General features: G+C 46.1%; 1 protein-coding gene across 1 annotated transcript; it reads right to left on the bottom strand.

Annotated features, from left to right (window-relative positions):
• Window positions 1-41275: 41275 nt before the first annotated feature.
• Window positions 41276-139391, bottom strand: SCN10A (sodium voltage-gated channel alpha subunit 10). Its single transcript, XM_056804224.1, has 27 exons — window positions 139278-139391; window positions 139029-139193; window positions 137385-137503; window positions 136144-136224; window positions 120759-120887; window positions 118332-118423; window positions 115608-115826; window positions 113312-113375; window positions 109658-109799; window positions 106369-106566; window positions 105801-105956; window positions 89217-89343; window positions 83721-83959; window positions 81556-81729; window positions 76828-77178; window positions 75103-75567; window positions 71572-71706; window positions 69742-69865; window positions 64226-64380; window positions 61409-61582; window positions 59244-59366; window positions 54744-55025; window positions 49666-49723; window positions 47663-47800; window positions 46715-46815; window positions 45458-45728; window positions 41276-43453 (listed from the first exon to the last, which is right to left on the bottom strand). The coding sequence occupies exons 1-27, from the start codon at window positions 139389-139391 to the stop codon at window positions 42219-42221; spliced, it is 5631 nt and encodes a 1876-aa protein (XP_056660202.1). The 3' UTR covers window positions 41276-42218.
• Between the last annotated feature and the right edge of the window lie 3246 nt (window positions 139392-142637).

Raw genomic sequence — 142637 nt, 5'->3', positions numbered from 1 at the left:
CTTCTCTTCTCATCCCGATTCTCCCCACCATCGAGTCTTCTCCTTTTCTTATGTCAATCAATCCCTGAATCAATCAACATTATTAAGCACCTATGATGTGTCAGGCACTGTGCTAAACACACTATCTCCCCCAGAAGAGCTCTCTCTTCATGTCAGATATATGGAAAATAAAATGTAGGGAAAGAGGCCTGGAGTCAGAGGACCCAGGTTCAAATTCTGCCGCTCTTCCTTACTAGCTGTGTCCCCTTGGGGAAAGCTACCTGGGCCTCAGTTTCCTCATCTGTAAAATGAAGGGCCAGACTTAGGTCTCACTCTGCAATCTGGGAACACATGACATTCCTCTCCAGGCCTTTGCCATCTGTCCCCAGTTTCTGAAGCATCCGCCTCCTCCCCTCTCCTACCCCCCCCTTCATTTTCCTTCAAGGCCACCTTCCACAGGAGCCTTCCTTGCTGCTCAGCCCCCCTCCCCAACTCCCTGGTAACTGTTTTGTATACGTCCTCATTAGACTGTGAGCTCCTTGAGGGCAGGATTTTCTACTTCCCTTTTGGCTGCCAGGCACACTTGTAATAAGCACCTAAATGTCTTTAGATGAACTTCTGGCTAGCCAGCAGAATCAGAACTTCAGTGCTGAGAGATCTCTTCAAGGTTGGCCCCTCACTGCAGCTGAGCAAACAGGCACTATGTCATGACTCTGGGTGGCTCAGGGGATAGAGAGCCAGGCCTCGAGAGGGGAAGTCCTGAGTTCAAGTCTGGCCTCAGACACTTCCCAGCTAGGTGACCCTGGGTGAGTCACTTCACCCCCATTGCCTAGCCCTGACCACTCTTCTGCCTTGGAACCAATACACAGCCTTGATTCTAAGATGGAAGATAATATATATATATATATATATATATATATATATATATATATATATATTTCATGGCTCTGTGAATTTGTCCCTGTGAAATCCTGTCCTGTCTTGTTCCCTGATGCACATCATGACCATATTATGGCTTCTGTTTTGTGGTTAGACATTGAGGGTCTTGGGGGGCAACCAAGTGGAGTTCAAGTCTAGCCTCAGCCACTTACTATCTGGGTGACCCTGGGAAAGTCACCTAACCCTCTTAGCCTCAATTTCCTCATATGTGAGATGAGTTGGAGAAGGGAATGGCAAACCATTTCAGTACCTTTGCCATGAAAACCCAAATAGGGTCACAAAGAGTCAAGATACAACTTTAAATAACTGAACGACAATAGTAACATTGAGGGTCTCTGTGGTTACCGTACTGGTCATCACTCTGAAGTCAGCTTGGTGACAATCCTGTTTAAATGACTTGCCAAGATAAAAATAGCAGAACTGGGATTCAAATCTGGTTCTTTTGACTCCAAATTTGGCATTCTCTCTATCACATTGGGCCTTTGAGAGCCCCTTCTGGCTCCAAAATTATATGCCACTGATATCAAAGCAAATGTTGAGTTAACATATAGAAAGTGCTTTGCCCTAAAGCACTACAGGAATGCTAATAATAATCATCATAATATATAACAATGGTTACTACAATTGGCAGCATCACTTTAATTTTCTCCAGGACAGTTCTCTGACTCTTTTCTCATGACAGCTTCAGCCTCATGATAAACTGGATTTTCTACAATAGCCATTTCTTCTCCCTGGACCAATCCATCTAGCAAGCCAACACCTACAAGTCTTCTAGCATATTGCTTTCCCTAGTCCTGTCAATTTCACCGGCCATGTTGCTTTCCCTGGTCATGTCAATTTCCCTGGACAGTTGCTTTCCCTGGTCATGTCAATTTCCCTGGCCATGTTGCTTTCCCTGGTCATGTCAATTTCTCTGGCCTTGTGTAAGGATCAAATGAGATACCATATATAATTAGCAAACCTTAAAGTGTATGCAAATACTAGTATTATTATATTTGTAACTAACTCTTCCTTACCCAAGAGGCATCTCTGCCCTTCATTCCTGAGAGCAGAGCCCTGTTAGTATGGAAATTCCAATCTTTCAGCTCAGATAGGGCTGGGCAGAACATGGAGGATTCTGACCAGGGTTCAGGCTTGGTCACCCTGCAAAATAGCCAGATGTTTTGTCTCCTCTGACTCCAGCAGCCCCCTCCCCTTGTATAAGTTTCCCCTAGGAAGGGCCAGAGGGAGAGGGGAGAAGAGGAGGAAGGAGAGGCTCATACTAGCTAGAAGCCACAGCAGAGAATGCAGGGAATCCAGACAATTTAACAACTCTGACTCTGAAAAAACTTGGCTAACAAATACCTGACCCCTCATTTTATAAAGGAGGAAACTGAGGCTTGGTTAGGTCAGTCAGTCAACAAACATTACATACCATGGTCTATTTCCCCAGGTATCTGCCCAGTCACATCTTTGTAAACACTCTTGTGCTTTCCTTTAGCCTTGGCCAAGCTTTTCTGTTTCAGAAAACCCAGCTCAACCCCAGGCCTGAGCATACAAAGAAAGGACTTTCTAAGACCACCCTGGCAGTAAGCAGCAGAGGCAGAATTCAAACTCATTACCTCCTATTCCAAAGTCAAGACTTTTCACACCATGCCAAGCAATATCATCAACCCATGTCTGATTTATTTCATGAGTGTGTATCTAATCCCACATGTCTGTGACCTTCCCAGGGAAAAGAACTGGGCTTCCTCTTCTCTTTTCTCCTGGGGCTGTCTCCCTCCTGGAGCCCCCTTCCAGGGCTCTTCCACTTCCTGCTTCCCAGGAGATCCTGAACTGTTAAAGCTGGGAGGGCCCTTAGGGGTGATCTCTTCCAAGCTCTTCATTTTAAAAAATGAATGAAAAATGCCCAGATGCCTTCCTCCCTCCCTGCACCAGAGAAGGCATCATTTGACCATAAAAAAGTGGAGCTAACAGGGAGCCTCACTTGTTCCTCTTTCTCTGGAGGTGGCCACTCCCCAGTTGTTCCTCAAACACTGTTTCTGTTGCTCTCTTAGTTCTACTTGTTTGGTTTTTCGTCAGTTCCGGGAGGTCTTTCCATGTTTAAAATGATGCACCAGCCCACCCTGTCTTAGAGCAACCTCCTCATTTATAGTTGAGACAAGGAGCAGATGCAGGCTCCCCTGGGTCCATTTCCTGGCCCCTCCCCGGATTTTTTTCACCTAGGAAGTATTTCTCCCTTTTCCAAATAGATCCTCTTTTCAGAAACACCCAAAGCCCTGAGTTCTAGTCCTCCCGGTGACCTTGGCTGGCTCCTTTCTCTTCTCTGGGCAGGATTCCTCTTCTGTTCACATGGGGGGGGGGGGGGGGGGAGGCCAGGACAATCTCAAAGGTTAAAACCTGGGATTTGAAATGCTGAAGGGAGCCTTGGCCGCTTCTTCTCTGCATAATTCTCCCTATGCAAGAACAGAACGAGGAGTCCGCCTGGATCTGCCTTCCCCGCCCCCCCTCCCCCGGCAGCCACTCACTGGCTTCCTTCCTTCCTTCCCAAATGGATGTTTCTGCTAAAACGAGGCTCGGGACCTGGAAGGCCTGAGTTCAAGTCCCACTTAATTAAAAACGCTGCCAATGGGGCAATTCGCTTGGTTGGCCTTGGCTGGGGTGGGAGAGGAGGAGGCGTGTGCAGTGATGCTTGGGAAGGCTGGGCACGGATGCTCCGGGGACCACGAGCCAGAAGGCACAGGCTCCTGCGGGCGCCCGATCTCCCCGCGCCACACCAGCCCTCCCGCGCTGTGCCTCCAGACAAGAGCCGGGAGGAAGCCCACCATCCCCGGCAGGGACGCCGCTCCGCTCTAGCCCGCCCTTCCGCAGTAAGGCAGCAGGTGAAAGTCTAGGCAAGGTCTTCCGGGAGGTCCGGTTGCCCCCGAGGGCTGCAGAACGAAAACCAAACCGGGGAGGACGGGGAGCCCGTGGGGGAAGGGCAGAGGAGTGGCCTCCGGGGAAGAAGCAGCTGCCCCTCTCCAGGCAGAAACTTGCCCGCCACGAGGCTTCCTGGAGCAAAGTCCCATCTGCACAGCCCTAGTTGCGGCTCTTGCCCGCCTTCCCACACCCCGGTACACAGGAGGCGCTTAATAAGTGATGAGCTCTCCGCCAAAATCCACTTTGGGAGAAAGCATCCGAGGGGGTGAGCCCCCCCCCCCCCCCGGGCTGTCACCATCCGCGCCCCCCCTCCCCCCATGGGGAATTGTGGGTGGGCGGATTTCCCCGGTGGAAGCTGTGGCTCCCCTCCCCAGTTACGACGGAAAAGAAGCTGTTGCTCTCGGCAGGGTCCCGCGGCTCGTGCACCGCCCCCAGCCCTGCTTCCCCGAAGCTCCCCTTTCCTTCCACGGCTGGGGATGCCCTCATCTGCATTCTCTTTGCATCTGATTTACATAAACGCTCCGCTCGCTAGTCTTCCGAGGAGCCCCGCCCCCAAGGGGGGAGGGGAGGGGAGGGCGGGGCCTGGACTGAAGGGGTCCATCCCACCCCTTCCCCACCCTCCCAGTCTGAGGGGAAAACCCCAGCCCGAACCGGAGGCGGGCACCCCGGAGCGGAGGGAGGGGAGCCTCGAGGAGACCCCGGGAGGGAGAGGCCCGAGCCACGTGCTGTGGGGTGGGGGAGGGGCAGCGGGAAAGGGCCTCGGGAGGCCCTCCAAGAACCTCTGCGGTTCTCCCCCCGGGGCTGGGCCTCGAGGCCTCCCCTGGACCGGGCTTGTTTTCCGGGCCTTCGCATCCCTCAGGCTTCGCGGAGTGCCTGGCCAGTAGGAAATGCTCCTCGAGGATGGGAGCCGCCATTTCCGTCCTTCCCCTCCCCCTCCTGCATGCGCTTTGGGCAAGATGGAGCATTTCCTCAGGGGGGGGGCATAGGGGCAGGACCAGAACCCAGGACCACCCAGGCCCACCACACTCTGAGCCCGGCCTTGGAAAGAGGCCCTTCCCAGCGAGCCGGCCCAGTTCCACTACTCTGCTTAGGAAAAAATACAAGGATCCCTCTGGCCCCGGCCTTTGGGTGAAGAGGGGGGTGGGGCCAGGGGCCCTGAAGACTGGCTTTGCTCATGGCCGCCTGTACGGCCTCAGTTTCCCTCTATGTAAAATGAGGCCGGAGCTGATGCCCCTTTGGGCTCTATGTGGCTCCGTGTCCCAGGTCCCAGCTGCTCCAAACCCGATACAGAGCAGCAGAATCCGAAAACTCCCCTTGCCCTGCCTCACTCGCACTCAGAGCCTGGGCCTGGGGTGAGCCAGAGGAGTCTACTGCTGTCCCTCCTCCCCCTGTGGTCACTCGTGGGGGCGACGAAGTCCTTTTAAAAGTGCCTCGAACCTTCCCTGCTGGACCCCGTCACCACGTGGAAGCGAGAACTCAGTCTTCGAGGGACGAGCCCTGGATTCGACTCCTGCCTGGCCCTAACTGGCTGTGTGTTCTTGGAGGCCGATTTCCCTCTCTGGGGCTCAGGGTCTTCCTGGACTGTATGGCCACAGGGCCCTTCCTCACCATGGAGTTCCACGGCTTCCCGGGCTGCTCACCCCACTCACCCCGGGGTCCCTCACAGCTGGGGGGTGAAGAAAGGCCTCTTTTGGAGGCGACACCGAGGCTGGGTCTTGGAGGAAGTGAGGGAGGGATTCCGAGAGGCAAAGGCCAGGAGGCCGTTCCTGAAGGGGGCAGTGGCTGGCTGGCTGGGTCCCCCCTTCCAGGCCATCTTGGAGGATCCTCCGGAGCTCTTCCTAAATGGACAGGGTTCGAGGCTGTCCTCAGCCTGCCGGAAGCCCCAGGAAGCAGAGCCGGCGCTTCTCTAGTGCCTCCAGGGCAGCCCGTGTTGCTCCTTATGTGAATTAGAACCCAGAAGCAGCGTCTCAGTGGAGGAATCCCGCCTGGACGAGGCCCTTCCCTCTGGCCCCGGCAGGTGCTACAGTCTGCCCTGCAGAGATGGAAGAGTTGCCGCCTCGGGTGGACTCATCAGCCCTGGGAATGAGCCGTCACTGGAGTTGGAAGTCGCGAGTTCGAGGTCACGTCCTGGAGCTGGGTGAGGCGCTCAGGGCCCTGCAGCCCAGGCCACGTGCCCCCATCCCCAGGGATGACGCAGGGGGTTGCCCTATGGGGACGCTGAGCCGGCTCCCAGAGCCACTCGCTGGCAGCCACCTGGAAGACCCTGACCCACCCGCCGGGACCGTGGGAGCGGATCTACATGGCCGAGGGAACGAGGCTGGTGTTTACTCTGCGCAGCAGCCCAACTGGAGGCTTGGCAGCATCTCAGCTTCCCCAGATCGCCGAGCCCGGCTGGGGCGGGGGGTGGAGGCGCAGCTGCCTCCTCGGAGGCTGCCGGCCCCAGACAGCGTTTCCTAGAAGGGGTCCGAGCAGCCAGCCCTGCTCCGAAGGCCTCTTCTCTCCCGGCAGCCCTTCCAGTGCCTGATGGTCTTCCAGGACCCAATGGGTCTCGCCGGGACACGGGACGTGCCTGAGCATCGGCCCTGTCTGGCCTTCAGCCCACCGAGCTCTGCTTCCCCTGAGCCCAGGCTGAAGCCCCGGCATGGCGGCGAGCTCTGGTGAGTCCCTCTGCTGTGCTTGGTGTCCCAGGAAGGCCTTTCCAGACCTCCAGACTCCGTCGCCCCCTCCCTTTCCTGGGGAAGACATCGAGGCAGCCGCCGCCGGCTGTTTGCCCCTTCTCAGGGCTGGCAGCCTCTCAGGGAGACCCTTGTCCAGGGCTGAGGTCCAGGCAGGGGCCCCTGGCGGGGCAGCCTCTCTGGAGCCTCCCAGAGAGCAGAGAGACCCGCCCTCTGCAGGGACCCACCTTTGCACAGAGCTGCAGGAGATGCCACCAGGAGAAGAGCAGAACGTGATCGAGAGGCACAGCCCGAGCAGCAGCACCCAGTGCGTCTTCCCTGCCCGTCGGTGCAGAGGCTCCGAGAGCTTCCCGCCCCCTCCAAGAAGTCTCCCCGGACTGCTCCCACGCGCACAACTCTGCCTCCCTTCCTGCTTCTTTGGAGCCCTTCTGCGGGAGCTGGGACGGCTGGGGTCGGGGCGGAAGGCCCTGACGAGCCCGGGAGGAGTGAGCAGGCCCGACTTGTCCTCCTATGGGGGCTTGGCTGCCGGAGCCACAAAGGGGGTGCTCAGGAAGGCTCCCCAGAGTGCTCGTGGCCCCCTTCCCAGGGGCACCCCGCCTCGTGGCAGGAGCTCCTCGAGCCTCCCGGGACTCCCCTACGAAGGCCCCCCTCCAATTCCGGACTCCCAGCAAGCCATCAGCAATTGTGTCGGGAGCAGCTCGTCAGGGCCGGGAGGGCCCCAACCACTGGCAGACCACAGAACCGGGGCTCGGACGGGCCCTCGGGGCCATTTGGCCCAAACCTTCAAGCTACAGACGAGGCAGGAGGGTCCTCAGAGGCGGCTACTCCAACCGCCCCATTTTCCCCATAAGGAAACTGAGACCCAGGAAGGGTCTGCCTGAGACCCCACAGCGACTAGGTGGCGAGGCTGAGATTTGAACTCGGGACCTCTGACTCTAGAGAGGGCCAAAGCTTCTACAGGCCTCCTTGGGCAGCCCCCGCCCCGCCCCCCCCAGGGGCAGAAATAAGGTGCTAGAAGGAGGGAGGGGGAAGCAGTGGGCATGAGGGTTGGAGGGGCCCTGCGGGAATCCTGGGACAACGAAGAGATTTCCTGCTTCAGGACATTCACTGTGGGCACTGCCTGTGTGTCCTGGGACGAGTCATTTCCCTCCTGGAGGCCTCAGCTGGAAAATCTGGGTGGGAGCTCCCCAAGATCCCTTCGGGCTGGATTTCGGCTCCCACATCCCTCCTTTCCTCCTGGCTCTTCTCCGGCCTCGGGGCTGAGTTCTTGCCGTTCCCCCTGCCGGGTGGGTGCCCAGGGGCTGCCTCCAGAGGCTCTCCCACTCGGGGGCTCCCTCTGCCAGGCTTGGGTGCCCCCGCTCCGCCCTCCAGGCCGGGCCCGGGGTCCCTGGGCACCTATAAATAGGCCCCGACCATATTGATCATCGCAGAAGGGTACACGGTGTTCTGGGCCCACAGACAGGAGAATCTGAGTCTAAAAATACCCGCGCAGGGGAGACAGCGGGCAGACAGGCGTGAAGGAGCGAGTGGGGAGGGGGACATGCGGAGGTGGGGGGGAAGCCTTGCTGGGAGCAGGGGGGCCTCTGGGCCCAGGGACAGCCCCCTCCTTCCCGGCCCCGCGCTCAGCTCCCGGGACGCCAGGGAGGCTCCTCTCTGCTCCCTTTGCGCCCCTCCTCCCTGCAGCCCTGCGGCCCCCCCCGGCTCCCCCCCCAAGTCCAATACTGCTTCTACGCCCACAATGCTTCGCTGCTGGGTCCGAGCCTCCCAGGGACAGAGCAGAAAGGGGGCCGGACCCTGGACGGCTCTGCACCCCGCTCTGGCGGGCGGCCTCAGCTTCCGTCCTATCATCTGTGAAATGGGAACGCTGGCTGGCTGGCTGGTCCTTACAAAGGGCCCGTGACCGCCCCCAGCGGCCCAGAGGCTCCCCTGTCCTCGTTTTGTTTTCCCGGGGCCAGGAGCCAAGGTCAGAGAGCTTCCCTCCCAGCCTCCTCCCCTCCAGACAGAGGGTGTGCTGCCCCCTGGGCCCCCTCCCAGCCCCCACGGGCATCCCCCGCAGACTGTGGGCGCCCAGCAATGCCCAGCCCGAGGGGCTCTTCATCAGCCCTTTATGATCTGCCAAGCTCTGGTGCCATGCACCGGCCCCTCCTCCCTCCCCGGCTTCCAGGACCCCCAGCTCTTCCCGGGGCCCCTCCTTCTGCTGAGTCGCCCCCGTCCCACCGCTGGCTGTGGCTGTCCTCCACAGAGGTCCTGGGCCTCTTCTCTCTCCCACCCCCTCCCTCGTCTGCGCCCAGGCTCTGCTGCTCCTCTGGGTGCTGAAGACCCCCATCTCTTCCCACCTGCCTCCGGGTCGTGTCAGCCACCTGGTCAGAAGCACCCTCGCTGGCTTAGCCCCGAAGCTGCTCCTGCTTCTGCCCAGGCACCCCACGTCAGGTACCCTCCATCCTGAGGAACCAGTTGGGCGCTGGACCTTGTCTGGTCTTCCTGCCTTAATGAAGTCTCCCCCCAGCTAAGTCCATTCCTTAGCCTGCACCCCAGTGATATCGTGGCAGCAGAGATCTGAGCAGGTCACTCTTCTGCTCAAGAAACCACAGTGGCTCCCTATTATTCCTCTTTTCAGCTTTTTAACCTTTTGCAATCTGCATGTAATGACTTCCCTTTTAGACCGCTTTTCCTCTCCCCCATCTGTCTCTGCCTCTCTCTCTCTGTCTCGCTGTCTCTGCCTCTGTGTCTCTCTCTCAATGTCTCTGCCTCTCTCTCGCTGTCTCTGCCTCTCTCTCTCTGTCTCTGTGTCTCTCTCTCGCTGTCTCTGCCTCTGTGTCTCTCTGTCTCTGTCTCTGTCTCTCTCTCTGTCTCTGACCTCTCTCTCGCTGTCTCTGCCTCTCTCTGTCTCTGCCTCTCTCTGTCTCTGCCTCTCTCTCTGTCTCTGCCTCTGTGTCTCTCTCTCGCTGTCTCTGCCTCTGTCTCTCTCTCTGTCTCTCTGTCTCTGTCTTTCTCTGTCTCTCTCTCTGTCTCTGCCTCTCTCTCTCTGTCTCTGTGTCTCTCTCTCGCTGTCTCTGCCTCTGTGTCTCTCTGTCTCTGTCTCTGTCTCTCTCTCTGTCTCTGACCTCTCTCTCGCTGTCTCTGCCTCTGTCTCTGCCTCTCTCTGTCTCTGCCTCTCTCTGTCTCTGCCTCTCTCTCTGTCTCTGCCTCTGTGTCTCTCTCGCTGTCTCTGCCTCTGTCTCTCTGTCTCTGTCTTTCTCTGTCTCTCTCTCTGTCTCTGCCTCTCTCTCGCTGCCTCTATCTCTCTGTCTCTCAAACTCACACACACCAAGAGGACCCTACATCTCTCATCTCCATGCCTTTGCATTGGTTCTCCCCAGTGTCCTGCACTCATTCTTTCCCCATCTCACAGAGGCCTTTACTTTCTTTATGGGGCAACCAGAACCCCATCTTCTCCAGGAAGCTCCCCTCCAGCGGCTGGTGCCCCCCATCTAATCTCAGCTCTGGAAATTGTCCTCCCCCTCCCTCCCCTTCCCCAGCTTCTCTGGGCAGTGTCTACACGGGCATTTTCTGGACATAGCGCCCCTTCCCCCTGAAGACCTCTAGATGCCTCGGCTCTATCTCTTCTTGCCCAAAGACCTGACTTCTTCCAGGAATTTCCCACGTCTCCCCACTCTGCTCCAGCACAGATGGCTGGGATGCCCGAAGAGGCCCAACATCTCATCACCCACCCGTGTAGGGGCTGGAAGGGCCTTGGGGACCCCCCCCCCCAGCGAGCTCCAGCTCAGCCCACCCTGCCACGCTGTGGAGGGACAAGTACTTATTGATGAGAAAGCTCAAGGAAGATGCATGAGGACTGGCAAAGGCACGTACGTGGGTAGCACAAAACGACCAACAAAAGCATCTCCAGGGCGCCTGCCTCCAGGGCCCCTTATTGATATGATCTCACTGGATGTCCACAGCCCCCGGGGGAAGTAGGTGCTAACATTGTCTCTGATTTACAGTGGAGGAAACCAAGGCAGAGGTTAAGTGACTTGGCCAGGGTCACCCAGCTGGGAAGTGCCTGCAGCCACGTCGGAACATGGGACCTCTCCTCTCTTGGTTTGGCTCTGTCTCCTGAGCTGCCCAGCGGCCCCCTTGCCTATTCTTTTTTTAATTAGTTGATTAATTGAGGCAATTTCCCAGGGTTCCATGAGCCGAGCTCTTTCCCTCCTCTCCTCCCTCCCCCTCCCGTGGCCGCCGAGCAATCCCACTGGGTTCTGTGTGTCGTGGATGTAGACCTTTCCCCTCATGACCCTACTTCTGAAGAACTGCACTCACCACTGGGGTTACAGACTGAGGCGGAGGTCAGTCCCTGCCACGCCAAAGCCCGCATTGGCCGAAGCTCCCAGCAGTCATTGACACTTGAGTGTGAAAGAGGGAGGAGCTGCGGTTTTATTTCACCGATGCTAGCCCGGGTGCCAGCCCAGCACCCGAGCAGCATCCCAGGTGGCTCTTCTGAGGCCCCTTCCAGCTCCGTCTCCCCAGGCTCCTTCCTTTTTTGGGGGGGCTCAGGGGCAGATGGCACGTGGTCGGCTTGGCTGAGCTGCCCCCTTCCCTTTGGGCTCTGGCCGGGAGGAGGGAATCGGTGAGCCCAGAGAAATCAGGTAAGAAATAAAACCGAAGACGCACTCCGCTGGGCCACGATCGACGGGAAGCTAAGGGAACTGGGCAGAGGAAGAGTCCACGCCGGCCCCAGGGCCCAGCACAAAGCCCATGTGGCTCCCCGAGTGGGAAGGTGGGGGGCTGCCGGGGCAGAATGGGGGACTCGGCAGCCAAGGCTGCTCTTACTCGGCCGCTTTCTCTGAAGTCAGACTAAGCGAGGCGCTTGGACGGAGGCGTCCTTCGGAGGAAGCCTTTGGAAGGCCAGCCAGCCGGACCAAGAGGCAGCGACGGGAGCCTTTCCAGTGACAGAGGGCTCACTCCCTCTCTGGGCAGGCAGTCACAAGGCAGCCTGGCCGTTCCATGGCTGGACAGTTCTCAAAGTGTTAGAATGTTCCTGTAATGAATCACCCGGGAAGAATGTGGAGCCAACCTTCACAGCTGCCGCCCGGGTCCCTGTCCCTCCCCCCCCCCCCCCCTGGCCCCCCAGGCTCTCTGTCCCGGCCCCTGCCAGCTTCCAAAGGGAAGCTCCTTCCCCCAGCTCGGACAAGGGGCCGAACCATCACAAGCCGAACTCAGGAGACCTCCAGAAGAGCTCTACAGAAGGGCTTGGAGAGCCTCAGGAACCGTCCCCTCTGCTGCCTCGCTTCAGCCCTCTCTGGGTGGCTCTGGGGCTGGAAGGGCCATCTAGTCCAACCCCTTCATTTTGTAGATAGGGAAACTGAGTCAGAGAGGATTCCCAGGATCATAGCTCTAGGCCTGGAAGGGCCCCCAGAGACCACCTAGGTGGATCCTGATTTTACAGATGAGGAAACTGAGGCCTCAGCAGGTTAACTGAGGCATCCCATGTCACAAAGAGGGTGGATGGCAGAATCAGAATACAAAGTCGTGGCCTTTCCTCCACCCACAGCCCCTGGTTTTCTCTACTTTCCTGCCATTCCCTCCCCTTGAATCTTCCCGAGACCCTTCAGTAATACCAACATGGCAGGCCAGATGGAGGGTGCCTTCGCCTGTCCAGCAGAGGCGCCCTCTCCACCTAGGGGCTGTCGGGGTCCTTCCCTGCCTCCTTGGCTCCTGGTTCTGCTCCCTGCAGCCCTGCCCCGTGGATGTGCCCTAGGACGGAAGGCCCCGAGGGCAGGGATTGTTTGGGTTTGGTCTCTGGGTGCCCAGAGCCAGGCGCAGTGCGGGGCACCCAGGGGTGTCATCCACGCTTGCTGCTCGGGGGCCTCACAGCTATCTGGAGACTGTGACCTTGCCCAAAAGGCAGCGGCGTCCGGGAAGGAGCCCTGAGTGGGCAGCCGGCCACGCCGGCCTGAGGCCTGCCCGCCACCTGTCCCTCCGCACGAGTCATTCCCAGCGAGAGCAGCGCCCTCCCCCGTCTTCTCGTCTCCCAGGCGGCGCGTGCCCAGCTCGAGCTTCCAGATTGCACCAGCACTTTCTCACCCTGCTCTGACGACACTCCTTGGTCAATGACCCTCGAGGCACGCGGTGCCTGGAAGGGAGCACAGCCGTCATGTGACCAGGGCAGGGGGCGGGGCAGGCGCTAGCCCGTCCCCTGCCCATTCCGACACCTGCCTCCTGCCCTCCGAGGATGGCCCTGTTGGCCAACACTGTACCAAGTTTGTGGGCTCAGGAAAGCCCCGGGAAGCGCGCCAAGCCGGATTCCGCCCCTCACGGACTTCTGTTCTGACGGTCCCGATTAGACGGACCCACCCCGAAGCTCGGGGACCCTCCCAGAGTCTATCGTCCTTTCACATCAGCTTTCCCCCAATCAGCTCCTGCAGTCTGGACTTTCCACTGCCAGGCCCATCCGCCGCAGCTGCCAACACAATCCCCGGAAGCACAGGCAGCGGCGGCGGAGCAGGCGGAGCGCCGGCCACTGGCATCCCGACCCCTTGGCTGGTCACTCCGCCTCTGCCTCCGTTTCCCCAGCGAGCTTCCAGGGTTGTGGCAGGGTGTGAGTGAGTGAATGACTGTCAAAGGCTTTATTATCATTCATCTGAGTATTAGCCACCAGCAGAAGGTAACTTCTTTGAAGCCGTCATTTTCCATGTTGTTTTGATATCCGGGTATACAATAAATGGTTGTTGAACAGAGACGATTTTGGCAATCCAGCGCATTCACTATCCTCTCTGCTTTGGGTCCCTCCAAGCCTGAAATGGGCCTTTGTCCATGCAAATTCTTCTTTTAACCCTCATCTTCTGCCTTAGAATCACTATTCCAGGGGGCCATGGGGGTGAAGTGACTCGACCAGGGTCACCCAGCCAGGAAGTGTCTGAGGCCAAATTGGAACCCAGGACCTCCCATCTCTGGGCCTGACTCTCCATCGACTGAACCCCCCAGTGGCCCCCCAACCACACTAATTCTAAAAATGTTCCAGGTTCAGGTTTGAGGCCAAAAGCCCTGCCAGGCTGCCAGTGATCCAGCAATGGATAGTCTTTGGTTCCGAGTCACTTTCACGGACTTTAGACCTGGAGAGGACCTTCGAGACTGTCTAACCCAACGGGCGAATCTCTAGCCCAAACGGGAGGGGAGCCAGGATTTTGGACTCCACATCCAGGGTCCTTCCCAGTGCCTGATGGGCCACTTGGGACTCCCACCTGATTGCCTCTTTTGGCTCAAAAGGCTATAAAGAAATACTCGGCTAAAGAGAGTCACAGACTTGGAGTCAGAAAGACCCGAGTTCGAGCAGTTTTGTGTCCTTTCCAACTCCCAGTAATTTTCCTACAAAAGGGGAATAAGAATGTGGCTGGCATTTAATAAGTGCTTGCTGACTGATAAGGGCACCGACGTCAGAGGGCTGCGGAGGGGACGCCATAACCCAGCCTGTCTAACCCACTTTGCAAATCTTCAAGTGCTGTCTACACAGCAGATATTATTATTATCATCAAACCCACACATTGTGTCTATGGCAGCAGCCTCATAACCCCATCCAAGAGGAGGGTCAGGGGCAGCTGGGTCACAATGGAAAGAGCTCCAGGTCCGGCCCAGATTCAAATCTAGCCTCAGGCACAGGCTAGCTGGGTGACCCTGGGCCAGTCACTGCAGCTCGAGAGGGCTTTCCACAAAGATGGCCCGTTTTGCATGTAGGGGACCGGGGAGAGGTCCTCGTGATCACCGCCATAGCCTGCTAGAATTTGTGGTCGGTTCTCCAAGGGGAGGCCGCCATCTTTGAGACTTCGTGGCATTAGGAGATCGGGCTGGCCAATTTAGAAGCGATGGGAGGTGAAGAGAGGGACGGAGTGTTCCTGGCAGGGGCTGGGAGGGGGATGAGGGCTAGATAAAGCCACGTTCAAAGCCACGGTCTCAGGGCTGCCCTTCCCTCTCCTCTTGGCCTCACCCTAATCACACCCGTCCTCTCCTTTGTTTGCAACCCTTCCCTTCGGTCTCAATCAATACTGCTACAAAGGACTCCAAGGCGGAAGAGCAGTCAGGGTCAGGCTCTGGGGGTGAAGTGACTGGCCCAGGGTCACTGGGTGAGGAAGTGTCTGAGGCCAGATTGGAACCCAGCTCCTCCTGCTCCAGGCCTGGCTCTCTATTCTCTGAGGCACTCAGCTGCCTCTTACCGGTGCTTTAAAATCAAGATCACGTCCTGCCCCCCTTGCAGCCTTCCCCGGCCACTCACAGCCATCATTTTGGGGCTCCCGCTGTCCCCTGAGCACAAGCTGCCTTGCTCTGGCCCAGAAGTCATGGAGCCTTGGGATGGAGGTGGCCCTCCGTAGCCTCGGAGGCCGGCCCCTTTACCTTCTCGAGGCTCAGACAGGCCACGCCATCGGAGGCCACAAGGCGAGTCTTTTCCAGCCCCAGAAGCCAAACCTCCTACGGGCTCTGCTTTTGTTTCTTCCCTTTCCCTGGGTCTCTCTTTTGGCTAACTGAGGCCCGCCTCTGTGCCTTTGCCTTCTCTGGCCCCAAACACTTCTGCAGCACTCCCTCTGGTGCACAGGCCATCCTGTCCCCCATTCCATGCTCGTTTCCAGTTTCCACGCCTTTGCTCAGGCTGGTCCCCAAGCCTGCTGCCCATTCCTAAAGCCCCCTCCCCTTCCTGGGAAGTGGCCCAGCATGTGCAGGAAGCCTTTCCGGAGAGTCCCGGCTACCAGGCTGGCTCTTCTGCACCCACCGTAGCTTGGTGTGGACACAGAGGGGAAGCGCTTGGAGGCCAGAGACTATTGGGCAAAGGCAAAGAGCCCGCAGAACCCCAGAGCCTAGAAGCGGCCGGTGACAGGATGAAGCTTCTGAGGCCCCTAAAATTCCAGATCGCCCCATTTCTGAGTGGAGGGAGAAGGGGATCCGCCGAGAATCGGTCCTCAGCCTCCGGCCCCTGATGCTGAGCCTCTTGGGTGCCCGGGGCTCCCCCACTGGCCCTGGCTTCTGCCCTGGGGCCAGGAAGAGTCTGGAATACTCTGGGCAAGATCGACTTCATCCCACCCCAAGGAAATGCCTGTCTCCACTTGGCAATGCCAGCCTCCTGGTCCACAGAGCTGGCCCTGGGCAGAGTCTCTGCTCCCCACCGCAGCCCCAGATCTCGGTGCCTCTCCCTGGGGTCTCCCGCCCCCTCCCCCTCTCCAAGAGTCCTTGTTCCCAGCTCGCTTGGCTCTGTGCCTCAGTGCCCTAAGCTGCTCCACGGTGCCCTTCAAGTGCTGGCTCTTATTTACAATAAGAACAAGGAGAATTAGAGTTGAATGGAACCACCTTTCCTGAGCAGGAGCAATCTAGCTACCTAGAACCATCCTAGGCAAGCCCACCCATTTACTTGAACACTACCAATGACGCACAGCTCATTCCTTATCAGAGGGCCACATTCCCCTTTTGGGAGTTCTAATTCTCGGGAAGCTTTCCCTGCCTTTCCCCTTCTGCTCGGGGCTTCTCTGGGGTCACACAGAACAGGCTAGACACCCCCCCATGGCCAGCTTTTTGGAGGCCTTTTTGAACCCTCCCCCTCTCCAGGCTCTACAGCCCAAAGCCCCTCACCACTTCCTCGTACAGCACCCTGGTATTTCCAGCCCTCCAGCCCTGGGAGCTCTCCTCTAGGCCTGCTCTGGCTTGTCTGCGTCCCTCCTAGGACACTTCTGTCCAAGCTGGACGTGGCACTCGAGGCCTGCCGGTGCTCTTCTCCCCAGAGACCCCTCAGAGGCCCCTGCCGGCCCCCTGTTTCTCTCCCCTGGGAAGCGCCAGGATGGCGGGGGATCTCCCAGTGCCAAGAATTCTAAGCCACAAGAGGGGAAGAGGAGGAGGAGGAGGACACCGTAATGGAGACGAGAGACAAATGTGTCACCCCCTTCTGGGTGACAGGAAAGAGCGTTTCAATAGCTGCCTTCAGGAGATGAAGCCTTCAGGGGAGGAAGCGGGCTCAGCCGCAATCAGGGCTGGAATTCAGTTCTTGGAGACAGCCGGAGCCTGGCCTTGGCGAGGGCCACCCAAAGGGCCCTTCTTCAGCTAACAATACCGAGAAGAGCAGCAGCAGTAATAATAACAAGCTGCCAGACTGGCCGGCTGCCTTCAAAAGGACTCTGGAGCTTACTCAGTCTGTGCCTCTCAGTCTACAGGAGGGGACACTGAGGCACGGGGAGCTAGAGAACCAGAACCCATTTTTTCTAAGCTGCCTGCCTCTCCGTGGTTGCCCTTGGATCATTTTATCCTTAAATGTGGCCTGACATTGGCCAGAGGACTGGACTTTGCATCAGGAAGAACACAGTTCAAATCCTGCCCAACACAGCAGCAGTCACTTAATCTCCCTCAGCCTCAGTTTCCTCAACGGTAAAAGCACCCCATCAAAGGACTTTTGTGGGGATCAAATGAGAGGAGAACCCGCAGCATTTCCCGCCTGAAGCTGGCTGCAAGTCAAGGAGGGGTCGGAAGCTGGGCTGGTTCCAGAGCCGCAGGGAGGGGGGATGCTCCACGGAACTGCAGCTCAGCTCTGCTTCCACCTTTGCCATTCCGGCACTTGTGAAGTGTCCCGGAGCCGCGGTGCCCCTTTCCCAGGTCCCTTCCCTGTCCAGGGCCGCAAGGCCACGGTCTGGGGAGCAGCCGGGCTTCAAAGCCCTCCCCAGCCAGCTGGAAGGCGGGCCTGCGCTCCCTTCTTTACCTCCTGCCGGGGAAATCCCGAGGGCTGCCTGGCCGAGGAGGCTCCTGCCCGCCGCCCAGGGCCGGCTCCCGGGGAGCTGCCTCCGGCCGCAGCACAGCCAGGCGAGGCCGGCAGCTCTGGCAGCCTCCAAGTGGCCCGGCGGCAGGCAGCCAGCCGGGTTTCCGCGCTCCTGTTTCTCTCCGGCCTCCCGACCGTCCCCAGAGAGGTTTCTGCCCAAAGCCCCGGAGAGAAACACGTGGTGCTGCTGGGGGATGCCTTGGGACGCGGGAGGGAGCTGGGCCTGGGGAGCCGGGGCTGCGCGAGTCCTCCGGCCGGCCCGCTATCCCTGCCGCCCCGTCCCATTCCTCGGGTCCCGCAGGCCACCTTTCCCTGGTGACTCCCCCGCCCCAAGGGCGCAAAGGGTGGAGGCGGGGGGATGGGAGGGTCGGGGAGAAGGTGCCCCTCTCTGCCCCCGTCCCAAGCCAGCCCGGGACAGCACGGACCTCCGGAGACACGCAGACATCTCCGGAGCAGAGCTGTCCCTCCCCCCGCCCATGCCTCCATTAACAGAGAGAGAACACAGCCCGGAGCCATCTCTGGCCTCCCCCGCCCCCTCCCGCCTAGGTAACAGAGATCTCTGAGGCAGAGACATGGCAGCGGGCGTCCGAAGGGGTGGGCACACAGTAGGTGCACAGCGAAAGCCATTTATTAGAAAGGTGTCCACAGAAGGCGAGCTCTCTCTCTCCTCCCGAGATATTATCTGCCCCCCCTACACACACACTCACACACACACACACACACACACACACACACACACACACACACACACACACACCGCCCCCCCCCCCCCCTCCAAGAAAACAGCAAGAGGACAGAAATCGGGGAAGACGCCTGCCTCCGAGCAGGAGGGGACCGGGACCTCCCCCCCACCATCCCGAGCTCCTCCAGGCTCTCAACTAACGCCCTCCTTCCCCTCCTACCCAACCTGGGAGCCCCCTCCGTCTGACCTTGGGGGCTGCTCCGCCCCACAAACCTCGGGGTCCGAGTCCCCCTCGAACCCCAGGAGAAAAAGAAAGCCCACGATGGCGGCGGGGGGGCTCGAAAATTCCAAGCGGAGCTTCTGCCCCCCATTCTCCCGGTGGCCCCCAACATCGCCACAGCGACGGAAGGAAGCTTCCACCAGGGGACTGGGAGGGGGTGGGTGGGAGACCAGGACACCATCGCCTGGAGACGTCTCCTGAGCACCGGGAGGGGGGGCTGGGTGGGAGGGGGGAACCTCTTCGGGCTCTGGGCCAGCTGCGTCCCTGCCTTCCCGGGGGGGGGGGGGGGGGGGCTCGAAGTCCAGGCGAAGGGGCCCGGGAACGCAGAGGGGATTCTCTCAGGGAAACCTCCGGAGGGGGGCCTGGGGAGCCCCGAAGGGTGAGAGAGGAGGAGGAAGGGCCGGCGGCAGGGCACCGGGCTCCTTCTGTCCCAGCGGGGTCGCCCGCAGCCCAGTGGCGGAGGAAGAGGGGGCAGCATCGCCAGCCCCCAGGCAGAGGGCTAGCCGCCGCCGCCCGGCCGGGGCGGGGGGGAAGAAAGTTGGGAGCCCCCGGGCCCGAGCCGCCCGAGAGGGCTGCTGTTATAGCAACAGCCCCGAGCGCTCGCTCCTTACCTGCTCACTGGCTGCCGCCGGCGGCTCCGACTCGGGCTCCGAGACGCCGGCTCTGCGCTCCCTTGCTCCCTCTCTCGCTCGCTCCCTGGTTGCCCGCTGCTGCCGGGGCCGCTCCGGGAGGCGCGGGCTGGAGGGCTGGCAGCCGGGCTGCCTGCCTGCCTGCCTGCCTCCGGGGGCGGGGCGGGGCGGGGCGGGGCGGGGCAGGGTAGGGGCCGGCCTCACCCGGGCCCGGGTGCTCACACAGCACAGCGCTGCGCCGCGGCCGCCTCCGCTGCGCCGGGCTTCTCGCTGCCCTCTGCGCTGGGCTGCGCGCTGAGCGGGGCTGGGCTGCGCTGCGCTGCGCTGGGTTGGGCTGGGCTGGGCTGGGCTGCGCGGCGCTTCCCTTAGTTGCACTCTGCGCTGGGCTGCGCCGGGCTGGGCTGCGCTCTCCCCTGCTATGGCCCCCAGGTGCTTTCTGCCCTGGGCCCGGCGGGTCCGGGAAGGGCCGCCCCGCCCTGCTCCTGCTCCGGTCCGGCTGGGAACCTCCTCTCCCGGCTCGGGACAGGACGCGACGCTCCGAGGGCTCAGCCACGCGGCGGCCAGCGGGCTTGCCCTGTCCAGAGCTTTTGAACTCCACCAACACCAGCCCGTGCACACACGCCTGTTTTCACATGTACGGATGGGCCCGGCACGCACACATACATGGCATTCCCAGGGTGCGCGCTCATAAAGAGAACAAAGATCCGGCCTGCCTTGTGACCTTGGACACTTCTCCAGCCTCTCTGGGCCTCCTTTGCTTCTCCTCTAAAATGGGGGAGGGAAGGCCTAGCTCACGCCCCTCTGGCTGGGTGGCCCTGAGCAGGTGCCTTCACCTCCGGAGCCGACCCCTTCCCAGTTCCCTCCCAGCCCTCTCTGAGTCTGGGGCCTAAGGCATGGCGATGCCCCTAAGCCAGCAGATGTCCTCTAAGACCCCGTTGGCTCCCAATTGGCAATTCTGTGATCTAAACCACACACAACACACTCATACACTCACTCACACTCATACACTCACTCATACACACACACATACTCACACACACAGACACACTCTCTCTCTCTCTCTCTCTCTCTCACACACACACACACACACACACACACACACACACACACACACACACACACAGGGGGCTCTAAAGTTACCTGACTGCAGCTGTTAGAAAAACAGTCCAGAACTTAGTCTGGCTTCAAGCAATCTCTCCCCTCCCCCATTCTGGTCCCCTTGAAGGAGGCCATTCCAGCCGCCTCTGGATCTAGTTTTTGGAGAAGGCTGATAATAGGTTCATGAACCAAGAGCTGGAAGGGTCCCCTGAGGTCTTGGAGGCAGAACTTGACCCTAGAGAGTGTGACTGGCTCAGGGGCTCACAGGTAGCATTTGAACCTAGGGCTTCCTCCAGGGCCAACCCTCTGATGGCTTAACCACGCTCCCTCTCTTAGTCCAGGCCTTTGGAAAGTTGGGCAGTCAGTCTCTTCTCAATAGCTCTCTCAAAGCAGGGGTTTACATTGTAGAACAGTCCAGAGTCTTTGGTGACCAGCCTCGGTCCAAATCTGGTGAATGAGGGGCTGGTTGCAGTCCACGGGGTAGTGAGGCCCCCTTGCCCAAGTGCTTCTCGGTGAAGGGACCTGGGAATCAGCGGGTGTCTTCCAAGGGTAGCCCTGAAGGAGACGGACGCTCAGTGGGATAAACAGATTTCCATTCTGCCCAACTCATCATTGCTTCAACAGAACGAAGTACACAGTGATGCTGAGCTCTCAGCGCCTTCTTTTCTTAAGCATGGACTCCTCCCCCATACCCTGACTGTCCTTCATATCTCATGGACCCAGAATGGCTAGAGTGGCCAAAGAGCACCAGGATTCAACTCTCACCAAATGACCCTAGATCAATCACTTACTCTTTCGGCCTCAGTTTCTTCAGGTATAACACGAAGGCTTTAGACTGCTTGGTTGCTGAAGTCCCTTCCAGCTCTAAGTGCAGGAACCTATGACTGTCTCTACTTCCAAGGTTTCCATAATCATCTATTGGGATGACTCTCAGTTCTACACATTCATCCCCAAGCTCTGATCTAGAGCCAACTCTCCTCCACTAGCCATCCCTACTTGGATGGCTCACCAGCACTTCACATTTACTGTAGCCCAAGCGGAACTCATCTTCTTCCCTTTGACCTTTTCTCTTTTGGAGCTCCTTGTTCCTGTGGATGGCACAACCATTCTCCAGTCCCCTGGGCTTGAAACCTAGAGGTAAAACCTCGAGATGCCTCCCCTTCTTTTACTCTCCCTAAGCAAAAATAGCCAAGTCCTGTTTATTGTTTCCAAGGTGGCTCTCTCAGCTTTCTCCAGCTCTGCACTCAAATGACAACCATAATTCCTTGAATGGATCTTCCTTCCTCCCTATTCTTCCCTTCTACAATTTTCCTTCTCATAACTCTCAAAATAATAAAGGTTTCACAATGTCACTTTCTCCAAAAACATTCAGTGATGGATTCCCCAGGGCTAGGGAAGAAAATACTATATCCATATTTTGGCATTCAAGGCCCTCCATGACCTCACTCCAACCCTCTATGCTTCTATGTTTCTGCCTCCCTGCTCTCTTTCACATACTGGAACCACTACCTGTAGATACATATTCATACCCCAACATTTATTTTTTCAAGTCTTCTTGTTCACCCTCTTATTTTAAGGAGATGACTTGGCTCTTCCCTTTGTGCCCTTTAAGACAGTGACCCAGTAGAATCATTTTCCACGCTCCCCCCAGAATAAGCTGATACTGGGCAGATGTCTGTGGGTGAACAGGGCAGGGAGATCAAGGAAGGTGGGAAGGAGGAGGTGTTGGGCTGTAAAGGCACTGGGGCAGGAAAGGGCATGCTGTCTTTGAGGGAGTAGTCAAAGCTGACTCCAAGGTCATGAATGGGCATGGGAGTCAGGGGGAACAGCAGCACCATGGACAGAAATAGCAAAGGTGGAAGAACATGTTTATGGGCAAAGATAGCACTCATCTTCTGGACCTGTTGAGATATGTGGGGGGATATGAGGGGTAGATATTCTGAATGCAGTAGGACTTAGGGGTCTGGAGCTCCAAAGGGAGGTCACAGCTGATCACCCATCCACAGAAAAGCTGAGGGAGCTGGAGGAGGAAGCAAATTACCATTCCAAGGGAGAAGAGGACAGATCTTTGGGGAAATCCTATGTGGGGGACCAAAAAGAGGAACAGGAGTCACTAAAGGAGATGGAGATGTAGGAGGAGAGGCAGGAGTCTCTGAAGCCAAAGGAAGAGAGAGCGAAAGCATTAAAAAGTAGCCTACTTTTGTGGAAGCGACAGAGCCAGCGCAGTGGGGAGAAGAAGAGAATAGTCAAAAGACCACTGGATGTGGTGATGAGAACATCTCTGGCAACCTTGGAGGGAATAGTCTCCACTGAGTAATGGGATAGAAGCTGGATTGCAAGAATGAGGAGGTGGTGAAAATTTGGGGTATAGACAACTTTATTCACAAAGTGTAGCAATGACCAGAGGAATGTGAAGAGATTTGAACCAAAAAGTTGTGGGTTTGGATACTACCTTAGACTATAGGATTCTAGATCTATCATTGAGAGGGAACTCAAAGAACATCCCCTGGACACTCTTATTTTACTGATGTGGAAACTGAGGCCCAAGGGAGTGGCGTTCCCAAGGGAACTCAGGCAGTTAAGTGCTGGGAATGGAATTTGAACCTAGTTCTGACTTGAGACAGCACATTTACTAACTATGTGACTGAGGACCACTTACCCTCTCTCATCTTCAGTTTATTCATCTGTAAAATGAGGAAGATTGCATTGTTTGCCTTGAAGGATTATCATGAGGATCAAATGAGAAAATATATGAAAACTTCCGGGCACTACAATAATAGCTAATATTTACATAGTATGTACTATCTGTCACCGTCTGCCAAGAGGTGTATGGGGTGTTCTGCACTTCTGGGGTGAGGACTTGCTGAGCCCTTTTCAGGGCTGCTTTCTTCCTCTGGTGACCACCTGCCACCCAGCGCTCACCAGTGGTTCCAAGAAGCTGTAGCATATGCAGCAGCCACACCCCGGCAAATTATCTCTAGAGGGGGCTAAACTAGCTTGAGGGTAATCAACAGGCCTCAAACCCACAGGTTAGTGAAGGAGATGTCTAACCCAAGCATGTAAAGACGTCCTCCAGCAGAAGGGCAGGATAAGAACAATTTGTTCAATAGCCTTGAAAGTGGTGGAAGCAGGCACTGTGGAGCATTTAGAGCTTGGCCAGACCTGGAAGACGCCAACGCCATCCACTGCATCCTGGGTCATCACCGGTCATCTTGACTTTCATCTTGCCACTGGACTTTGATAATGCTGCAAGAGAGAATGAGACTGGTGACTCTGGGCGACTCTGCTTCACTGAAATCCATTTTTGGGGGTCAAAAGAGTCACCTTAGTGCTGTCATTTTGGTCCTCTGAGTGGGAAGGATAACAAACAGTAATGTTACAAGCATGGTGCTAAGGACTTCATAATTATCATCTCGTTTGGACTTCACAACAATCCTGGGAGGTAGGTGCTAATATTATTATCCTTATTTTTCAAATGAGGAAACTGAGGCAAACAATAGTTAAGTGATTGGCCCAGGGTCAAACAGCTTGTCTAAGATCTGATTTGAACTCAAGTCTTCTTGACTCCAGACCCAGCCTTCTGTCCATGGTGCCACCTGGCTGCCCCTCATTAATTATTACCATTAGCTAAATGATGTAGGTAGGCCAAAAGAAAGCCTTTAAAATGACTGGGAGACCTGTCTATATTTGTGAACAGACGGGAGGAAACCAAATAAGAAAGAAAGGAAAGAAAGAGGAGCGAGATGAGCAGCTCTGGTAAAAAGATTTGGGAAAGAGAAGGAAGGTTGGAGAACGAAGAAATAAAATATTCATTCAGGAAGTGGAGCCCCTGAAACCCATTAGTTCTTGCTTTGTTGGACTTCAAAGGCCAGAGACAGGGCTGTCAGCATCTTCCCTAAGCAAGGGTGAGTACCAGCCACACCTGGGGTGGGCAGGCGGGCAGGGGTGGGGTGGGGTGCAGGGCTTGAAAATAACTTGCTTCCTAGCCCCTTGGAAACAACTTTGGCTAAAATGATAAAAGTCAATGTGCTATTAGTGTCATTTCTCTAGGATTCCTGAGTCTCTGGATGAGAGGATTAGAGGTGGATGTGACCTTAGAGGCTATCTCTTCCAACCCCATCCTTTTACAGGTGGGGAAACAGAGTCCCAGAGAAGTGAGGTGATTGACCCAAGGTCATTCAGATAGTTGGAGGCTGAGCTAGGGCCTCTGATTCCACATTCAGCCCTCTTTCCACAGTCCCTCAGTCTTTCCCACTAGGCTGAGAGGAAGATTTGTTGTCTTGATTGTGGAGGGACTCCAAAGTGGCCAGGAGGAAGAGAGAAGACCCAGAGAGCTACTCACTGACAAATGGGGAATATTTCATGTCGAATCTTGTCTAAGCATTCAACTGCGAACTTTTTGCTGTAATTAATGTCCATTTAAAACTGTAAAACCGGGTCTATTACTGTAGCAAGCAGGGATTGCCAACAGGGTCTTCATGGAGGCCCCCATCTTCAGGTTTGCTGGGGAGCTTGGGACTGAGGTGCCGATCAGCTGGCTTCCTGTAGTGTGGGGCCAAGGCAGCTGCAGATCTGGAGTGAGGGGGCCCCACCCCATTTCTGCCCCCTCTCATGGGATGCTTGGGTGTGCCCACCCCTTCCAGACAGGACTTTGGGAAGCAGCGCCTGGGCTTCCTTCTGGACAGTGCCTGCCGCTGGCCCGGAGTTTAGCCAACAGCTCCCACTGCTGGCCTTTGAGGAGATGGCTGGGGATTCTTAGTCCTTCAGCTCATCCTGTAAGGGAGGCGAAAGATGAGTGCCTTGGGATGAACCCTAAATTCACGCTGTCTAGAACCCCAGAACGCTGGGAAATGAGGCAGGGAACGCAAAGGATTGCTCGCTCTTTCTCAGATCTACGTTCAGGAAACAGAAAACCAAAGAGGAAGGAATCGGGATGGCTTTGACAGGACATGCCTCCACACCAGTCCAGTCCTGTTCTAGGTACTGGGGTTCAAAGTTCTCTTAGGGAGCTTAGAACAGGGATCGTTTCATTCTTTATCTTGGCATTGCCAATATAGAGTGCCCAACACGTAGTAGGTGCTTGATAAATACTCTTTGAATGGTTAATTGCATGCCATGTCCCCCAACCCCAGTGGAGTTTTAGCCCCCTTGAATTGTGGCTGAGACATGACAGATGCTTATAAATGATTAATTGACTGAATCTACTTGGGGTAGACATTCTGGTGCTATTTTTAAGTCTGAAAAACCTTTCATACGCATTAGCTTATTTGAGTCTCACAATATCATTGAAGTAGGTACTTTAAGTATTATTATTCCCATTTTTACAGATGAGGAAACTGAGGTTCAGAGAGGTTAAATAAACTGTCTATGGTCACACAGCTGGTGAGGGGCAGTGGTGGGATCTGAAACCTGATCTTTTGGATTTACAGTCCAGGAATCGACCTGCCACTCACCATGTTTCCCAGATAAATTAATATTCAAAAAATTGAGGAGAGAGAAAGCATTCTCTATCTGGAGAGTGGAAGAAATGAAGATGAAAAAAATACTCTGAGCTGAGCTGTGAAGGTGGGTAGGGATTTGAAGAGACTATCTATAGGACCTTGGGCAAGTCACTTAACCCCTGTCTGCCTCAGTTTCCTTAACTGTAAAATGGGGATAACAATAGTATCTACCTCACAAGATAATAATAAAAAGATAGTTTTTATAAAGTACTTAATCTGACACTGGTTGATGAGTGCATATTCTACATTGGTCTCCCCTGTATTCCCTCAAGTCCCAAGGAGTTTCTTTTGAGGAGACTATTAGAAGCAATGAGCTTCCATAGAAAGGATCAGGATACATTGCTTGGCTTTGGAGAAGTCGCCTGACCTCAGTTCTTTCATCATAAAATAAGGCTTGGATACCTCCAGCCTTGTCACACTCTCTCTCAAGACACTTCAGTTACTCTCTAGTGCTTCAAGACTAAAGTCAAAATTCTTCTATTTGTTATTGAAAACCTATCAAAATCTGGTTCCTGCCCATCTCTCTTGGCCGATTTCCCCTTCATGTGTAATCTTAGCACACTACAGTCCAGCAGAACCCCTGCCACATCATTCTATGGCCGCCATGCCTTGCTACAGGCTGACATCCCCTCCTGGAATGCCCTCCCTGGTCACCTCCACCCCTTGGAACTTGGAGCTTCTTCCTCTCTTTTAAAATTAAAATTGGATTTTGAAAATGAAAAGAACATTCATGTGATGCTTTAAGGTTTGCAAAGAAGCTTGCCGGTTGTTCTGCTTGGTGGGATCTTTGCCTTCTGCCTATCATTCTCTCCCTTGACCTCTCCTCTGAGGATATAGTGGATAGAGGGATGGACTTGAATCTGGCCCTAAGCAATGTGTCCCAGTGGAGAGGTAGTGCTCGACTTGAAGTCAAGAAGACCTGAGTTCAAATCTGGCCTCTGACACTTATAAGCTGTGTGATCCAGGGTAAGTCACTTCACTTTGGTCAGCCTCAACTGCCTCATCTAAATGGGGATATTAAATCTATATCAGATCATTTGCTGTCTCAGGGAGGAGAGAGGGCAGACAGGGAAGGCAGGATGGAGGGTCAGAAGAAGGGAGAGAATTTGGAACTCGAAGCTTAAAAAAAGAATGTTAAAAATTGCTTTTATATGTATTTGGGGAAACCCTAAGCATTCTTTAAAAAATAAAAGGGGGGGTTAATAACAGCTGCCTCCAGGGTTCCTGTGAGGATGAAAATGAGACCGTATCGATAAAATGCTGCACCGACCTGAGAACGCTCTGTAAGCACTAGCGATGATGCCTGGGATGATGGCGACGAGTCTCTGGCAATAATTCAAGCCATGAGTTAGAGGAATGCCCTCCCGAGGAAGCCACAGGGCCTGGACACGGTGACTTCAGGCCCATGGCAGGGAGTGCTTCCCCCTGGGCTGCTCTCAGCAAAGGTGGGTTGAAGAAGTGCCCGATTCTGCCTTTCCTTGGCTTCCTTCAAGGCTTTGCCCAAAGGCAGCCTCTCCAGGAGCTCTTCCCCGCTCCCCCAGTGACTTATGTCTTCTCCTTGGGGGTTGTCTTCTGTCTGCTTTTGTACATGTTTTCTCTTTCATTAGACCGTGAGCTCCTCGAGGTCAGGACTGGGTTTTGTATCTCCAGAACTGAACACAGTGCCTGGAACATAGTAGGAGCTTAATAAATGTTCATTTGAACATTTAAAAACCCTTCATTTCTGTCTTAGAATCAATTCTATGTATTGGTTCCAAGGCAGAAGAGGGGTGAGGGTTAGGCCATGGGGGTCAAGTGACTTGCTCAGGATCGCACAGCTAGAAAGGGGCTGAGAACAGATTTGAACCCTGGACCTCCCATCTTTGAGGCTGCTTCTCTGCCATGGAGCCACTTAGCATCTCCCAAGAAGGACTGGTTGAATTCTAGAGTTGAAAGAGACCTCCATGTCCAGCTGGTCCCCCCAAAGAGCCCCCACAACAATATACGTGCTAAGTGGCCCTTCAGCTCCTTTGTTGAGAACCTCCTTCCTCCCAAGGGAGCCCCATCCCCCTTCTGGACAATCCACGCCATTCGGCTGTTTTTCCTGACATCACCTGTCACCCGCCTTCCTCCACTGGCACTCGTCCCTTCTGGGGGGGCCTTGAGGGCCGGGCAGAACAAGATGAACCCTTCTGCCTGGACCTGGGTGTGTTCAGGGTAGCCACTGCTCATCCCTCCCCCATTCCTCCCCCTTCAGTATCTCGGCCGCCCTCTGAGGACCAGAGACGAGCAGATCAGAGGAGAGCTAGAAGGCAGCTGGGCCATGGAGGCAGATCTCCTTTGACAAGGCTGAAGCTGAGACCGAGAGATTCCAGCCTTTGCCCCAAATCACACAGTTGCGTTTGGCCGGGGAGTCAAGCGCAATTCTTTTCCCTCTTCTCGTGGCTCCCAGAATGGGACCACGCCATTGAGGGGTGACCTGGGTGGAGGTGGCCCTCCCCCTGTAGCCTGTGGGCAGATGGGGGGCATTCGAGGGGCCCCTGGACTCATCTGAACATGGCAGGACATGCCGCCCCCCCATTTCCTCCCAGTGTTTAAAAGTGGCTGAGGTCCCCATCCCCATCCCCTCCACGTCCCTGTCCATGTCCCCTCCACGTCCACGTCCATGTCCCCACCCCCTCTGCTGGCTTCCACAGGAATAGCCTCAAGGCTGAGGCCAGGGGATGCTGACAACAACAGAAAGGGCAGAAACACGCTGTGCTTTGCTGCTGCTAATAGGCTGCCCTCCTTGTGCCCGAGCAGGCTCCATCTTTCCATTTTCCAGCGCTGACGTTTCCTTCTGTTGTTCAGCTGCCTCGCAGATGAAGCTCGCTAAGTGCTTCTCTCCAGGCCAAGCCTGTCTTTCTAGGACAACAAAGCAGAACCTGTCATGTCACCGGTGAGATTTGGGGAGGGAAAATGGGTCGGGAGCGTCTTGTTTCATCCTCCGCAAAAGGAGCGGCCGTTTGGAATCCAAACCGGGGCAGGAGTGCTCACTCTGCCCCTTCCTCCCTCCTGTGCCTCAGTTTCCCCATTTCTAGCAGGGAACTGGATCAGGTGTCCTGTAAGTGTCCCTTAGTGACCTCTTAGGCCCATTTGGCTTCCTGGTATTACCCAACTTCTGCCCAGGTCAGATGGCTGAGTAGCTCCCCAGGTGTGGGCTTCTCCCTGGGCTTCCCCTGTGATCTCATGAGGGCCTGCTAGTCTGTCTGTGGCCAGGGAGGGAAGCTGCTTATTGGTCATTGGGCAGGAGGGAAGGATGCTTCCTCCCACTGTTGGCCAGGCCTGGAGGGAGTGTAAGGCACGGTCCAGTCAGGCTCTCTGATCCCTTCTGTAGGTCACTCTGGGCCACACTGAGATAGGGGTCAGATTCCCTCTAGAGGCTCAGGAAGTTGGCACTCGATGGTGCATGCTATATCTTGCCCAGGCCAGGTCACCCCCCTCCCCCAGCAAAAGAGACTCCATGCCCAGCAGGGATTTAGGGAGCCCTTTCCAAGGGGGATACTCAACTACTGTGGCTTTCCAAGGGATCTCAGTCATACTAAGTACATGGCTTACAGCACACGTGGGAGGTCGAGGCCTGGGAAACAATGTCCTTTGACTTCTTCCAAGGGTCTTGGAGGGTGTGCGGGTTAGAGATGGGGGGTGGGGGGTGTCAGAGTCCTGGGTTGAGTCTCCCCACTTTGGCAGCCCCTTGGCTGATGTGTTCCCAGCCCCAGCTTCAGTCAGTCAGTCGAAAAGAATTTATTAAGCTTTGCTCTGGCTTCCCCTTTGCCTGGAAAGCCCTTCTTCTTTCTTTCTGGTGCTTAGAATTCCTCCCTTCTATCAAAACTCAGTTCATGAGCTCACTTACCCCAGTTGGCCTCAGTTTCCTCATCTGTTAAATGAGATGAAGAAAAAATAGCAAATCACTTCAGTATCTTTGCCAAGAAAACCCCAAATGGGGTCCCAAAGAGCCAGACTTGACTGAAATGACTGAAAACAACATGGGCTTCCTTCTCTAGGACACTTTTCTGCTTTCTCTTCCACACATTGCCAGGGCATCCCCTCACCAATTACTTTGGGTTTATTTTAGATATACTTGTAGGTGTACATATGCTCCCCATGGGTGCCAGGGACTGCTCCATTTTTTTCTCTTTGCATTCCCAGAATCCTGCGCTGGATGGATTGGATTTTGGTTGGCCAGCTTGAATCATGGCAAGGATGGTTGCTACCACTTGCCCAAATGCTAGATGCCAGACAGTTGGATATTTGCAATCTGGAGAGAGAACCAACATTACCTGCCCTGCCCTCAGCAGGCTCCTCTCTGGCTGGGGTAGAGCCTGGCCTTTAGCCCCTGGTAACCTTCAAGGCTTCCTTTGGAGCCCACAAGGAGATAATGGGGTTCTTTCAACATTCATGAAGAGGGAACTCAGAGATGGTGTTGCTTAGTGGGAATGTACTGGGCTGAGGGGCTGAGCTAATTAATGGGCTCACCTTTGGGAGGCCACTCGAAATGGCCTGGATGGAATGTGGAGGAAAGCATGGAAGAGGATGACTGCAATAGACATTCACTCCCAAAGGTCTACTGATGTCTTCCTGGAAGCATGAACTGAGTAGAAGTTTCTGTTGGGATTCTAGCTTAGAGCTGGAAGGTCTCTCAGAGGCTATTGACTCCAACCCTCTCATTTTACAAATGAGGAAACTGAGGCCCACAGAGCTGAACTCACTTGTGATACTCCCACAAGCAGCAGAGATAGGAGTATAGTTCCAGGAAGACTGATGGAGGGAGACCTCCCCTCTCCATATCACAGCATCTCAGAGCTGAAAAATCACAGCACCACAGATCCAGAGAGGAAGGAGACCACTGAGGCCCCTCATTTTATAGGCAAGGAAGCATGTCTCAGGGGCTGAGAAAAATGAAGAGACTTCTTTGCTTAGGTGGTGGACATGAACCCAGAACTTCTGACTCCTGATACCTCCTCCCCTTTGGAGGTGGAACTCAAGATGTGTCATCTAACATGCACCCAAACTAGATTCTCCTTTATGGCATTCCCACAGGTGGTATTCCAGCCTTGGCCTGAAGGCTGCCAAGTATGGGGAAGTCATTACCTCCCCAAATGATTGATCTTCTCTCATTATTGATAGCTCTCATCATTAGGAAGTTTCTTTTTCCAATAGACTCAGATCTGCCTGTCTTGGCTCCCTGCCCCTTCCTTGTTCCAAGCTCTGCCCTCTGGAGTCAAGTAGAACAAGCTGAATCCCTGTTCCAGGTATTTGGAAGTACTTCCAGTTACTTTCATAATACTTGGAGGCAGCACCCCCCCTCCCCTCCCACAAGTCTTCTTTTTAACAAGCCAAATAGTTGGAGTTTTTTCCACTGCTTTGCTGATGACCCAGTCTCCTGGTTCCCTTCCTGGTTGGTTGCCCTCTTCTGGACACCGTGTTTCTTCTCAAGGTGAAGGGATCAGAGAATACCCTTAAAGGGTTCTATCTGACCTTCAGGCTGGGTAGCTGGCCAGTGCTAAGTTCCCTGAAGCAGCCACACATGGAAGAAGGAAAGAAGGAAGAAAGGAAGGAAAGAAGGAAGGAAGGAAGGAAGGAAGGAAGGAAAGAAGAGAGGGAGGCAGGGAGAGAGGGAGGAAGGAAGGGAAGGAGGGAGGAACTATTTCAGCCATGTGGTCAGGACCAGAGGATAGTCTGGGACAGATGAAAGGTCTCCAATGGGGAGGCTAGAGTTTGACATCTCCCATGAGTCCAGCTGATTCTCCTTTGCTTGGGAGATCTACACCCTCCTCCCTCAAGGCCTCTTCTTGCTTCTTACACCTTCTGAGTGATGAAATTATCAGTAAAGCCAGTGAGGGCTGGGGATTGCTATCTGAGTCTGCTTTTAGCTGACGGGGTCTTTCAGCAGATGAATGAATGGCTTAAGTTCCATATCAGGACTGGGTATTGGACAGCACCTGCTACATCTGGGCTATTAGATCTGGAAGAAGATTGAGACCAAATACTTTGGGGAACATAAAGGGGGATCGGCAAAAGCCTGGGACAGCTCACTATCAGCTCACTCAGCATTAGGAGGGTGCTCTGGGGCCTAGTTAGGAAGAACTGAGTTCAAATTCTGCCTCAGATACTTAGCTGTGTGACCTTGGGCAAATAATTTAATTTCTGTCTGCCTCAGTAAAATGGGGAAAATAACAGATCCCACTTTGTAGGGTTGTTCAAGGATAAAATGAGATTATGTTTATAGAGCCCTTAGCACAGTGTCTAGCACATAGTAGGCACTCTATAAATACTCATTCCCATTCCCTTCTTTTAGGAGTTGGCACTCAAGTCCAGCTTTGCCTTTTGTCCTCTACCTTCACTCTGAATTCTGACTATTGTACTTTTCTGGTATCTATTTCCTGGATAGCCTGGAAGGGACTCCTTTGCTTCTGTCTTTGTATCCCCAGTTGCTAGCACAGTACTTGGCACAAGTTAAAAGGACTCTGTGTAGTTGGTACATATGCATCTGCCCAGAGAGTTGTCTATTTCCCCCCCATAGTTCCTCATTTCTCTGGTTTGGCTCCCATGATTTCTCCAGGCATATTTTCAGTTGTGTTGGTGGCTATTTGGGTTATATTGATAATAAGTATTTTGGCCAATCTCCTGCTGATATCTCTTTTCTGGAATGTTGGTCTTCTCTGCTTCTTGAGCTGCCTGACCAAACTTGGGATTGAACTTTGCAGAAACAACCTGTCCCTGCCCTTGTCCTTGCCTCTGCCCCTGCCCCTGCCCCTGCCCCTCTCCTACCCCTGCCCTTGCTCCTGCCCCTTTCCTGGTGCCAGTGCCCTCTGCCTCCCTGCCAAGCATCTCGTCAGTCCCTGCCAGCCAATCCCACCCAGTGGCCAACTCCCACACCAGTTCCTGACCTGGTCCAAATTTTCCTCTTGGCCAGTTCCTAGCTGGAGGCTGGAGGTGTTCTGTGAGTGGGAGGCAGGCCCCCGCCACGCCCTCTGTTCTCCTATCCTTGCTTTTGACAAAGCAAGCTCCCAGAGCCCAGCCCAGCCATTGGGAATTGCACACTCCCCAGCTGATTCTTGCTGGGGCTGATGTTCCCTTGGAGGGGAGGCAGTTCAGGCTCATTCATGCTGTTCCTGACCTTTTCAGCTCTTTGGCATCTAGTAAAAAGGTAATTCTCCTACACAGTCAGTGTGCCGCTGTGGAAAGTGCCCTGCATCTGGCATCCAAAGGGCTGGAGTCCAATCCCGCTCTAAACTTTTTCCCTCTGACCTGAGAGCAAGCCCCTTCGCCCTGGCCTCAGTCTCTACACCAGTGAAATCGGGGTGGGAGCAGTGGCCTTCAAAGGCATCGTGTTGTTCTAAATTGAAAAGTCTTCCCATTTCTCTCCTGTCACTTTGGTCTGAGCCCTCTGCCCTCACCAATGTTACCCAGGAGCTCTTTCTTAATTGCCAAATTGAATAACCTCTTCCTAGTCCTTAATGCCTGCAGCCTTGCACACTGCAGCTCACCCCCTCTTCCTGGGTGCCTTCTCCTGGCTGGGTTCTCACTCTCCAATTCTCCCCAGGTTCTCCTCCCACCTGTCCAAGTTGGGCTCCTTTGCTGGATTTGCCTTCTGGAAGCTCCACGCTCCACACTCCACACTGTGAGTGTCCCACAGGGCTCTCTCATTGGTGATACTATCTCATCAGCTCCCACAGGTTCAACCATCTTCTCTGTGAAAGTGATCCCAAACTCCCTCTCCAGCCCTGACGCCTTTCCTGAGCTGTAGTCGCTCTCCTCATCAACTGCCTCTTAAACACCTCAAATTGGATGTCCCATGAACATGTCACACTCCACAGATGTAAAATAGAATTCATCATTTCCCCCCAAACTCTTCCTTCTTTTGACATTCATTCAGCAGGGAAGTGGCAGTTCAAACCTGTCTTGGCGGGTGGGGAAGATGGGCCAGAGGAGAGAGCTGAGGCAGAAAAACCAAGTGAGAGCATGCTCAGCAGGCCAGAGGGGAGGTGATGAGGCCAGAGCTAACATGGTAGCCACGGGGGTGAAGGAAAGGGAGCAGATGAGGAGCGGGCGAAGGGATTGGGATGGTTGGCTTGGAAAAGAGAAGGCTTGGGAGGACATGGGAGCTGTTTTCAAGTTTTTGAAGGACATCATAGGGTAGAGAGATCAGATTTTCTCTGGTAAGAAGTCAATGGATGGAGGTTTCCAAGGATGTGACTTAGGGATGATGCTCTTTGACTACTGTAGCACATAAAAGTGAGATATCGAGGGGTGTAGTGACTTCCCCATCAGTCAGTCATTCAGTCAACATGCATTTATCAAGCACCTACTATGTGCCAGGCACATTCTTCGAGATATAAAGAAAAACAAAAGAGAGTCCCTTTCCTCAAGGAGCCCCCAGGCTAATGGGAGAGACAACAAGGAAATGATTTGCAAACGTGATATGTATGGAATAAATTGGAGACAATCAACAGAGGGAGGGCATCAGCAGGAAAGGCTTCTTGTAGGAGGTGAGATTCTAGCAACAACTTGAAGGAAGCTGGGGAAGCCAGGAGGCAGAGATGAGGAGAGGGAGAATATTCCAGGCATGGGGGACAGCCAGAGCAAATGTCCAGAGCTGGAAGATGGGGTATATTGTATGAGGAGCAGCCAGGAGGCCAGTGTTCCTGGCATGGGGCACAAATCACTCATTGACCACTGGCCAGGTGAGTGGGAAAAGAGTCTCTTGTTCACACATCGAGTAGATCGATGGTACCTCTCTTGGCACCAAAGCCCTCTCCCCTCTGAGCTCCAGGGAAGGAAGGACAAGCACAGATCTCTCCCATTTCAGGGAGAGATCTCTTGACCTAACATCTAACTCTCTGGTCTTGGTTTTTCTTGAAGCTCTAAAAGATTGCAGCCTTGCTCTGGGCCAGGCTTTGTTGCCAACAGACGCTTAGGTGAGTTGGGGGTGGGCAGACAGCCAAGTGCTCAGAACCTCCCTGAGGATTACTTGATGGGACACACTGACTTCAGGGAAATTAACTTTAATGGCATTTAAGAGAACGATGGGGCTGCCAGGTCCCTCCTGGAGAATGGCTGTGATCCCAGAACACAGGCCAGCTCGGAGGGGCAGAGACCTTGGCAGGCCAATCAGGTCATCTTGCCTTCTTGGAGAAAAGGCCTGCCCACCTGGAAGCAAGGAAGAAGCTGAAGGCACCTGTAGGCTGCGGTGACTCTTGGTCGCTAGATTCCTCAAATCCTTTCTTCACCTCCTGTGCCAGGGAAATAGCCTTGTTATGGCTTGTTAAATCATTAGCAGACTATGGACAACTTTGGGATTGCTGGACTGAACCTAGCTGGGGATGTAGGATAAGCCTTGTTCTACTGGGGAGTGGTGTTTTTGGGAGCCCTAAATGTTATCTGTCACGACTGCCCTGCTCCTGAATGGCAAGATTCAGCTCTAGTTTGGACCCTTCTTCTGGCTTCTCGCCCAACCTCACTTCACGGCTCTGAGTTTACTGTCAGCTAGGACCCTAGCAGATGCTGCCCAGACCTCTGCTCCAAGATGTGGCTGGTGTTCTTTCAGTTTACAATCTCTCTATAATAAGAACTAGAACTAGGGTGGGGTAACTAGTGCTTTGCCTCAGGGTACTGGATTTAGCGGGTGCAAATGGCACCCTTGTCCTACAGGAGTACAGAAACAAATTTGCTCAGCAGTGAGTTTTCAGTTTGTTTTTGAACTAGACTAGGATTTCATCTGAATTGGGAAATCTTGGTGAGGAATTTCTTTTCCTAAATGTAACTTACATCCCAGGGGTAAGGGAAACAACATCTACACGGAGACTGGGCCTATGATTTCATTGACAGAGGGAACTCTCAAGTGAGGAAACTCCCTTCAATAAATGCAGGTCAGCCCCTTCTCTACATCCTCTAGTCTTAGAGAGTTGCCTGAAGCTTTAGCAGGTTAAATGACTTCCCCAGGGTCACACAGCTAGGATACATCAGTTAGTCAGGCAGTAAACATTTATTAGGCTTCTACTATCAGTCAGGCACTGGGCTAATCTCTGAGGAACTCACATTTTAATAAAGGGGGGACAACCTGCAAACTGATACGTATAAAATAGCTACAGATAGGTTGAATGGGAGGCAATCAGCAGAGGCAAAGTACTGTAATTAAGGGAGGTTGGGAAAGGCTTCCAGGAGAAGGTGGAATCTTAGCTGAGATCTGAAGAAAGTCAGGGAAGCCAGGAGATGGTGATGAAGAGGGAGAGCGTTCTAGGCATGGGGAATAGCCAGAGAGAATGCCTCGAGGCAGGAGATGGAAAGGCTTATTTGAGGAACAGCCAGGAGGCCCCATCACTGGACTGCAGATTATGTGGTACAAGGTAGGGTATAAGGTGGAAGAAGAGTGAAAAGTAGTGAGGGAGCCAGGCTATAAAGGCTACAGAGGGCTTTGAATTCCTTTTTTTTAGACCCCTACCTTCTATCTATACTTGTATTGGTTCCAAGGCAGAAGAGTGGTAAAGGTTAGGCAATGGGGGTTAAGTGACTTGCTCAGGGTCACACAGCTGGGAAGTGTCTGAGGTCAGATTTGAACCAAGACCTCCTATCTCTAGGCCTGGCTCTCAATCCATTGAGCTACCCAGCTGCCCCCAGGGCTTTGAATTCTAAACATAGAATTTTATATGACAATAGGGAGCCACTGCAGTTTACTGAAGGGGAGTGGTGATGGTGATGGTGGTGATGCGGTCAATCTTGTGCTTGGAAAGATAACTTTGACAGTCAGCTTTGGAGGAGAGGTTGAAGGCAGACCAACCAGCATGCTCGTGAATAGTCTCAGTGGTGGAGTAAGAGGCTTTGGAATAACCCAGGGTGCTGGCAGTGTCAGAGGGAGAAGAGTGTGCATGCACATAAGAAATATTCTAAAGTAAAATCAATAGAAGTTGCCAACAGATTAGACACACAGGGTGGGAGAGAGTGAGGATTGGACACGAGCCCTCATGACTGGGAGGATGTAGGTGCCCTTGATAGTAAGAGGGAAGCTGGGAAATGGGAAGGATTTTGAGGAAGACATAATGAGTTCCGTTTAAAGTGTCAATTGGACATCCAGGTAGAGATGTCTAAGAAGCAGTAGTAGATGCAAGGTTGGAGGTTGGAAGAAAGGGGAGGGCTTGACAATAGCTTTGAGAATCATCAGCAATAGAGATGAGAGTTAACTTCCTGGGAGCTGATGAGATTACCAAGTGAAATAGTGGAGAGGGAGAAAAGAGGAGGGCTCAGGAGAGTCTGGTGGACACCCACGGCTGGAGGGCAGACAGCCCAGGTGAAGTCCATACCTTGGGAATTGCTTGATGGGACACCTTGACTTCTGAGATCAAACACAGATGACATTCAAGGGAACAAGTGGGCTGCCAGGACCTTCAGAGTCAGGAAGACCTTTGTTCAAATCTAACCTTAGACATTTAGTAGCTTAATCACTTAACTTCTATCTGCCTCAGTTTCCCTATCTATAAAGCAGATAACAGTAGCATCTGCCAATCTCCCCATCTCCCATGGCTGTTGTGAAGATAAAATAGGATATTATATGTCAGGTGCTTTGCAAACCTTTAAGCATCACCCAATACTATTGTTATTATTATTCATTCATTAGTAGAAATTATCCTTCATCTCTAGAGTGTTCTGCCCTCTCATCCTCATCATCCTCATCTTCAAGATGTCAGTAGCTCTGTCTTCGCTCTGGAATAAAATACAAACTCCCTTTCCTGTCCAGGCCTGACATCATCAATAAAATATTTAAAAGCTGATATGTAATAGGAGACCTCTGCTATATTATTTGGGTGCCCTTCCTTGTTTACAAATCATGCCTTCACAATGGCATGGGCAGGGGGTTGATCAGTATTGCACGACTTTGGCTGGGAAATTTTCCTCCCTACAAGATATTGGCTTAATAAACCAGAAGGGTTCTACTCTGACTAAAATCTCCCAGCTACACTTGATGGGGATTTGAGAGACCATCAGCTCCACTGCCTTCACTTTACAACTAAGGAAGATAAAGTCCAGAGAGGGGACGACAGTTGTCTAAAGTCACACAGCAAGTGAGTGGCAGAGATAAAGCTGGATCTCAGATCTCATGACTCCAAATTCATGCTGACTCTTGCTGGTGAAGGCATGACCCAAGCCTCATGTTTCACCTTTCTCAAGCATGGCTATGGACTGTGCAACAGAGGCTCAGGTCCTTACTAAGCTGCTCCCTTCACCCTCATCTTATAAAAAGGGTAGAGAAAAGCAAATGAACAGAAATCCAAAAGGACAGAGCATGGGATTCTTAGATGAAGAGCTAGAACAAGGCATTTGCGAGCCCTAAGTAGAGTCTGGAAATGACCATTTCTGGGTGTGACTATCCAAGGAGGGTTTCTAGCCCTCAAAGCAACAATAAAACCTGAAGTAAAAGATCTTAGCTATCCATAAGTCATGGAGAGTGGCTCTTAAAAAATGGACATTTATAAGTCATATTAAAAAAAGCAGTCTCCATTGCTCCAACCTGAATATTGTGCCCTAGGAGACTGACCCTATTTCCTACCCCTAGTCCTAGCCCTGCTTAGGCATTCTTCTTATTGAGGAAAGCTTAACTTATAAGGATGTTGAACAGTTTTTATGACTTACTCAATGGCCTGAGGTGTTATAGAAAGAGCATCATATTGGGAAATGAAAGATCTGGCTTCCATTTTGGCTCAGCCAGAATAGAACTTGCTAGCTAAGTGACCCTGGGAAGGTTGCTTCAGCTACTTAGAACAGGGATTCTTTTTTTAAAACCCTGACCTTCCATTTTAGAATCAATACTGTGTATTGGTTCCAAGGCAGAAGATTGGTAAGGGCTAGGCAATGAGGGTCAAGTGACTTGCCCAGGGTCACACAGCTAGGAAGTGTCTGAGGTCAAATTTGAACCCAAGATCTCTTGTCTCTAGGCCTGACTCTCAATGTATTGCACCACCCAGCTGCCCCCCAGAACAGGGATTCTTAATGTGAGCTAAGTGGACTTATTTAAAAAATATTTTGATAATTGTAGCTCAGTAATGGGGGTTTCCTATGCAATCATATGATGCAATTAGTGACTGAGAAGCTAAGCATAAGCTTCAGCACTGACGAAGGGTTCAAGACACACCAAGAAGGTTAGGAGCCCTCCTCTTAGACCCTCCACTTTCTCACTTGAAAGTCTGAGAGTACTGATAACATTTCGTACTTAATTTCCAGGACTGCCATCACGATTCTCAGGGATTGGGAATGCCTTTCAGAGGCAAAATGCCACTGCCTACCCCTGCTAGTCCCCCCCCCCCCCATTACTTAAAAAGCACCAAGACAGAGCCTTAATGCTGGTGGAGTCAGAGAAGGCTGGCTATAGCCCTGCTGAGGCTCTGTGGTCCTGGGCACTGTGGCAGTTGAGGGCGACTGAGAAGTCAAGCAGTGGAAAGCTCTTGGTGCTGAATCCAGATGAGCCAAGAAGAGCAATCTGAGTCTGGAGCATGAGAAAAGGTGCTTGTGGCTCATGTGACTGGGTGAAGCCTGGGTGGGGGAGTCTGAATTCTGTTTCCAGGCTTTCTTCATGCAGGGGCCCCTGGCCAGTGTTTAGATCTGCATTCTCAGAACTTAACTTAGTACCAGGCACCCAGCAAATGCCTTCCTTCCTTCCTTTTGATCTGAAGGGCAAACATGTGCCCTGGCCTGGGTCTTGGCTTGGAGGTTGAGGATGGGGGATGACTGCAGAGCTCCTGGGGAGTCAGCCCTGAAAGCATGTCTGGGAGTGTGTGAGAGGATTGGCGACAAGGACCATGGAGAGCGCCGCTCTTTGCTGAGTGCCATGCAAATCCGAGAGATCGTTTTTATCATGATTATCGGTATTTTAGGAACATGGTATGGCTCCTTCCTTCAAGGGGATTGTTACCTCCTGGGAGAAAACAACCTATAGACAGAGAAGGACAGGAGCTGACTCTGTGGCTTTAGGATTAAAGGGAGGAGGGAACTAGCTCCTCGCTTCTCAGGTCAGTGGTACCTTCTGTAATTTGCAGCCTTCCAGAGTTGCTTGAGGCACTGAGAGGTTTGAGGGGGCAAGTGACTTCTCCACTGTCACACAGCCAGAATGTGTCAGAGATGGGACTTGAACTGGCTTGTCTAAACCCAGAGGATGTATAAAACCTCAGAGCACCGGTCAATATTAATTATTATTGCTGTTCTCATTTTCTCTATGTTGCCATGCTATGTTTGTTTGTTATTACTATTAATCATTGATGAAAAGAGAATGGACTATACCAGTACTGGCTATGGCCCCTATTTCTGCTCCTTCCCTGGGGCTCTCACCTCTACAACTTGCTTTCTCCTTTCCCAGGAAAGGAAGGAGGGAGGAAGCTCATCATGGTAAGTGAGGCAAAGGGGAGGTGAAGGGTGTTAGGAGTTAGCTGGGTACATTAGGAATGTTGGACCCTGGATCTGGAAATGAGCTAAGGAACCCTGTGCCAGTCCAGCCCAGCCTATCAGAGTCTGTGAGGGTTCCTGGAATGGTCTCCTCTTGCTTACCACTACCTCAGCTCCTCACAATTGCCTTATGAGTGTCCAATTGGTGACTGGATGACTCCCCTTCCCTGCACCTTCCACCCTCTATGAGGCTGAGCGTTAGACTAACAGCCAAAGTCAGTCTCTAAGTCATTCCCATGATTCCCTGCTCATTGGCCATCAGAAGCCTTTCCCAAGACTCTGAGCCATTGTCCCTGGATCTGGGTCCCTGTGGTCTACACAGCTCAGGTTCAAGGAATAGCTAGGGGCTGGTATCCAATGAAAGGCACGTGTGGACTATAAACTCCTTGAAAGGAGACTCTGTTTTTTTTGTTATTTTTCATTTTCCTTTATATCTCTTTGGGACCTATGCAGAGCCATGCACATTTATTTTTTTTGAGGGGACCACTTGACCTCTGTTGGGAACTCCTTCCACTGATGGACATCAGTAACTCCTTCCTAACTTAGAATTTAGTGAATTATCCAGAGAACTGATGAGTAAAGGGACTTGCTTAGGGTCACATAATCAATAGATGTCAGAAGGCAGGTCCTCCTGACTCCAAGGCAGGAAGTCTACCTATTATGTCAAACGTTCATTCAGAGTAACCTTGCATATAGTCCTCTCCCACATATCCCCTCTTTGAGGGAAGGAAGTCACTCATCTTCATCTTTATATCTCTAGCACATAGCCTAGTACCCAGCAAAGAGTAGGTGCTTAAATGCTTGCTGAACTGAGAATGGTTTCCCACTTCCAAACTGAGAATTGGAATCATAGGACCATAAGTTGGGAGGGACCTCAGCAGCCATCTTGCCCAGTTCACATCCAAAGGTATCCTTGTTATACTTGGCAAATGGTTATCTGTGTGTGGGTCCAAGAGGTAAATTGTGATCATAGTTACAGTAAAAGCCTTAGAGAAGAGAAGACTAGAGAATGAATTTTGCCTTAGGCAGCTCCATGTACCTAAATGCTAGCTGTTAATTGTTATTGTTATTATTATCATCCAGCATCTATTTGGGGACCTCCAATGAGGGAGAACTCAGCCTGTGTTTGGATGGCTCTGATTGTGTTATTGATGACATACATTCTAAATATGCCTTTTGGCTGAAGAAGACTCACACGGCTCTCATTTTTCATGTGTGATTGAGGCCTGGGCAGATGGAGAGAAGGGCAAGGGGCAGGACTCTTGGGTGCTTCCTCCAGGTGTGATCTTGGGCAAATATCTTAATCTCCCTGGTCCTCAGTTTCCTCATATATAAATCAAGGGGCTGGGATTAGGGGATATCTAAGTTTTCTTCCAGCTCTAGCTACAGGAGCAAAGTTCAGCTTGATGTCAGAAGGGTCCAAAGAGAGCAACAGAACTCCCTTTGTTCTCATGATTCCTGACACCACCTACCTCAAGAGCAATTAGCAGTAATGAATGGAACTATTTTAGTTGTAAAATACCGCTGGCCCAAGGGAAGGGAGTGCTAATGACAAATGTCAGCATCATTTCATTAAAAAACACACACCCTATGCTGTAAGATAGGATGTTGGTCTTGACAATAAGCCTCCCTTTAAAAACAGCTTTAATAGCCTTCTCCAAGTTCTTTCACAGCATCTCCAGTGAGTGGTACATTGGGCCAGAAGCAGGGGACACTGGGTCTCCAGCATGCGTTCATGCAAAGTTCTAACTAAGGTCCCCAGTCTTCATAGGCAATGCTCACTGGTCCCCCTCTGCTCAAACACACTGTTATTGTTCCAATCCTGAGAGTTTCCCTCATGGAAGTTCCTGGCCATCTTGGCTCCCTATCAAGAAGGGACATAGGAGAGAGGAGGAAACCTCTGGTGGTCTCCGTGACAAGGCTGCAGAAGTAAAGCACCCAACCCTGCCCATGTGAGATACTGAGTCTTGGGGCAGGCAGGTCAAATGGAAAAATAATAGAGTTATAGGGCCAAACACGCTCTCTCTCTCTTCTCTAGGATTGTAAGAAATCCCATTTCAGTCACCAAAACAAAGAAAAAACAAAGAAAACAAGAATGTCCTTGTTTTCTTTTTAAACAAACATGGTTCTCCTGGCCCACTTTTGGTGGGACAGTTGTGTCTCCCACATTAGGGAGGGGTTGCCCTGAGAGATCCACATGCTCTTTCCCAGACCCCTCTAGAGGCCCTTGGCATGCATTTATGAGAGGGGGTCTGTCTGTGGTCAAGAAAAAAGCTAAGCCAGACTTTGTGTAAGTTTCTGCTAAGCAGATTTCAGCCCTGTCTAGAGTTCTACATTGATGATGCCTTGTCCAAATCCTGAGATAGCTGGTCATAGCTAGCATCTTCCTCCACGTGGCCAGTGTTGGATGTATCCAGCTGGCCTTCCTCACTGAGCCCTCTGGTGACACTGTCATAAGATGGAGGGAAGGACATGGTTGAAGCGGTTTCTGACTTGTCTGGAAGCTCCATGCTTTCATTCATCATGAATTCAGCCAAGCCTTCATCTTCAGTGGCCCTCTCACACCTGGGTTCACCAACATCATTTGCACCCGTAACAGTGACTTGTCGTAGGGAATGCTGCAAGAGATATTTTCTGTAGGCCCTTTGGATGATGGACGCAGACACATTTTCCTGTTTTGATCTCAGAGTAGTTGCTATTGGTTCATAGGAATCTTTAGAAGGATTGGCGGCCATGAACTTTTCCTCCATTTGGGCCTTCAGGGTGTCCATCTCCCCAGATTCTCCCAGGACTCTCTTGGTAAAGGCAAATAAAATATCCAGGCAGTGGATCTTGTCTCCTGTGACCAGAGGCAGGTCCATCTGGATGAGTTCATTCTGGTTAGGTTTTGGAATGCGCAGGGGTCCTGTCAGAGTATCTGCAAAGTCTGAAAGGGCTGAAAATGAAATGAACTGAGTGGCCTCCGGGTCGAACTTCTCCCAGGTCTCGTAGAACATGTCGAAGTCGTCCTCGCTCAGGGGCTCCGTGCTCTCCTCCGTGGCCACGTTGAAGTTCTCCAGGATGACGGCGATGTACATGTTGATCACGATGAGGAAGGAGATGATGATGTAACTGACAAAGAATGCGATTCCGATGGTGGGGTTTCCACAGTTTCCTCTGGGCTTACTGGAGTTTGTTGAATCTGGGTTACAGTATGGGTAGCCAGTGTTGAGGATGGGACTGAGGAGCCCATCCCAGCCAGCGGACGTGGTGATCTGGAAGAGGCAGAGCATGCTGTTGGGGAATGTCCGGAAGTTGAACATGTCATCGATCCCAGCCTCCTCCTTCACGTAGGCGAAGTTGGCCATGCCGAAGATGGAGTAGATGAACATGACCAGGAAGAGCAGCAGGCCGATGTTGAAGAGGGCAGGGAGGGACATCATGAGGGCAAAGAGCAGTGTGCGAATCCCCTTGGCTGCTCGGATCAGTCGGAGGATGCGGCCAATCCGAGCCAGGCGGATAACTCTGAAGAGCGTCGGGGAGAAATAATTTTCAAGTGACTTCATAATGCCAGAAAACACCAAGCCTTTAAAGGAAGGGAAATATATTTGTGAGTACTTTCTCTAAAGTTCCAGGATCCAAGTGAGAATAAAGAAACCATAAACTGTCATCTCTTGGTCATTTCCTTGACTGCTATACATATTTTCCTCCCCTCTTATTTTTCCTTCCTTCCTTCCTTCCTTCCTTCCTTCCTTCCTTCCTTCCTTCCTTCCTTCCTTCCTTCCTTCCTTCCTTCCTAAATGATTGTTAACTGAGTAGCTGACTAAATTCCACTAGATTTGTCTACAACTTAGAAAGGTTGACATTGACATCAATGCCAAGGGTGTCATAGTGAACTTGAATGTAAGTTCTTGGACAATTTGCTTAGTAACCATTGTCTGATGATCTATAAATTCTCCTTTCATTTTTGAAAGAAACTCAGGAAGAAATTGCATTTGGGGCTAATGGAAGCTCAGGAAGAATGGAGAAATGAACATTGGGAGAGAAGCCTGAAGTATTTCCAGGTGTTTTTCCTCTCCTCACTTTTCTCCCTACTCCCCTGTGCACCTAGATGAAATTTTGGAGAGGAAAACCAAGCAATTTTGACTCTTTTCTGTGCTCATGATTACACTCTGAATCTGGATTGGAGGAAACTTTTAAAGAACCCTTACCTTCTGTTTAAGAATCAATATTAAGTATTGATTCCAAGGTAGAAAGCAGTAGGGAAAGGCAATTGAATCACATAGCTAGGAAATGACTGAGACCAGATTTGAACCTAACACCTCCCATCTCTAGACCTGACTCTCTATCTACTGAGCCACCTAACTGCCCCAGGGAGATTAAAAATTTTTTTTAAACCCTTACCTTCCATCTTAGAATCAATGCTGTGTTTTGGTTCCAAGGAAGAAGAGTGTCAAGGGCTAGGCAATGGGGTTAAGTGACTTGCCCAGGGTCATACGGCTAGCAAGTGTCTGAGGCCAAATTTGAATCCAGCACCTCCTGTCTCTGGGTCTGACTCTCAATCCACTGAGCTATCTAGCTGCCTCTCAGGGAGATTTTTATATAACTGAACATCTGAACAAGTCTGATCCCAGTTTCCATTTCAATGGGAAAATACCACCAGAACAAAGGCAGTAATTATGGCAATAAAAATAGTTTTCTTGTCTGACTCTAGAGAGACTCTGAAACACAACCACTTGTTTCTTGGATTCCTCCTTGGTGGGGATAGCTGTGGACATAGTTAATGTCTACATAGGCATGGTTGCATCTACATTGTACTTTAGATGAAATGCAGTGAGTATGCCCATAGGAGTACATTTCCCATAATGCATGCTGTCAAGAGAGCATTACTCATTGGAAGAGATCCTCTGGTTTAGGTAGAATTGTTCTTTTTAATTTTTTTTTAGGAAGGACTAGACTTGTAGTTTCCTTAGTATATGGAATCCCCAGTGAGGAAGCTCCCCTCTATCACTGCAAATAGGTATCTATTGTAATGTGGGATTTCAGACTTGCCTAAGGTCACAATCTGATATGTGTCAGAGGTGAGACTTGAACCCAGGACTTCCTGATTCTAAGGCCAATTCTTTTTTTTTTAAAAAATAAAAACCCTTACCTTCTGCCTTGGAGTCTTGGAGTCAATACTGTGTATTGGCTCCAAGGCAGAAGAGTGGTAAGGGCTAGGCAATGGGATCAAGTGACTTGCCCAGGGTCACACAGCTGGGAAGTGTCTGAGGCCAGATTTGAACCCAGGACCTCCTGTCTCTAGACCTGGCTCTCAATCCACTGTGCTACCCAGCTGCCCCCTAAGGCCAATTCTTTAACCACTCTAATGCTACACAATTTGCTGTAACAAACTTACTTTACTCCATCCAAGATGGCCCTATACTAGCTATCTTACCAAGAAGACTATGATGGCAGGGACACATGTGAGGAGAGCTGTGTGGCTTCTTAGGTGAATGAGTGAAGTTTCAAGAAACATCCACTTGTGATTCTCTCCTCAGATTCTAAAGCCCCCTTGCAGCTACCACCATCCAGGGCCAAGACCACTTACTCACAATGGAGAGGATCACAACAATAAAATCAAAGATGTTCCACCCGTTGATGAAATAGTAATATCTCAGGGCAAACATCTTCAGGACACACTCTGCGGTGAAGACGGCCACGAAGAAATGGTTGATCCGGTTGAGGATTTTGGTCTTCACCTCACTCTGGCTGTCTGTCTCCACCATCATGGTGATCATGTTAAGGCAGATGAGCACCATGATGGCTATGTCGAAGGCTTGCTGGGTTACAATATCAAACACGAAGCCTTGGCATTTGTTCTGGGAAAAGCAGAAGTGACCGTCAAGTTGGCCGATTAATAAGCGTTATTAAGTACCTCATACATGCTAACAAGTTTTGTATATGCGAACCAGGGAGCACAGTAGGTCAGGAAGGAATGGGGACATCACTAGGAAGTGGGGCCGAGGACAAGCAGCAGCTCCAGATGCTTTCAGGGCAAGATATATATAGTGGTGTGTGTGTGTGTGTGTGTGTGTGTGTGTGTGTGTGTGTGTGTGTGTGTGTGAAGAGAATAAGAGGAGATTGGGAAGGGCATGAGAAGGAAACGAGCTTCCATTATTATTGATGGTCCAGATCTTTTTCTTTTTCTTTGACTAGTTCTTTCTTTTTTTTTTTTTAAACCCTTACCTTCTGTCTTGGAGTCAATACTGTGTATTGGCTCTAAGGCAGAAGAGTGGTAAGGGCTAGGCAATGGGGGTCAAGTGACTTGCCCAGGGTCACACAGCTGGGAAGTGTCTGAGGCCAGATTTGAACCTAGGACCTCCCGTCTCTAGGGCTAGCTCTCAATCCACTGAGCCACCCAGCTGCCCCCTGACTAGTTCTTTCTTAAACAACTCCCAGTACTCTAGAGTTCATGGAGGCTTGGGGATTTTATTGCTTATTTCCTTTGTTTATCTGGTTTCACCATTGTCAATGGCTTTCTGTTGAGTTGGCAGCTTTGGCCAGAGGACCTGGGATTGCCTCCATGAGGGGATGAAGAGAACTCCTAAGGTGAACAGCTTCTTCAGCAGAACAGACCAGGAATTGCTGTCACGTAGAGCCTTAGGGCATCCCCTGGGCTTCCTGAGAGGCTGTGCCTTGCTCAGTTCAGGGTCAAAAGCCAGTGGCTGTCGGAAGAGGGACTTGGATGCAGTCTTTCTGGCTCCAAGACCGATCGTGTGGCCACCCCACCACACTGTCTTCCTGCTGCTGTCTACTACATTTATCGGAACAAACAAATACGGCCATAAGAAAGCCTAGAACTTACCAGAGGTCTTGGGATTGGTTTCTGAGGCTTCTTAGAGCCCAGTTTTTTCATAGCATTATAATATTTCTTCTGTTCTTCAGTCATAAAAATGTCTTGACCACCTAAGTACAGGAGTTAATATTACCATTAGCAAAGGATGGCAAGGTTGACCAGAGGACACAGCTGGACAACTTCCTCACATTTTCCAGACTCACAGAATTTAGAACTGGAGAGGATTTAAGACAATCCCTAATCCAGGTTCTAGGCTCCCAGAGAAAGTCACTTTCCGGTTGTTCTCTTGCTCTCTGACTCCTCCTCAGCAGTTCATCTCTAGGACCACGCAGGCTCCATCCATTTGTGAATTCAAACTCTTTTCTCAAACACAGCCAGCCAGGGGCTAGAGACCTTGTTTGGTGCAGACGAGCATCAAACATTTGTTCCTTGTGGCCAGTTACAAAGAGGTAAGAACGCTCTCTAAGTAGCCTGGGGATCTGTAGCCATGCACAATAGCCACAGGCAGCTGCCCAGCCCATTTGCCTCTCAACCAGGCGGTCCCCAGGGTCACACGTCTTCATCCTGGATTCTAAGCTAAGTCTGGAGCCAGACTTTTCTCTCTCTCAGTATCTAGAGCACCCAGTAGACCCTAACTAAGTATTTTGGGGGTCAATGCCAGGGGAAAAGAGAACCAGGTCCCCAAAGGCCCATTCCTGCCCTCCTCCCACCGGGCCCCCACCACCTGCTCAGAGAGAGGGAATGCATTAGGATGTGAGCCCCTTGAGAGCAAAGACCATCTTTTGCCTTTCGTAGAATCTCCCAAAGTTAGCCCAGTGTCTGGCACTTAGTTTGCAATCTTTATTGACTTGGAAATGGGACTCGCACCCATCTGGGAGGGTTGGATCTGGGGACTCGGAAAGCCACATGCTGAGAGCAGAGAAGAGTTTCCCCAGATTATCAGCTTAAAAGAGACACTTATCTTTTTCTTTTGTTGATTGAAGTTGTCGATGATGACCCCGACAAAGAGATTCAGGGTGAAGAAGCCCCCAAAGATGATGAAGATGACAAAATACAGGTACATGTACAAGTTGGCCTCCCACTCGGGCTGCTCCTCTTGCTACAACCAAATGGAATGGAGGGAGCATCATGAGCTGGGGCTAAGGTTTGTGTGGGCGGAAACAAACTGGGCTGTCGTGGACCCAGGGGCACCCTCCAAGGGCTGACTGCCCAAGGCAAGGGGCAGGTATGCCCTAGCCCCAGTGACGGACCTGGGATTGGAGCTCATGGGAATAGATGAGTCAAGGGCATGAAAAGTTTGGGTTGAAGAGTAAAAAGCACAAATGAAAAGCTCTGATGACTGAGTGAGGAAGCCTCAGCAGACTCTTGACCAGTGGCCATTGATAGGATTCCTGGGAGACCCTGTGCCAGTGGAGGCATTAAGAAAGGGATCCCTTCCTCTTGGCTTCAGTCAACAAAGTTAAAAGACCTTTTCAGACATCACTGGTCAATGAGCCATACCCAGAAGGGGACGAAGTAAGGAATGTCAAGAAGACTTCTCACTCCAAACATCAGTCCCTACTCTCCTAATATTGTACCAGAAGTTATTCCTTTAAAACTTTATTCCTTGGCTTAAAGCATGAACTTATCAAGGTCTCTGGTTTAAAATGCAAGCTATTAGAGGAGCTAGATGGATAGAGAGCCAGACCTAGAGATGGGAAGTTTGGGGTTCAAATTTGATCTCAGACATGTCCCAGATGGGTGACCTTGGGTAAGTCACTTCACCCCCATTGCCTAGCCCTTACAGGTCTTCTGCCTTGGAGCCAATACTTGACATTGAGTCTAGGACAGAAGGGAAGGGTTTAAAAACAATGTACAAATTATCTTGGGGGTGAGAGAGAAACCTGGTCAGCTTTTAAGATCTTAGGGAGAATGGTTATGTTATATAGGTGTGGGTGAGGTGAAAGTTGGAAAATATCTTCACTCCTTCCTCCCTTCCCCCCATCCCTTGCACTCTAAGGCTACCTTCCACTGACTCTCTTGTATGTACTGCTTTAGCTGTGTTATTTCTCTCATTGGAATGTAAGCCCCTCGAGGGCAGGTAGTATTTTTGCTGCTTATTAATTTATTTTTATTTATAAATTTAATAAATAAAATTTGCAGATAAATAAATTGATAACTTATAAATAAATACATTTATTATTTATCCAGAGTTTAGCATAGTTCTTGGACCATCATAAGTAAGTACTTAACAAATGTTTGTCAGTCAGATTGGTGATTTGCCTGAAATGCCAACATTCATTTAATTAGATTACATGAAGAATTATCATCTCCTGCCTCCTCTTTTCCAGGTCCAAAACAGCCCTGGCAGGACCCCTCCCAGTCAGTCTCTACCTCCCCCCCCCTTACCAGATACCTTCCTCTTGTTTGAGAATGGGAAGGGGTGCCAAGAGGAGGTCAAAAGACCCAGGGAGCACTAGGGGTTGGGGGCCACCTTTTCTGATGCCCTCATTTGGCAAGGGGCTGGTGCTGGTGACAGGAGGCAGATAGTAAGGCTTTTTTGGAGGGGAGAGGGAGAGACTTCCAGTCACCTAAGCCTCACGGATGGGAGAGAAAGCTCCTTTTTGGAAATGAGTTCTAGTATGCAGTCATTGCTTTTGCCTTCAACTATGAAACAGAGGGCCTAGGACAGTGATGGCAAACCTTTTAGAGAGTGTCCAAACTGTACCCTCATGCCACATGTGAGCTGTCCCCTTACCCCAGACAAGGGAGGGAGAAAGTGCTCCCATTAGGCTGCTGGGCAGAGGGGTGGGTGATGAGAGAAATGTCCTCAAGTGCACGTGGAGAGGGGAAAGGGAGTGGCCTACTCCAGCATGTGTGCCATAGGTTTGCCAGGATGGGCCTAGGATGTTGCTACAGGCTGAAAAAAAAAAGGAGATGAAGACACGAGGGACCAAGGATTCTGCTCCAAGGTCCCTGACTCACCTTCCGAGAATCCACAGCAGCATACATGATGTCCATCCACCCTTTGAATGTTGCCTAGAGATAAAGGGCAGATGTTAGTTTCAGAAATGGGCAGGAGCATCTGCCTGAAATCCCATTTGATATCACTTATGACCCTCTGCCCTTGGCAGGTATCCTCATCTCATTGACTTTCATGAACCTACTTCATGTACTAAACATGGACTAAGTAACTGCAAGACCTTCCGAGGCTGTCTTTGGCTTCCATAAATGTGGTTGGGAACCAAAAGCCTGGGATGGAGCAAGGGAGAAGGTTCTTAGAGATGTGAATAATCTATTTACATCTGGACCTTTGGGTGGAACAGTGAATCCAGATTCTGTGGGTATGACCCAAAGTGCCCTTTGCATAAGTGTGCTTTAGTGAAAATCAGGCTGGATTTGAGATGTGGGAATCTGGGTTCAAATCCTGCCTTTGACAATACCTGTATGACTTTGGAGCTGACATTTAAAGTCTTGGGTCTCAATTTCCTCTCTTGTAAAGTAAGAGAATTAGACTAGATGAGCTTTGAGCTCCCATTCAACTCTGTGATTTAATTTCCAGATCTGTTATTTATCTCCTGTGTGACCTTAATGGTTCAATGGATGGAGTGATGTGTTTGGAATCAGGTAGACCTGAGTTAAAATCAAGCCTGAGACATTCACTAGTTGTGTGACACTGGGAAAGTCACTTATCTTCTGTTTGATTCAGGTTCTGTTAATCTGTTAAATGGGGATAAAAATGGCACCTATCTCTCAGGGTTTTTTAAAACCCTTCCCTTCCATCTTAGAATCAATATTTTGTATTGGTTCTAAGGCAGAAGAGCAGTAAGAGCTAGGCAATGTGACTTGCCCAGGGTCATGTAGCTAGTAAATGTCTCAGGCTTGATTTAAATCTAGGACTTCCCATCTCTAGGTCTAGCTCTCAAACCACTGGGCCACCTAGCTGCTCCTTCTCAAAATGAGATAACAATTACAAAGTGCTTAATGCAATGCCCATAAAATAATAGGCGCGATGTAATGTTAGCTATTATTGTTAACCTCAGTTTCCTCATCTGTAAAATGAGAGCGCAAGACTAGATGACCTCTAAGTTCCCTTTCCATTCCAACTCTGTGACTTAATGGTTCTGTTTGATACTTGGCACATGTCTGATGGGGAGGAGGAGTTAGTTTTTAAAATTCCTGATTCCTGCTTTATTAGCAAATACTGCAGTGACACTATCATGGAATCAAAGAATCCCAGCCTTGGCATGGCTCTCAGACATCATTTGTCTTGGCCGATAACTGGACACGAATCCCTCTCATATTATCCCTGACAAGAGCTGCTCCTGCCTCCCCTTGAAGACCATCAGCAATGCAGGGCGCATGGCATTCCACAAAGTGTTTTCCCCTTTGGAGACTTTCCTTAAAACTTCAATTTGTCAGCACAGATGGCCGAATTTCCATGACGATTCTGTAGGTACTTAAAGGCAGTCATCACATCCTTCTCGAGTCTTCTCTCCTCCAGCCTAAACGTCGTTGGCTTTTTAAACAGCTTGTCCTAAAACATGGCGCCCAACGAAGGACATGTCAGCTACAAAGCCTGACCAAGGAACCCGACAATGATGTCATTGCTTCTCTTGTCAAGGCTATATTGGTCCAAACACTGGAACAGGGGACTCCCATGAAGGACACTCCTTCTACCAATACTGAGCAGCACGTGCTCTGTGACTTATAGTCTTGTAGGGTTTCCAGGATCACCAAGACTTTAAAAAATCTGCCTAAGGTCAAACAGTCAATATGTGCCATTTTTGGTGAGATTTGAACTCCAGTCTTTCTGACTCCAAATCCATCTATTTTTTATTCTGGGCATCATGCCTTTCTCAGTGCAACCTCAGGTCAACTTGGTTCCTTTGGTTGCCATGTCATATGGTTGATTTGCATTCAGCTTCTAGGTCTAGCCATATGGCTGCCATCTTGGATTTGTATTGACGTGCCCTTTCTGCTTAGCTGTTACTTGACACTGGAAGAATGACAAACATTGTACACTCTCTGCAGTCACTGGGAAGTTTCTCTTGCAGAGGCAATGGGAGAGTTTCCTGTCCATCCATGCTTGCTGGAAGTGATAAGCCTGCATTCTTTGGCATTCTTAATGGCAGCTCTTGTCATACTGGTTTTTGGTCATGATGGTGGAGGGTGTCCTTGGTGAGGTTCTCCTTCCAGTGGGCTTCCCACCTTTTTGTTTGCTTTCTGTAGGTTTCTCCAGCTTTTCTCTCCAGGCTCCTCTTGCTTGCTTAGCTGCCTTCTAGCCCCAATTAGCAGAGGTCTGCCTCTAATGCTCTAATGCCCACAGCATCGGCTGCCAGAAATTGTCGGCCAGGAGCGAGCTCTTAAGTAGAAATCCAGCTACTGGCTCTTTTTCGGCTCCTTTTACCTCTTGCTTTGTCTCGGGCAGATAGACGGTCCACTTTAATCCCTTGGCCAGGGCCACACTGACCCTGGCATGTTACTTGGGCTTCTCAGAAAAGAGAGAACATTTGGCCAAGCCCTAGCCTATGTATGAAAGGAGAGCGTCTAAATGGAAGGCTGACCCAAGGCACAGCTTTGAGGTGTCAGCTACAATGGAAACAGTGCAGGAGGGAGAGCCTGTAGGCTGTTTTCCTGAAGGGTTGCTACCCCTCTGGCAGTCATGCCGGGGCATATATAACCGTCATGGCTTCCAAGGAATATTGAGGTGTTTGGATGGGCCTCAGAAGTCCCAGGGGATGTGCCCATGGAGCCCTTTGTGTAGGTACAGAAATCATAAGACCATCCATGCAGACTGGCACCCTATTGGAGATGGGGGCCACCATGTTTTGCAAATACCCACATATACCATCTTGAATAAGCCATATGCCTCACTGCTGAGTTCTCACACCATAACCCTAGCTTAATGGTCATGTTTTTCTCTTCTTAAAAAACCCCCAACCTTCCATCTTAGAATCAATATCATGCATTGGTTCCAAGGCAGAAGAGTGGTAAGGGCTAGGCAATGGGGAGTAAGTGACTTGCCCAGGGTCACGCAGCTGGGAAGTGGTCATGTTTCTCTTAATGTAGGGGGTGGGGTATTCTGGTGCAGAAAGGAAATAGTCCATCCAGCCCTATGGGGAGGGTACAGAGATATGTGTGCATCCTGAGTTTGCTGCTGGTAAATCAAGGCTATGTGACAGGGCTGGGGTGGAGGAGTTGGCTGGAATATGCCAGGATGGGTGGCTGATCATAGTGTTATAGAGAGGAAAGAACTCTGGACTCAGAGCCTGGAAAGTCCATGCTTATTGGCTGTGCAAGCATGCTAACCCCTCTGAGTACCTGTGCCCAGGCTTCCTTTTAAAATGAAGATAAAGACATTTGCCTTCTGTGCCTCATTGTAGGGAATGATCAATGCCAAAATGCCTGGGTTTGCTGGATTTGGAGTCAAGGATATGGCTTCAAACCCCGTTCTGACACTTATTACACAGGTGACCTTGGATAAGTCCCTTCTCTCTAGGCCTGTTTCTCCTCTGAAAAATAAGGGATAATCAGATGATTGTTCTAGAAGATACTTGATAGGCAAACATCTTCATTGTATGGATGAGGAAACTGAGGACTGGACAGGCTAATTTAATGAGTTGGACCAGATGCCTTGGCAGTCCCTTCTAGCCCCAGATCTATGATCCTATGATAGCCACCCCTTCTGCAGCTTTTTTTTTTGTCTTAGAATGATGCCCGGGTCATTGAGAAGCTGTGACTTGTTCAACGTCCTACAACTATGTCAGAGGTTTCTCTATAAACCTTAAAATGCTATAAGTATGTGAGTTATTGGCCCAATGCCACAATTCGTGGGATAAGGCATTGGCTTGATGACTATGGCATCGAGAAAAAGAGCATAGGAAAATTTCAAAGAACCATACTTTTAGAGCCATGTAGGATTTTAGAGGTGATCTAGACCAGACCTCTCACTTTAAAGAATTAACTGAGGTCACATAGAAGTGGGATTTGAAATCAGGTCCTCTGACTCCAAACCTGACACTCCTTCCCCTGTAATTCACCTGACCCAATGATTAAATTTAATTAATTTAATTTTCATTAATCCTTTGATGATTTCATTATAGCTGCTGACTTGGGATACTGATGCAGATCAAAGCCATCGATTCCTGGAGCAGCTGGAGCAGATTCCTGAGGATTCAGCATTCCCATGACAAGATGGGTGACACACGCTCTGGTAAACAAGATTTTTTGTGCTAACTCATCAGGCAAAAATTCTGAACTTTTCAGTCCCTACCTTACCAATCCCTACCTTACCATTGCCAATAAGGCAGCATGAGGAACAGAAGCAAGACTCAAACTGGAGAAGTCATTTCCTGTGGGAATCTGTGAGAGGGTCTCCCCTTCCTCACACAGGGGCAATGGGGTGAGGATTTTCATTCTCACCTTTTCCATTATGTTTAGATATTAAATGTCTTTTGCCTTAGACTAATAAAGCTCTGGTTGATTTAGTAAAACAACATTGGTGGGGGCTTTAACCACAAGCCAATTGACAACATTCCTTTAACCTAGAATAGCTTTCAGAAGGGCAAGAACTTTGCTTAGAATTTTATAAAGACTAGTTAGACTGAAGTGTCCACTCTAAAGAATGGCGTGAACTTTACCTGCACATAGATTCCTATCGCCATGTCCATTTCTTCCTGCCATTCTTTGTTGTTGTTGTTGTTGTTTGTTGAAACCTGTACTGTCTGCCTTAGAAATAAATCTTGTGTATTGGTTCCAAGGCAGAAAAGCAACAAGTGCTAGGCCATGGGGGTTAAGTCACTTGCCCAGGATCACACAACTAGGAAAAGTCTGAGATCGGATGTAAAACCAGGACTTCTCTCTAGGCCTGATTCTCAATCTACCAAGCCCCCTAGCTGCCTCAGTCTTCCTGCCATTGGTAGACTATTCAGTGGCGTTCAGTTTACGCTTGCTGTTCCTCAGCCTTTGGGTGCCATATTTCTATAACGTCTCCCTGACCATCTCTTCTATCTCAATATCTTCCCACTGACTGCTGGGAGAGGATAACCAAACTCACCACCTGCAGAAGAGCCAGGTAACCAATTCCCACATTGTTAAAGTTGACCTTCACGGTGTCCCAGAAGAGGCCAGCACCGTTCTCTTCATTGCACTGGGTCTTGTTATTGACGATCAACACATCCACTGGGGGAAAGTTTTCTAGGGTGATGTTGATGCATCTGCCAAATTTTCCGGAAAAGAGATTCACTCCCATGATGCTAAAGATGAGCCAGAAGATAAGACAGACCAGAAGGACATTCATGATGGAAGGGATGGCACCAACCAGGGCATCTACCACCACCTGGAAATACAAAGAGATAGGGGAGAGACAGTCAGAGACAGGGAGACACCCATAGAGAGAGATTTAGTGAGAAAGACGGAGAGAGGAAGAAAGGGAGGGTGGGAAGGGGAAAGAACAACTAGTAATTACTGAGAAAATGCCCAGATTCTGCATATACCATTAGCCTCTGCCATTACAATGTTGGGTCTGTTTCCAGAGGAGATCAGGGAGATGGAGCCTGTATGCTCCAAAATTTTTACTGCAGATTTCTTTGTGGTGGCAAAGAACTAGAAATCGAGGGATGCCCATCAACTGGGGAATGGCTGAACAAGTTGTGGCATATAATTGGGAAGGAATGCCATTGTGTCATAAGAAATGGGGAGCAGCTTAATTGTAAAAAAGTCACAAAGACTACATGAAATTATGAAAAGTGAAGCAAGGAGAACATTGCTACCCAGCTGTAGACAGTGTTTGAAGAATAACTTGTGAATGGCCACCTCTAGAGAAGGACTGATAAATAGAAACACGAAACATAGAATTTATAGAGGCTTCTTTTTGGTCAAGGAGGAGACACCTGGGACTGTGAATAGAGAAGTTAATAATAAAATTAAAGAATGGACGAGTTACAGAAAAAACTGAGCTGATTGCACAAGAGAATGCCTTTCTGTCTCTTAAAATGGTTAGATTATGGGATTAGAGACACATTGCAGTTGCAGAATTGTTTTTCCTCAGGGTGACTGGGCAGGGAGCAACTAGGTGGCTCAGTGGATAGAAAGCCAGGCCTGAATATGGAAGGTCCTGAGTTCAGATTTAGCCTTAGGTACTTCCTAGCTGTGTGACCCTTGGCAAATTACTTAATCTCTATTGCCTAGTCTTTACCCTTCTGCCTTGGAAACAATACTTAGATTCTAAGATGGAAAGTAAGGGTTAAAAAAAAGAAAAAGGATTGGCTTTCATTTGTTGGAAATGGTTTCAAAATACTCTCCCTAGGACAGAGAACACCCCCAGTTTAAATCCTGTCTCAACCCACTTCTCAGCAAAATTTTTCTGGACAGATAGAGTGACCTCTCTGAGTCTCAGTTTCTTCAATTTGAAAAAAAAATAAAAGAAAGAAAAAGATCACACTGTGTGCATTGCCTACTTCACAGGACTGCTGGGAGGCTCAAATGAGGCAACATATGTAGAGCATTTCACAAAATTTAAAGTGCAATGCAAAAGGCAATAATTGCTAAGATGCAAGGACAGGTTGGCTGAAGACACACACACACACACACACACACACACACAACTTTGGATCCTTGTTTTGTTATAAACAACCCCAATGTGAAATTTGGTCCTGTCCTTCGAGCTCCCAGATAGCAAAAAACACAACTGATAGATGCAACCATCCTGGTAACTACAGCTGCCATTTTTGTCTCGGCTGTTTTTAATCTGGAAAAGCACTTTCCTTACATTCTCTCACTGAGCCTCACCAGAGCCCAGGAGGTGGCTACTTTACCCATTATTATGAATGAGCACCCGAGGCACAGAAAAATCAAGTGACCTGCCCAAGGTGACATAGACAGTAAGGATCAGATTCAGGATTTGAACTCAGGTCCCTACTCCAAATGCAGGGATTTAGGCCCGTTATTATAATTCTTCTCCAGTATACATTCTTTTTTTTTTTTAAACCCTTACCTTCCATCTTGGAGTCAATACTGTGTATTGGCTCCAAGGCAGAAGTGTGGTAAAGGTAGGCAATGGGGGTCAAGTGATTTGCCCAGGGTCACACAGCTGGGAAGTGTCTGAGGCCAGATTTGAACCTAGGACCTCCCGTCTCTAGGCCTGACTCTCAATCCACTGAGCTACCCAGTTGCCCCCTCCAGTATACATTCTAACACAGACGGATGCCTGCCCGCCAATATGTGTACTCTACCCGCTCTAAGGCTTATAATTATAGTTTTTATGATTATTACTCCATATTGCTCTTATAACCAACAATTATGGCAGGAATTCTGGAGGTCGGGTAATGGACTAGTTCAGCTACACATTACAGTATACCATAGTGAGAAGCCAGCCATTTTGGAAGTTTGGCAGCTAGGACCTACCCAAGTAATAATAATCCTAGCCATAGCTGACATTTATATAGTGCTTTGAGATTTGTAAAATGCTTTCAGGATTCTTTCCTTAACATAAGACTAATGGATTCGGCTGGAGATACAATAAAGTTACTTTAAAAGCCCTTTTTATTTGATAAAAGTGAAAAAATGCAAATTCAGAGAGAATTGGGTCAGTTAGAGCTGCCCCTTCCCCCCTTATGATGAAGAGAAGTAGAGTACAGGAGAAGGAATCACCTCCCTGGGAACCAGAAGGTGGGAATTTGAATTTTGGCTCTGCTCCCAATTACCTGGATAACTTTTGCAGGAACAAAGATGGTACAGGGGGAAAGTGAGAGGGAACATTTGGGGCAGCAGCAGTTGTAACCCACTTTGGAGGCATTGCCAGTTACACGTGTAAGGGCATCTAGAGGGGACTTCATGAATGCTGGTAGGATTGGACTGTGTTGGATTTGGGAAGTAGAAGGAGGTAAGGCTGTGCAGGTAAGGTGGGGCTATGTTATATAGGGCCTCTAGTGTCAGGATGAGGAGATTGGAATTTGTCCTAGAGGCAATAGGGGGCTATTGAAGATTTTGGAGCAATGGAGTAACATCATTAGTAGGATTCCTCTGCTAGTACGATGCAGAGTGGGTTGGAGAGAGGATTATGTAAGAGGCTATTGGATGGAAGAGCTCCCATTTGGTCAGTTCTTGGATATGGTCCTTAAGGTAAACACACAGGTAAGTTATTGCCATGCAATTGACTATAATATGGGTCCATCTTGGAATCCCCTCAAAGGGACTCTTTCCATAGGGATGGGGAGATTCTGTGATAGTCTTGTCTCAAGAAGTTTCTAGCATTTATATAGCATCTTAGGGTTTGCAGAATTATATATTATATTATATTAATTATTATTATTATATATAATTATATATTATTATTATATATAATTATATATTATATAATATATAATTATTTATATTAATTTATATTTATATTTATAAATTTATATTAATTAAAATATAATATAACAATATATATATAATATATATTATATAATATATATAATATATAATTATATATTATCTCATTTGCCTTTCATAACAACTCTGGGAAGTGGGCGCTACAAAAAGTATCTCCATTTTGCAAATCAGGAAATTGAAGCTTGGGCAGGTCAAGTGATTTACTCAGGATCATACAACTGGGGAAGGGCAATTAGGTGGTGGGGTGCATAGAGCATCAGTCTTAGAACCAGGAAGACCCTTCTTCATGAGTTTAAATCCAGCCTCAGACACTTACTAGCTGTGTGATCCTGGGCAAGTCACTTGATCTTGCTTGCCTCAGTTCTTCATCTGTAAAATGAAGCTGGAGAAAGAAATGGCAAACTAATCCAGTATCTCTGCCAAGAAAATCCCCAAATGGTGTCATGCAGAGTCAGACAGGACTGAAATGACTCGCCAACAACATCGCTAATCAGTCACTGAATCAGGATTTGAACTCAGGCCTTCCTGACTCCAGGTCCAACTAAGCCATTCAGTCTCTCATCTATTGAACTCATCTTTTATCAGCTGATTTTTGGAGACACCCAAATGACATACCCAGAATCGAAGCTAGCAATTCTATGAAGCACAGGAATGTCAAAATCTGGATGAATCAAGACTCTTAAGGAGTGAGAGGATGCTCAGCTGTGGGGTGGACTCTTATTCATATGTTCATTTTAATTTTTAAAAGGGCCTTTCCCACTTGATGGGGATACCTGGACAGAGACTAGGATATTCCTCTAAACATTTCCCATTTGGATGACTCTTTCCCTCCAAGGGAGATTGGAAATCTTATCCAAATTAAAACAAATGATATTTCCTGTATCCGGCTTGTCTCATGTCAATAAAAACACAATGGAAAGAGTGCTGGATTTGGAGTCTGAAGGTCTGGTTTCAAATCCTACCTGGCTTTTTTTGGTGTGACCCTGGATCAGTCACTTCATTTCTATGAGGATTAGTTTCCTCATTTGTAAAATGAAAAAGAGTTGGACCTAATGGTCTCTAAGGGCTATTCCAACTCTTATTCTATGAATGCCAGAGAAAGGAAAAATGAATTTCAGATGATAGGAAATGGGACAATTTATTATTATTATTGTTATTATTACCGCCATTTTGGCCTTACCCTCATGCCTTCAAATCGTGACAGTGCTCTCAAAGGTCTCAATGCTCGTAGTGTCCTGAGGGATTTAATGGGACCAATTTCGGAGTAGCCAAGTGTGTTTGCTATGAGGCTTATCATCGAAACCTGAAGGAAGGTAGAAAAGTTACAGAAGGTCATATGGTGAGCAGAACTGGTGCTTTGAATTAGTTTTCTTCACAAAGAGCTCCCCCCCCCCCAACTCCGCAGAATTGAGAGCAAGCGTGAACACAGTGGATGCTAGGCAGAGGTGGACTAGCCAATGTTTAATTGGTTCTTTGGGGAACAAAAGGTATCCAGGACCCACTTTTAATTCTGATCTTCGTTGTCAACTTTCCATCACTTTCTTAAGTCCAGACAGTTAAAGAACAATAAACTAAGCCTTAGACTGTAGCATTTGCTGATTTTGGAGGGATAAATGTTCACACTGAATATCCAACAATTTGACTTGATGAGCTGGTCCAAGGCAGGGACCCCAAAAGGTCTCCTCAGCAGGCTAGAACATTGTGCTGAATCTAACCAAATGCACGCTATTAGGGACAAATGCAAAGTTTGAAAGTTGGGCTCAAAAAATCAACTTTACAAAAATTTAGGATGAACAAGACATGAACGACAAACATGCCACGTGAAAAAGGTCTGCATTTTGACAGCCCTGAATTCAGATTTAGTGAGTTCTCTGGTCAGACATGAATCTCGAGTGCGATTTTCTCTCTACTCGTCTGTGCTTCTTGGTTTCCTTCAAGTTCAGGTGCAAACCCCACCTTCTTCAAGAAGCTCTTTTTAGTCCCCAGCCCTTCCAGGCTTATACTACAGGCATCTGGTTTGGACCCAGGTGTTTGTCTGTTGTCTCTTCTACTAGGATGTCAGCTCTTCGAGGTAAGGAAGTGTTTTTGCCTTTTTTGGGGTAACAATCCTTAGCCCAATGCCTGGAACCTAGTAGATGTTTAGGTAAACTTGGCAAACTAGAGAGCATCTAGAAGAAAGTGACCAGGAGGGCAAAGGGAGGGGTGCAGAATAGCCCAGAAGAGGATCAGATGAACAGACTTGGGAGGGGGGTTAACATGGAGAAGAAAAACATGGGGGGGACCTGATAGGTATCTCCAATATGACTGGTAGTAGAAGGATCCCAGGAAAGGATAGATGGAAGATGTAGGGAGGTAGATTTAGTCTTGAGTAAGCAAGTAATTCCTACCAATTACAGCTCTCCAGATGGAGCACCTCTGGAGACAGGAGGGGGTTCTTCCTCACTGGGGGTCTTCAGGCAGACTCCGGGTGATCCCTTGCCAGGGATATTTCAGTTTGGGATAGAACTAGAGAGAGGCCCACTGAGAGTTCTAGCATTAATGACAGTTTTGTGATCCTGTGACCTTGAAGCACTTTGCAGATTCTCCTTTGATTCTGGATTTGAAACTAGAGAATCTGTGCCTCCCACACTTCTTGGGTGGCTCCAGGCAAATCCTTTCCCTTCTCAGTTTCCTCCTGGGCCAAATGAGCTGGAGAAGGAAATGGCCAATCACTCCAGTGCCCTTGCCAAGAAAGTGTCGGACATGGCTGAGATATCTGAACAAGAGCAGAAACGAAGGGGTCTCTAAGGCCCCTTCCAGCTGTGAGCCCTGGAATTTCATCATTCAAGAGCACTGTGTGGTAGGCTGCAAAGCAGTCTAGTTGCTTGAGTGCTTCCTCAGTTTGCTTATTTACGCAGCTGACAAGGGTTCCAGTCCCCAGCCTCAGAGTTTCTCAGCTCCCATGGCAGAGTTCTCTCTGCAATCATGGTGTCAATTTCCCTCCCACCAAAACTTTCCAAGTGGAAAACATGGCACTCAACAGCAGTACAGAAGCTCCTGGGATGTCTTTGTGTTGAACATTGACATTCCAAGGTCGCTGGAAAGGCAATGGAAAGCACAAGGGCTCTCGATTTCTCTTTGAACAAGGAACTAAGGGAGTGACACTACCTCAGATGCTCTAGAGAGCCGCCATTGTTCCCTGCCTCACCCAACAGCAAGCTCCAGAGGCTCTCCTTTGTCCCTAGAGATGCTGTGGGGGCTAGAACAGGACCCCCTTTGCTTGGGACTATCTCGGCAGCCTTTCTGTGCCATAGGCTGTTGCTACCCAACTCATGAGAGGAGAGGGGCCATGAGGGCAGGACTCACATCCACGATGAGGAAGTCCAGCCAGCACCAGGCATTAGTGAAATAGGTCTGGAAGCCATAGGCCACCCATTTCAGCAGCATCTCAAGGATAAAGATATAAGTGAACACGCGGTCAGCAAACTCCAGGATGGCTTTCACTGTGGCCCTCTCCTCTAGATTAACGTCTTCGAAAGCCTGGAATGAAGAGAGTGAGATAGGATCATGCTCATCCGGAGCATTACTGGGGCCAAGAGTGTTTCGAGATCCAAGCTCTCCTCTTTTCTGATGGCCTCCTAGGATGTCACTAAGCTGCTGATCCCCCCTCCATGTGCTGTACATTCATGCACACATACTGTATTGTGTGTATACATACGTGCATCCATCTGTGTATGAATGTATGTACATATTTGTTGCAGTTCAGTTACAAATGGACGGTATATGAGAACTGGATGGGAGAAATGCTCCCATTCAAACCATCCTGGGAGTCCTGCAGATAACCAAAAAAGGAACCTTTCAAGGATCCAGGAGTTCTTAACCTTGGGATTTGTAAACCTCAAAATTTCTTAGACTTATGAATGTTGGAAATTTCACCATTGGGAAATCTTATACTGGAAAAAATTTCCTACTGATAGTAAGAACTCTATTGAATGTTGGCATGGGAGGATCCTTCTCCTCCCTACTTAAGACTACTTTAGGACAGAAACCTTTTGCTAAACAATGGAAAGGGCTTTGACCTATGCTTAAGCATAGAACAGGAAGTTCTTTGAGTCATGATTGATTTTAGAATTGATACAATAGAGATACTTGGAATGACAGAACCAGGTCTTGGAACTTACAATCTCCACCCTACTCAGTCTAACAGGATTTAGGAAGGGCTGCAGCATAGATCAAGATTTAATTATTTGAGAATATGACCTACAACAGACATGTGCAAAGGGAACAGACCTCTGGACGGTCCTGGGTTAAACTAGAGCCACCATTGGCACAGGGGAGACATGGACAGTGATTGGTAGATGTGAGAACTTAGGGGAGGGAACTTAGATGGTTTCCTTAAAGGTTGGGGGGTTGGAGGACCAGGAGAGAAGCCTGGCTCTGAAGGAGGAGAATGCTCTGGAAACATTTCTTGAAAGGAGGCTCTCTTGAAGGTGGAGCCTGAGTTTGGCATGAGAAGCCTTACCTAGAGAGATCTTGGGTGAATGATAAAACCAACTGACTGATTTATTCATTCTTATTCCTTTCTTACTTTCTCTCTTTTTCTATTGATTAATCAGTGTATTATAAATTAAATTTCTCTATAAAACCCAGTTGGCTTGGGCATATTCATAAATTGGGAATATATTCCCTGGCGACCATCTTATATTTATATAAACCCAAGACACAGTAGAAAACATATTTCAGCGGTCATAATTGATATATATATATTTCCCTTGCTCCCAAACATTTTAATTATCAAAGTTTATGGCTCCCACTCTCTTATCTACAACTATTTAACACTCAAAACTATTTTAAATCTAACAGATTCTGAACTTGGTTTAACAATGTTTTTGATAATTCTATTTTAACATAATGAATTTCTTTTGTCCTCCTACATATTTTATTTGATGAATCTGAAAACATTCTGAGAAGGGGACCCCAGACTACCCTGGGGGTCCATCATACAGAAAGGCCATGACTCCTGATAGGATCATAGATCTAAGAGGGGTCCTTCAAAACCATTTTATCTAATCCTCCCATTTTACAGAAGAGGAAACTGAAAGAGATGAAGCCTGTGGTCACAATGGTAATAAGTATGCACTGCAGGACTTGAACACAGGTCCCTTGACTCCAAACCCATTATTCTTTCCACTGCACTTAGGCTGCCTTTTTAAAATTGTCTCAGATTTTGGAAATGAGCTAAAAGGAGTTTATGAAGGGTGGTAACCTTCTTGGTTTACAGGAAGCTGGCTCCAATATTCTGACGCTTTAATAAATCAGGGTTTTCCCCACTGTGAGTACTCCTTCTCCCAATGCAAATCTTAACTCATTTGTGCCTTCCCATCAAGGCTGCTCTTGACTCTACTTCCTATAATTAATTCTCCATAAGGGCTTCATCCCATGTTCTGGGCACTGACTGATTGAGATTGGTGGCTCCTCTATCTGACAGAATTTAGTTGCATGAACACAGAGGTGAAAGGACTTGCTCTGGGTCACTCAGCTAGAAGGGAGGATATACTGGGGATTGCCCTCTAGTCATCTGGACGATGAATGGGCAGATATTGATGGACTATGTACTGATCATTTTTCACTCTTGCTATGGGACTGGCCCATCCCTTCCCCCCCCCCCCCCCCCCCCGTTCTACATTTTCATTCCAGAAAGGAAACTGGACTCATTACAAATGTACGAGGAGCATTGGGCATTGGTCAATGGCTCAGATGACCAAATACTCAGAACTGGCCTGACTTCATTAAAGAAACTTCTGTTTGCCTCAGTTTTCTCAACTATAAAATGGTGATTATAATAGCATCTACATCACAAGGTTGTTGTCAAATGAATGAGATATGATTTATCAAGTGCTTTACATAGCACATGGCACACAGTAGGTGCTCAATAAATGCTTATTGCCTTCCTTTCCCGTTCCATCTTCTGGGTTAGAATATAAGTTCTAGGAAGGCAGAAATGATTTGGTTTTTTGCCTTCATAGCTTCATAGCTCCAGCACCTAGGCTATTGCTTGGCACAGGCATTTGCTCAATAAAAGCTTGGTAACTGATTCCATCTGACTGCAGGGAATGGTGCTGTCCTCAGGACACCACAGTGCCTCCCTTGCCTCCTTTGCTCTCATTTCAAAGCTCCAATTACCAGGGCCCCACTGCTCAGCAGAATCATGAAGATGATAAAACTCTCAAACCAGTTGTGCTCCACAATATGGTAACAGGTTTTTCTCAGGTTCCAGCAGAGAGATCCAGGAGACTTTCCTGTGTCCACATCGCAGCATGGATAGCGACGAATGCAGCCTGGCAGAAAAGAGGGCATTGAAGTGGTACACACAACATGGCAGCCAGACAATCTCTCCACTTCCCACTCCCTGCTCCATTCCCTGCCACCAAGATTCAGATGCCCTGGATACCATGCTCAGGCAAGCACTCCCAGAGGAGATAGGCTCCAGTCCTTCCTCACCTCACCCTCTTACAATCCATAGGATCCTAGACATGAGTTGGAAGAACCCTTGGAAGTCATCTAGTTCAACCTCCTTCTTTTACAGATAAGGGAACTGAGACCAGGGAAAGGAGATGACTTGCTCAGGGACACATCGGTGGTAAGTAGCCAGGCGGTCCTCTGACTCCAAGCTTAGCTCCTTCTATTACTTCAAACCCCATCTTTCTTCCAGGCATAACCCCAAGTGCCACCTCTGACCCAAGACCATACCTGATCTTCTCGGTTCTTCTTGCTCTCTGCCTTGTGAAATTTCTTTGTGTATGCTTTGCATTCACTTATTCATTTACATCCTAAATCCTCTCAGTTGAATGTGGACTCCTTGGGGACAGGAGCTGTTTTTCATTTTTGGCTTTGCAATTTCAACCTCTAGTTCAGTGTCTGCCGTACTAAATGCTGAATTATCATTTGATGAGTTGAGTCCTAGACCTACCCTTCATTTGCTTGGACAGGCCACTTGTTTTTCTGATTTATAAGGTTCCTTATAGATTGAACACGGCAGATTTCATGATCGCACAGGTTATAGGATCATTGATCTCAAAGGCTATCCTGATAGCTCTTGACCTTAGGATTGATTCCATGGACAAAAATGGTACAGCAAAACTCAGGTAGGTGGGAAACTCACATCAGAATGAAATTTTGAAGGTGCAGACAGAATCAGGACTGAAAAGGAGGAAAAAGAAGTTTACTGACGATAGAGATGAGAGATCAGAGAAACTCACAAAGTAACCAAGATTTTTAAGACATGAGTAGGAAATGAGAATGAGCACAGTAATAGAGCACGGCAAAGGACCATAGCAGGAGCACTAACATCAAGAATAGGCTAAAGCTGAAGGAGACAGCTAAGGACAACAAAGGAAAACAGATATCAGAGAAAAGAGGAGGCTCAAAAAAGGGCAGGACAACTGCTATCAGTGGATTGGATGGTAATGGATAACAGAGAGAAATCAGAGCTACTCACTCTGAATTTTGCTCCTATCCTCTCTGCCAAGAAGAATACTCCTTTAGATAGGAAAGGATAAGACAAAGATGTCTGAAAGGTAGTTGATGCCCAAGGCAAGTATAGTAGAAGAGCACTCAGTTTCCCTAAATGAATTTAGAGAGGGAGCATCCTCAGGTGCTATGATTGGTAAGCCACTGTCTGAAACATGTTGAAGATCCTAGAAAATGCAAAAAGCTTTCAAGAACCTAGAGAAGACAACTGTTGCAATTTTCAAAAAAGGGAAGAAAATAGCATATGAAGACCATAGGCCACTGAGCTTGGCTTTGATTAGTAAGGGAACTGCAAAAAGGACTATTAAAGAAAGGGCTAGGGACTATTTAGATAAGGAAGCAGGGATTGCAAAGCATCATTGTGGATTCATCAAGAATAGGTCAAGGTCCTCAGCAAGCTAGAGTTCAATAAACCCAAAGATCCCAGCTTTTGGGACAACTCACTATTTGACAAAAATTGCTAGGAAAATTGGAAAACAGTATGGGAGAAATTAGATTTGGATCCACATCTCGCACCCTATACCAAGATAAATTCAAAATGGGTGAATGACAAATATAGAGAGGGAAATTATAAGTAAATTAGGGGAACATTGACTAGTAAACCTGTCAGATCTTTGAGAAAGGGAAAGATTTAAGAACATGTGAAAGACAGAGGACATACACTAAACAAAATGAATAATTTTGATTATATTAAATAAAAATATTTTGTACAAACAAAATTAAAAGGGAAGTAACAAACTGGGAAAAAATTTTATAACAAAATTCTCTGACAAAGGTTTAATTTTTCAAGTATATAAGGAATTAAGTCAAATGTACAAGAAATGAATCCATTCTCCAATTGACAAATGGTCAAGGATATGAATAGACAGTTTTCAGATGAAGAAATAAAAACAATCAATAATCACATGAGAAAATGTCCTAAATCCCTCCTGATTAGGGAAATGCAAATCAAAACACTCTGAGGTACCACCTCACACCTAACAGATTGGTCAATATGACAATAAAGGAAAATAATAAGTGTTGGAGGGAATGTGACAAAAATAGGATGCATTGTTGGTGGAGTTGTGAACTGATCCAACCATTCTGGAAGGAAATTTGGAATTATGTCCAAAGGGCCTTAAAAAAATATATGTCCTTTGATCCAGCACTACTACTACTACTAGGTTTGTACCCCAAAGAGATAATAATGAAAAATGTTTATTACAAAAATATTCATAGTCATGCTATTTATGGTGGCAAAAACCTGGAAAATGAGGGGGGTGTCCCCTGATTTTTATGGCTGAACAAATTATGGTATATGATGGTGATGGAATATTATTGTGCTATAAGGATTGAAGAACTGCTTGATTTTTAAATGAACTGGAAAGACTTTCATGAACTGATGTGGAGGGAAATGAGCAGAACCAGAAGAACATTGCACACAGAAACTGACACATTGTGGAATGATCAAATGTAAATGACTTTGCTACTAATAGCAATGCAATGGTCCAGGACAACCCTGAGAGACTTATGAGAAAGACCCCTATCCACATTGAGAGAAAGAACTGTGGGAATAGAAATGCAGAAGAAAAACATGGTTTATCACTTGTTTATATGGGTTTTGGTTTTAAAAGATGATTCCATTACAAACATGAACAATATGGAGGGGGCAGGTGGGTGGGTGGCTCAGTGGATTGAGAGTCAGACCTAGAGATGGGAGGTCCTGGGTTCAAATCTGACCTCAGACACTTCCCAGCTGTGTGGTCCTGGGCAAGTCAGTTAACCCTCATTGCCTAGCCCTTACCCCTCTTCTGCCTTGGAGCCAATAAAGAGTATTGACTCCAAGATGGAAGGTAAGGGTTAAAAAAAAAATGAATAATACGGAAATAGGTATCAAGTGATAACACATGTATAAACCAGTGGAATCCCTTGTCAGCTCTGGAAGGGGGGAGGGAGAGAACATGAATCATGTAACCCTGGGAAAATACTTAAAATTTAAAAAAAGAATAGGTCAAGATGATAACTGCTTGATAACAAAAAATTAAAATTTAATTAAAAAAGAGTAAGTCATGCCTGATTAACCTCATTTACCTTGTTTGGCTAGAGTAATAAATTCATAGATCAAGGAATGCTATAGATATAGTTTACCTAGATTTTAGCAAGTCATTTGATGAAATCTTTTGTGTGATTCTTGTGGACAAGACAGAGACATGGGCTAGAAAAGAGTATAATTTGATGGTTTCAGAACTAGTTGAGTGGTTAGAGCCAATATACTTGTTTAATGTCAGCCTGTCAGGAGGTCTCCAGTGGAATACCTCAGGGATCTATGTTTGGTCTGGTTACCATAACATTTCCCACCAATGACTTGAGTAGAGCACAGATGTTGTACTTATTAAATTTGCAAATGACACGAAGCTGGAAGTGGTAACCACACGTCAGATGACAAAGTCTGGATCCAAAAAAGAGCTTGGCAGGTTAGAATGGAATAAGATGGAATTTTAAAAGGAGAAATGTACAGTCTTAGACCTGTGCCCAAGAAATGGACTTTATAAGCACAAGATGGGGGAGGCATAATTACATAGTAGATTGTCTGAAAAAGTTCTAGGGGTCTTAGTGGATCACAAGACCAATATGAGTCAATGCTGTGACATGACAACCAAAATGTTACTTTGATTTTGGTCTCCATTAAGAGAGGCACAGCTGCCTGAAATAAGATAATACTTCTGCGAAACACTGCCCTAGTTAGGCAACATTGAAAGTTCAGGGTTCGATTCTAGACGTTACATTTTAAGAACAACGACAAGTTGGAGAGCATCTAGACAAAGATAACTAGTCAAATTTCGGGATTGTGAGAATCAGTAGAAGGAAGTAGAAATGTTTAGCCTGGAAAAGAGAAGTCTCAGAGGGGACATGAAAACTGTCTTCATGTGTCTGAAGAGCAGGCACGAGGAAAAGGGAGTTTTGTTCTTTTTGGACCCGAGGTCAGATCAAGAGTAATGGGGGAAAATTATGAGTCCAATTTAGACTAGATGTCAATGGACCTCCCCCAACTTCTTAAGGATTGCTGTTCAATCATTTCCAACTCTTCATGACCCCATTTGGGATTTTCTTGGCAAAGATAGTAGAGTAGTTTGTTATTTTCTTCTCCAGTTCATTTCACAGATGACAAAACTGAAGTAAATAGGGTTAAGGTACTTGCTCAGGGTCACACAGCCACTAGATGTCTGAAGCCAGACTTGAACTCACAGAGAGGACTTTTCCTGCCTCCAATTCACTATGCCATAGCTAAGCAGAAGTAGAGTGCACTCCTTGGAGGTCTTCAAACAGAGAATGGATGACTCTCTGCTGAATTTGTCATAGGGAGGCTTTTAAAGATCTAAGTTGCATTAAACAGCCTCTTGGGTCCTTCCCAACTGGAAAATTCTGCGATTCACAGAACAAATGTTCTCTGTGTCTGTCTTCTCTCCTCTCCTCTTTCTCGTCACCCCCCCCTCCCCAACCCATCCTCTATCTCCCTTTTTTCTCTTGGGATGACACGTCAAAGCATATTCTTCTGGGTTTGAGAGAGGTACGGATTATAACTCAGCGCTTGTCTCTTCAGATGAGTAACGGCAGGCCTTTATTTCTAGTCTGATTATGAAGGGATCGGCTTTCATGAAATGGGAGTCTAGTGAGATAATGAATTGTTGACGAGCTGTTCCCCCCATGGTCCATATGCTTGGTATTTCCATCGCTACTGAGTCAGTGAGCTCGTTGTCTCCCCGATTAGTCTCGTGGTCCTCGCTAAATATCTCTTCCACGCCCTTATTTTGTGGGCTACGCTTGCTAAGACAGAGGCCACAGAAGCCCAGGAGTGTGGACATCCCAGTGATGGGAGGGTATAAGCAGGCTCCAGAACCCGAGAAAGCTGGGGGCTCCCTTTGACCTCTGCACCCAGTTCAGGTACCTGGATCAGGTTGGAAGTTCTCCGTGTTTGTCGTTTTCTAGGTTTGGCACCGAGGAAGAGCCAGAGATGAGCAGTGTTTTGATGGTAATAAGAAGGAAGCCGGCGGGTGCTTGAAGGTAGGTTTCTGATGGATTGTAATTAACCTTCCCGCCACAAGCTGGAACAAACCCAAGAGCAAGAGAAACCAAAGAGAAAAGCCTCCCTCCCAGGCTAGGCAGGTAGTCAACTGAAAGCAATTACTGACCCTCCGTGAAACAATCTTCAGGCTCCTCTAAGATCTCGCTGAGGTCCGTCATCTGCTTTAGGATGAGCTCCGGATCAGGGATGTCCACTGTGCTGCCTTCAGAGCAACTTGTGACATCTCCTTTCTGCAGGACAAAAGCACAGAGTAGCGGGTCCCTCCCTGCCTGCCTTGTGGCAGAGAGCCCAGGAGGAGAAGAGCCACTCACACAAGCGCTCGCCCAACTCCTTCAGGAAGCTGGAGGCCACCCAAGGGGCGAGCGATGGAGCCTGGACCCAGTAGCACCAGGACTGTATCCGCTTTGTTATTGCCCCTCTTCAGGACCGTCCAATGGCTGCGCCCCAATCTCTCCCCAAGGGCCCCTCTCCAGAGGACTCCAAAGCCCGGAAAGCTCCTCACTGCTCCCCAGGTGCTCTCTTTCCACTTTCCTTTTGGGGCTCGTCCCTTCCCTCCCTTACATTTTCCTTCCTCCCTTCCTCCCTCCTCTGTTAATAAGCTCAATATGATTTATATGGGCTCTGTCCCTTCCTTCCCCCTTGCCAACATGGAGATCTCACAGATTGCAGGCTCCTCCAGGCCAGGGACTAGCTTTCTTTCTCTTAGTTGGACCCCTGCACTCAGCACGGTGCCTAGGAAGAAGCTTTATACAGACTTGGGATTGGTTCCCTCAGCTGAGGAGCCGTCTTCTACAGGAAGCCTGTCTGGATTCCTCCAGCAACTGTAGCAACTTTGGAGGCATCTTTAATGTAGTCTTTGTTTCATATATATCTTTCTGCCTATTCATATAGCCACCGTCTTGTCTGTATACTTTTTGTTGCATAAATAAATATGTATCTTTATACCACCGATGTCTATTAGTGTGTGTATCTTTAATATACTCACAATTACCTACGGATACTTTGATGCCATTAATCTGCCCATTATTATGTTTTCATATACTTACATAGGTATAGTTTTGTATCATTAACATGCCCATTTTTTTAACCCCTCACCTTCTGTCTTGGAATTGATACTGTGTATTGGCTCCAAGGCAGAAGAGTGGTAAGGGCTAGGCAATGGGGGTCAAGTGACTTGCCCAGGGTCATACATCTAGGAAATGTATGCAATATTGTTATTTTTAAATTTAATTTTAATTAATTTTTAAACCCTTACCTTCTGCCTTACAATCAATCTTAGTATCATTTCCAAGACAAAAGAGTGGAAAGGGCTAGGCCATGGGGGTCAAGTGACTTGCCTAAAGTCACAAAGCTGGGAAGTGTCTGAGGCCAGATTTGAACCCAGGACCTCCCATCTCTAGACCTGGCTCTCCATCCACTGAGGTACCCAGCTGCCCCCAACATGCCTATTTTTGCAAGTATCTTTGATGTGCCTATTTACTGTCCTTCCTCACATGACTCCTGAGGACAGGAGCTTCTTCATTTTGGCCATTGTCTCTTCAGCACAGAGTAGGCAGTAAATGAAGGTTTACTGATCAGTTCACTGATTTTTAGCTAAACAGAAGGCATGGGCAAAGAGAGGCAAGGGGGAAAGGCCCAGACCTGACCATGGGCCTCGGTTTCTCCTTGTTTGCTTCTCCAAAAGCCCAACATTCTCAGTGCTTCCCCCTCATCCTTTCATGCCCTTACTCCCTCCCCAAGCCCAGCCCCTGAACAGAAGCTGGCACCAAAGCTCTGCTGAGCTTCAAATCTGTTTTCTGTCTCTCAGATGAACTGAAATCTACTGACTATGGGCAACCCTGACTCCAGGGAAGGGATCCTGTTGCCTGGTGCAGGGAAGCAGAATGTTAAATAGCACTGGTGTCAGACAGCCACAGTGCCAAGGATCGAATGTTACCTCGGTGGGGCTGCCACCTGATTGGGTATCCTTCCATTGTTTATCCAGGTACAAGGCCAAGTCTTCGGAAGAGGTCTCCGACATGGGGTGATGGTTATTTTCCTGTGGTCTTCTTTCTTCTTGAAGGGGGACTTCCTAATGGGAGAGAAGCCTGAAGGTCATCCACCTTTGGGGTCAGCCCTGATGGACCAGGGATCCTCCCCTCCTGGTTTCAATCCTGAGAGAAAGTTCTAATATAATAACAATTTAAGCACAGGTGAAATAGGTGAAGGTGGAGGCCATTGCTCCCTCAACTGGTGACATCCTTCAAAGCCTCTCAGACCATCACTCACACTTTCCACTTTGACTTCCTTCCAGGGAAAGTCAAAGCCCACCCTCCGTCAGTATCCTCCAAACTTAAGTCACTCTCTAAGGCCTAGACATCACCACCACAGTGTGTACCATTATCACTGCTATCATTATTATTTTATGAAAAGCTTTGGGAGAACCTGGGCAAACTGTGCACATAAAAGAAAATGAGTTTCATTGGGCATGGAGCAGGCTGGATCTTTGGAATAACCACTACCCCGCCTAGAGATCTACCAAGCATCTCTTCAAGGGCTTTTCCTAGCATTCCCCCCAGAATTAAAGTCCTCCCTGGCCGATAGTTTGCAGATGGTTCTCTTCTTTTTTGAAAATCAATACGACAGCTGCCCTTCTCCAGGCCTGTTCTACCTCTCCTGCTTCTCTTGATCTCTCAAAGATCATTGCCAGTGGCGGCCGCGTCTTCCGGTGCAAGAGAACAAGATTCATCTGGACGCGGGGGACTGGGGAGAGCCAAGTACCCTCTTACTATCTCTTTCCTTAAACTAGTCATCAGTCCTCTTTATCCCTCCATTTAGAGTATAGAAGTCAGCCTCCTTCGAAGAGGAAACAGAAACGAGCGAAGCGGTCGCTTCCTTCTCTCTGGTGTCCGTTATCCTGGTCCCATCCACCTCAAGCAAAGGCCCAGGCTTTAGTTAATCTCCCGAAGCCAGTGGATCTGGTGACTAGGCAGTCATGGATTTCTTCAGAGGAATGCAGGATCATCGGGTGGGGTCCGACTCTAGGACGCTGAGAAGAGTGGCTAGTGAAGAAGTGAAGGCGTCTTTGTCCAGAATCACTGGATCGTAGGGTACACCCCTGCCAAAGAGGGCTGGGCAGAGGCAGCGTGACTGGCCAGTGTGCATCTGAAGCCCTCTGGGGAGCGACAACTTACTACCTCCCAAGGAGCTGGTCAGCCACAAGACCAGAAGCCTGTGATATCAAAGGATCCGGGAAAGGCTTTTGGAGGTCTCAGTTGACTCACAATAGGATGGATGTGTTTCAGTGGTCCATTACTGGCGTGGCAGGAGGTCTCCAGCACGTAGATCTGTACCCGACCCTGTGCTGGCTAACAGTGGTCATCAGCGAGTTAGGTGAAGGCGTCGATGATCTGGGGATGATACCAGTTTGAAAACAGAAGATGACAAAAGGCAGCAGCATCCTAAAGACTCTGGACAGCCTCTCATTAGATGGAACTTAATAGAGACAAATGCAAACGCTTCCCTTGAGTTCCAGAGATCGATTCCATAAATGTAAGATGGGGGAGGCACGCACAGACAGCAGTCATTCTGGGTTTTTAATGGATGGCAAGCTCAAGAGGAGTCGGCTGGCCGATGAAACAGCTCCCAGATCTAGTGAGACCTCTAGAAGTGGCCATCAAAGAGCTGCCCTGCTCCAACGTGCTCACCAGGAATCTTATGTCCAGGTTTTTTGTACTACAGGCTAAGGATGACATTGCTCAACTGGAGGATGTCCAAGGTAGGCAACCAGGACAGCGAAGAACCTTGAATTCATGACTTAAGGCTAAAAGGATGAGGCCTTTGTAGCTTGGAGCAGAGAAGCCTTAGGGAGTCATGATGGCCGTCTTCAGGGTTTTTAAGGACTGTCCTGTAGAGAAGGGATTAGACGTGTTCTGCTTCACCTCAGAGGGTAGAACTGGGAACTATGGGTAGAAATTGCAGAGATGGATTTAAACTTGCTGGCAGAAAAAGCCCAACTTGCTCACAATGGCAGCTGTCCCAAAGCCCAGAGAGAGAGGGCTGTCTCTCAAGGGGATGGGCTCACCCTCCTTGGAGGTCTCCAAGCACAGGCTGGGCAACTACTTGTTGTCTGTTTTTATAGGCGAGCCCTCTTCCGGTGTGGGTTAGACTAGATTGCCACTGCTATTCTTTCTCATTCTCCAGTTCTGGGCTGCTCTAGTCCTTGGCCCCTCTGTGGCATTTGCCACCAGCACCACTCCTTTCCTCGGCTCCTTTTTACCTACAGAGACCCAATACTTTGTTGGTGTCCCTTTTACCTTTTTGACTTCTTCCCCTTTCTTGTCTCCTTCCCTTAATCCAGAGAATCTTTTCCTAATCCTTTATGGCAGATGATTTCTAAAGAAGGACACCCGGGTGGTACAGTGATAGAGCATTGGAATAAAACAAACAAATAAACCCAAGTTCAAATCCTACTCCAGGCACGTATGAGCTCTGTGATTCTGTAGGAGTCACTGAGAACCTGTGCCTGCCTCAGTTTCCTCATTTGTAAAATGGAGATAATAAGAGTACCTATCTCCTTCCATGGCTTCCTTGTGATGATAAATGCTAGTTGTGGCCATTATTATTGTTATTATCCCCAAGGTCGGCCCTTCACCTTTTTCTCAACTCTCTCCTTTGGCAAACTCATTCAGTCTCAAAGCTTCAGATCCCACCTTGATGTAGCCCCCCCCCCCCCCACCTCATTTCTCTTGGGACTCCCTTGAAATTCACAACTTTGTCTGCCTATAGATGAAGTCACACATCCTAGACTTTATAATCTTGCATATCTGGAGTAGTTATATTAGTAATAATCAATAACAAGGGCAGTTAGGTGGTTCAGTGGATAGAGTGCCAGGCCTGGAGATGGGAGGTCCTGGGTTCAAATCTAGATTCAGATAATTCCTAGCTGTGTGACCCTGGGCAAGTCACTTAATCCCCAATACCTATCCCTTACTGCTCTTCTGCCTTGGAACTGATATTTGTAATGGTTCTTTTTTTCTAAACCTTTACCTTCCATCTTAGAATCAATACTATATATTGGTTCTAAGGCAGAAGAGTGGTAAGGGCTAGGCAATGGGGGTCAAGTGAGTTGCCCAGGGTCACGCACTAGGAAGTAACTTGTAATGATTCTAAGATGGAAGGGAAGGATTTTTTTTTAAACCTTTACCTTTTGTCTTAGAATTAATACTACATATTGGTTTTAAGGCAGAAGAGCTGTGAGATCTAGGTAATGGAGGTTAAGTGGATTGCCCAGGGTCACACAGCTGGGAAATATCAGAGGCTGAATGTGTATTCAGGTCTTGTGGACTCCAGCTCTAACCACTGCACCCCCTGACTATACTCAGGGAATGGTAAACATTCCACAGGGTTTTTTTTTTTTTAAATTCCACAAATTCTTTTGGCATAGAAGAACAGAGACTTTGCCCTTGTCACTTTACAGAGTCTTCACCTGTTTTGGGGGTGCTGCTTCTAATGCCATACTTGGCTCATCCTCATCCTCTTCGTCTTCAAGATCAGATTCGGCCACAGCCATCGGGACTGAGATTTCCATGACGCCATTGGTCACAAGATTCCCAGGGCCATCGACAGGGCAGCTGGCCAGCTCCAAGGCCAGCCCATTGGGAGCTGGCTTATCTTTGATGCTCCCAGTGCTGGGGAGAGCCTGGGCAGTCATGTGGTTCAGGGCCCCTGAGTCCGAGAAGGCCATTTTCACCACGGCCTTCTGTTTTTCCTTTCTGGCCTTGGAAATCCAGAAACTTCTGCCCCAGAAATCCCGAATGGTCTGCGCTATGAAATGCATGAACTTGTGGATCCTGCCCAGGGCTTTCTGGAGGTTGTTGTCTCCATCGTCCTCCGAGGCCAGGTTGTCAGCACTGAAGGAATTCAGCAGCAAGGCAATGAACAGGTTAAGGACCTGGAAACAGGGAGAGAAGAGAGAAGCATATGGGTTTGTAGGTCTGTAGAACACCTTCCTTGGCTCCCTAGTACCTTGTGAGGGCAGCTACAAGTTGAAGATGTCCTGAAATATAGCTAACATTTCTCTAGTGCTTTACAAATATTATTTTAGGCTGGCCTCATAACAATACCCAGAGATGGGTGCTGTGATTATCCCCATTTTATAGATGAGGAAACTAGAGGCAGATAAATAACCTGCTAGGGTCACACAGCTAGTAAGTAACTGAGGCTGGATTTGAACTCAGGGTTTCCTGATTTTAAGACCATCACTTTATCCACTATGACTATCTAGCTTCCACTTCAATTTAATGATTCTCCACTACACCAATGCAAGCTGAGTGTCCAGGCTGAGGGAGGTGTTAACTTCTACCCTCTGCCTGACCTGAATTACAGTAGAGGCAGCCACGGGACATCCCAGTTACCATATTGTGTAACATAACTGGTTCGAGAATTTTATCGTTTTAATGCTAATCAGAGATTTGAATTGAGAGCAAGGGAGGCAAGGACAGCACTATTCTCTGAAGTCTCCAGCCGCTGGCCTCAAATACTGCCTAGCTGTGTGACCCTAGGAAGATCCCTTAACTCTGTCTGCCTCAGTATCCTCAGCTGTAAAATGGGGAGAGAAATAGCACCTACCTCAGAGTTTTTGTGAGGACCAAATGAGGTGACATTTGTAAAGCACTTGATAAAGCCAGAAAGATGAGATCTATTATTATTATTATCATCAAATCAAAAATATAGTTATTATTATTGGACACCACGTTTCAGGGCTTGCAGGAAAATTGGCTTCCTTGGTGGAGAAGAAGGACTCGGGCAGCGTGGATGCATTGAGGAAGAGACGGCAAAGAAGGAACCATCAGAGGGGGAGAGGAAGAGCCATGAAAGGAGCCTTCCCAGAGCCAGTGGGGAGGGAGTGTCAGGAAAGAAGCCTGTCGGGTCTCGGGCCACTTTAGGTTTCAGAGGATGGAGCCCCCCAAACAATGGAGTGATGGAGAGAGGCATTGTTTTTGGAGCCAGAGAAAGTGGCCCAGGAGCCCTGGACAAGTTCTTCATCCCCCTCAGGCGGTGGTTTTCCTCCATCTCTAAAAGGGACCCAGGAATCGGTTGGGGTCTTGGATGTGACTATTTGGAGAAAAGCTCGAGAGGCGCCAGGAGCCTTCTGAGCCAGCTTCGAAGTCCGGGACACAGTGACCAGCTCCCGTGGAGTCCCACCACTTACCACCAGGTTCCCCAGCACCATCACCATCAAGAAGACGATGAGACACAGAGGGATCCCAGACACTTCCATGCAGTCCCACATGGTCTCGATCCATTCCCCACAGAGGATTCGGAATATGACGAGAAAAGAGTGGAAGAAGTCATGCATGTGCCAACGGGGCAGCTGCTGGGTGTTTTTATCGCGGAGTTTATCGTAGTTGTCTCCAAAGAGCTGCTTTCCAACCACGGCGAAGATGAAGACGATGATGGCCAAGATCAGGGTGAGGTTGCCCAAGGCTCCCACAGAGTTGCCGATGATCTTAATGAGATTGTTCAGGGTTGGCCAGGACTTGGCCAGCTTGAAGACCCTCAGCTGAGGAGAAGCAGAAAGGCGGGGGCGTTACTTAGAGTGGTCATCCGTGGCACCACCATCCATTCAAAGCCCACGGAAGCAACTGCCCTAGAGCAGGGGTCCCCAACGTTTTACACAGGGCCCAGCTCACTGTCCCTCAGACTGCTGGAGGGCCGGACTGTAGAAACTCTGAACAAATCCCTACGCACACGGCACAGATCTTATTTTAAAGTAAAAAACAAAACGGGAACAAATACAAGAGTTAAAATAAAACACAAGTAAATTTCAACCAACAAACTGACCAGTACTTCAATGGGAACTCTGGGCCTGCTTTTGGCTAATGAGATGGTCAGTGTCCGGGTCCATAGTTGTCACTGCTGGCTGTACCAAGTCATGCAAGTGTGCATCAGTGAAGCTAGATCTGGCTGGAGATTTCAGATGTTTCATTCTGGAAAAAGTCTGCTCACATACAGTACTCTGCGTCTGCGCCCTGTGCTCCTCTCACTGACCACCAATGAAAGTGGTGCCCCTTCCAGAAGGGCTATGGGGGCCACACGTGGCCTGTGGGCCGTAGTTTGGGGACCCCTAGGCCTAGAGAGAGAACAAGCTGCGCAAGACTCGATCTTGAGACCCAGGACCAGATCCTTGCTTGGCCACTTGCTTAGCTGTCATTAGCCTCTTTGTGTCTCAGTTTCTTCATTTGTCAAATGGAGGTAATGACAGTTGATCAAAGATATAGACAGGGTCCTTTGAAAACCTTAATGTGGTTTATTAGTGTCAGTTTTGTTATTAATCAACTAATCAATAAAAAAATCAATCAGTAAAGGACAGCTATGACGACTCAGTGGATTGAGAGCCAGATCTGGAGATAGGAGGTCCTGGGTGCAAATCTGACATCAAACATTTCCTATTTGGGTGACCCTAGGCAAGTCACTTAGCCCCCATTGCCAAGCATTTAACTATTCTTCTACTTTGGAACCAATACTTAGTATTGATCTAAGATAGCAGGGAAGGGTTTAAAAATCAGTGAGCATACATTTATAAAGTACCTACTATGTGCCAGGCACCATGCTAAGCAGAAGGGATGCAAAAAGAAGCAAAAAGCAGCTCCTGCCCTCAAAAAACTCCCAGTCTAATGGGGAAGAAAACATGTAAAAAATACAAAGCAAGCTACATACAGGATAAATAGGAAAGAATTAAGAGAAGGAAGACACTAGAATTAAGAGTGGTGGGGGAAAGATTCCTATAGGAGAGTATTTATTAGGCAGCTGAAATATGCTTTAAGAAACACCTTACTTTCTGAGTATCAGTTCTAAGAAAGAAGGGCAAGGGCTAGGCAACTGGGGTTAAGTGACTTGCCCAGGGTCACACAGCTAGAAAGCATCTGAGGTCAGATTTGAATGTAGGATCTCCAGTCTCCAGGCCTGGTGCTCTAGATGCTGAACTACCTAGCTGCCCTTGTGCTCTTTAAAATGATTAGCCTTTGGGCCCCTGTTTTTCCAGTTAATTTCTTATGATTCCCCTTCACACATTCTTGTTTCTATTTCAATTTGGCCAGCAGACAGCCAATCTTCTGCCTGACATCCCACCTGTGCACCTTTGCACAGATTGTCCTTTATATCCCAAAGGTGGCACCTCCACCCTTCTCCCGCTTGGAATCCCAGGTGCTTTCCCAGCACAGCTCACCTCCTGACTCCTCATTCTTCCCAGCATCGGTCCTTGGTCTCCCTCTTAAAATTCCTCTGTCTAACTTTGCCTGTATATCGTGTCTGTGTTGTGTGCTCTTTTTTTTTAAACATTTAAAATTTTATTTTTATTTTATTTTTAAGCCCTCACTTTCCATCTTGGAGTAAATACTCTATTGGTGCCAAGGCAGAAGAATGGTAAGGGCTGGACCATGGCATGGGTGAAGTGACTTGCCCAGGGTCACCCAGCTGGGAAGTGTCTGAGGCCACATTTGAATCTAGGACCCCCGTCTCTAGTCCTGGCTTTCAATCCACTCCCAGCTGCCCCCTGTGTTGTGTGCTCTTGATGGGTAGAGGCACTTTGGGTTCTGCCTTTACATCCCCATCGAGGACCAAGGTGCCTTGCCTGGAGGCATCCTTTAAGAAATATTTGTAGATTTGAATTCAGTCATTTTAAAGAAAATTCATATAGAGGACCAAGTTCCCCTGACTTGGCAGTTTCCGGTTCAAATTTTATGCTAACAGGGACAGTGATGGGTTTCGGTCATTATGTGGGTCGGCTGACTACGCTGTTCTCAGCTCTCTCCGGAATATGTGCCTTGGGTCCAGGGTGGTTTGGGGGAGAAGAAAAGGGAGCCGGCCAGAGTTTGTAGATGAGCCAAAGTCAACTCATCCCTGAGACTGGCAGAACCAATTCAGAATCTTGAGGCCTGGCTCTCTGGACAGCGACGGGTCATCAATGAAGGACAGCAGAGGATCTTCGATGTCATTGAGCCTCAACCTCTCATCCTCATCAGCATCTGTCTACAGTGTTCTCTGAGTGCTGTGGGCTACAGAGCCAAAAAGAGTCTCCCACCTTTCCTTGGGGGAGCAAGGGAAGGGAGAAGAGCTCTCAGTGTGGCCCCAGAGGGTGACCCCACTCCATCACATTCTCACATGGGGCCAAGAATAGGCCAGGCACTTTCTCTCCGAAAGCCTCAGTTTCTTCAATTGTAAACTAAGGGGCTTGGATAACGATGACCTTTGTGAGGTCTTAACGCTCTAAAGGGAGAATTCTAAGACAAATGCCTCGGTTAGAGAGTAGTGCTGGATGGGGAGAGTAGCAAGGCTCATCCAGATGGCACCAGTGGCTTGGCATGTCTGGTTCTACCCATCAGTGATGTGTTGGGCAGGACAGGGAGCCCTGGATCCATCATGGATTTCTTATGCCTGGAGTTCTCTGATATTCCCCCAGGGTGGTGGAGTGAGGACTCAACAGTAACCATAACAGTGACAACGGTGATGATGATAGAGATCAGAATAATAGCATCTATACAGGCTTCTAGTTCTTCCCCAAACCATGCCACCTGTGCACTGCTCATCCACCTAGACTGTGCTGTTCATGCTGGGCTCTGACAGATGAACTTTCATCTTATCTTGCCTGAAATAGTATTCAATGGTACTTTCTAGCCATTTTCAAACTCTACTGCCATGAGTGCCATCTTGAAGGCACGAAATGTTATGTTTGCTTGTCATTAGTATGCCCAGTGCTTAGCACAGTCCCTGGAATTAGTGTTTAATAAATACTTTTCATCCATCCATCCATCCATCCATCCATCCATCCATCCATCCATTCGTAGTATTTTAAGGTATGCAGGGCAGTTTACAAATATTTGAACTTTATAACAACTTTAGGAGGTAAATATCAGTGATATTATGACTCTTATTTTACAATTAGGGAACCTGAGTCTCTGAGGAGTTAAGTGACTTGTCCAGGGTCACACAGCTAGGAAGCATCAAAGGTAGACTTCATACCCAGGTCTTCTTGACTTCTAGTTCAGAGTTCTTTTCACTGTCACAATCTCTTGGTATCTGAATAGGTCCAGGAGCCCAAAGCTCATTCAGGGCCCCCTCAGCTACTCCCAGGATCCCTTGTCAAATGTGTCCTTTTGTTGGAGGTACAATGGATTGATGCCACAGTCATGGCCCTCCCTGGCATCTGCCTTGCTCTATGACCATTCCCTTTACTATGGGGTTGGAGTCCCTTCTGAGCTTTTCCTTAGAATTGATACTAAGATAGAAGGAATCTCGGTAATAATGTACCTTATCAGGGGTCATTTAGCCTCTGGCTGAGAACCTGCAGGACTTGAGGGAGCCTCTTCTCTCCCCAAGGCAGCCTGTCCCATTTGGACTTAAATGCGTTTCTTTACAGCTCTTGGTACTGCTCTCTGGGGTCAAGCAGAAAAGGCAAATCCCTTCATCTTTTCTATATCATGTCCACCTCTGATGGCTTCCTTAGCTCTACAAGGGCTATTTTAATGGATGGTTGAGATGGAATTCTGTGGATACACATCAGCTAGATGGTTCAGTAAGTAGAGTATTGAGCCTAGAGGTAGAAAGACCTGAGTTCAGATCTAACCTCAGACCTGTACTAGCTGTGTGACCTTGGGCAAGTCCTTTAACCTCTGTTTGCCTCAGTTTTCTCCATTATAAAGTGGAAATGATATCAAATGGGATCATATTTGTAAAGTCCTCAGTGTAGTGCCAAGCACACAGGAGGTGCTAAATAAATGTTAGCTATTACTATTATGTCACCCTCTCTCCCTGTCGAGTGAAAGCTCCTGGAGGGCAGGGACAGGTTGGTGGGGTTTTCCCCTCGAGTGACCCACAATACGGGCTTGTACCACTGAGGTAAGCTGGCCTCACGTCCCAAATCCCCAGGGAGAGGCATTACCAGTCTGAAGGAGCGGAGCACCGACAAGCTTGCTTTCTGGGGCAGACCCAGCTCCACCAGGCTCAAGGTGACGATGACACTGTCAAAGATGTTCCAGCTCTTCTGGAAGTAATAGTATGGATGGAAGGCGATGATCTTGAACACCATCTCAGCCGTGAAAATAAACGTGAAGAACTGTGGAGGGAGAAGAGATTTCAGCCAAGCCGAGTCTCAGGTCGTGGCCCCCCAGGACAGAACACGGAGCAGAGGCTCTGTTCTCCCCGATACCCTCCTGCTTACGCTCCCTTGTGCACGTGTGCATGTGAGCATGCACACAATATACCCACATACTGTAGAGATAGACATATATCTATACATGTGTAGCTCTGTACTCGTGGCTGCATCTATGTGCATCTAAGACAACTAGGTGACAGTGGAAAGAGTGCAGGACTTGAAGTCAGAAAGTCCTGAATTCAAATCCTGCCTCAGACACCAGCTGGATGACCCTGGGCAAGTCACAGCCTCAGGCAGCTTCAGTTTCCTCATCTATAAAATGGGGAAATAGACTCCCTCCAACCACAATAAAGATGGCAAAGCACTCTAGAAATGGGAGTCATTGCTCTCTATGGAGGTGTAAATGTCTATGTCTGGATGTGCACATGCAGGGAGGGATGCACACACACGCCTCCCTGTGGAAGATCTAGAAAGAAAGATTCAGTCTTCATGGGGTGGGGGTGGGGGGTCTAAATGAACCCATTTGACGAGGACATCGTTGGAGCTACATCGAACCCTGGAGCTCTACTAAGCCTCCTCCATGAAAATCAGCTCATGAGACTCTAGAGATTTAGCATTGGTCTGTCAGGGTTTGAGCGACGTGTTCTCTCTCACTGTCAAGGTCACGGAAAGCCGGGATCTCAGGCCAGTTCAAACCACAGAGAATTCAGAGGTCAAAGGGGAGATGCAGGGGCCATGACAGTGGTACCCACTGTGCCTATGATGTAAGAAATGGAGCAAACGTGTGTCCTTAAAAAGGAAAGCGACATGGCTCAAGTGGATCGAGAGCCAGGCCCAGAGATGGAAGTCCTGGGTTCAAATATGGCACTAGCTGTGTGACCTTGGGCAAGTCACTTAACCTCCATTGCCTGGCCCCTACTGCTCTTCTGCCTTATACACAGTATTGGTTCTAAGATGGAAGGTAAGGATTAAAAAGAAAAAACAAAATGAGAACAAGAGACAGCAGATCGTGTCCAAAGGGGCTTGGTGAAGCCCTCCAGTTAGAAATTATGGTCCAGTGACCCCAGAGGAATGGGTATCATTGAGAAGTTGCCATCTCCCTCATTGGAGGGAGGGGTCATATTACTGAAATCTCAATCACTCAAAGTAAACGGAATCTAATTCATTAGATTGGGATGAATCTGACAAAGAGATCAACATAGCCACCAAGATAAGTTGGCACAGCTTTTCTCATTGTTTTAAAATAAGAATTCTTGGGGGGCAACTGGGTGACTCAGTGGATAGAGAGGCTTAGAGATAGGAGGTCCTCAGTTCTAATCTGGCCTCAGTCACTTCCCAGCTGTGTGACCCTGGGCAAGTCACTTGACCCCCATTGCCTAGCCCTTACCACTCTTCTGCCTTGGAACCAATACAGAGTGTTGATTCCAAGATGGAAGGTGAGGGTTTTAGGGGGAAAAATAGGTCTTGGAGTCAGACAGGGCTTTAAAAGGCCATCTGGCTTAGTTTTTTACCACCAGACTGGCAAAGTATTTTTATACTGATTATTTTGCCTTAATGTTAATACCCATATTGGTAAAGTATTATTATACTCATATATAATACAAATACAAGGTAACTGAGGCTTGTAGGGGGTAGGTGACTCACCCAAGGACACCTAGGAGAATGAAATCTAGAACCCAGCTCCCCTTCCTGTTTTCCAAGTAGCATGCTATTGTCCATGGCTCCAGGTACATGATATTGTCATTTCTGGGTGCAACCTGAAGCTGGAGAGTCCCTTTGCCTTCCTCCCCCCCCCCCGTGCCACCTTGCCCCCATCCTTCTTCTAACACCTCAACCTGCCAAGAGCCTCCTCCCACCACCTGCCCCTGACACAAGCTTCCCCTCCCTTCTCTTGGCTGGAGCTTGAGCTTGCCCCTTTCCCCAGCGATGAGTTAATAGGAAATAGGATTTACTATATTGCCTGCTTGGAGCATGAAGGAAAAGGCTGCGGTCATATTGTAGTGCTCCATGGACATGAACAGCGTGTTGGTCACAATGCACAGTGTGACGATGAGCTCCGTGAAAGGGTCCTTCACGATATACTCTACCAGATTCTTGAACTTCACCCAGGGCGGCCAGCATTCCCAAATCAGGTACTTCTGAGCAAAGCGGATCCAGCAAGGAGGGCACCTCTGCTCCGACTCTTCAAGTTCTGAATGATAAGATAGGAGGCGACCCGTGAGCGCCCATTACAAATCAAAAGAAAGAATTTCTACCAACCACAGAACAGAAAGTAACTCAGCATCCGAGCTAGGAAGGTCCTCATAGGGTTGCTATTTTTTTTTTAAACCCTTAACTACCATCTTGGAGTCAATACTGTGTATTGGCTCCAAGGCAGAAGAGTGGTAAGGGCTAGGCATTGGGGGTCAAGTGACTTGCCCAGGGTCACACAGATGGGAAGTGTCTGAGGCCAGATTTGAACCTAGGACCTCCCATCTCTAGGCCTGGCTCTCAATCCACTGAGCTACCCAGCTGCCCCCTTTTAGGGTTGCTATTTTTTGGAAGAGCTCAAGGGATGGAAATTCCAAACATCTCTCTATCCCTTGGTCCCAGGGACCGTGTCAATGGTCATGTCAGCGTTTAGGCAGTCCCTCTCCATATTTATCTGAATTCTCTCTTGTTGCCCTGATGAAGATTCTTGGCTTTCTCAGGAGATATGACACTGCGGGATAGGGTTGAATTATAAAAATGCTTCAAAGACTTGATCAAGTGACTCCTAGTCTTCTTGTGTCCAGGACAATCCATCCCAACTTTCAGTCCTATCTTAAGGTAAACTGCATTGATTTTGCCTGGACCCACTCTGGTTTCTCCATCTCCCTAGTCCAGTGATGGCAAACCTTTTAGAGACCAAGTGCTCAAACTGCAGCCACCATGCCACATGTGAGCCATCTCCTTACCCCATTCAGGGGAGGGAGGAAGCACTTCCATTGGGCTATTGGGCAGAGGGGTGGGTGATGTCAGAAATGTCCTCAGGCATGGTGGAGAGGGGGAGGGAAGCAGCCCTTTCCAGCACACATGCCATAGATTCACCAGCATGGCCCTATTCAATGGTTGGGAATCTCTTTCTGATGGCATCTCCCAAACTCACTGACCCATCTCTCTAGACCTGCCCCGAATTTCCTCCTGCCTCATAGAAAGAAGGTAGAGTTAACACATGTACAAACATGAGTCTGGAGAGCTGGTCTTTGGAACTCCTTTTCTCTGTGTCACTCATAGTTCTCTGACCAGACTTTGTTCATTTATAAAAGGAGAGAAAAAGAAAAGGGAATGGGGATCTCCAGACTAAGTGTTCTAATTTCTGAGTTCATACTTATTTCTATGCAGCAAACACTTACAAAAACCTATCTCTAACCCTAAGTGTTCATTGATTGATTATTTTACAGGTGAGGAAAATGAGGCACACATAATTTAAGCCCCTTATCCAGTTGGTAATCTTAAGAAGCAAGATCTGAATTCAAGCCTTCTTGACTTGAAACCCATTACCTCATTATTATACCTCTTGATAAGGTTTAGATATCAAGCCTCTCCTCTCCTTTCCTCTCCTCTCCTCTATCTGTACTTCAATATAACTGGTTTTCTCTGTAATCCTATATATATGTGTATATATATATATATATATATATTTATATGTTTCTATATAATTTCATGCCTTTCAGACCACAATCCCGAGAATGGGCCCATAGTGGTTCCTCTCCCCCTCAATAAGCATGGCAAATTTCTTCCCTATCCTTTTGCCTCCTGTGCCCAAAGGGAGGAGGGTTAGGAAAGCCATCAGCCACACCCAGAGTTTCCCCAAGTTTATTTTCAAAATGTATTCCTTAACCCCCTGAAGAACTTCTCTAAAACGTAAAGGTGATCAGGTAGACCTGACTTACGTGAGGACTTTCCCTCTACCCAGAGATGTCCTTTATCTAACGCCTACCTAAAGGTCGCCACCCCTGCCATGAATTTGGTGGAAGAGCCACCTGCAGAGTGAAGGTCCCCCAAGGGATGTCTTTTCGTCACCCATTATCACAGCTCATGGCGGACTGGTCTCCTTCTTCCTTGGGGATGTTCCTGTTTCTGTCTTTGGGAGTAATTTCTTCCTGTTGCCATTTTGGGACGGGCATGCCCCTCCGACCAACTGACTCAATCACCCTGAAGCAGTTTCCCAAGATAAATCCAAGGACCCGAAAGGCCAAAATTGACATTTATTTAGTGCTTTACACACAAGTGAACCTTAGGGCCAGGTGCTTGGAGGGAGGTGCTGTGCTGTTCCCATTTGGCAGGTGAGGAGACCAAGGATGTGGTAAAAGGGAAGGGACATGCCCGTGTTTTCACATGGCTAGCAGGGGTCAGAGGCAGGATTTGAACCCTTAACTTTCTGCCTATGGGCCCAGATCTTTCTCTACCCAGCCAGGCTCTGCTTTGCACGATCTCTCCTGTCACTGATCTGCTCTGCCCTGGGCATCCTCTGATCTGCAAGGACAGCTAGCTTCACTCCTGAGGTCAGGTAGGTACCTAACAGGCGTGTTTAGGGGATTTGGTTCTTGTGGCAGGAACAATCTGGTTCAAATTAAACCTTTGGGAAATAATATCTTTATCATAGCACCAGAGATTTAGAGCTTGAATCTCTTAGAGTTTAGCACAGTGCCTGGCACATAGTTGCCATTTAATAAATGTTCACATTCATTGATTATTTTACAGATGAGGAAACAGAGTCATGCATAAGTTAAGTGACTTGCCCAAGGAGTGCATTTAAGAAAGAAGATTTGAACCCCAGGCCAGTGTTGTTATCACACTTTGCTCTTTGGTCTAGATGGCAGATTCTTGCCCTGGGGTCCATGAACTTGCCTTTAAAAACCTTGAATTTTAGCTTTTTTCACTCTAATTAGTTTCCTCTGTATTTTATTTTATGTCTTTAAACCATAGTTCTGGGGAGGGATCCACAGACTCCATCAGACTTCAGCCCAAGGGGGTCTGTGACATGAAAGATTAAGTGCTCTGCTCTACAGACATTACCAGGCCACCATGATGAATACACATGCGCCAGTGAGGGCCTCATTCTGCAGGTGGAGGAAAGCTACATTCTCTATCCTCGCCAGCTGACCGAAATCCACTCCAGTGGCACCGTTTAAAGAGACCTGGGCATCCTCTTTGGTGACTTGCTGTTGGGAGTCACACACACGCTACTCTTCTGATGCCTCATGTTGGCACTGGGGCCACCCTGGGTCCTCCAAAGCAATGCCAACAGAGAGCAAGCTGGGGCTAACGCTGATTTATTGAGGACTTTTGGAATTTGCTTTCTAGATTTCAAGGATCTGGTTTCTATTCCTGTCACTGGTATAGTCTCTTATTCTCTACTTAGAAGCCTCTCAATTGTCTAGTCCCAGTTTCCTCACCCTTCGGGCCCAGTTATCCAAGTGGCTCATCTCCTGATGCCTGCTTGAAGGATGCTGTCATTCCCAGCCACCCTTACATCTTTCTCTGTCCGCATACTAAGGCTAAATGCTTGGCCTGTCAGAAAAATTCATATACCCAAGACATCAAAGCTCTACACTGATCGTGCATTTTGCTCAGAGCATTGAGGGTAGAAGTGGCATGAGGAGTCCAATTATTTTTGGTAACAGAGTGCTAAGCTCTACTGTTTCTTTGCTTCTGAAGGATTATAGGCATGGTCAGGAGGCTCTGCATTGGCTGCCTTAGGGCAAAGATCTAATGACCCTGCCCTAGTTAGAGCTCTGCCTCCATCTGGAGTCCTAACTCTATTACTTCCAGATATAACTCTAGGCTTTTCCTTTGCTTTTGTTTTTGTATGTCCAGTGCTTAGCTTTTTTTAGGGGGTTAGTCCCATGATTTCATTGGTATAAAGAACTCCCAGTGAGAAAATGCTCTCTATCACTGCAGCTTGGCCAATATTCTATATGTTAAATTCTCATGAGACAGAGTAATTTAGGTCCCTGATGGGTTGAAGAACAGCTGGTATGAGTCAGACAGAGGATTTGAACCTATGTCTTCCTAATTTGAAGCTAGCTTTCTATCCACTATGCTATACTGTCTTGCTACTTGGCACATAGTAGGTGCTTAATACATTCTTGTTGAGTTGAATAAAATGGAGTTCCCATTCCTCTTGTTCTATTCTTATTATCCAGCTCTGGATCTTTATAAAGTTAGTCATTTCTCTGATTCATGCTGACATATTACTCTACATGACATAACATAGGCCTTAGTCAAGTTTTTATAATACACCAATGTGGGAGGTGGGGGTGATTGCTGATTAACTTCCATAAAGAAGTGAGAGGCTCTTTTTGCAAACATTATGATGGTATATGTGGAACATCTTAGAGATTCAATTAAAAAGTTAGTTGAAGCTATTAATAACTTTAGTAAAGTAGCAGGATATAAAATAAACCCACATAAATCATCAGCATTTTTATATATTACTAACAAAGTTCTGCAAGAAGAGATAGAAAGCAACACTTCATTAAAATAACCAGAGATGGAGTAAGATAATTAGGAGAATATCTGCTCAAACAAATCTACAAACATAATTATAAAACTCTTTTTTTGTATAAAACTCTTTATACAAATAAAGTCAGCCTTAAATAATTGGAAAATATTAATGTTCATGGACGGGCAGAGCCAATATAATTAAAATTACAATTCTACATAAACTAATCTACTTATTTAATGCTATTCCAATTAAATTACCCCAAAATATTCATATTTAGTTAGAAATACTAATAACAAAATTCACTTGAAAGGACAAAAGATCAAGAATATCAAATTAGTTAATGAAAAAAGATGTAAAAAAAGGAGTTCTAGCAGAAACAAATTTTAAACTGTATTATAAAGCAGCAACTATCAAAACAACCTGTTCCTGACTAAGAAATAGAAAGGTAGACCAGTGAAACAGAACAGAATACAACAAATAGTAGTAAACGATTATAGTAATAGTGTACTTGGCAAAAGTATAGAGCCAAGTTTTTGGACTCACTATTTGGTAAAAGTTGCTGGGACAATTAGAAAGCAATTTGGCAGAAACTAGGTAAAGACTAATTTCTTATACCATCCCAAAGATCAAAATGGATAGATGACCTAGACATAACAGGAGATATCATATGCAAATTATAAAACAGGGACCATGTAGATTTATGGATAGAAGAGGAATGTATGAGTAAGCAAGGGATGGAGGACATTGTAAAAATATAAAATGGATTATTTTGACTACGTTAAATCAGAAAGTTTTCATACAAATAAATCGATTGTAGCAAAGATTAGAAAGGAAGCAGAAAAAAAAAAGATGTGAGACACAAGGTCACATTGGTATGATAAGGAAACCCTGGCTTTGAAAGACATTAACTGGTAGTGGTTCTTAGCAAAGACTAATGAAAACATCAAAGGGAATGCATTAAAATGAGACACTTTACCCTCGAGGACAGAAGTAATGATACTGACTACACTCATTGCCCTTTTCACTCGGAATGATTCATCAAAATACTCTGCAGACAAGGTGTGGGCTGTCAGTGCATTCTTCTTCTTGGTCTCCTCAGAAGTCTGTGGACACACAAACGCACAGTTAGGGATGGATCATCAAATGGGACTCGCTTAGCATCATCTCTGGTAGGGAAGGGTGATGGCTTGTCAACTTGAGGTGAGATGTAAATGGTGTGGGAAAGAAGTAGCTGTGGGCAGCAGAATAGTGGCTTCTGTGAAGTTGTGGGGATATCAGAGAACTTGTAATCTTTTCCCCTTTGGCTTCTCTCTGTCCTTGGACAGTTCTTCCTGGAACCCACATTTAAGGAGTGCGCCTAGACCAGCACTCCATACTTCTTCCACCATGCCTCCCTTGCTAGGTGCCTTTGTTTCCCTACTCCCTCCCCTTTAAATCAACCTTTTGTGTGTTGTATTACCTCCCCCCCCCCCAATTATAAGTAAGTTCCATGAGAGTAGTGGCTATCTTGGCCCATAATAAGGACTTAATAAATGTTTGTTGAGTTGACCAAATTGGAGATCACCCAGTTTCATCCCCATTGTAGAAAGTATTTCTGAAGTTGATGGGAATTTGGACTGGGTGATCCTTTAGATTCCTTCAAACCTCATGCTTCCATGTTTCCACTTTATTTTACAAATAAAAAATGTCGCAAAGGGGAAAGTGACTTCCTTAATGTCACACAATTGGTTAGTAGTCAAGCAAGGACAAGAACTCAGGTGGCCTGACCCTTCCATTCCTAGTACTCCTTCTATTTCTTCTTGACATGGTTTCCAGTACTCACTGTTCTGGTGGACCTAAGACAAGTGGATAGTCTGAGTAATTCACAAATTGGAAATTGATCTCTTGAGGAAAGGTGAGTTGGAATTACTACTAAGGACACAAGAGGGAGTGAGACTAGAACTATAGGGATTATGGAATGTGAAGCACAATCAAAGAAATTAGAGATGAAGGGCCAGAAATAAAGTTGAGGGTAGAGGTGAAGAGACAGATTGGGAGAGCAGTCTTCAATGATAAAAAGGGTTTTCTTGGGACAGAGCAATTTGGTCTATTCTTCTTGGCTCGAGAAAAGAGAATCAGGGTCAATGGATGGAAATCTCAAAGAGAAAAACTTAAATTTGATGGTGGGAAAAACTTCCTAATGATCTGAGTTTCCCCAAAGTGGAATGGGCTATCTGAAGACAGTGGGTCTTCCTGTCCCACACTTAACTTATTTAAGCCAAAGGAAGATTTCCATTTGTCAAAGATGCTGGCTAAGGCATTCCTACTAAGGGTAAGGCAAGTCTTGTCCCTCTCAAAGAATTAGATTCTTCCACTCTAAATCCTAATTGGCTTTCCCACTTACCATATCTATTTTTCCAGATGTTTCAGTAGCCCCTGAGGATGTGACATTCCCAGAAGCAGGGTCTCCACCAGGCAAAGAAGCTTTCCCATTGCATTCTCCAGGGTTGCTTGACTCTTTGGCATCCTGCCTGGCAACAGGTGTGAGAGATTGAGGTGAGAGGATCCTTTGGTTTTGCGTACTCATACGTTGTCCCATGTGTGCCAAAAGCAAAGACCCTCGACGACTCCCATTCTCCCTGCCAGAGATCTTCTCATCATCAGTAAAGACAGAGTCGAGGCCATCTTGACTCTTGAGAGTAAAGTTTCCATAGCTGTACCTTCTCTTGGTTGAGTTGCCACTGGGACCATAGTTAATGTTAAGGAAAGGCTGGGCATCGCCCCAATGGAAAAAAGCAGAAAGCAATATTAGAAACAAATCTTAGAGAATGAAAAACCATCCTTAATCTAAATTGCCCCTTTCTCATTATTCTCTGGGAAAATCTTTTGCCCCTGAGCTTTGTCCCTTCTCCTTGCCTCAAATTTAATCTGCCAAATAACTTCATTCTTTTATTTATTTTTGTTCTAGGCTCCAATAACCCATAAGTCTCGCGTTTCTGTTGGTGTGAGTGGCCCCCCTCACTTCCACATAACATTATGATTCCTTTACAACTATGTGGCTACTTCTTGTCTTGAAGGGTTAGAGCTCTACTTTAGTTCCACACAACTAAACAAACACTTATTAAGTACCTACTATATACAAGGTGAAATGCAGTGCAGTACTGAGACTAGAGAGCTGGATTCAAATTCTGGCTATGTTATCTTGGGCAAGTCTCTCTCTTTTTTTTTTAAACCCTTACCTTCCGTCTTGGAGTCAATACTGTGTATTGGCTCCAAGGCTGAAGAGCGGTAAGGGCTAGGCAATGGGGGTCAAGTGACTTGCCCAGGGTCACACAGCTAGGAAGTGTCTGAGGCCAGATTTGAACCCAGGACCTCCCATCTCTAGGACTGGCTCTCAATCCACTGAGCTACCCAGCTGCCCCCTTGAGCAAGTCTCTTAACCTCTCAGTGCCTTAAGCAACTCTCTGAGGCAATAACCTTTTAGATAAGTTGCCAATATGCGCCAGTGAAGGCAGTTTTCCCACAAGAAGTTCCTTGTGCTGAAAAATCACAAGTACGGACTATAGGTGCCAGTGTTAGAAAGACAACAGGAGTTGGCATTCTGCTGGGGCTGGCCTCAAGGAGCTTCCACACAAGAGCCTAGGCTCTTCTCCATGCCACAAGGAGGTATCAGAGAGAAGACATAGAGCTGAGAGGAACCAGAGGGGCCATCAAATCCAATCCTTTGATTCCTGACAAAAGTCTACCGTGTATTATTAAGAAGATGGTTAGTAAACATGTAGAAAATGAAGTACTGATCACAGAGTCAACATGACTTCATCTACATGTCAGGCTAACTTCTTTTCCTCTTTAGAGTGAATTACTAGGAGGGCTGTGCTGGAGCAAGCTGAGAGCCGATAGTTAAATTTTCGGTGTGAGCATTTATACTTAGAAAATGCTGCAATGCTATCTATCAGTTTGACTTACTGTTTTGTTGATGGTCTAAACTTAAAAAATGTTAACAATTCAGATTAAAGTATGTACTGTGCATTTTCCCCAAGAGAACTGGTTGTTAAATATTTACCAATATACTCTTGATGCCAAAGTTGCTATATTAGAGGAATGCTTTGATTATAATTTACCTAGATTTTAACAGGATATTTAACAGAATTGTACAGATGAGAAAACCCAAAGGGCACTGACCCAGTAGAATAACATTAGTGATTAAAAGTGGAGGTAAAACTGATGGAATAATAACGATAATAATAATGATGATGATGATGATGATAAAATTTATACAGTTTTGGAAGGTTTGCAAAATGTTTTATATATCTATTCTCATTTGATCCTCACATCAATCCTGTAAAGTAGGCTCTATTATGATCCCCATTTTACACAGAAAGAAACTAAGGCTGAAAGATATTAAATGACTTATCTAGGGTCACACAGATAGCTAGTAAGTATCAGAGGTGGGATTGAAAATAAGATTTTGTGACTCTAATTCTCTATTCCAGGGTTCTTAATTTTTGTGTGTGTCTTGGACCCATTATAGTTCTGAGGAAGACTATGAACCCATTCTCAGAATAATGATTTTAAATAAGTGAAGAAAATGCTAAATTTCAGTTAGAGATCAGCAAAAATAGAATTGTGATTTTCTCCCATTCAAGTTCAAGGACCCTCCAGAAATCTAGCCGTGGATTCCAAGTTCAGAAATCCTTTATTAGGGGACAGAACCAATATGGTATGATAAAATCAGCATTCTTGCCAAACTCTTCCAGCAAATTCCTCTAAAGCAACTTAAAGAATGTGCCAAACCAAAATATGAGAGGGCAAGTCAACAAAAAGTCACAGTGAGTCATTTTTTTCCAACCCATATCAGCTTAGGAAGATAGAAAAAGGTCTAACGACATTGGGGTAGGGGCTGGTAGGGAACATGGCATGAAAGACGTGGCACTATACTGACTCTATACTGACTATGGGCTGTGGTAGCTCCAGTGGGCACTGGAAGTAGCTAAGCACTGAGGGTCAGTAAAGGGACTAAATACCTGATAAGAAGGTGATCCCAGGAATCCCTGTAATGCTACTGGGAGTAGGAAAAAGTTCTATATAGTAGCTGTGCCACCCATTATTCAGTTCTAGATTGTGGTTCCAGGATAGAAAGGAGTGTAAGTCTTAAGAATATCATCGTTATTAGGCCAGTTAAAAGGAATTTACTTAGAGGCCATGAATGTGAATCTATTATGCTAAGATGTTCTCCAAAGAAGAACAGAAGGGTAAGAAAGAGGGATGCACTGAAAGAAAGGGAAATAAAAAAGGGGAAGTGGGGGGACATTATCACATAAAAGGAGCCATGTAAGGAAGAGTTTTATAGGGGAAATGAGGAGAGCAGGCAATACTTAAAATTCACTCTCCTCTGAACTGGTTCACACACACACAGAGTTAGGTATAGAAAATCATCTTACCCAACAGGGAAATAAGAGGGCTAGGAATTAAGAGAAAGTGGGAGGAGATGATGAGAGGGAGGTTTAAGGAAGGCAGTGATTAGAAGGAAAAGAGATATTTGAGGAGGGGACAGAGTAGAAAAGAGAAGAATAAACAAAAGAGTAGGAATGCGGAAAATACACAGTAAACATAACAGTGAATGTGAATAGGATAAACTCACCCATAAAATGGAAGAAGACAGCAGAATGGATTAGAAACAAGAATCTAACAATATTTTGTTTACAAGAGACACAGTGGATACAGAAAGATTCACAGACAGTTAAATAAGGGTCTGGAACAGAATTTATTATGCTTCAGCCAAAGTGAAAACAAAAAAGAATTTTACCAAATAAATCTAACTCTCTGGAAGAAAAAAATGTAGTAAAATAAAACAAATGACAGTATCAGAAATAGAAGTTAGAATTTTGTCAGAATAGAAAAATATGCATAATTTAAAAAACCAAAAAGAATTATGAAGAAAAGAAATTAGCAAAATTAAGAGACAAAAGAAATTGATCCAACTAAAGACATGTAGACAAAATTATAATAAAACACAAAAGTTTAGAAATATATTAGGAGAATTTTATAGAACAATGTTTTTATATCTCATGCCCAAGCTATAAAATAAATCGATTCAAAATTATAAGAATGAAATATTTTTCCAATTGATAAATGGTCAATGGTTATGAACCAGAGGTTTTGGGTAGGAAAAATGCTTGATAATTGGAAGAAATCGTGTTAAAATAACCTAAATCAGGGGGCAGCTGGATAGCTCAATGGATTGAGAACCAGGCCTAGAGACGGGAGGTCCTAGGTTCAAATCTGGCTTCAGCCACTTCCTAGCTGTGTGACCCTGGGCAAGTCACTTGACCCCCATTGCCTAGCCCTTACCACTCTTCTGTCTTGGAGCCAATACACAGTATTGACTCCAAGGCAGAAGGTAAGGGTTTAAAAAAAATAACCTAAATCACTAATAATTGGAGAAATTCAAATTAAATACCTCTAAAGTTCTACTTCACAACCATCAGATGGTCAAAATTGACCAAAAATAAAACTGACAAATGTTGTGGAAAAACAGGCACATTATATACACCAAAATTCACTATGTTTTTTATTGTTACAGTCATGGAAAGCAATCTAAGACACTAAATTCGTGCATACCCTTTGAATGAGTAATATATATATATATATATATATATATATATATATATATATATAAAATATAGAAAGAGGAAAAAGATCTACATGTTCAAAAATAGAGCAGTTCTTTTTTTTGTGATGGCAAAGAATTGGAAAGTAAGGGGAGGGTAGGTGCCTCTCAATTGGGGAATGGGCAAACAAATTATGGTTTATGAATTTAATGGAATATTATTATGCTGTAAGAAATGATAGCTAAAAGGATAATTTCAGATGAAGTTGGAAATACTTGTATGAACTGATGTAAAATGAAGAGAAACAAAGAGAATAGGGTTTTTTGGTAATATCAACATTATAAAAATGATTAATTTTGAAAGACTTAATATTCTGATCAATTCAATAACCAACTGATTCTAATGATAAAGAATGCTACTCATTTTCTGAAAAAGGATAGATTAATATACAAAGTGAGATAACTTTTTAGATTTGATCAATATGTGTATTTATTTTGCTTACCTATGCTTATTTGTTACAATGGCTTCCTTTTTTTTGTAGTGAGGGAGGGGGCAACGTAGGAAGGAGAAAAAAAAAGGCTTGATAATTGAAAAAAATTATCTTAAAATAAAAAATTAAATAATAGATTTGATGAACTGTAAAATTATATTACCAAAAGAGAATAATGGAAGGCATGATGGAAAGAGAAAAATAAAGTTATAATCATGAAATTGGAAACAGATTTGGAAGTAAGATAAAGTGATATATATGTATAAACAAACAAACAAATAAATAAATTATGTATATAATATATATGTATATATGAAGGACAAATAGGAGAAATAACATTTAACAGTATAAGAATTACTATTTTCCCTGAAAACCGTGAAGAATCTGAACTTTAGATTCTGATATTATGAAAGAAATCCCCCCCCATATGAAGAGATTACCAAAATGAGGAATTCTCAAAAGATATGAACCCCAAATTCAAATCACCCAGATATATCATTAAGCCTCAATAATATAACAAAAAGGAATAAACCTACAAACATCCAAAATCAAAGGTATTATATATAATGGCCATTTGAATCTCACAAGATTAAAAAAAAACAACAACAGGAATTTGAACATTATATATAGAAATGTAGGGAAATGAAGGGAATTCCAAGTGATTTAATCACTAGATAGAATCACAATGATGAACTATTAATGTGCTATCAAGTATTAATATCTTCATCCATTTCTTTACACTGTGAAGACCTTTTTCTTACAGTATCAGAAGGGGCAAAGCCATTGGCTGGGCTGAAATTGACCAAGCCCCTGAGGGTCCCTGAGAGGCTGAGATGGGGACTCTGAATGCGGTTCTGTCAGGAACCTATAATCCAGGAGGAACCCAGATTCTACTGGAGGGAGGATAATTGATCTTTCCTCTTCCTCTACCCCTAATTTCATAGCAGTTATATCAAAAGGAGAAAACCTATTTATTTATTTATTTATAAAAACCTTTACCTTCCATCTTGGAGTCAATACTGTGTATTGACTACAAGGCAGAAGAGCAGTCAGGGCTAGGCAGTGGGGGTGAAGTGACTTGTCCAGGGTCACACAGCTAGGAAGGGTCTGAGGCCAGATTTGAACCCAGGACCTATCATCTGTAAGCCTGGCTCTCAATACACTGAGCCACCCAGCTGGCCCCCAGATAATCAATTTAAGAAGTGAAGAGTAAGTCTGAGATAGTTCTGGGCCACCTAGGAGGGAACAGAAGCATTCTCCTCAGGCAGACATGGGAAACAGAAAGAAATCTTAAAGGAGTGTCACCTCTGGCTTGCTATGAACTCCACAAATAGCTCGGCTCTGGCTCTTAAGAATCTAGATGTGGAGAGGACCAGATCCTGGATGTTCCGCTGAGTCACTGGGCAGAGAAACTATGTCCAAGAAGGTTCTTTAGGAAGAGCACCCAAAGAAAGAAAGGACGCTTTAGCCAGATGCCTTGGCCCCAATGCTTCCATCTTAGGGGGATACTTTACTCTCTCTCTTCCTTTAAGTGATGCCCACTGTCCCCATGGAAACCACCTGCCTCGGTGGGGGAGAGCATCCAAGGTTCATGGGAGGAATGTTTAGTAGCTGCTGTTCTTACTGTTGCATCGTAGTAAGTATCATGTGGGAAGCACACTGGTGGACGATTGGGGGCTGTCATTTTTAGGGATGAATGCCTACCGGGAGTCGGCCAGACCCTGGGAGGGGGAGGAGGGAGCTGCCCGCTAGGAATCCAAGGTCTGAGGACGAATGCAAGTGGAGGGAGCATCCCGGAAGAGGAGAAATAGAGCACCCTCAAATTAGCCTCCCAGCGTTCCTTTTAGAGACAAAAGACTGACGTAAAACAATCAAGAGAACTTTGAAAAATTCATGGACAAAAAAGCCCAACACGAAGCTTTTGACTCAAAACCAAGAGAAGCCTCCAACTAAACTGGGTCATAAAGCTCAATGCTGTAATTAATTAGCGCGATCTTTACAATGGTGACTAACTAATTGCTATGTTAGTACCATTGCCACAGGAGGATTCAACAAAACAAAATGGTAGCATTGTTTGGCAAACTACTGAATGACACGATTAGACTCAGGACAAAAAGGGAGAGGATGTTACAAATGGATTTATTATTGGCCGTTACAGTCTGAAAAAGAGGGAAGGCAGAGGCGTGAATGGGCAAGAGGGGCTCCCCTGTGATTTTACTGCAAGAAGGAACTTCTCTCCTGTCATGCCAGTTGCCAGCTTTCTGGAATGTATTGTCTTGGAGCTCTCAGAAGTCAAGAGACTTTCCTGGGGACTCAGAAGCAGGAGAAATCAAAATGGAACCTGGAAGCAGGTCTCAGACCTTATCCACTCTTCCTGGCTATCTCTCTACCAAAGAAGCTCTCCTAAAAACCAAGCCAGGGGAGCCTCTTCAGCTTATAGAGATACCTATTTATCCACAGAGATAGAGCTGCTTAGTTAGTGGAAGGGTGATGTTAGAAGATGAGTATTTGAAGGTAGCTCCCAATTATTATTTTTTACATTAGTGGGGAGAGAGGTATATATACTTTTGAGTGTGTTACATTTGGTAACTAAGGCATTTTTGCCTGGCACAAGGAATAGTTTAATTTAAAATAGTAAAAGATAGAAAAGTAACAATTATAAACCTTAATCATAAACATATTGAATTCTAGAAAAGGATTATTGAAAGAATAAGAGTTATTGTGTGGATTAAAGATAATCTGAGGGGGCAGCTGGGTAGCTCAGTGGATTGAGAGCCAGGCCTAGAGATAGGAGGTCCTGGCTTCAAACCTAGCCTCAGACCCTTCCTAACTGTGTGTCCCTGGGCAAGTCACTTCACTCCCATTGCCTGGCTCTTACCACTCTTCTGCCTTGGAGTCAATACACAGAATAGATTCCAAGACAGAAGCTAAGGGTTTTAATAAACAAACAAACTAAATAAAATAAAACAAAATACCCTTCCTGGGGGGCAGCTGGGTGGCTCAGTGGACCAAGAGCCAGACTCAGAGATAGGATGTCCTGGATTCAAATCTGGCCTCAGACACTTCCCAGATATGTGACCCTGGGCAAGTCACTTAACCGCTATTGCCTAACCCTGACCACTCTTCTGCCTTGGAGTCAATACACAGTACTGATTCCAAGATGGAAGGTAAGGGCTTTTAAAAAAAATAAGGATAATCTGAAATTATATTGCTTACTCATCTCATATTGATGGGTGTGATTAGATTTAAGATAATGGATGGACTAAAGCTTCCCAAGCTTCAATTAATCACAAAGATCTAGAGATTTGGTGATATGACTTAACAAAGTCAAATTGAATTTGGAAAGCTTTAAGAGAGCTACATGAGGGAATTATATTGAAAGGTACCATTAATATCTAGTAACCTAGTGGCAAAGTGCTAAGTGTATAATGGGACACTTAAATTAATTTCAAAAATATTTAAAGGGAAAGTCAATAATAAGGGGAGATTTCAATACCTCAGTATTGGAATACAATAAATTAAACAAAATGAAGTTGTAGATTAACATGGTATAGAAAAACATTTAATAAACTTATAAGGAGAAGCATAAAGAAAAATAATGAAAGAAACATTTTCTTCCAGATATGCATTTGAATCACACAGATAAATTGGAATACTTATAAAAATGATCACGTATTTGAAAACAAAGGAAAAATAATTTGTCACACGTATATTCCCCAAACAGTGAAAGATGGAATTCTATCTATGTCTTTAAATATAGTTCTGATCCTCAAAATTGTCAGAAAAAGAAAACTTTAGATCCATATCATCAATGAACATCACTATAGAACTACTCAATTAAATACTAACAAGTAGAATATAGTAATATATTAGAGAATCATTCATTATGATCAAGTGGGGTAATTGTGATCAACTAGGAACTCAGAAATTGTTCAGTACCAGGAAAGTGATCAGGATAAAAAAATTATATTATGAAAAAAAAGCATAAAACTTAAAGATTGTGTCAATAACTGGCAAAGAAATACTGACAAAATAGCATATCCATTAATTTTTTAAAAAATAATTAAGGAGTATAGGAATGGAAGGATTTGTCCTCATCACAGAATTCCCCCTAACTACCCCCCCCCCCCAGCATTTATCAAGACTTGCCAGTATAGATTATGGAAAATTTTAGAAGTTTCTCACTAAATAGAAGAGCTGGTCATTCGAACTATTCCACACATATGGAAACACTAGCTATAGCAAAAAGATGAGGAAAAAAATCAAAGAAATAAAAATAGAAGCTATATAGAGGCTAACAGAGGGGGTGCAAATATCTTTGTTTGCAGATAGTATGACCATATGTTTAGAACCAAAAACATTTACCAAAATAATATATAGTTTCCATATTATAGTAGGATATACTATGAATCTGAAGAAGAAAAGGAGAAGAAAAGATAGATAGACAGACAGACAGACAGACAGACAGATAGATAGATAGATAGATAGATAGATAGATACGTAGATACATAGATGCATAGATAGACAGATAGATAGACAAATAGATAGACAGATAGGTAGATAGATAGATAGATAGATAGATAGATAGATAGATAGATAGATACGTAGATACGTAGATACATAGATGCATAGACAGACAGATAGAGAGAGAGAGAGAGAGAGAGAGAGAGAGAGAGAGAGAGAGAGAGAGAGAGATATTAAGAGAAATACCATAGCCAGACTGTTAGAGTAATGAAGGTTCAGGGTCAATTCCTACCTTTAACATTTGCTTTCTTGGTCATGTCTAACTCTTTGTTATTCCATTTGAGGTTTTCTTGAAAAAGATCCTGAAGTTATTCCTTCTCCAGCTCATTTCACAGATGAGGAAACTGAGGCAAACTGGGATAAGTGACTTGCTCAGGGTCATCCAACTATTTAACTATTTGAGGCTAGATTCAAAATTATGAAGATGAGTCTTCCTGATTCTAAGCCTAGTCAGACTTTCATATTCTAAGTCTACTTCACTGCCCAGCTACTCCCATAACCTCGGTGCCAGTGGGTTATTTCATAGAATTAGATAAGAAGCTGATAAATTTTATCCTGATTAAGCAGTGGACAGAAATACCAAGGTGATGTATATAGAAGGGAAGAAGGAAGAAGACTTAGTCTGCCAGATCTCATCTTCTAAATGGATAATTATTGGTTCTGTTATAGAGTTGAATTAAAAAAAAACACAGATCACTGGAACGGGATAATTATTCTAGAAATAGGAGGATGGGACCCTAGAGCTTGATCAATTCAAGTTTTTTTAACTCTTACCTTCTGTCTGAAAAGCAATGCTTAGAATCAATCTAAGGCAGAAAAGGGGCTGTCATTTGCCCTCTCACACAGCTAGGAAGTGTCTGAGGTCAGATTTGAGCCCAGTACTTCCTGTCTCTACGTCTGGCTCTCAATCCACTGAGTCACCTAACTGCCAGAATTCAAGATTAAATAACACTGAAAAAAGGAATCATTATTCAATAAATTGTGTTAGGGAAATTGGGGAAGGGCATCATAAAGAAATGGGATTAGATGAACAAGAAGCTCCAAATGCATAAAGGATCAGTAGATTTTAAAAAACACATCCTTAAGCAGTTAGAAGAAAATAGGATAATATATGCAGCATGAACATGAGGAGGAGGGAAATTCTTATCTCTTCACATAATAGATGAAATCAGAGTACAGAAAGTAGATGAATTTGATGATATAAAAATAGGTTTTTTACCACAAAAAAATGATTTTTTTTAATGGAAAGAAAAGAATTGGGGAAAAATTTTGGTTATAAACATTTCTGATAATAGTTCACTATCCAAAATCTATTAGGAAGGGGCACACATTCTAAATGCATGATCTACTCCTCGGTGAGTAACAATAATAGCAACCACTATAATCGCTAGCATTAATATGGTTCTTGAAGGTTTGTAAAGCATTCTTTACGCATTATCTCATTTTGTAAGCAAGTGGCCAAAGGATGAAGGCGAGCAGTTCTCCAAAGAGAAAATAGTTCAAACTGTTAATAATCAGAGAAATGCAGTGTAAAGCAGCACCTCTATACTCATTAAGTTGTCAAAGGGTTTAAAATAATAAACTTTAATGTTGGTGGGACTGTGGGGTAACAGGCATGATGCCACACTGTTTGAAGAGCTGGGGATTGATAGAATTTTTTTAGAAAGTGATGAGGAATTATGCAATGGGTTACAAAAATGTTGGTATCCTTTGACAGTGATTTTGCTTGAATATATACCTAAGAATGCTATTGACAACGGGGGAAAGTGAGCCATAAACAAATATTCATGGAAACTTTATTCATCATAGCAAAACAAACAAAACAACAAAAATCACTCTAGAAACCAATTCTGTTCCCAGTGATTAGGAAATGATGGAATAATTTTGGTCCATGAATGTATTGGAGCATGTCTTTACCATAAGGAAAGTCAGATGTGAAGAACCATGGGAAGGTTATTTAAAGTAGTAAACTATGAAGTCAGAGGACCTGGGTTCAAATCCCACCACTGAAACTTTCTCTCTGAATAACTTCAGATAAGTGACTTCTCTTTTTCAGGATTCTTTTTCCTTCTCCATAAATGTAAGTTTTGGACTAGATGGCCACTGTGGTCCCTTGTGGTTCTAAATCTATGATCTATGAGAAGGGGCAATTAGAACTAAATTACAACCCTAATATCAAGGGAGCAATAAGAAGATGCGGTATTAAGGAAGAAATATTAACAATAAAAATGTTAATAAGAAATAGATAAGACATTTAAAAATACTTAGAACTGAGAGGTTCAGAAAGGGACTTATAAAAATTATCTTGTTAAAGCTAACATATACTTTTTTTTTGTAAAGAAAAGCTAAAATAGCGGTATGATTTTTAAGAAAAATTATATAGTTGTTGTCAATGGCCTTTCAGTTTATAATATTAAATGAACAGTGTATAGAAACTGGAAAAGATCCATCATAGCAGCATCCCAGAGAAGGTCCTGGTCTGGGAATCAGGAGATCTGAGTTCTAGTTCTACCCAGTCCCACTCCTCTACTAACACATGACACTACTGGAGGTTTTAAGGTCTACAAACCACTTTCTGGACATTTGATTCTCACCTCCACCCTGTGGGTGAGGCTGGATAAAGCCTTGGCTTGCTCAAGGAGTTAATAAGTGTCACAAGCAGGATTTGAACCCGGTTCCAGCCACTTTGTCTCTCTGTGATCTGTTTCAGAGAGCTGAACTAGGGTAAGGATTCCTTATACTTTTTATGGGTCCCGGTCCCCTTGGGTAGGCTGCTGAAGCCTGGAAACCCCCTTCTCAGAAGACTGTTTTTAATGCAGAAAATGCAAACGGAAGCCAACGATAATGAAGTATAGTTAGCCAGAAATGTAAAAAGTCAGGGGTTCCAGATTAGGTTCCCCCCACTAGATTGACTCTCAGCAGTCTTTTAGCTTTCCGAAGAAGAGGGCCGGAGGCAAGCAGCGAAAGCAGCGTCTAGTTTCTGGGAAGAGAGAAGGGCAGAAGGGGGGGGGGGGGGAGGGAAGTGTGTGTGTGGGGGCGACCAGGGCTGGAAGGAGCATCAGTTGGGGCAGAACGTCTTTGTTAGCTCTCTGTGTCTGAGGCTGCCCTCCACAGCCACCAGGGAGACAGCAAGAGGAAAGAGGCCGAAGGAAGCCTGTGACAGCGGTCAGACATAAGGAATCTGGCCTTGGACCAATTGTTCCGCGCCTCCCAGCAGCTGCACAACAACCCGGCTGGAAGTGCGGAGAGCTAACTGGGTGAAGGAAGAAGCCCGCGCTCCGGGGGTTGGGCAGCCTCATCCCGTTAGATCCCGTCCAGCGCAGAAGCACGCCGTGTCCGAGGCTGCAGGAACGGGAGCTTCTCACCTCCAACCCCCGCGTCCGCCAGCCAGTGCGTCTAATGCAAGGAGGGGAAACAGACCCCGGGGTGGGGGTGGGGGGCTCAGCTGGTGGCACGCACGATGGCGAAGGGCTGAGCTCCTGGAGCACGGGGGCGGGGTGGAGAGTGTTTGGGGGCTTACTCGGCCCCCTCCTATGACCCTCGCGGAGGGCACGCTAGGAAGCCAGGAAGCATGCCGGGTGAGGGAACGTTTGCTGGAATAAAGAGGGATTGACTCAAGTGCCTGAAAAGTTCCTAGTCAGTCTGGCTCCTTGACTCCTGGCGCGGAGCGGGGGTCTCCGAGTCTGTAGCTGCTAAGTAACAGACAAGGGCTTTATCCAATTAGGAGCTCCCAGAATCCTCCGGGGGAATGCCTGGGAGCTTCTTTAATGTTCTCTTAAGCTGTTGAAAGGAAGAGCTCCCATCTAATTGCCGGGATGAAATACACAAACAGTCCCTTCGGACTGGAGTCATTGCCCAGCAGGTCTACCAGGGAGGGGAATGGATGACTTCCAGTAGTCCGAGTGCCTCCCCTCCCCCTCCTTGCCCACGCAGCCCCAGTGGGCTTGTTTTATTGGCCAGAATCCTATTACCACTCTATCTCCAAGTTCCATTATATTCCTGCTGGAAGAGCACAGAGTCCAGCTCCAACCTGATGTCCCAGACTTTATTTTACATTACTTCCCTCGTGTAGCCTGGATTCTGTTATCTGAATTTAGCATTTCATCTCCAGCCTATGCGCATTTGTACTTCCTCTCCTGTGCTTACTTCTGTCTCCTAGGATCGGCACCTTCCTGCTGGGCTTAGCTAAAGGGCTACTTCATTTTTTGTAAACCCTCACCTTCCATTTTCCAATCAATACTGTGTACTGGCTCCATGGCAGAAGGGCAGTAAGGACTAGGTAACTGAGGTTAAGTGACTAGCCCAGGGTCACACAGTCAAGAAGTGTCTGAGGTCAGATTTGTACCAAGACTTTCCATATTTAGGCCTGACTCTCTTTTCATTGAATCACCTAGCTGCCCCTAAAGTGCTACTTCTTCCAACAATCCTTCTCCAACTCCTCTCTCCAAGAGAATATAAATACTTTGTGCATAGATACTGGAATTATTTTGTTTGTATTTTCAGAAGAAGGAAGGAAAGAAAGAAGGAAAGAAAGAAGGAAGGAAGGAAAAAAGGAAGGAGAGAAAAAAGGAAGGAAAGAAAAGGAAGGAAGAAAGGAAGGGAGGAAGGGATGGAGGAAGGAAGGAAGAAAGGAAGGAAGGGAGGGAGGGAGGAAGGAAGGAAGACAGGAAGGGAGGGAGATAGAGGGAGGAAAGGAAGGAAAGGAGGGACAAAGGAAGGGAGGAAGAAAGGTAGGAAGGGAGAGAAGAAGGAAGGAAGGAAAGGAGAGGAAGAAGGAAGGGAGGGAGGGAGAAAGGAAGGAGGGAAGGGAGGAAGGAAGGAAAGAAGGAAGGGAGAAAGGAAGGAAGGGAAGGAGAGGGAGGGAGGAAGGATGGATACTTGTGGCCCTGATTCTGGGTCTATTTTCATAGAGGATCATTTGAAAGAGATGATGATAAGGTACAGGGGAACCTGATAGCTGGCCACCGGAAGTACTAAGAGGGTCCCAGCATGAAAGAAAGATTAGATTTCATCTGCTTAGCCCCTGGAAGGCAGAATGAGGGGCAGGGTTGCAGAGGGGGAGAATTATGATGTAATGGAAAACTTTTTGACAATGGGACCCATCCAAAGTGGAAAGGATGCCTCAGGGCACAATGGGTCTTCTTTCGTTGGCAGGATTCTAGCACAGGATGACTGAGCACCTTGTGCCAGGCATGTGTGGAGGGGCATCTGGTTCAGACATAGGCTGAATTAGCTGGCCTCTGAGGTCTTTTCCAACTCTAAGATCCTGCATTTGTGTGTGTATGTGGAGACACACGAGGAATTCTGCAAGAGTTGGGGGTAGTCAGGTGCCAGTAGGGAGATGTTTAGGGAATAGGGAGATGGGATTGGAATGGAGTCGGGTGTTCTTGGGGAAGCACAAAATTCTGCGTGGTCTTTACTCACTGTGGAACAGCAGTAACTTCGTACCCTGCTCCATGAAGTCTCCAGCACAACTACCCAGCCCCTCCCTCTTAAAACATCCCACTTTCATGTCCTGAGTTAGTTTTAGTTTTTTCTGCATCAACAAAAGTGAGCACAGAATCCTGCAATTAGTAGATGCTTAACAAGAGCTTGTAGAACTGAATTGCATTGCTTTGAATCAAATGAACAGAACAGTAGAATGGAAAGGAATTTCTGTGGTCCAGGAAACACTAGGGACATTCCTCCTAGGATCAGCTAGCACAGTTCCTGGCACATATTAGATAATTAATAAATGCTTGTTGATTGACTGATCAGTTCTTTCTTGGTTGGAAGGAGTAGGAATGGATACCAACATAATCCTGCCCTCACATGTATCCCTAGGGAAGGCTCTACTTGAATAGGACCCTAGGGTCACTAATAACTCAGTCACCCAACCCAGCAACTTCCAAAAGATCTGGGAAAGTATCCTACTAGAGACATTCATAAGTTCATAAATATTCAGGTGAACTTTTACCATCTTCCTCTGGTGATGGGAGCTGCCATCTTCTTGGGAATCATCAGATTTCATTTGATTCGCCCTGTTTCTTCTTTCTTTGGCATTTTTGGAGGCTAGAGGTGACATTTCAAAGGAAAGATGTGAGCTTGTGTCAATCCCCATGGCAGCCAGGACCTGTAAAGAAAAGACAGAGAGACATGGGACTCCGAGGAGCTCATAGGATACCCATGCCACTTGTAAACATCACTGTGAAATGCTTAGGACCTGTGGCATGTTTATGCCCTGGGCTATCCTGTGCAGAACATTATTTATTGGGAAAATAAGCTTCTTAGGGAAGACAAGAGCAGAGTAGAAAGGCAGACACTTACTAGAATACAGGAGAGCAAATTTCAGAAAGCTTAAGAGTGGTAGTGACCTCAGTAGCCCCTCAGACCAACCCAGATCTGCAGCAGGAAGATGGGAAGGAAGGAAGGAAGGAAGGAAGGAAGGAAGGAAGGAAGGAAGGAAGGAAGGAAGGAAGGAAGGAAGGAAGGAAGGAAGGAAGGAAGGAAGGAAGGAGGAAGAGAGGGAGGACTGGCTTACTAACCTCCTGCTCTTTCCTCAGCCTTTCGAGGGTCTCCTGAAACATCTTCTCCTTAGCTTCTATTTCAGCCATCGTTGCTTCATTCTGCTCTTCATAAGCCATAGTCACGACTGCCAGGATCAAATTGACCAGATAGAAGGATCCCAGGAAAATGACTAGCACGAAAAAGAGCATGTAGATTTTCCCAGAAGCTCTCAAGGTCTGTTGAGGAGAGAGACACAGAGAATTAGCTGACTGCCCCCAAATCCCTCAGAGTTGCTCTCTGAGACTTCGGTCTATGGACTGCACTTCCATAGTTGGACAAAGGAGGTATGTTATTCTGGGGCCACCCCGTTCAAACTAGAGCCAGAATCCCCACTATCTTTCTTCTATCTATCTATGGCCAGGACTAGATAAATCCAACCACTTTCATGGACCAGGAATTTGGACTCCTCAGGGAGTGAGTGAGTAGCAAACCAATGCCAAACAAAGGGGCATCAGCAGACTGACTCTCACTGGGACATTGCCCTCAAGAACCCTGGGACTAAAGAATTTCACAAAGAGATAAGAGGATCCACATTTGTAAGAGTGGTATTAACTCTCACAGTTGGGGGTCTTACTTGCCAATCCCTCCTCAAGGCCACTGGACATCCACTTCTATTTCTCAGTTCAGGCCTATAATTTCATCAGTCATTCTGGCATGGAATCTTCATTCATCATTTCTTAAAGCTGTAGACAAATCACTAGAGTACCATGAGGTTAAGTGACTTGCCCAGGGTCACACAGCTAGTATGTACCAAAAGTAGGATTTGAATCCAAGCCTAGCTATCTTTTGATTTGCTTTTTGTTGTTCAGTTATGTCCAACTCTTCATGATCCCATTTGGAGTTTTCTTGGCAAAGAGAGCAGAATGACTTGCCATTTCTTTCTTCAGCTCTTTTGACAGATGAGGAAACTGAGGCAAACAGGGTAAACAGAGGGCTCAGAATCACACAACTAGGAAGTGTCTGAAGCTAGATTTGAACTCAGGAAGATGAACATTTCTAACTCCTGGACCACTACTCTGTGCACTAAGCCACCACCTGGCTGCCCATTTTCCTTGCTTTCTCTCAACTTTCCTTTGCCAACTAACAAATGAAGATCATGCTCCAAACTTGTCACCAAACTCTGCTAATGCTGGAAGAGCCCTGTTGCACTAATGAACAGGAAAAAGACACTGGCTGTTCTTCATGTAAATGAATAGAACCAAAAAATGACCTAGTGTTGGCCAACAGTTCACCCTACATTCATGATCCACTGAAGGCTGGTGGGAAGAGGAGAAGATTGAAGACTTTACTAGGAGACAGAATCTCATCAGAAGGGAATCCTTGGAGGCCTGAGGTCATGGTTCCAAGGCTGTTCACCTTTCTCATGCAGTTTTCAGAAGTGACCTCTCTCCCCGTCTTCCCTATCCAAGATGGCGATCCCAAGTGCTTTAAGTTAGTGATATGATCTGCTAGACATTTCACTCCACTACCTACACTAGCCTCCTCTGGGGCTGTGTGCTCGGGAAGACTTGCCCTCTCAGAGTGGCTGTGGCCCTGGTAGAAGTTGGTTGGGGGGGTGTGTGTGATAAAAATATGACAGAAGCTAAATCTGATTTGGGAAACTTCTCTCACGTCCACTCCATGTTGCCCTATATCTATGTGGGCCCTCATTGTGGCAACCCACCAAAGCCTGCCTTCCCTGGATAGATCTACCTCTTGACCACCAAAGCCAAAGCCAGCTCTCAGAACTCTCATTTTTAGCTGAAAATGATCTGATAAACTAATTCCAATTAAAGTATTAATGGCTAGTGGGCACACATGGAGTCATGGGGACCTGAGTTTGATTTTTCTCTGATTTCTCTTGATCTGTTTTTTATTTGCGTGGCTCTGCCACTTAGTAAGCAGGTGATCTTAGGCAAATTACTTCATGTTCTGACCTCAGTTTCCTTATTTGTAAAATGAGGAAATTGGACCAGGTAGCTTCTGAGGGCTCTTGCATCTCTGAGCCTGTGTTCCATGATGCCTTCATGTGTTATCCATCATAGAGGAATTGACTTTTGGAGAGGGGAAAAGTGCTCTAATACAGCTCCCAATAGAGGGCCTGGCATATGTATGAGCCTAATAAATACTTGTTGAATATCAGCCGAATGGTGGAACTTTAGATATTGGATGGAGAGACCAGAGAGGGTTTCCTGGTGCCCTGCACGATAACACCTACTACTAGGTACAATGTCCATCTTCTATGTCAAATGCCAGGACCAGTCCTGATGCTGCTTCTTGAAACTTTGAAATCCTCCCTTGTCCCCGTTATTTTTCCTTGCCTTCTTTGGCTGGCTCTTCTCTGGAATTAGACCCTTCAATAACCCAACACTTCCTAGTTTTATGATTCTGGGCAAGTCACTGGGCTTCAGTTTTCTTTTCTGTAAAATGGGGCTAATAACACTGGGTTTTAGTGAGAAAAGTGTTTGGTAAGCTTTAAGCTGCTAATGATGCATGAGCTTTTGTTAGTATTATTATTCATAATTTTTAAACCTCCTCCATTAGGGTAAAATTATACAAAAATGAACCTAAAGGTGGATTAGCTGGGAGCCAAAAAATACAGCTTCAGGCCCTAAGTTAAGAAAGCACAATGTTACCTGAATGATGATAATAGTTAACACTTGCACACTGGTTTAAGGTTTCCAGAATGCTCTACAGATGTTATCTCAAGGATTCTCACAACCCTGGAGGGGAGATGTAATTTTTATCTTCTGGCCCAGGTTTTATAGCTAGTAAATATCTGAGGCAGGATTTGAACTCAAGTCTTCCTGATTTCAAGACTGGTGCTCTCTTCACTTTGCTACCCAATTAATGTCATGACACCCTAGATTTAGAACTGGAGAGACTTTAGAAGTCATTTCGTCTGATCTTCCCATTTTATACATGAGGAGACCACAGCTTGAGGAAGGGAAGTGACTTGGCCAGAGTCAAACCAAGTAAGTATTTAAGTCAGGATTTGAACTCAGATCCTCTGACTCCCAAGTCAGAGCTCTTTCTTTGTTTTTCTACCATTCTTGTGGGGCATTCTTTCCTTATATGATCAGTTTCTTTTTCTCCTGGAGATTAGATTCTAAAATGGTCAATAAAAGGGAAGAAGAAAAGTGAACAGTCTGTATCTGGGGACCCATCACTACAAGATGACTATCCTGTCCTTTCTTACTTGCTAGGATGCTCATGAATCCAAATTTCTCCAACAAAGCAAGTCAAAGGGCTAGAGATTGAAGAGTCGGTCAACTCCCAGGGATATACCTGCTGGTAGAGCCGTTCCCAGTAATCTTGAGTCATCAGACGGAACAGAGCCAGGAAGGCCCAGCCAAAGGAGTCATAACTGGTGTAGTTATAATCTGGATTGTTTCCTGTCTTTATGCAGAAATAGCCATTGGGACAGGTCCTGTGAACAACAGAAGAGAAGATAATACTAGGAGGACCTTGGACAGAGCCAGCATTAGGATAAGGCAACATGGCTACCCCAAGGCACTGCATTTAGAAGGACCTTTCTCATCGCCCTTTCCCTAAGGGAATGGCCAAGCCTGTCCTTCCTTTCCCAGGATACATGTGCACCCTTTGCTCATATTCCACACATGTTGACAATGCTTACTCATGGAACTGATTGCACTTGGAGTTCCTTTGGCAGCTAGCTAGAAATAATAGAGTTTGGCCCCTGGTTGGCAAGAATAATTTGTTGAAGCAAGATGATACTGGAGGGTAACTTTGGGTGAACTCCCTCCCCCTGTTTTGTTTCCCTCCCATACTATTGCTTGATTCAGGTGTAAAAATTCCTAGATATGGTTCTGGCCTTGTAGGTTTGACGGTCTTCATTATTTCAACAAAGTTGCTTCCCCAAGCAGTGAAGAGGAAAAGAGATTTAACACGAGTCTTGCCCTTTTCTCTTGCTAAATCTAGGATTGTCACCACCCTCTTCTATTGTCCCTGAGCTCAAGGGCACAAGCCCCCAAGAACCAGCTTATAAAGCCCTTTCTGCCAACTTTGCCAGGATAAACCCAAATAGAGATTAGAAGGACATTTATATAGTGCTTTAGATTTTGAAAAGTGCTTTCCTTCCATTATTTCACTTGAGTCTCTCCAAAAGCCTATGAGTTTGGAACTAAACATAGTAAATGTCCCCATTTTTAAGATGAGAGAACTGAGGATCAGAAAGGTTGATAGACTTGTCTGTGGTTATACAGCCAGTAAATATCAGAGTCAGGATTTGAATACAGGTATTTCTAAATCCAAGAGCAGGATTCCCTTCACTATAGTGGTCTCTCTCTATATCACCTTGGGGCACCCCAGTGATGTCTTTCCATGCGCTGAAAAAGTGAGATATGAACATTCAAAGCAGGGCAAGCATTAATTGACTTGATTTCTTTTGTCTTCACTCTTTAATTATAAATCTATATTCTGCTTTCATTTGTGACAATGATGACATGTAATCATTAACTTCCAAAAGAATTGGCTTTTGCTCATCTTTGTGTGGAGGAACACAATTCTAGAAGCAGCAGGGAATTGTGTAGGGCAGAATCCAGTGATCTAGGTTAAAATCCTGCTTTTGACACACATTGGGTGTGTTATCTTGGTCAAGTCACTTCACTTTCAGTGCTATAGGCAAACCTCTACTAAGCAAATAAATTACAGAGGAGTTGTTGACATGTATCAGTTGGAGAAGTTCTGCTTCCCCAGAGAAATAACCGACCTAGCCTCCTTTCTGTTCCCACTTCTCCTGTCCCTACTCTCACTGTCTTCCCACTTGTTTGGTTCCAGACCACGTTCATTTTCCATCCCTTCTCATGGAAGACATATGGCTTGCCTCTTCCTATGGACCGCAGTTCTTGTCCAAGTTACTACAAGTTTTCACTGCCCAGCTATTACTCTCTGACTCTACCCTCAGAGAGGAGAACCAGTCCAAGGCTCTTCCATCACGCCAGAGAAGACTCTGTTGTTCATCGGTAGCAGCCACCTCAGTTTCATCATTTGTGAAATGGGGAAAATACTAGCTGTACCGCATACCTCAGAGAGCATTTGTGAGACTCAAATGAGAACAGGCAAGTAAAGCACTTTGTAACCCCTATGTGCTGGACAGTATCATTAGAAGGAGATCTGTTCACTTTGCAAAAGCCACAGAGAGAAAGGGACAAAAACTTGAGTCCACCGGGGTTCCCATCAAGCTCGTGGAATCCGATATAAACACAAGGCAGCTGTAGAGTATCTTTTAAACCAAGATTTGGGGCACCCAGAGCAAAAGAAATGTCATTGTCTCCGCCTCACAGAGCATGAAATTACTTTTAACCATGGCTTCAAGCCAACGCTGGAGTGTTTCTCCAGCTGTGTATGTGTGATTCTGGATTGGTGGGGAGAATGCTAAATGGGAAGTGACATATAAGGGGTGGAGTTGGTACCAGAACTTTGGGAGGGAAGAGACAAGGGAGAGCCAGGAGAGACACACACAGACACACAGAAAGACTTTGAAGTGACAAACGTAGGGGGATCTGCTACTCCTTATAGGTCATGTTCTACTCAGCATTCTCTCCATCAATCATGGACATTCATGGATACAAAGCATGTGCCATTTCCCTGACTTGGCTGGAAATCTGGGTGGCAGAAGGGCTGCTGGAATGTCATGATGGTCTCCTAACAAAGATGGCAGCTGGCTGACTTAATGGATAGAGTGCTAGGCCTGAAGATGGAAGGTCCTGGGTCCAAATTTGGTCTGAGACACTTCTTAGCTGGGTGACCAAGGGCAAGCCTCTTAATCCCCATTGCCTAGCCCTTAGCACTCTTTTCCCTTAATATCCATTCTAAAACATAAGGTAGGTGTTTACATTTTTTTAAAAATAGTAGCCATGGTGACCGAAAGAGCCACTCATATGATCTCCCATCAATTCCCTGGGGCAATCCTCTATGCAATATTGAAAACCTTTTTCTTACTCCCTTTGACTTCAATCTCACTACCTTAAAGTGTTATATAAATGGAAGCTATTATTGTTAATAGTAATAATGTTAGTTTCAAAGAAATGACTCCATTTTAATTGATTGAGCAGATCAAGGATCTGAGGCCAGGTCATCAGAGTAGAGGAGAAGGAGCCTGTCTCTACTCATCTAGCTCCATGGCTACCTTAATTATGTCTATTTATCAGCAGTCCCATCCCCAGGCTATATTTTGACTAGGAAAAAAATCTCGTTTTCTTCCTACATTCTCTCCTTTCCAGTAAAGAATTTGTAGTCCTAGCTAATTCCTTGAGGCATGCTTGAGTGCATACCAAAAGAAGAATGTCTATCATTAATATACAACAGAATTCCAGATATTTATCCCAACCACAAAGAACAATGCATGCCCTGGAAGTGATTTCCCCAGACTCATAAAGGCCATCATGGGTGGACCAAGTGATAGTATCCGTTGCAGTCACTCATGAGGCATGTTATGTGTACTCCATTAATGGGCATTGGTTGGGTGTGTGGGTACTCACTTCTCCCATTTCTTCCAAAGCATCATAGGTGTGGTCATAATCTACTGGACTCAGAGTCAGAGTATAGCTCACTGTCCTATGAGCTGGTAGGTGGCCTTGAGTGATTGGCACCATGATCCTTAGACTTGCTGGCCCATAATCTTAATCCTGGGCTGGTGGCTGCCTTAGGCTGATTATCACTACCTCCACTGTCTCCATCGTCTCTTTGTTCCTTCTGTTCTCTGGTTATCTCCACAAATGGAACATTGAGTCAGAAAGAGGCAGCCTTTGAATTCAGCCTTTGCTCTCCCTCCTCACCTCCTTGTGCCCCCCAAGACCAAGGCCATAGTCACTCCTGGTTCTCTTGTGTTCCTGTCTCAGGACCTGGCACTTAGCAGGGGTTCAAGACCCATGGGTTGACTAAGCAATCATATCATATTGCTACATACCATATACTCACCCTGCTTCAGAACTGTTGCCGCAAAGTAGGATCTCATTTGTGCCATTCTTGTGTGCGTAGTAATCTACACAACATGGAAAGGGAGGAGATCAGGCCTGGGGGAACTTCTCCACCCACCACCAATGACTACCTGAGATCTCAGGAATCTTTGGGAGGGAGCTGGATGGCCCTGTTGTTGGGTTTGAAATTGAGGATGAATTTCCATCAGGGCACCAGTTCACATATGCAGCAGTGACCAAGAATTAGTTTCTCACCTCTAAAATGATTCCTGTATAATCCCCCCTTCCCTTCCCCCCTATAACCAATATTTAGTGAAAAGAAGGTCCGGCACTGTTCAGCCTGTTTAGCCACTGGTACCCAACCAGGCAGGCTGGACCACATGATGATAATGAAGGTCTCCTCCATCTTGGACATTCCAAGAATGTCTAAAACTACAACGTCAGGATGGAACTTTCTAACTCAACAGATTCAAAGCTGATTTTAGCCTTGGGGACTGTAGTTCCTTATCTCCATTCTACTAAAATGCTGCACATGCTCCCCTCCCCCCCATGAAACAACCCCCAAATCCTCATTTTACTGATCTGTGTACATAGTACCCTCCCCCTCCCAAAACAGTTGAATTAAGCTCTTTGAGGGCAGGCACTATTTTGTATCCTCAGCTCCTAGCACAGAGCTTAGAGAGCTTGAAAAAAACAAACTTTTTCCCCCAAATTTGGAAATTTTTATTTAATTAATTAATTTAGAAGATTTTTCTATGGTTACAAGATTCATGTTCTTTCCCCCTCTCCCCTCCTATAGCCAATGAGCAATTCCCCTGGGTTTTATATGTGTCATTGATCAAGACCTATTTCCATATTATTGATACTTGCACCAGGGTGATCACTTAGAGTCTCCATCCCCAATCATATCCCCATCGACCCATGTGATCAAGCAGTTGTTTTTCTTCTGCATTCTACTCCCACAGTTCTTTCTCTGGATGTGGATGGGGTTCTTTCTCATAAATCCCTCAGAATTGTCCTGGATCATTGCACTGCTGCTAGTAGAGAATTGGACCATAAATCTTGTTTTAACTCAGTCCAACTAGTATTTGTTAAAACCAGACTGGTGAGATAGTATGCTAGAAACTGGGGATACAAAGAACCCAATAATGCCTGATCCCAAGTTTACCTTCTATCGGGTATTTGTTCAGTGAGTGAATGAATAAATGAAAGAATGAATGAATGAAACAGTCATTCTTCACCTCCCTGCCTGAGGGGAAAAGAAATCAGACTCTGCCCTTAATTCGCCAATTTTTCAGCTTCTCCTTCTATTTGGTTGCCATGGAATTTGCCATTTGAAACCATCTGAGGGTCTGGCTGCTGGAGAGACACTCTGTGGAGCCTCATATTTGAACATCTAGTTTAAAGTCTTCTCTGTTACTGGCTGTGACTTTGGGTAAGCTCATTCACTTCTCTGGCCTCAGTTTCCCCATCTATAAAATGAGGGGGCTCGATTTTATCTCTTCCACACTGTTGCATTCAGAGATCTTGTTGGAGAAGAGGAAAAGGGGGGAGGGACTTAAGCCAAGAAGCCAGAGAGAGGGTGAGTACTTTGATCATTTCAAATGCCGACTTCCGAGATAGCAAAAGGACCATTTCCAAAAGGTATTTGACCTAAGAAGTTCCTCTTCCCTTGTCTTACTGTTCTCTCTCCCATTGTTATTTAGGTTGTCGTAGACTATAAGAGAGAAAATTCTCTGACAGATTTTAAGACAAATTCACATTCTTTGGGAATATTCTTATCACAGGGTCATAGAATGTCAGATGTAGGAGAGGCTGCAGGGATCACCGGGTCTACACTCCCTGCCACCCAGTTTACAAAAGAAAACCCTGACACCAGGAGAGATGGCCTAAGTCTTTGGGCAGTGCCATAAGGAGAGATTTGGAGCCCCAGAGAAAGGATAAGGGATGGATGGAAGGAGATCATCTGATGGAGGAGGAGGACATAGAGAGAAATGTACCCAGATGTACCAGAGGGTTTCTATACTTGGGAAGGCTGAAGAGATGGCCTGTAGAGCAAAGACACTTTCCATGGGACAATCCTGGAGGAGATTTCCCGTCGTTTTTGGCAAACTGGGTCAAGGCCTCAGTTGTCCCATCCTTGTTGTGGTTCTGCCTTTGCAGCGCTTTCTCCACTCTGTTATCATGCCTTAATTATGACACAAGAGTTCTACCAATGCCAAGAGCAATGTGGCACCAATGGATGACCTTCGTGAAAGAGAGTCCCAAAGGCATTTTCACATGCAAGGCTGACTTACCTGTGTCTGTCCTGCAGAAATCCCATGTCTTGTTTTCACCATAGGCATCACTGGACAGGTTCAAGAGGGTGCAATTCTTAACACATTTGTGCCGCAGATTCCCCTTAAAGAGCTGCAAGGCCACCAGGGCAAAAACACTCAGGCAGAAGACTGTCAGCACCATCACGTCGGCCAGCTTCTTCACAGAATGGATCAGGGCGCCCACGATGACCTTTAAACCTGGAGAATGAATGAGCTACAGCTTAGAGGCCCCAAAGCAGACAGAAAGCTACAATCTCTTTCTTTTTTCAACAATTGAAATTGCATGATGCTCCTGCAAAGCTGTAACTAAGTTGGGATGACAGAGACTAGTGCACAGGTGGCTGAAATTTCCAGGGTGATGCTAGCATCAACTCAGAGTACAGTGATGTAGGGAACAAAGCACGGGAGTAAGAAGTGAAAAGAGGAAGACCCTCGATGGCTCAGGTCAGTCTTCTCCAGCCCCTTTGGGGTGGCAATGACCCCCCACAGTGGCCTTGTCACACTCTGTGGTTCTTAGTCCTTGTGTCTCTCACTCTCCTTATACTTCTGGTTGCTTGCTTCAGGGACATTTTGTCACACTTGTGTGTGAGCTTTATGCTTTTGTCTGAACAATATTAGCTCAATGTTGCACTCCAGGCTCCTGGCTTGAGGCCAGATGTAGTGTTTACTGAGAAGATAGAGGCAGGTAATCCCATTTCTTTCATTTTTATTTCAATATCTCCCAATGTTTTCAATCAGTCAATCAGCAAACATTTGTTTAGGTCCTTATTACTGGCCCCCTTCCTCACTGTCAAAATGAGAATTGATTTGCATAAGGCCCTAGGATGTACAGCATGTAGTAGGGAGCACCTTTCTGTGCCAAAAGATGGGTATTTAGTCTATTTTCTTCACTTCAATGAGCTTAATCATCCTCTGCTAATGGGAGAAACAGTTTGGCACAGTGGCTTGAGCGGGGAGCCAGGAACCCTGGCCCCTTACCAATTGCCTGGCCTTGGGCAAATGACTCATCTGGAAAATGAAATGTCTGGACTAGCTCAGCGTTTCTTAACCTGAGGTCTAGGAACTTTTTTTTATTAAAAAATTTTCAATAACTATTTTAATAAAGTCAGTTTCCTTTATAATCTTCTATTCTGATGCATTTGAAAGCATTATTCTGTCCACAAATTTCAGTAGACTGAAGTTAGAGGGGTGCATGATGCAAAAAAGAACCCCTGGACTGGATAATCATGAGTACCCTGAAACCTATACCTTCTGGGCCCTGTGGGAAATAGGAGATGATGGTGACCTGTGAGCCTAGAAGGAGATCCTAGAGAAGAGAGCAGGCAGTTTCAGATCAAGCCTCTGCTTTGTCCCTGGAATGTTGAGCCTGTCTTCACTGATGGGGGCTTTTCTGTGTCTGACCCAGATGCTCTTTTAGTGTCTTGGATGAGATTGCCAAAAGAACTGTAATTTATCATTATTTGGCCAGTTGTATTCCATCAGAAAGGGAACATTGACCCCTAGCCCCTGGCCAAGACCCTGCCACTGTGGGAAAAGCCACAGCCCCTTGGCAGCTCAAGGACCAGAGTCTCTTGATCTTATATGATCCATCTGTAGGACCCTAGTTGAGATACATAATCATAATAAAAAACCATGTGGGAGCAGGGCGAGATACACATCATTCCCTGAGCCATTGAGGCTGCTCTCATGGAGCTTTCAGAGGATGAGCTTACAAATCATCGCTTTTATCCAAATCCAAAAACCAGTTATTTTAACCACTTGTACAGAAGTCATTAAGCAGGAAAGAATGAAGGCAAGAGAGAAACTTGTCCCAGGACCATTTTTACATGAAATCCAGTGATAGCGAGAAGAACGAGAGTGATAATAGGAAGGACAAAGATTTCTGATGAGAAGAAAAGCAACGATAACAACAACAGCTGGAGTTAATGCAGCATTTTAAAGATGGCAATGTGCCTCTCTCCCAGAATCCCACCTGAGCCTCACAACAATCCTGAGAAAGAAACAGTGCAGATGAGGAAACTAAGGCTCAGTCTTGCTCATGGTCTCACAGCCAGGAAGCGTCAGAGTCAGAACCCTTCCTCGAAGGTCAGGGTTTTGTCCACCATGCCCTGATGCCTCTGCGAAAAGGAAGTTTCAGCTCCAGGACCAAGAGAACAGTGCCCAGCAGGTGAGGAGTTAAAAGGAAGATGGTCCTGTCCAGCCCTCGATCTATGCTGACAATTCAACATTCGAAAAGTTCGTTATTTTTAGCGTTCTTTTTAAAATGTAAAGATATCTTATTTTCCCAATTATACGTAATAATAATGTTCGACATCCATTTTCCCCATTAGAAGGTCCAAATTCTCTCTCTCTCTTGGAGATGGTGAGCCATTGGATCTGGCCCATCTATGGCTTGTCATTGCATTCTCTTCTTTTCAAATTTGGAGCTCCAAGTTCTCTCCTTGCCTCCACCCACTGAGATGGCAGGTCGTATGATATCACGTGTGCATGTGAAATCATGCACAGCGGATTCCTGTGTCACATGCTGACAGTTCTGATACATCTGGGCAGGTTGACCTCGAACCAGGGAACACACATGGGAAGGGTGAAATCCCTGGAGGAGGGCAGACCTCATTACAATCCCTTCCCTCTAGCCCCCCAATGAGTTGACTATCACCATTGGATAGCGGGATGCTTGCTCAACAAGCGAGTCCATGTCCTCACCTGGGATCACTGAAACTGTTTTCAGAGCCCGGAACACTCGGAAAGTTCTTAGAGCTGAAGCCCCACGGAATTCTGTAATTTCAGCAAAGTACCTGCCAGATTATAGCAATCAATTGGTCAGTCAACAAACATGTATTAAATGGTTATAATGTACCAGGAAAGACAAAAACAGCCCCTGCCCTCAGGGAGCTTTTGGGCTCCTGGGAGGACAACATGACAACATGTAGACAACTGTATGTATGAGAAATGGGCAGAATAGGTGAAGAGATGGAAATTGGGTATATCAGAGCTATAGATCTCTGTATCCCTGAGATAGTCTTGGAGAAGTCCTGGCAATTGGGGGGGGGGGGACAGGGAGGGCAAAAGGCCATGTCTGAGTTTAGCTTAGAGAGAAGTGAGGGATGTCAGGAGGCAGAAGAAAGGACAGAGAGAGCCTTTTGGGCCCAAGCACCAAAGCAAGGAGACAAGAGAGGGAATGTCATGGGCGAGGACCAGCAGGCAGTCCATAATGTCTTATGCTGAAGAATTGGTGGAGGGAAGGAAAGTGCAAGAACACTGAAAATTTGGAAGGGTTTTAAATGCCCAACAGACCCTGGAGGTAAGAGGGAGCCACTGGAGTTTATGGAGAAAGGGGACTCTGGTTCCATCTGGGTTTGAGGAAGATCACTTTGTACTGAGAGGAGGGGGGAGACATCTGAGACACGGAGTCCAATCCTGGTCTAAGGGAGGGGGGATGAGGATCTCCTAGGATGGTGGCTGGGTGAGTGGAGGGAGGGGACGTCCATAAAAAGTGCCATTGCAAAGGCAGAAATGGCAAGATTTGGCATTGCTTTGGATTTGCAGGGTGTTGGAATGCTGTAGACGAGCACATTGTCCAAGGGAAGGAGCACAAATCTGATTTTAGATGCCCCCAGGGAGGATCCATGCTATCCTCTCTGTTCTCTGGACTTTGACCGACACTGTCTGACTTGACTGTTTCCCATCGCAGTAGTTGCCTCCAGTCCATCCCCCACATGACTGCCAAATGGAGAGTCCTGAACAACAGATCTGACCTCAGCACTCCCTTGTTCAGGAAGCTTCTGTGGCTCCTGATGGCCTCTTGTTCAACTGTGACAATTTTTTAGGTTCTGTCTTTGTGTCCCCAGGGCTGAGCACAATGCCTGGCATAGAGTTGTACGTAATAGATGGTTGTTGAAATTGGATTCTATATGAGGAAGGTCAAGGGAACATGCACTTATTAAGCACCTACTGTGTGCCAGTTGTGCTCATATTGTCTCATAGAGGACTATTGAAGACCTTTAGTTCATGTTGTCAAATGAATAGGGACTGAGTCCCTGGTGGCAATTTTACAACTAATTCCCAGTGACCTGTTCAGCATCCATTGAGCTGCTAGGTGCCAGGTGATTCTCTTGACCCAGTTGCTAGGAGATCCTTTAGGCCCACCCTTGGAAGACTAGCCCTTTATATCTGTTGAAGCTCATCCTTGCCTCTTCCTCCAGTGTGCCCATGTCATCTCACCCGGGGGTGGGGTGGGGCAGACTGCCTCTTTCAGGGAAGATTCCAGTTTATCCCTGACTTCACATCTAATGAGGAAATAGTTTCTTATGATACCCAAAGGATTGGATAAGAAGAAAAGAATGATGGATTTGTGTGTACCAAGAGAGCTGAATTCAAATCCTGACTCCACTCTTCACTACCTGTGTGACCTTGGGCCTCAGGCCTCAGTTTCCTCATATGTAAAGTGAAGTGTCAAATTCTGAGCCTTATGGGTCCATTCCAGCTCTGCATCTTTGATCTTATGAGTCTATCACAGGCTTTTTTTTTTTGTCTTGTTTTTTAGATTTAGACTATCATTATGATTACTTTGGTGACTCCTGAAGCAAAAAAGTCCTTCATCACTTGTTGTCTTAGAGAGTTGTCAGAGGACCAGAGACCTTAAATAACTTGTCTAGGGTCCCACAGCTAGACTTCGTCAATGGTAGGGCTTGGTCCCTTCTTTATTCTAAGGCCAAAACCAGATGCCATTTTATCTCTTTATGCTATTTCACTATTCAACCAACACGTCCCCCTTTCCTCACTCCTCCTCGCCTGGCACATCTGGAGCAGCCTTTTTCAATGGAAAAAATAAATGAACAGATGTTACTATAGGACCCCACTGGATTGACATGACCTCAGGGGACAAGAAAGAAGGCCCAGAAATTTTAATCAAAGTTAAAAATGAAAGAACCAATCAATCAAAAACTATGAGTCTAGTATGTGCTCTGATCCAGGCCCTTTGCAAATACCTGTGGTTATAATGACAAAAATGGAATAATCCGTATCTTCAAGGAGTTTCTATTTCTCACCCCAAAGTTTTGACCCAAAACATGAGCTCACACATGTTCACATATGCACACACGCACACATACATATAGGAGAATTACTTACGCCAGGAAAATCACACCAAAATCCAGCCAGTTCCATGGATCTCTAAGATAGGTGAATTCATTCAGACAAAATCCACGGGCCAATATTTTTAATAAGGATTCAAATGTGTAAATACCTGTAAAGACATACCTATAGAGGCATAGAAAAGCAGAGGCGTTAATTATGAGAGAGGAAGGCCATCAATGCTTCTCTGACTGGTGGAAAGTAACTGATCTGTTCTTTTTTCTTTCTCTTTCTTTTTAAATCTTTAATCTTTAGGGATGCATTGCTGGCAAAAGGAGAGAGGAAGGACATATTGGAAAGTGGATAATATCTCAAAGCAAAAGATATCAATAAAAATAAGATTTTTAGAGAGGAAATTGGAGGACAGAGCCAAGATGACAGAGTAGAGGAAGCACTCAGCAGAGTTCTCCCAATATTGCCCTCCAAACAACTTATCAAATCCTGGAGTGGCAGAGCCAACAAAAGGGCAGGGTGAGACATTCTTCCAGCTCAACCCAACACAGGTCCAAAAGAAGGATATGTGATATAGGAGTGGAGGCTGGCCTGGAGCCCATGTGGATGTAACACAATGGTGAGACTAGATGGTGGTGATCAAAGCATCAGTAGCTTCAAAAGCTCTCAAGTCAGAGATAGTAAGGAGACCTGACAAATGGTCACAAAGAGATTATTTTAGACACAGGATTACCTAAAAGTTGTGATCAAAGAAAGAGCCTAGAAATCATATTTGAAGAAACTATAAAGGGAAATTGCCCTGATATTCTAGAACCAGAGGGTAAAATAAAAATCAAAAGCATTCACTGGTCATGTCCTGGAAGAGATCTCAAAATGAAAACTTCCTGGAGTGTGTGAGAATTTATTTTTATTATATTGTATTAAAACTGATATTAGGACCCTGAAATATAGAGATCCCAATTCCTATATGTTAGGAAAATCATTGTGTATTCCTGTGTCTGTGGCCAGGGGTCAGAGATTACATCTACTGATTTTTGCATTCTCTTTGTCCTTAGGAATGTGGTCTTTCTGCAAATTCTGGCTAACAGGAAAGTTTTACAATGATTCTTTTCCTGTGTACATGACAAATCACACCTCTCCATATGAGGAAGGACTGAGGGTTTGATGGACCACCTCTTAATTAGCTAATTACCAATTAGAAATGTCCTGAGATTTTCAAGGGAGGCACTGAATAATGAGCTCCTAAAACTATTCATTAAGCTGCCTCATGAAGATTTGGAGTCAGGTCATTCTAGGGGGCCATAGACGTACAAGTCATTTTTTCAGTTCTGTTGCTGGCCTAACCAACAAATGGATATGTGAAGATTGGATTTAGCTATCTCCTGATTGTAACAATGAAGATACTTAGCTCTTCCTTTATTGTGAAGATTAAATTGTAATCCCCTGATTGTAACAATGAAGGTACTTAGTTCTTCCTTTATTGGGAAGATTGAATTGTAATCCACAACCTATTTTTATATTTTAATCCCCAAAAGATGATAACTCAGTATTTTAAGTAGATCTACCCATTTTAACTACAAAAGGTGTTAAGTAACTACAAAAGGTGAACTAACCAAAAAAGGTGTTAAGTAACTACATAAGTAACCTAATCAAAGAAGCTGTGAACTAAAGAGTGGGCAGTCCTGGAGAAAAGTGTTTGCTGTCATTGGTAGACATGAAATTTAGGGGAGGTGACACAAGAGAAAAAGAGTCTTTACAAAGAGGATGAAAGGCCAGAAGAGATATTTGATTCTATTCAATTAGAGTTTCCAGTTGGAGAAGGATCTCTGACTCAGAGTTGGACTTGGAGGAGAGACTGGAAGACAGACACTTGAGGAGTGATCAGAAGACAGACACCCAGACTTCTTTCCATTTAGACTGTCACTGTTGGGTAGCAAAAGGTTAATTTAGTGACCCTGCTTTTCTCTTCCCCTGGCTGGGGCTTAGAAATTCTAAATGATATCAGAAGAAGCCAGAGTTCTCTCTCTCTCTTCTCCCTCTCTCCCTCTCTCCCTCTCTCCCTCTCTCCCTCTCTCCCTCTCTCCCTCCCTCCCTCCCTCTCTTTCTCTCTCTCTCTCTCTCATATCTTCCTTCTATTGTAACTAATGTAAATAAATTACCATAAATTCCATTTACTTTAGTAATTAATTTTGGGATTTAGAAATTAAATCCCTGGCAACCACCTAATAATATATTTCAGTCTCAACCACAATTTATTTTAACATAGATATATATTCAATACACTGATATTCTTCCACAAAATCAATCTCTTAAGAGAATTTTAATAGTAACATGTATTATGACTAAATTCCAGAACTGTCAGGTCAAAAAGAAAATAAGGCAAGCATCCAGAAAGAAACAATTCAAATATTGCAAGCTATAATCATGATCACATAAGATTTAGCAGCTACTATGTTTAAGAAGCAGACGACTTAGAATAGGCTGTTCCAGAGAGCAAAAGAGCTAGAATTACAATCAAGAATAAACTACCTAGCAAAACTGAGTATAATCCTTGAAGGAAAAAAATGGATATTTAGTGAAATAGATAATGTGCTCCTGTTGAAAAGAACATAACTGAATAGAAAATTTGACTTTCAAATACAAGATTCAAGAGAAGCATGGAAAGGTAAACATGAAAGAGAAATCATAAGGGATTCAATAAGGCCAAACTATTTACATTCCTATTTGGGAAGATGATACATATAGATTTTAAGAACTTTATTATTATTATAACAGTTAGAAGGAAACTATACAGAGAGCATGAGAGTGGGTCAATCATATTGGGATAATGTAAAATAAATGGATGATTAAGAAAGAGGGGGACCCTGGGAGAAGGGGGAAATGAGAGGAAGAATGGAGAAAATTATCTGAAATAAAACAAAAACACGAGGAAGAGATTTTATAGTAAAGGAGGAAATGGTGTGGAGGCAGTGGGTGACATTCGAACTTCACTTTTATCTTAGTTGGTTCAGAGGGAAAATTTATATGCATACACTCAACTGGTATAGAAATCTATGTTACCCAAAAGGAGAGTAGGAGGAGAAAGGAATCAGAGAAAGAGGGGAGGATAAAAGGGAGGGTGAACAAAGGAAGACAATAGTCAGAAACTAAATAGACTTTAGAGGAGGGATAGGAAAAAAGACAGAGAAATAAACAGAAGAAAATGGGATGGAAGGGAATAGCTAGATAGGTATTCACAACTGTGAATTTGACAACCCCCTCCACCGCAAAATAAAAGCAGATAGAGGAATGAATGAGAAACTAGAATCCAACAATATGTTGTTTGTAAGAAAATACTTGAAATAGAGATACACATACAGAATTAAAATGAAGGGAATGAACAGAATCTACTTTGCTTCAGTTGAAATAAAAAAGGGAGGGGTATCAATCAAGATCTTGGAGAAAGTAAAAACAAAAATAGACCTAGTTAAAAGAAATAGGCAGGGAAACTATATATTAATAGAAGGCACCACAGATAATGAAACAGTATCAAGACTAAACACAGATGTGCCAAATGATGTCACACCCAAATTCTTAAAAGTTAAATTAATTACAGGAGGAGATAATAAAACTATACTAGTGGGAAACCTCAACTTTCCCTTTCAGAACTACATAAATCTAACCATATAGCAAGAAAAAAGTCAAGGAGATGAATAAAATCTTAGAAAAATTAGATATGATAGGCCTCTGGGGAAAATTGAATGGGAATAGAAAAGAGTATATATTTTCCTCAACTGTACATTGCACCTTCACAAAAATTGATCATGTATTAGAACATTAAAAACCTCACATAAAATGCAAAAAAGAAGAAAAAGTAAATGTTCCTTTTTAGACTATAATGCAATTATAAATCATGCATAGTAAAGGCCCATGGATGCATGGATTTAAAATTAATTGAAATTATTATAATTGGAAATTAAATCATGTAGTCCTAAACAATGAGTGGATCAAAGAAGAAATCAAAGAATCAATCAATAACTTCATTAAAGAAAATGCTGACAATAAAACAATATAAAAATTTTGTGGAATGTAGTAAAAAAATACTTAGGGAAAATTTCTCTCTCTAAAATGTGTAAATCAATAAAAGAGAGAAAGAGCAAGTCAGCAAATTGCATTAGTCATGCAAGCAAAAACAACAACAACAACTAGAGAAAGAATAAATTAAAGATCCACAATTAGCCACAGCATTGCATGGAGGGAGCTAAAATGGCTGAGTAAAAGAACCTTTAATTCCCTGATCCCTACACAGACACAAAAAAAGAAAAGAAATTGCCTCAAAACAAAGGAAAGCTGGAGGAGAACATCTCACTGGCTAAGAGGAAAAAGTAGCCTAGGCAGTATAGTATCTATGAGAACCAGCAGAACTTGAAGCAGTCCAACATGCTGCAATTCCACCAGAGGCAATGAAGCTGTAGAATAGGAACACGTTTGGCCCAAGTCATTTCACACAGCTATAGAAGGCAGGAAAGCAAAAATTCTCACATGGAAGCAGACCTTTGGGACTGCAGGGGAGCAGAGAGGGGAAACCAGAACTATGGTAACCCACTCACTCCCATATGACAGCAGAGTACTTGATGTGCTAGAGTCCAGAGCAGGGGACCTGCCCAGCCTAGGCTACTTGGCAGGGGCAGGGAAGCAGTAGAGTGGGGACCAGAATAGTTAAAGGAACAACTGAATAACTGTAGCACAGGGTGCTAAATATAGCTGGACAGGGGAAGCTGGGTGGTTCAGTGTATTGAGAACCAGGCCTAGAGATGGGAGGTCTTGGGTTCAAATCTGGCCACAGACACTTCCTATCTGTGTGACCCTGGGCAAGTCACTTAACCTCCATTGTCTAAGCCCTTACCAGTCATCAGGGCTATGTCCTTGACAAATGCATTGTGAGGAACAAGGGCAGCCAGTCTTACCCCAGGTACCAGAGAAGAGTACTCTGCAAGCTTGGAGAAGTACACCCTCTACTCCAGGAACAGAGAAGAACCTCAACAGATAGATAAAGTAATGGGGGACAAAACAACTAGAAAAATGAGCAATAAACAAACAAACAAGAAAACTCTAACCTTAGAAAGTTGCTTTAGTGTTAGGCAAGATTGAAATACAAACTTAGAAGAAGACAACAATACCAAAAAGAAAACATATGAAGCCTCAAAGGAAAGGGTGAAACAGTGTCAGATCTCAAAAGAACTCAAGAAAAAACTGTAAAAGAAGTTTTTAAAAACAAAATAAGAGAATTGGCAGAAAATTCAACAGCTGGGAAAAATTCACTGATTCACTGAAGAAATCAGTTTTGTAAAACCTAGAGTGGGCCAAAAAGAAAGTGAGGCACAAAAATATCTTGAAAACAACTCCCCAAGGAATGGAACAGACTAAATAGAAATGGAAGAAAAAAAACACTGAAGAAAAAAAAATTCTTTATGAGTATGACAGACCAAATGGAAAAGGAAATGCAAAAACTCAATAAAGAAAATAATCTCCTAAAAATTAGAATTGGACAAAGGGAAACAATAAGACACAATCCAAAAATAAAAAGAGAAGAAAATCTAAAATACCTTATTGGGAAAATGAACAACCTGGAAAATAGTTCCAGTAGAGATCATCTAAGAGACATTGGAATATGCAGAAATCATGATATCATGATTTAAGAAAAGGATCTGGACACCATATTACATGAAATCATCAGGAAAAACTGCTTTAATATCTTCAAACAAGAGGGAATAATAGAAATTGAGAGAATCATTTGACAGAGACCCCCAAATAAAATATCCCAGAACTAATGTAGCCAAATTCCAGAACTTCCAGGCCAAGGAAAAAGTACTACAATCTGCCAGAAGGAAACAATTCAGATATTGAGGAGTCATAGAGAGGACTACACAGGACCTGGAAGATTTTACACTAAAGGATCAGAAAGCATGGAATATAATATTCTGAAAGGCAAAGAACCTAGGACTGCAACCTAGAATTACAAACCCAGCAAAACTGAGCATAATCCTCCAGGGGAAAAAATAGATGTTTAACAAAATATAGGAATTGCAGACTTTCCTGACCAAAAAACCAGAGCTAAAAAAGAGAATTTGCTGAGCAAATTCAACACTCAAGAGAAGCATTAAAAGGTCAAGTAAAACCATAAGGGTTTTTGATGTGGCTGAATTGAGGGCATTCAAACCTGGGAAAGTAATAATTGAAATAATTAAGATATGAATATATATGGTACTTGAGGAAGATAAGGTACTTGAAATATTCCATATATATATATATATAAAGTACCTAAGATAATCAACAATATCACTATTAGTGCAATGAAAAGGTGCTGGGAGCCATCAGACCACAATGCCTTGACAGAGTCATGTGTGGTAGCTGGGGAGACCACAGAGTGGTCCTTGGCGAGATGTGATTGCCCACCCAACCCCCTTTACATGACATCTTTCATCAATGCCCCTTGCCTATGAATTGGCATGAATATTATTCCCCCTAGTCTCAAAAGAAATAATGCAAGAGCAAAACACCTGTACCCTAATTCTCTAAAACATCACCAAAAGATCAGACCCTTAAACCCAATCCCCAAAAGACTATTATGGGTTAACTTTTATTTAGTCACATAATTCCCAGCAAAACTGCAGCTACAGGCCAAGCCCAAAACTTTCTCATGAAGCCAGGACACAAATCAATCATAGAGGCTCATACAATAAGTACAAGTACATCAAGCTTCAATATGCCTCAGTGACTTGACTTCACAAACCAGTAATTTGCCAGTGGGAAACTCCCTAGTAAGAACCCTGAAGAAATGACCAGTCTAAATTTGAATTGTGTTCCCAGACCCCTCAGCTTTGATGATATGATTGTTGAATTGTCTTCTAAGAATTGCTGATTAATTATTCCATTTTATTAAAAGCAACACATACTTTTCCTTGATTGTTTGTAAGCTCAAAACTTCTCACAGGGTAATGAGAAAATGAAGCCACCTGTGACAAAATCATTTATCTTGTGTGCAACCTTTATTCTGTCTTTAATCACAATACAAAAATATAGAATGTTAATCAAGTGATTTGTTAAAAGTTAATGTATCACTTTCCCAATTATCTCTCTTTGATTTTGTATATTTGCATGCCAAGAAAATGGGCATAAAAATAAATCCCAGGGAGGTGAAGTCAAGATGGTGGCTTAGAAGCAGCAAAAGTTCAGACCTCTGAAAACCCTTCCTTACCAATCACAAACTGAATGCTCCTAGGGGACTGAAATACACACTTAACAACAGGACAGAGGCAGGGAACCCTCCTTCTGGACTCAATTCAAAAGGTACACCCCCCAAAAGCCGGAATCCAAAAACCCTCGGGTCTAAGGGGAAGGCAGAAGGAAGGTCCCAAGACCCCTCTCCCCCAACCCAGAGCGCTGAGCCCCCAGCAGCAGCGGGAACCTCTGGGTGGGCAAAGGTGCTGGTATGGAGGGTGTACCTTGAGAACAACCTGGGCCAGGCTCAGAGCATCCAACACAGGCATCAGGGAAGCAGCCAGAGAGAGACCGAAGAGCTTGCAGCCCCGTGGCTGGGTCCTTCCATCTGGCTCCAGGCTCACCGAAGGTTTTTGCCTCGAGGCACATCCAGACCAACCCAGTTGAACCTAATCCCATCAGGAGTCCTCAGAGCTCAGGGAGGCCAGGACCCTTCCCACTTAGAGTGCAGGGCCTCCCACAAGGACAGGAACCCCTGGGCGGGCAAAGGTACTGGTGTACCTTGTGGACAGTGCTGTGCCAGGCTCACAGAATGGAATGCAGGCATCAGAGAAGCAGCTGGAGAGAACTGGAGAGAGCCTGGGTGGCTCCAGCCTTCCAGGAGTCTTTGGCCTCAGAGCACATACAGCCCAACCCAGTTGAACTTAATCCTATCAAAAGCCTCCAGAGGAGAGGGAAGCCAACATTCCTCCCCCAGAGACTGTACCAAGAGATCTGACAAAGCTCCAAGAGGGGAGACTGACAGCCCCAAAACCAAAAAAAAAATGAGAGGAGCAAGAGCACAAATACGGGGAGCAAAGAAGGGGTAAACACAAGCAAACAACAGAAAAAGGAGAAAGAAATTACAATAGACAGCTTCTGTACAGGTAACGAGCAAAGAGCGAATGAAACAGATGGGGAGGGATCAGCAAAGGAAAAATCAGAAATCCCAGCGAACTGGATTCAGGCTTTGGAAGAACTCAAAATGCAATTCAAAACACAATTAAGAGAGGCTGAAGACAATTGGGAAAAGAACTTAAAAATTAAGATAAATCATCTGGAAACAGAAAATAGTGTCTTGAAAGCCAAAATCAACCAACTGGAAAATGAGGCAAAGGAGATGAAAGATGAGGTGAAGAAGATGAAAGATGAGAAAAAGGAGATGAGAGACAAGGTAAAGAGGATGAAAGATGGCCTCCAAAGGAAATCAGACCAGAAGGAAAAGGATGACCAAAAAGCCAGTGATAAAATCCAGTCTTTAAGAAACAGAATACAACAACTAGAATTAAGTGACCTCACAAGGCAGCAGGACACTATAAAACAAAACCAAAAGAATGAAAAAATTGAAGAAAACATGAAGCATCTCATTCACAAATCAGAGGATTTAGAAAATCATTCAAGGAGAGACAATTTAAGAATCATTGGTCTACCAGAAGACCATGACAAAAGAAAAAAACATGGACATCATACTACAGGAAATTATTAAAGAAAACTGCCCCAATATCCTAGAACAAGAGGGAAAAGTGGAGACTGAAAGAATCCACAGATCACCTCCTGTACTTAATCCCCAATTGACAACACCCAGGAATGTTATAGCCAAATTCAAGGACTATAAATAAGACCAAAGAAAAGATATTACAAGCTGCCAAGAAGAAGTAATTCAGATACCATGGAACCACAATGAGGATAATGTAGTATCTGGCTGCATCCACACTGAAAAACCAAAAGGCATGGAATATGATATTCTGGAAAGCAAGGGAACTAGGTCTACAACCAAGAATCAAATACCCAGGAAAACTGACTATATCCTTACAGGGGAAAGTATGGTCATTCAACAAAATAGAAGAATTTCAAGAATTCGTAAAGAAAAGACCAGACCTGAACAGAAAATTTGATGTCCAAGCACAGAACTCAAGAGAATCATCAAAAGGTAATTTAAAAAGAGGGAAAAAAGAAAAACAAAACAAAACAAAAAAATTTTTAAGTGACTCAATAAGTTAAAATGATATGTATCTCTATAAGAAAAGAGGTCATTGGTAACTCTTAAAAACTGTTGTTATTACCTGGGCAGCAAAAAGAAGTACACTTAGAGGGAACAGTATATAGGATGAAAGGAAAAGACATGAATAGGTATATAGATATATGCAGGCATAAATACATACACATGTGTATGTGTGTATATATATATTTACACATATATATAAAACTAGAGCTAAAAATAGGTTAATATTAAAAGAAATGGGAAAGAACAAATGGGGGTAAATTTATATGTCACAAAGAAGCTCATGGTGGGAGGGGGGAGAACATCAATACACTGGAAGGGTAAAGAGGTCGGAGATAGGAAATACTCAACTCTTATGTGCTTTGAAATTGACCCAAAGAGGGAAGAACAATCCAATCCACTGAGGCAGAGAATAGATTTGTGTCCGATGGGGAGTAGAAGGGTAATAAATGGACTGGTGGGGAGGGAAGCAGTACAAGGGAGGGAGTGTGCGGGGGGGGGGTTAATTTTAGAAAGACTACAGGGATAATAAGGGGGGAATAAGAATAGAGGGGGTAGAAAGGAACGTAAAATAAGTGTGGGAACTAGGGGGACTGATTAAAAACAAACATTGGTGTAGAAGGAAATAGTGAAAGACGAAAAGGCAGGAACAGGAGTAGAAATAAAAATATTGGGTAATACACAGCTAGTAATCATAACTCTGAATGTGAATGGAATGAACTCACCCATAAAAAGCAAGCGAATAGCAGAGTGGATTAGAATCCAAAATATGCTACCATATGTCTACAAGAAACACACATGAGGAAGGTAGATATGCATAGGGTGAAAGTAAGAGGGTGGAGCCAAATCTATTGGGCATCAACTGATAAAAAGAAGGCAGGAGTCACAATTATGATATCCAACAAAGCCAAAGTAAAAATAAATCTAATTAAAAGAGATAGGGAAGTGTGATATGGAAATCACTTTAAAAGACTGATATATAGTAATTTAAGGTCACCAAGGAATTCAGCTATGTAATTCCTAAAATGAAAACTCAAGTCAGCTGTTAACCTTTTTATGGTGTTTTAATTACAAACAGGAGGAAGAAAAGTATTAGAGGGAAAAAAGAGAGAGGGGAAAAAGGGAGAGAAGGGAATAGTTCTTAAATACCCACTCTGCTTAAGCTGAACCAAAGGCCCAAGGCCCTGGATAGCCGAGGCAAAGAAAAGAGATAAGTCCCTATCACTCACGTGACCAAAATGGAGAAAGTCTCAGGGCTCCTTCCACACCAAGCACCAGGCTCCAACCACCACCTCTCCTCCACACAGGAAGTGCCCAGACTCCTCAGCTGTCCTCTACCTCACTTCCTGTGTCTCACCTGTGCCAATGGTGGCTCTAGCTTCTCCCAGGATGACCCAGAGGTCTGTCCCCTTTGCACATGTCTGTTGAAGGCCATATTCTCAAATAATTAAATCTTGAGCTTTGCTGCAGCCCTTCCTAAATCCTGTTACCCTGAGTAGGGTGGAGATTGTAGTTTCCAAGACCCTATTCTGTCATTCCAAGTATCTCTATTGTTATTGATCAGGAAATAGCCAAATCCCATCCTCTAAAGAATGGTTTGAACAGGGTTGAGTAGTTTTGAAATTCACAATCCCCCCTGAGGCCCAAGGAAGACTAATCTCTCTGATGGGTCTTGTAAACATACTAGCTATGAAATTACAATAGTTAGAGATAAAGGAAAAATAGGAAAGATAGAGACAGCAAAACCAATGTTTTGCTGGGCACATTGACAAAAGCCAATTAGGGGGCAGTCTACTTTGGCAGAAGAGTGTACATTCAAAATAAATTCAATCAATCTTCAGTTCAAGCAATCACACCCCAAGGTTCATTCTTGCCCCAGTAATTAACTCATTAATTGCACAGGGAATAATAATCCCTTGTAAATCTGAATACAACATGCCCATCCTGCCCGTTAAAAAACCAAAAAGAGGGCCCAATGGCAAACACCTCTATAGATTTGTGCAGGATTTGAGGGCTGTGAACAATAATGTTATAAAGAGACACTCCATAGTTTCCAATATCAATACTATTATTTCTTCTATTCCTAGCACAGCAACATACTTTACAGTAGTAGACTTGTGCTCAGCCTTCTTTTCGTTACCCATACATGAGAACTCGAGGCATATCTTTGCTTTCACCTGGCAGGGCCGTCAATACTGCTGGAGTCGTCTGCCACAAGATTTCATAGACAGCCCGGGCTTATTTGAGCAAATTTTGAGCCAAGATACAGACAATATAAAATTTAAAAACAGCAAATTAATCAAGTACGTAGATGACCTACTCTTGGCTTCAACAGATGTGGAAACATGTCAAGAAGGTAGCAAGCGCCTTCTTTTGGAATTGCACAAAAGAGGTCATAAGATCTCGAGGGATAAGGTTCAGTGATGCCTCCCTAAAGTAGAATATTTGGGGTTCATCCTGACTGCAGGTGCCCGCTTGATTTCTCCCAAACGAATTGAGATTATTCAAAATTTAAGTGCTCCTACCACTAAGAAACAGTTAAGAGCAATTTTGGGAGCAACAGGGTTTTGTAGACAATGGATTTCTTGCTATGGGGAAATTACTAAACCCCTTATAGCACTAACAAGGGATTTGATCCCTGAACCCCTCAAATTAGAACCAGAATACCTGTCAGCTCTATCATTAATTCATTGCTGGTGGAGTTGTGAATTGATCCAAAGATTCTGGAGGGCAATTTGGAACTATGCCCAAAGGGTGGTAAAAGACTGTCTGCTCTTTGATCCAGCCATAGCACTGATGGATTTGTATCCCAAAGAGATAATAAGGAAAAAGACTTGTACAAGAATATTCATAGCTGTGCTCTTTGTGGTGGCCAAAATTTGGAAAATGAGGGGATGCCCTTCAGTTGGAGAATGGCTGAACAAATTGTGTTATATGTTGGTGATGGAATACTATTGTGCTAAAAGGAATAATAAAGTGGAAGAATTCCATGGAGACTGGAACAACCTCCAGGAAGTGATGCCGAGTGAAAGGAGCAGAATCAGGAGAACATTGTACACATAGACTGACACACTGTGGTACAATTGAATGTAATGGACTTCTCCATTAGTGTCAATTCAATGTCCCTGAACAATCTGCAGGGATCTAGGAGAAAAAACACTACCCACAAGCAGAGGATAAACTGTGGGAGTAAAAACACCAATGAAAAGCAACTGCTTGACTACAGGGGTTGAGGGGATATGATTGAGGAGAGACTCCAAATGAACACCCTAATGCAAATACCAACAACATGGAAATGGGTTCCAATCAAGGACACATATGATACCCAGTGGAATCGCACCTTGGCTAGGGGAGGGGTGGTAGGAGAGGAGAAGGAAAAGAAAATGATCTTTGTTTCCAATGAATAGTGTTTGAAGATGACCAAATAAAATAATGTTTAAAAGGGAAAAAAATAAATTCCAGGCCTGGGAATGGTGGAGCAGCTCTGAGATGCAAACAATCCCATGGCTGTAATGATTAAGTAGTCTTCTGTTTGTTGTTTTTGTTGACTGATCCTTCACCACCAGTTGGGATACCCTGGAGTCGTGAGAAAGGGTGGACTTTGCCCATGGCAAAAAGGAATATGCATAGAAAGGAGGAAGGAAGCTAAATAACACGGGCTGACATTTATGAAAAGGGATGGGAAAGAGGTACTCATGGGTGGAAGAGAAAAAGGGAGATGGGAGGGGGGAACTACCTCTCATTAAGGGACAAATACAGGAGAGGGGAAGATAGGGAGTGGTGGCTATGATTACATTTTATTCTCATTGGAACTTTCACAAGGAATACATTCACACTCAGTCAGCTAAAAGAAATCTACCTTACCCTGTAGGAAAATAGGAACATAGGAAGAATAAGGGACAGGGGGATGGACCAAAATGAGAGTGAATGGGGGGAAGTGGTTGTCAAAAATAAAACTCTGTGAATAGGGAAACTCTAAAAGGAGAGATAGAGAGAGGAGGAGGTGGAGGAGGAGAAGAAGAAGAAAGAAGAAAGGAAGAAGAAGAAGAAGAAGAAGAAGAAGAAGAAGAAGAAGAAGAAGAAGAAGAAGAAGAAGAAGAAGAAGAAGAAGAAGAAGAAGAAGAAGAAGAAGAAGAAGAAGAAGAAGAAGAAGGAAGAAGAAGAAGAAGAAGAAGAAGAAGAAGAAGAAGAAGAAGAAGAAGAAGAAGAAGCAGAAGCAGAAGAAGAAGCAGAAGAAGAAGCAGAAGAAGAAGAAGAAGAAGAAGAAGAAGAAGAAGAAGAAGAAGAAGAAGAAGAAGAAGAAGAAGAAGAAGAAGAAGAAGAAGAAGAAGAAGAAGAAGAAGAAGAAGAAGAAGAAGAAGAAGAAGAAGAAGAAGAAGAAGAAGAAGAAGAAGAAGAAGAAGAAGAAGAAGAAGAAGAAGAAGAAGAAGAAGAAGAAGAAGAAGAAGAAGAAGAAGAAGAAGAAGAAGAAGAAGAAGAAGAAGAAAAGCAGTAGGGAGAAATAACAGCTCATGGATAAGAATATCTTGCTTCTTTATTTAAAAAATATTTTTATTTATTTCATTAAATATTTCCCAATTACATTGTTAAAAAATTAGTACTTTTGAAGTTTTGAGTGCTGGATTCTCTCTCTCCCTTCTGCCCCTCCCTCACTCCATGAGAAAGTATAGCTTCATGCTTTAATTGATTATGCTCAGATTTCATGGCATAGTGAATAGAGCCAGCTTTAGAGTCAAGAAGATCCAGATTCAAGATCTACCTATTTTTAAAATTTTATTTAATTAATTTAGAATATTGTTCCATGGTTACAAGATTCATGTTCTTCCCCTTCTCTCCCCCCATTCCCCTCCCATAGCTGATGTGCAAGTCCTCTGGGTATTACATGTGTCCTTGATCAGAACCTATTTCCATATTATTGATATTTGCACTAGGGTGATCATTTAGAGTCTCCATCGCCAGCCACATCCCCATCTACCCATGTGATCAAGCAGTTGTTTTTCTTCTGTGTTTCTACTCCCACAGTTCTTCCTCTGACTGTAAATGACATTCTTTCACCCAAGTCCCTCCAAATTGCAAGATCTACGTATGATACAAACTGGCTGTGTGATTCTGGGCAAGGAACTTATCATTGTCAGTTGGAGAGAAGGTGCCAATCTGCATTGGTAGGGGAAATTTCCTCATCTGAAAGTTCTCTGTCCTAATGTAATCACTGGCCCTTTTCCTCCCTTATTTCTCAGTTAATAATTGCTGAACTCAGTTATTTCTAAGCTGCGAGAGAGCTCACATGTATTAAATTTTCGTGTTTTGTGCCAAGGGCCTTATTACTCCACCTTAGTTCTAGCTCTGATTTCTTCCTATAAGGAAGCATAACGAGTACATAGGTAGAAAATAGTTCTAGCTCTGATTTCTTCCCATAAGGAAGCATAACAAGTACATAGGTAGAGAATATTACCAACTGAAGAGTCTAGTGAGCAAGTCAACTAGGAAGAGAGTGAAGTGAGAGCAGGACAGGGATAGAAAGGCGCTTTCCTGCCAGAGGAGAAATCAGTTCAGAATCTCGTTAGGAATAAGAAGAGAAAATCCATCTTTGGGCTTCACTAACTAGGTCGAGCTAGCCTTTGGGAGCTACAATTTCATTTCTTCTAGAAGATGTTCCACATAAGCCCCAAAGCCCTTGGTATGTGCTAAGGAGGCTTCTCCGCCTTTCTCCTGAGCCCTGACTACCTCAGCAGCATAGTAGCTGCCTTTGGGCCTGTGGCTCTTTAAAATTGTAAAAACTCTAATTAGATTGTTTCAGTGAGTTCAAGTCTTACCACTGACAATATGCTGGCTGGTGACCCTGAACATTTGCATTTCTTTGCATTGATAGAGAAGCCCCTTACTGAGAGTTCCCTACACAGAAGAATTTCTAGATCTACACCCCCACCTGCCATCCAAAGATAATCTTTACTCTCCAGAGAAAACAAAGGCTAAGAAATGATATTTATGTAGCACCACAAAGCTAATGAGTATAATAGGCAGAATTTGAACTCAGGTCTTTGGGAATCTCCATTTATATTATTGGCAAGAAACCTTCAAAGCCAAAGAACATCAGGCAGAGAAGTTGGTGGTGGGGCAAGGAGTTGGGGGGGGGGGCAAAGAAGAGGAAAACAGGTTGCTGCTGCTGTCAAATGAAGGGAAATGACTTACTCGACTACAGATGGCGTTTCCCTATGGGTCATGAATACGCAGTTAACCAGGATAGTCACCATGATGAAGAGACTGAACAGGGTGAGGAGTATTTGTTAAGGAGAAAGTGTGATCTCAGTGGGGTTAGGAACCCCCACTTCCTGGAGGCTCTTCTCTGAACATGCTATGTGAAAGCCCTCCTTCAGACAGGAAATTCCCATCACTGACATTTGATTGGCCAGAAAGGCAGTCTTTCTCAACATGCCCACCCTCCAAGGAGACTGCTGGTGCACTCTCTGCCATCAGGGAATCTGCTGTCAGGATACAGGTACTCAAAGGGAAGAATGAGGGGGAGAGTTTCTTAAGGCTGTTTTACTGACATTATTAATTACTATCCTCATTTTAGAGATGGAGACACTGAGGTTCAGAGCAGTGGAATGTCATGGATCAATAAAGTCCAAGCAAAGCTGCTCAAACTAAGAAGTTAGGGAACACTTAGATTTTGGATGAATTCATCCCTTTGGAGCAGCAAGAGTTCATTCATTTTTCACATCTGATCCTGTCACCCCTCTACCTTAATGTGGAATTTTTATCAGAACACTGGCCTGAAGGCATTGTGGGGAAGAACTCACCCCTACCCTGTGCCATTTGGGAGCTTCCTTCTGAACTCATTATTCTTGCAAACTAGGTGAGTGTCTATCATTAAAGACAGAAACATATTGGGAAGGTTTAGAGGCAGCTAATGGTCTCAGTGGATAGAGTGGTGGATGGAGTGCAGGAAGACTTGAATTTGAATCCAATCTCAGACATCTAGTAACTGAATGCCCCAGGACAAGTCACTTAGTGGCTTCCTGCCTCAGTTTACCCAACTGTAAAATAGGTATAATCGCAGCACCTATCTCCCAGGGTGGTTGTAAGGATCAAATGACCTAATATTTGCAAAGTGCAGACCACATAGTAGATACTTTATAATTGATTGTTATGATTACATGGACCATTGCCTCCATCTTGGGGTCTTTTTGAGATTGGACCCATGATTTCATTAGTGTGAGGAATTCCTGGCATTGTGACTCTCTTCTGCAGATCAGGACCAGCTCTCTCCTTTTCAATCATCCCTTTTGGAAATAGCCCATCGTAGACTTGTTTGTTTTTGAGGCATGCTCAATGTTCTGTCTCAAGAGGATGCACAGCCTCACATGGCACAGAGCCCCAGACACACTTGACTTCTTTTAGAGGAAAAAACTAGCCAGCAGAAAGGATATGAATGGACTGATAGTTTGATGGCGACCCTTCTGATGGGATGGAAAGGACTGAGGAGCCCCAAAGCCTGGGTCGCGCTGAATCGGAAGATCGTTCGCCCTTTGTTCAGGACAATGAATGTCTGTAAAACAAAATACAAACCCAAGTCTAAATGGCCAAGCAGACCTGTGAACTGAGAGAACTTATTTACTGATTCACACATCCCAGTGCTAAAGGCAAAAGTGTAGGATGGTCAGATGCTCTTCCTCGGGGAAGTCAGAGTCCTTCCATCTGGTGGCCCTGGCTGAGAAGGTGCCACATGCCCACTAGAACCCCAAAGGCCCCTGGGGTGGGCTAGAAGCATCATCTATTTAAACCCAATACCCTGGTGTTCCCATATTGTTTTCTGGAACTGGATCCATGATTTTGTTGGCACGGGGAATTCCTGAACCCTGAAATCAAGGATTTAGAAACGAGATCAAGTGATGCCCAGCTAGAGTGGCATCCAAAACAAAGGACAGTCAGAACCTCCATTCGAGTCCTGCCTCTGACACATAATAGCTGTGAGACCCTAGACGAATGGCTTTTCAGTGCTTCTAGGCAACTCTCTAAGCCTGGGGGCCAATCTGCCTTGATGGATGGACTCCCACCCGGATGGAATCAGAGGTTTAGACAATGCTAAAATCATGGGTCTAGAAGATGGGGTAGTGCTGAAAAAAGGTCCAGCATGGGTTAGGATTGAGGCTCTATACCTCCCTGCCTGGCTTTGGTACCATCCTCAAATTAGGTTATGAAAATTCGAATTTGTGAGCAGAGTACAACGAGGCGTTACCATGTGAGTCAGCCTCCCCAGAGCCATCCATGATGCCTTCTCCTTTCTGGGTGTATCTAGGCCTTGCCTGCTTTCCCTACCCAGGCTTCACTCTCACCTCCTCCAGCTGGCAATAAACACTCAGCATCTGTCACCAGCATAGAAAGAAACCCTCTGTCTGTGTCACTAAGGGGACCCTCACAGGAAGTGCCCAGGAGATGGGACCCCACTAAAATTGACTGACTTTGTTCTGCTTGGAGCCATCTTGATAAGTCAGAACCTACAGGGCTAGAGTAAAAATTTGGGGTTGTGCCCCTTAGAGAGGGCATACTTAATAATTATTCGGATTGAAGTGTAGCCTCTGCCTTCCTTCCTTCCACCCCCAGCCACAGACTGAGCATCCCATGAAGGCAGAAGGCCGAGGCCATGGAGGGAGTGACAGGGTGAATTATATGACCCTGAAGGGCACCAGCCTTGACTCTCTTCAGGTTCTGAGTCTAATCTCCTTTGTGACCTGGACCTTTGATTACCAGGGGCCAGACTCTGCAGGTTCCAGGAATGGCTTGGGGGACCATGGCCCAAAGCTTGAACCTGGCTCCTTCCTGTTTCATTCTTGAGGGTTAGTTAGCAAAATGAACCACTACAATTCCCCATAAATAAAATAAATTGGAAAAGGCAACTGTTGATGGGCTTTGTGTGGCTTTTGGAGACTGAGTGGAATGCTACCTCTACCTCAAAAGCTTTGGGTCACAGGAAAGGGGGTCCAAAATTCTTGTCATGGGGACTGAGGGGTGGGCAGCACCCATACAAACACAAAGCCACCACCTGAGTCCACCTCTGGGCTCTGGGCTCTTACCCTGTGGTTCTTGTAAAAAGGGTCCAGGTCCTCCAGTGGCTCACCCACCAGCTCTGGTGGAAGTTCTCCATAGAACTTGGGTAGCTGGTTGCAGGCCTTTAGGTCCAGCTGGGGTCTGAGGTTCTCATTTTCGGCCCCTGGCTCTTTCCTCTCCTCCTCTTTCTCCTCCTCTTCCTCCTCCTCCTCCTCCTCTTCCTCTTCCTCCTCCTCCTCCTCCTTCTCCTTCTTCTCCTCCTTCTCCTTCTCCACCTTCTTCTTCTTCAGATACTTCTCCTCTGTAATCCGCTTTTCAATGGCGGCCAGAGATTCAGGAGTAAATGGGCGGAAGTGATTTGTGTCCAAGGTGCCATTTAAGTTTTCCATCTTTTCATTCTTCTTCAGAGTTTCCAACTCTTAGTGTCAGAAATAACTGAAAAAAAGCAGAACGGTGACCTCCATGTCCCAGGAAGTGGAACACAAGAGAACATCAGTTTGGTTAGTACGCTTTGGCTGACCCTTGGGTGTCTCCATCAGTGTGGCCCAAACAGAACTCATTCTCCACCGCCTGTCCCCAGCCCTCCCTCTTTCTTTCAAGGCACACATGTTTGAAGCCTTAGACTTTCCCTGAATTCTTCACCCCACTCGTGTCTGATCCATCAAATATTATTATTATGTGCCAAGCCACGGGCTGAGCATTAGGGATATAAAGAATGCAGAAATATGGACCCTGCCCTTAAAATAGTTTTAATTAGTAATATTAAATTATTACATTTAATTAATTAAAAGTCAATTATTAAAATTATCTAATAAAACCCATTTGCCAAGGCGTGTTCATTTTTTCTCCACCATGTCCCCCATTCAGCCCTTTCTCTCCACCCACACAACCACAGCCTGGATTCAGGTCCTTATCACCTCCTGCCTAGACTAAGGCAACAGTCTCCTAAGTGGCCTCTTGCTTGGAGGAGCCTCTACCCACTCCAATCCATCCTCCCTCTGTTCAGTTGCCAAGACAATTTTCTTAAAGCATTAAGTGCCCTCAAAGCATTTTGGGAGCTCCTTAATTTGTCTGGGATAAAATGCAAAATCCATTGTGTCCAGTGCAAACCCTTTCCCAGGCTGGCTCCAGCCTCTTCCCCAAGGCTTTCTTCTCCCCGTGTCCTTCCCAAACTCTAGGCTGGACTCTCTCCCCCTCACCTCTCCCTCTTGGAATCCCTGACTCTCTTCAAGGGCCACTCTCTCCCTCCTCCATAGACTTTTCCTGCTCCCATACCTATTCATTCTAACCTGCAGTGGCCCAGTGGATAGAGCATGGATGCAGTCAAGAAGAACTGAATTCAACTCTAGCCTCCGGACCTTGTGTGCAACCTTACAAATGTAATTTGGGTTTAATTGGTTTTCTGCACTAAAATCCTTGGGTAACTGTCTCCCAGCCAGGTTAAACTGGTTCATCTGGACTGTCTCTAGGCAACTTCCTTCAGTCCAACAAGCTGAGGTTCTCTCTGTTTCAGCACAGGTCCACCCTCCCTGGCATAGACCAACCCAAGTATGACTTAGTGTAACAATTGTAGAATTGTTCTGGCTGAGACCTTTATTCCTTGACTCTGACGGAGCCACGGGTGGCTGGGCTTGTCCTTGGACAGAAGGCACCTGGACTGACACTCTCTAGCCTGGGAGCACACATCAGAACTTGCCCTCCCTTGGCATGGCCACCAGGAGTCGAGGATTGTCCACACCAGTCCACACCACTGCAAGGCCTTGAGCAGGGCGGAGCTCTGTAGCCCCCATGATTCCTTGCCTTGCAGCAACAGCAGCTGGTGGGTCCCTGGGGGAGGCTCTGGCCATCACAGAGAAGCTTGGCAGGCCTGAAGACTGCATGATTGACTCGTTGAATATTTAAACTACAGCCATTATCAATCAGCCGACAAGTCTTTCTAAAGTGTTTGCCATGGTCTCTGGCACTGTGCTGGCTGCCGCTTCTAGCCGAGCCACTTTTACACATGTCCTGAGTAACAATTATCCTAGACCCTCCAGGGCTGTAAGGGCTACAGAGACCATGGAGCCCAGGAGTTCTTAACCTTTCTTTCTATCATGGGCCCCTTGGGCAGCTCTGGGGAAGCTCTGTATGGATCCCCTTTCAGAATTATGGCTTTAAGTCTCTGAAGAAAGTGCTAGATTTCTGTTCTGGATTAGTGTGTGTGTGTGTGTGTGTGTGTATGTGTGTGTGTGTGTGTGTGTGTGAAGATAATATTCTTTTCCCATCCAAGTTCACAGACCCCCTGATACCTCCTCATGGCCCCAGATTAGGAATTCTTGTTTGAGTCCAATTTGTATCTGAAAAGAGTTCCATCTATAGTGTAACTGACAAGTAACCATCCATCCATCCTTTGCCAGAAGTCCTCCAGTGAGGAGGCGCTGTCTCCTGCTCTGCTTTGAAATCACCAGAATGACTCACACTGAGCTTGCTGTCCCCTTAGACCCTCAGATCTTCTTTTTTGTAGGACCTTTAAAGTATTATATAAATGTGAACTATCATTCAGATGTTGTTACATTTAGATCAGGTTGTTTCCTCCAGAGGGAGAAGGAAGACAGGCAGAAATAGCTAGAATGCCGATAACTCCATAGGAAGAATAATACCAAAGTTATTTTTTGACAATTCTTGTGTCTGTTCTTACTGAAACAGCATGATAGAGTGGATAGGGCGTTGATGTGGAGTAAAGAAAACTTAGGTTCAAATTCTGCCTTGGGCACTTACTAGCTGTGTGTCCATGGGTAAGTCACTTAAGCAAGACATCTTGCTATGCCTCAGTTTCTCTACATATGAAATGAGGGGGTAAGATTTGATAGTCTTCAGCAAATATTTTCCAACTCTAAACCTACAATTAGCTTCTCCAAAGGTCTGTTAACCCTAGAGTGGTACATTTGTAAGGAGCTCCTGTTCTTTGTCCTGTTGAGAATAAAGCAGTGATAATTCCCATATATATAGTCACAGGCCACCCTCTAGCTATAGACCTATGATACCATTCCTTTTTAGTCCAATGAATTGTTGGCATTCTTTACCCCTATTACACATGCTTCCTCTGTCAGGAGGCTTTCCGTACCTCTCCCCTCCCTCTGTTCCCCCACCATCAGAAATGGCTCTTTCTTCTCTCTTGGACCTCACAAAGGATTTTCCTTGTATCTCTATGTACTTATCAAGTACTATGATGCTTATTAGTGTACATGATTTGGTAGAGCTAATTGTTAAATTTTCAGTATGAGCATTTACACTTCAGAAAATGGCAAACTCTACAGATCAGTGCTTGATTTATTGTTTCTTGATTGTCTAAACTTAAGGAAGTGATGATGAAAATGTAGATAGATAGTGTTGATCAAATGTTAAAGTGTGTGCTGTGCAGATTTTTTGGAGACCTAGTTGTTGAGTGTTTCCCAACCCACCATTGGTGTCAATCCTTCCCTCATCCTACCCTCACCCTCAGTAAAGTGTAAGTTTCCTGAGGGCAGAGCTGTGGGAGGAAATCTGATGGAGTAGAAATGATACTAGATTTGGAATCAGAAGACTAAGTAAGATAACTTGCTTTTCTACTTCCTAGCTGAAGGACCTTGGACAGCTCACTTTGCTTCTCAATCTTA

This window comes from Monodelphis domestica, chromosome 7 (assembly GCF_027887165.1).
Source record: "Monodelphis domestica isolate mMonDom1 chromosome 7, mMonDom1.pri, whole genome shotgun sequence".
Lineage (NCBI taxonomy): Eukaryota > Metazoa > Chordata > Mammalia > Didelphimorphia > Didelphidae > Monodelphis > Monodelphis domestica.
Note: the sequence above shows the minus strand (reverse complement) of the source record. Positions and strands in the feature narration are given on the sequence as shown.

What these genes read in the sequence shown, in the direction of transcription:
- SCN10A (XM_056804224.1), bottom strand. Translation starts at nt 139,391, where the DNA reads ATGGAAAACTTAAATGGCACCTTGGACACAAATCACTTCCGCCCATTT. An exon ending in AGTATCTGAAGAAGAAGAAG is followed by an intron (nt 139,194 to 139,277) that starts GTGGAGAAGGAG and finishes GAGGAAGAGGAG; the next exon opens with GAGAAAGAGGAGGAGAGGAA. An exon ending in TTTCTGCAGGACAGACACAG is followed by an intron (nt 113,376 to 115,607) that starts GTAAGTCAGCCT and finishes CATGTTGTGTAG; the next exon opens with ATTACTACGCACACAAGAAT.